This window comes from Grus americana, chromosome 2 (genome assembly GCF_028858705.1).
Source record: "Grus americana isolate bGruAme1 chromosome 2, bGruAme1.mat, whole genome shotgun sequence".
Lineage (NCBI taxonomy): Eukaryota > Metazoa > Chordata > Aves > Gruiformes > Gruidae > Grus > Grus americana.
The window spans coordinates 7,994,644-8,138,255 of NC_072853.1; the positions used below are offsets into that span (position 1 = coordinate 7,994,644).

The 143,612-nt window shown below is 42.8% G+C and overlaps 1 long non-coding RNA gene across 1 annotated transcript; it reads right to left on the reverse strand.

The window, feature by feature from the left end:
• Positions 1–46,579: 46,579 nt before the first annotated feature.
• Positions 46,580–114,192, reverse strand: LOC129203014 (uncharacterized). Its single transcript, XR_008575892.1, has 3 exons — positions 114,058–114,192; positions 107,086–107,140; positions 46,580–46,803 (listed from the first exon to the last, which is right to left on the reverse strand). It is a non-coding gene; the product is annotated as an uncharacterized LOC129203014 (long non-coding RNA).
• Between the last annotated feature and the right edge of the window lie 29,420 nt (positions 114,193–143,612).

Here is a 143,612-nt window from a genome sequence, read left to right on the forward strand (position 1 = left end):
ACCCTGTCATAGAAGGCCACCAAATTTGTTAGTCATGATTTGCCCTTAATGAAGCCATGTTGGCTGTCACCAATCTCCTCCTCATTTTCCATGTGCCTGAGCATAGTCTCCAGGAGGATCTGCTCCATGATCTTGCCAGGCACAGAGGTGAGACTGACAGGCCTGTAGTTCCCCAGGTCTTCCTTTTTTCCCTTTTTAAAAATGGGGGTTGTGTTTGCCCTTTAGCAGTCAGTGGGAACTTCACCGGACTCCCACAACTTTCTCAAATATGATGGAGAGAAACTTAGCTACTTCATCTGCCAGTTCCCTCAGGACCCGTGGATGCATCTCATCAGGTCCCATGGACATGTGCACCTTCAGGTTCCTTAGATGCTCTCGAACCTGGTCTTCTCCTACAGTGGGTGGTTCTTCATTCTTCCAGTCCCTGCCTATGCCTTCTGAGGCTTGGGTGGTATGGCTTGAGCACTTGTCAGTGAAGACTGAGGCAAAGAAGTCGTTGAATACCTCAGCCTTCTCCGTATCCCAAGTAATCAGGTCTCCCATATCATTCCAGAGAGGGTCCATATTTTCCCTAATCTTCCTTTTATCACTGACATACCTATAGAAGCTTTTCTTGTTGCCCTTGACCTCCCTGGCCAGATTCAATACTATCAGGGCTTTAGCTTTCCTAACCTGATCCCTGGCTGCTTGGACAGTTTTTCTGTATTCCTCCCAGGCTACCTGCCCTTGTTTTCACCCTATGTAGGCTTCCTTTTTGTGTTGGAGTTTGTCCAGGGCCTTCTTGTTCATCCATGCAGGCCTCCTGGCATTTTTCCCTGATTTCCTGTTGGTTGGGATGCATCACTCGTGAGCTTGGAGGAGGTGATCTTTGCGTCCTAAACAGATTTCTTTGGCCCCTCTTCCCTCCAGGGCTTTATCCCATGGTTCTCTACCAAGTAGGTCCCTGAAGAGGCCAAAGTCTGCCCTCCTGAAGTCCAGGGTAGTGAGCTTGCTGTGCACCCTCCTTGCTTCCCTCAGGATCTTGAACTTCACTGTGTCATGGTCACTGCAGCCATGGCTGTTCTTGAGCTTCACATTCCCCACCAGCCCCTCCTTGCTGGTAAGAACAAGGTCCAGCATGGCACCTCTCCTTGTTGGCTCCTCTATCACTTGGAGAAGGAAGTTGTCATCGACATGTTCCAGGAGCCTCTTGGATTGCTTATGTCCTGCTGTGTTGTCCCTCTAACAGATATTGGGGTGACTGAAGTCCCCCATGAGGACCAGGGCTTGTGAATGTGAGGCTGCTCCTATCTGTCTCTAGAGGGCCTCATCTACTTGGTCTTCCTGGTCCAGTGGCCTGTAGCAGACCAGCACTATAGTGGCCTCTGTCCCTGCCCTCCCTTTATTCCTGACCCATAAGCTCTTGATTGGCTCCTCATCCATCCCCAGGCGGAACTCCATGCACTCTAGCTGGTCATTGACATAGAGGGGGTCATCCCCTGCTTGTCTCCTCTCCTTGTCCTTCCTAAAGAGCCTGTATCCTTCCATTCCAACACTCCAGTCATAGGAGCCATCTGACCACATCACCGTGACGCCAATGAGATCATAACCCAGTAGGCATGCGCACATCTCTAACTCCTCTTGTTTATTCCCCATGCTACGTGTGTTTGCATAGAGGCATTTAAGTTGGGTCCCCGATGAATAATAATTGACTTCAATACAATGAACAATGCTGGAGAACGGGTATAACAAAAGGACATGCACCGGCCAGCACAGTAGCTGGGTGTTTGCAATAAACTAGGTAAAATATGTACTTCCTGCTACGCACCAAAGAATAGGAACTGTAGAGTATCAGGAAGCAAATCTCAGTCAGCATAAATTGTCATAGCTCCAATGATTTCAGAGTTGCTAAAGCGGTTATGCTAGTAAAGAATTAGACCCTACCTGCTTGACTAGTTTTTCATCTCAGAGAAATCAGAGCCTTCACAAACTACAGAAATGAGAACGCTTCCCACATCCACATTTAAATGCATCTTCTTTGCCCATCCTGTTATAAATAGAACTGGTTGACATTTTTCATTCACATTGCTTGTCAATAAAAAAAAATGGCCTTTCAGGGTTTTTTTTTTTTCAGAATATTCTAGCCCTGTTGATGTTTTGATTTGTTTGGGCTTTATTTCACCATGCTCTCTCAAATAAAAATAAAAGCAACCTCTCCTCAATGCACACTTTTTTGTTTAATCTCTGCAAAGTGAAAAGCTTTTAGTTTTTCACAAACATTTAGTTTTTCTCATCATCACAAGATGATGTAGGGCATTTTCCTGTGCTTACCTATTTAGACAGATCATTAATGTAATCCCAAAAGGGACTGAACATTTAGGCCTAAACTAATTTAATCATTAGCAATTGATGATTTAAACTGGCAATTCCTAGTGGGGATGTTAGTTCACATCAGATATCAGGAGAAAAAAACAGCTATGTGAGCAGATTCTGGCTAGGTGAAGTCTTACTCCTTGATGCCCCAAGGGCTGGCAGTCCCAGATATAAACCAGCAGAGAAGAGGGATGATAGATCTGACTCTGATTAATATTTCAGATCAATCCTTTCTAAGACTATTATGTTTTTAAAAGTAACGATGCCTTATCTTCTGACCAGCTCTAATTACAAATATCAGTTGTGTTCAGAAGCAAATCTGTTGTATCAACGTTTTTCTTCTAAAAACAGCATTAGCCGTTCTGTCCTTGAAAGCCTGAGTTTCCTGTTTTAGTATCTTTTTGTCCTCTTCATCTTTGAGCTATTCTTCACAATTTCATTTCCAGAAGAATCTTCACATCTTTTCCTTGCTGTTTCTCTAAGTCTGTGCCTCTTCTGATATGTGTCTATAATTATTTCCTGGCCCTTACAATATGGGAAATTTAGCAGGAGGTCACCTGGGAGAGGCTCTCCAGAGGAAACACAGCTCCTGTGTGATGGGGAGGTGGGACAACAGCATAGATGAAATTGCATTGAGTGATACAGGAGTGTGTGCACACACCACCAGCAGATGCTGGGGACAGAAGCATTCTCCATTACCCCATCTTTCCCCACCGCCTCCCAAACAAACCCATCCCCAGTCTCTAAAGTTCCCAGAATAGGATGGTTCAGAGTACCAGGAAAAATTCCCGGCTCATGGACTTCTGTAGATTTTGTAGGTTCAGCCTAGTTCTTTCTTAGGCTTTTCTTCTCTATTAATGGGAGGATATTTGGGATGAGCTCTGTTTCAACACACACAAATCAGACTTCGTATTTTCCTCAGGATCATTTAATTGTTTCCCTTGCCATGTTCCTATCCCCTCAAGCTCCTTGCATTATTCTACTGTCTTCTCTGGCATTCATGACTCCTCCCTGTTTAATATCACCTGCAGATTTTATTAGGGTGCCTTTACTCCCAGTTTCTAAATCATATGCAGTGGGTACAAATACCATTTGCTCCATTGCTGTAATGTAGTTTACCTAAACTCACACTGTTGGTCTTTGTCACTCTTCACCAATTCTTATCAGGAATTCACAGAGAGATGCGTTTGACAGCCTCAGAGGAACCCCTCTGCTTGATTCTTTCAGAAAAAATTGCACAATTTTAATGAAATATGGCATTCACAGCCTGTTTTTTTGGTCCCATTAAGAGGAAAGGATTGGCAACGGATACACATAAGAAGAGAGATTGTGGCAGGAGGCATCTATGTTGTTTTTTTTCACACTCGAAGGAGTTATGGGGCATGAAAGTAAAAATAAATCCAGTATCTAAAAGGAATATAGAGGTAGAGCTCATTCATGTACAACACTGACTGTCCTGGAGAGGAGCAGATATGCATCAATGTGAAGGTAGGAGGCCTCGAGGCAGGCACACCTCTCCACCCTAGGAGAGATGGCATGTCATGGGCACCAGTGAGAATGTCTCACCTGGCGGGGAAACCAATTGACCAATGCCAAGTCACTGACTCTGCGAAAGTGCTGACTTTGACAGCAAAATAAACTTTCATTGTACTCAGTTGATAGAAATTCCTCGGCTTTGTTTTGATGTATTGAGTGTCCATGCCCAGGCGCTGGCAGGGGGCTGCAGGGTGGCTTCTCTGAGGAGATGCCAGGGATGCCCCATGCTGGCATCGGTGGGGAGAGCATATACCAAGTCATATCCCAGAGTTCATCATTGTCTCCTCAGGGATACTTCAAATACTTCAGATGTAATTTGAAATCATAAAATACCTATTTCAGCCACTGGGAGACTTGTGCTGATGGGTTGGAGGATCCTGATGCTTTCCCACGTCACTTGGTAACATCCTCGGAAAGAGACATCTCTGCACTGGTACCCGGCAGTCACAAGTATGTGTACATCTCTACAAGCAGGTGTGGGGTTAAATCCCATTACATGTATTATGCAAGGCAAGTGATAGACCAAGACATATTTGTTTCCTAACTCCATAATTAGGCTCTCAAATGAGTGACTGCTGATTGCTTAGCACTTTTTAAAGCCTTAAGGCTGCAATTTTCGCAAAACTAATGAAAGTGGTTTCAGGGGAACTTTACAGCTTGCGCAGAATCTGAAGTCCTCAGGAATTTCGTTCCCTCTAACCAAAAGCAAAGATCAGGATCCACAGAAAGATAAAATGTAAAAATAATTCAGAGAAGATACAGAATCTTTGAATTTGAAGCCAGCATATAGGTCTCAAAAAAAAAGAAAAAAAAAAAAAGAGAGTGGCTCACAAGGTAAACTTGAGTTTTAATTTCTAGGTATCCAGAATGTGACTTTAGTCTATGATTTTCTCATTTTGATTTATTTAGTCATAAGTTTTTCATGGACATTGATCTGGAAAGGTTTGAAAGGGCATCTTTCTATATCAGGAAAGATATAGCAGAGTAGGAGACCTAAGCAGTTTCAATGCTGTGTTCAGTGACTCACGTTTCCTTAGAAGATTTGCAAACCTACCGTTTTAGCCAAGAAGGGGCAATATCTCTGATATTTAGACTTATGAACTGTAGTGAACTGCAGAGGCCATGTGTTGCAGATTTTTTCTTTCTTCTGCCATGTCAAAAATAAAAAGCCTGGCATGTTTTATTTTTACATTCATTTATTTATTGTTTGACAGCTCCAGAAGTCAAGACCAATATTAACACAGGAACTGCCAGACTGAATCAGTCCAGCAATCTCTCTAATTCAGTTCTGTCTCCAGGGAAGCCCAATGCTAGAATAGGACATACAAAAAGCCCTACGGCAGGCAGCTATGGAATCAATTGCTATCTTTTTTAATATATGTTATAATAAGAAGGATACCAGTGATATCTAGCCAAGGGTCCATACATTCAGTGGAGTTATCCCCTGCCTTATTTTTGTCACCAGTGTTCCTGGAAATTAAGAGGAACACAAACGAGAATGCCCAGTGCAAGTGCCTCTGACCTTTGGAAATAATTGGATGTGGATCCAAACCTGGCAGCCCTATCGTGTACTAAAGTCTCTTAAACTCATCCTATCTATCAGCAAGACAGGGAAAGAGAAACATGGAAGAAAAGGTCACATTAGCAGGAAGCAGCTGGCATGATTCCACAAGGTTCATTTTATTTAGTGGGACTAGTTTGGGCTTTTCAAATTCCAAATCCATGCCAAAATTTGATGGCACAAACATGCACAGAATTTCACACTTAGATATATACTGTATAAGGATGACATTTCAGAAATTATATGCAAGGAGTTACATTCACATGACTGTAAATAATAGTGGTCCAATTCCCCGGAGATGGCACTAAACTCTTACTACATCCTCTGCAAACACTGCCACAAGGCACTGCAGATTGGCTCCACAGTGTACACACACACAAACCACCTTGCTTTAGTAGAAAGGCTGAAGCATTTATTAGAGGAAAAGATTATAATGTTGCAGTTTAAACACTACTAACTAAACAGTAATTGACGGGGGAAAAAATGGCTTAGTAAGAGGCAAGTTCTTTCTTCATCATACTGACAGCAGCACTTCTACCATTAAAGAAAAATCCATTTTGTGTTTCCACAGCCGTTTTCTTCTTGGGCTCTTAAAGAAAAGGGATTTCCTAAACCATTAAAGATCACTTGTGTACCACAAAATACTCCTTCTATTTTTGAGCTGGTACATGAAGCATTGAATAATGAGCCACAAATCTTCTGGAAGAAATCCATGGATAGTAGTGTGGAAATAGCTCAGAAGATTTTACAGCTGTAATACTGCTGGGATGCGGACACTTGAAGGCCTTCTCCAAGGCCAGAATATTCATTGCAATAGGAAGCATGCATGCATAGAGCTAAGTCCTCCTTCAGCCAGCTTGCACTCTGAACTGACAAGGTGTGAGAGGAAGAACAGAAAAGAAGTAGACAGCAAATCTTCAAGGGGCTTGCCAGTACATCCCATTGACTGCATTACTTCCCATCATCAAGGAGATTTATCACACCTTTTTCCAGCAACCAATTTACAGAAAAGTCCTGAATGAGTGGGGCAATCTATGTATGCAAACTAATCCTGTTCTCACCACAGCTAGTTATAAATGGTGAGAAACCTCCCAGATCTTCAACCAAACACCTCTGAGTTTCCAAATGAGTTGTAGGCAAAATAATGCAACCAAACTCAACCATCTCAGAGCATCCTTTGCAAAACTCCTTGGTTTTGACTTCTTGACCTGGTATTATACAGATCAATGGATCAAAATACTTAGAGGTCCTTCAGCGTGGACCTCCACAAAACCTACCTGTTCCACCAGTCTCAAAGAACTGCTTCAGAATGATAACTGCCCCATCACTGCAGACAGAGAAAAAACACCTCAAATAAAAAAATCTACAAATGTCATTTTTCAGCAGTGGTATTCACATCACCTTCCTCCCCAGATTTTAACCCAGCATCTCTTAATAAATAAAGACAGCCTCACCAGAATTTTGTCTGCTACTCACCCTTCTGAACACCATAAATTGTCTCCACAGCAGCTTCCTGATAAGAGGCGACGTCTACTCTCTGGGTCCCTCAATTAAAAAAAATCTCCTTTTACCCTAGACCATGAGGGCCGAGTAGTGTGTATTCTCAAGGAAATTTCATGAGATCAGTCTATAGAGTTAAGGTTTGTTTGGTTTTGTGGTGGGTTTTTTTTTTTTCCCTTTCCACAAATTGTTTGAAGACAAAACAGTTTCAGGCAATGTTGATGTGTCTGAAGACATTTTACAAGCAGAAAGAAAAATTCATCAGTCACATTACTTGCTCTGAATCATTCACTCAACTCTACTACTGACAACTTGGAGTTCATCCAAAGGGTCCACGCTCCATATTGTGTTCAGGAGCAAGCATTCTCTAAAGAAATGTTTTTGCATGTTAATGACTCATTTGCCTTCAGTAACCAGCTACACGTGTCTATAGAAATCACACCAAGTTTAAGATTCAGTTGCCTAACATCTTTAATGCAACATCATACATCATATTTTCAGATGCAGCAATCTGTCTCATCCTAATTCCAAGACTGTTAAGAACATCCTTGCTAAGTCTATAAATCACAGCACAGGTGCAGTCATCTGTCACACAAAGGCTGGACTGGAGCTGCGTAAGCTTCCTTCATAGCTCTGCCAATGCACCTCAGAACTGAATCCCAGGTAGAACTGAGAGAAATCCATCATTCTTTTAATTCATAACATGTATTTTTTTATTGTGAGAAGATAGTTTTTCAAAATTTCTGGATGAGCAAAAAAAAAAAAAAAGTTCCGTTTTGTTTTTTTGATAAGGGAAAATGCCTATCGTACAAGGCCCAGGTGCAACAAAATCGTCAGGGATTCTTAGTTTTAAAGGAATGGGGTCTAAAGGAATGGGGAAATGCTTTACTGGAATGATCAGCATCTCTGGGAACACTCTCCAAAGGGAGGAGAAAGGTAACCAGGCTGGGAAGGTGAAGACCCTCTTCAACAAAACTCAGTTAGTGCATGGTCCTAGAGGACAACATCCAGCTGCTGCACAGCAGCCTCTTACCTTCCATGGCAGCAAGCAGCCTGGGGAGACACATCTCAGGTTCTTCCACTTTAGGTGTATGTTGCTGCAGAAGGCAGTTTTGCTCACATTTTAAAGCTGTCCATTCCCTCCACAATTTTCTGGAGAGATGGTTTAATACAAGACATTTCTGAGGAACCCAGAATTTATGTATGTTTTGGTAAATATTTTGTTCCCTGTAAAATGGTCTTTGAGTTGTACTGAAACTAAACACAAATGCAAAACTACCCTCTGACACATTTAGACCAATGACTTGAACCCCTTTCTCCATCTCTGGTCAGCTGGCTTTAGGCTAAGCGGGCAAAGAATCTCTCTTTGCTCCTCTCAGCGGAGCAACTTAATTCCTCATGCTTTACAGAGAGGGTATCCCATCCTATGCTCTAGAAATTTAAGTATAGATATTCACTGGCAAAGAACTTTGAATAAGGCTCAGCTCAGCTAATTGTAATCATCTAATTGAGTCTTCTAGGCATCTGTAGCAGAAAAGTCGCCCTATAGGGGAAATCTAAACAGAAATAAAGGGGTTTGTCTGTCTCCATGGGCAGATAATAGCTCCACAGATGTCTCCATCTACGTGAAATATACACTGTAAAATACAGGAAACAAAATCTCTAGCCTTATTTCCTAAGATAACAATTAATATAAGGAAGGGATTCAAATGCTCGGCCTCTTTCAGTTATAAGCAAGGAATTACTTTCCCTTTAGACCGCTCTTTGCCCCTGCTCATTTCTGTGATGGAAGTACGCTGGCAGATACATGGACGTACTTTTCCCACACCTTGGTAGCATTCTCCTTTCCCTAGGCAATCCATCCTATGGGTAAAAAACAACAACAAAAAAGCTTATACTTTTTCCTTTTTTTTACAGCAGGAATACTTAATAAACAAAAGCAGTTCATAATATAATATATTGATCAAATCTATACAGCCTGGAGTGGCTCATTTACAGCTATATAATGAAATGTCTTTCAAGGTTCTGCTTTACTCCCTGAAAGAGGATGAAATGTATAATTAGGGTTAATTTTTCATACAACCTTTCTGGAATATTTTTATGTGCAAGATAATAGGTTGCTTTCCAAAAAGGAAAAAAAAAAAAGAAAGATGAGCCAGCAATGAAAATGGAGATTCGTGTGTCCTAGAAGCCTTTTTCTAGGTCACTACGGGAGGACAGGACATTACAAAGGCAAAAGAAACATTTGCAGATTTCTTCAGGAATTCCCAGCACAGAATACCTCATTATATTCTCAGAGCATTCTGTGCATGTGGGGGGGGGTATCAAGGTATTCATACCATTGCTGGAAACTACTGAACAATTTCTTATATCACATTTTTCATTGCCCTAGACAACAGCCCAGGTCTTATTCTCTGCTAATGTCCTGAATAGTCTGCTAAACACCTGCTATAGCATATGATTAAATTGTACTGTGTTGGCATTAAATCTGCAGTGCCAGGAGGGGCATTGCAGACGTTTCTTTTAAACTAATCAGAAAGGAGAAATATAACACATACGATATAACCAATATCTCCAGTGTATTCTTTCAAGCCCTGACATAGGCACTTGCTAAAAATTTTTTAGTGTGCTGCTTGCAGTAAAATCTAGAGGCCACCTCCAAAATACATGCAAGGGTAATGGTTTTCCTTACTCTGAAACATAATGATTTTCCAGACTCTTTCATATTCAAGATACAATTTTTTTAATTTATTTTAATTTTATTTTGTTTTCAAACTCTAGTTATTCCTTTATTGATAATGCCCTGATAAGCCTTCCTTTTACTTTTATACATTAAAAAAATATTCAGCCTTAGTAAAATTTTGTTCCACCTAGAATCTTCTGATGATATGATCCCTAGGGCATGAATTACTCTGTTGGCAACTGTGTTGACTCTCCTTATCACAGGTTATAAAAGGGAATGTGTGGGAAAAAAATGTCTACTATTATATAGCTGGACAGACCTCATTTGGTTTTAGCAGAACATCTATTATATGCAGTTTAATTTGATCCCAAAAGTTAGATCCCAGCTGCAATCTCCAAGTGCTAATGTTACAATTTTGTAATCCCTCAGCTCAATGCTGTGTAAGTTTTCGGCTTTACCCTTCTGGGATGAAATCTGGGCTCTACCAAAGTTAAAGCCAGGACTCCTTCTGAGTTTGTCAGAGACACGGTGTTGTCACTCCTACAGAACAGTGCAGCAGGAGACAAGCTGAAGTTGCCTGAAATCTGATGTTGCCTCCCCTTTGTTCCCCTCCACGAATAGCTTCATGTCACCCAAGTAAGGCTTTCTCTCCCAGGTGCTTAGAACAGACCAGAGAAGAGGATCTGGATCTATTTACTTTGCTGTATGTATTCAAGCTGAATCATTTGAATACTTTCCATAATATCTCTGATGCTTCCTTAAGACAAAAAACTTCTCTCACACCCCTGGGAAAGTATTGCAACACATCTTGGTGTACTGTATCAGGAAGAGCCATGACTTATTTTCTCCTGGCTATGTAAGTGGATTAAACATCAGTAGGGACACCATAATTTTAGCAGGATTGCCAAGTATGATTACTCAAACATGGACTTTCCTAATTCAGGTGTTCAAATGCAGGTGTCAAAGTTATTTCAGAAGTGATGAGAGCCCTTAAGAGGTGTGAAGTGGGATCTATTTAACTAAATGTGACTATTTATAGAGTTAGACTTTTACCTCTAAGCAAGTTGCTCTGGGATGCCTTTACAGTCAGCAGAGACCTAGTCAGTAGAGTTAATGTAGTTCGTGTCATGATTCATCTCACCCTGAAGGAGCGAGCTGCATTTGGCCAGATGAATCATACACTAATCTCCATGGACTATATTGATCAGGTCACCATTGACTATAATAAAAGTCTAAGCAAGTGGTGGACACCTAATGTTAGGTCAGATGAATCATCTAACTAGCAGGCTTCCAGCCTAACCTTCCCGGGGTCACTATCTGAGATCTTCCAAATGCTCCACTAGGAACATCAAGGGCTCTGAGTTCACCAGAAGAGATGAAGATACATCCACATTGATCCGCCAGAAATGGGAGGTAAAAGAGATAATGGGGTTATGTTTGTGACTAGGTGCAGGATATGTGGAGGATTGTGGAGGCACTTAGCTGACCTTTCTGTGGGTTTTATGGCTGGACACCAAGCAACATGATGCCTGATCTCTGCAGTTATGAAAGCAAAGGTCCTGCACATTGGACTTAGCTAACCATCACACTGGAGAGTGACTTACTTACCCTTCACCTGCTGCAAGAAGGACCAAGTTTGTTTTGTAGACTGTCCTTCAAAGAGACTCCATGGTCAGGAGGTGCAATGGCAAGAGATTAACGCTATGATTAAGGTTAGCATCACAGCACCCACTCTGCTGAGAACAAGCATCAGAACAATGCAGCAATAGTAAAAAACTAAAGTGTTCTAGGTATTGTTGAAATATTGTATTAGATTTCAACCTTTTTAGAAGCAGATTTCTACCACAGCAGACATTATATAATAACAACACTTTGAATACCAAATGAAAATATTGAAAGGGAACTTCATAGCAAAATAAAAAATTTAAATATTTGATTCTGCAAATGTCAAAAGGTCAGAATTTTCCTCCTGGGTTTTCTTCTAAAAGAGAATTCCTGAAAAGGAATCTGAAAAAACTGATCTGCAAAGCATTTCAAATCACAGTGTGTTCTGACAGAAAAAGTTTTCATCAAGCTTTTTCTTACCTCCTTTGGTGTTTGCATACTTCTATATCTCTTTTCTTAATATGTAAGCTTGTTAAATTATTATAAGTTAAAATGAATGTTATTGTTAAAGACAACTTCCAAGCCTCCCTCAGGTAGGCTGGCAGCTTGCAAAGCCAGCTTCATTCTGGCCAAGGTATGTAGCATTTTCATTTTGATTTATTATTATCTGTGGCATTTAAGCAGGACTTGTTCCAAGCAAGTCTGTGAGTCTGGACTTAACTGCACTTAGAGGGAGCAGGTGGAGAAAGGAAACAGTGAAATCTGTCACCAGCTAAGTTAATTCAAGCAGGAGATCTGCAGTTTCTGATTACTCCACACATAAAGGAAATCCAGTCTCTGAGATTAATGGTTACAAAAACTTCTATAGGTATCAGACATCTAAGAAAAGGCCTCACTAGGAGATAGAAGTGCTGGGACAACAGATAAGCCCTGCGAAGGATGAAATACATAATACTGAAGAAGAGATGAAAGGAACAGAGAGGCTTTCAGCCCCACTGGATGTTTTTCAGCTTAGAAACAGTACTTCAGGATTTGTGAAAACTGAAGAAAAGAAAAAAGAAATCTGATTCGTTCACACTGGAAACATAACTTTAAGTACCATCTAGTAAAAATGCCCTCTCAAGTACAAGAGATTCCAAAAGATCCCCTTGATGCCTGGACTAGCATAAGCAAGCATAACAGTTCATTTTCCTAGTTCTTCCTTACCTGCTGCATATCTGCCTTACCTGCTGCATATCCTATGCTCAAGAGTGAGAGACAAATACTAAGACCTGAGCCAGTGCACCAGGACAGAAGGAATAACATTTGTCTGCAGTCTGTCCAACCCAAGAAGAATGACATACTTGAGGTTCCATTATACTGATGTTTTCCCCACATTACAATCCCTGGCACAGTTGCCCCAGTACAAACGACTAGCACGGGCAGGCACAACTCCTGCTTGTACAAAGTTTGCAGCTGCTCCCATTGCAGAAAGAAGCAGAGCTCACATCATCCCAGCTGCAGTGGCTCAAGCCATTGCCGCTTACTAGCGTTTCGGAGTGGTGCAGTTTAATGAGCCGATGGTGGCCAGATGCTAATACCAGGCCAAAGCTCTGGCATGAGCAGCACCTTCCCTTTGAAACAATGCAAAAAAGTAATTTAAAAATAGAGAAAATAAAGCTGCACTGATGAAAGAATAGTCACTAGGTCGGCAGCATGTACTCTCCAGTCATGAGTCTGCACTCAATTTGTGCAGGCGAAGCTCCTGCTTCCAGAATCAGGGTTCATTTCCTCAGTTAATGCCTTCCAGTCCCATATCCCTCTGGTTTTCCTCAGAAGTTTGTTGGGTATCAGTGGCCAAGCTTGGAACTGAATATTCAGATGATATTTTGCTTAGGGTAAATGTCTGGGAATCAGGATACATAAACTAGATTTATACTAACAAATTAAATGTGCTTAGAACCATTCTCTGGCATTCAGGTAACTGGGCATTAAAAGGGCTACTCCAAACTCCCTCACTATCTCACCCTCCAGGAAAGCGTAGCTGCATGGAAACTGCTGATTGGGAATGGTTGCTCGCCTGTGCTAATTACTGAGCTGTGATGAGGAACCATTTGGAACAGTGCTGGTTGACTAAAAGGATACCAGGAAGTATTCCAACACTTTAACAAGGTAAGCAATTGAGTTTCAGTGCCAAGGGACATTTCCTGGCTCCGTTTAATTTGCTAGCATAGATGTAGTCCCAAGCTCTCAATTCTTGATGCACACAGGCTTGTGCACACATACCTACTTAAGTCATCTACCAACAGCATTCTCCGTGAGACCACTTACAGAACTTCAGTGTAGCATTTTGGTCCATGTCCAAAAATAGGGTGGATTTCTATGTGAGTCAAGCACATAGCTCAGGCCAAATTTTGGAAGTAGGTGTCTCAGGAAGTGACCAGATAATAAAGAGATGCTGAACAGGGAGGTTTCAAGCTGGCTGTCACACTTTAAGGACAGTCAGGTTTCACGGCGTGCCCTGGTTGGTGGGAGCTGGATGCTAAGTCTACTTCAGGAAGCAGTGCAGTGCTCAGTCTGTGCTGAAGACTGAGCTCCCAGACCTGGACAGCACTTCTGCAGGAGGAAGGGCTTACTCTGGTCCAGCCGGAGTCTGGTCCTGAGGGATGAAAGACCAGCAATGGTAGGAGTGCATTTTCCAGAGGCTGTCTTCTGGTTTGGTTTCATCTACAATGAAATGGGTTTGCACACTTGAGGGCTGCTCCAGGATTCAAAACACAGGGCAGTAAATGGGGATGACTGGAGCAATTGCTTCAAAACTGCATTTCAGATCCTGATTAAAGTTCTAAAGGACATCTATACACATTCAGGTCCAATTAAAGGTGGTCAGTTCCTGAATTTTTGTGCCTAAAGTGTTTCAAGTTATGATCAAACTCTTTGGCTCTTGGTGTATTTTTTTTTCCTTATAAAACACTGTTAATGGTAAGACATATAAACCCAATTGATCATACACACTACAAAAAGCAAAATTTGTATACCTGTAGAATATTTCATTGCTGACTTCACCTTTGCTATGTTTGATTATTGATACTTAATTATTAATCTAAGCTGTTGTTTCTTTCTCTTGAGAATGTAAAAATAGCTTGAAAATTATTTTTCAGCTCTTGAAGGAGGTTTGCCAATTGGGTAAAGATGGTAGGGCTCACCCAATCCGTGGGGCAGTAATTCCTTATTTTGATGGTAGATATAAACAAAACCAAAAGCCCCCTTAAGTAATTGACAAGGTCAGTTATTTTTTTAATGCAAGGAAATCCCATACAAAACGTTCTAAGAAGGGTCTGTCAAGGTTGGAAGATGTCTCATTGTCAATAAAGAAAAAATGCATAACTGCTTTCTGACTTTCTGATTGCAAATACAGGGTGAACCATCAGTGGTAACAGGATCCCACAGACCCCTTAGTGACACTTTTTCCTGAAAATAAGCATTCAGTTTTGATGGGCAGCTTGCTCTGTGACAGTGCCTCAAGGAGTGTATGGATGGAGCTGCTCTCTTCCAGGGTCTAACCCATTGACTGCCTGGAAACTGTCATGGGTAAGAGCCTGCAACCCTGGTGGAAAGAAGCAGCTGACAAAAAGGCTGATTCTTTCCGCTGCCCATGAAAATTTCTATTAAATTATTGCTTTAAAAATATGCAATCAGTGCAAGAAAGGTGTGGCATACTTCAATCTCTGAGACGTGGATTGAAAGTCCCATCTGACCAGCTATCCTCTAAACTGAAAGGGTGGCTCAGATTACTGGGCTCATTTTGCTTCTTGGCTCCTTGGTCACTTTTTCAGGTCATAGTTGTGAGTTTTGTTTCTGCAAGCATAAGAGAGTGAATAAAACATTGTAAATGACAGTTGCCACTTATAGGTGATCATGTCCCTCTGGTAGCCTTCAGTATCACAAGATTCACAATAAAATCCTGAATATTATGTGTTTAATCTTAAGTTCATTTGACCTCATTCCATGCTTACAAATGACCAAACTCTTCAACGACTCTCTTGTTCAGGAGTCATCTTCCTATACAGTCTAAATTAAGCCCTGCAAGACCAAATTTTCACCCAAGCATGATCTAGAAACTACTTGGCACATCTTTTCTTCTTGGAAATAATAAATACAATACTACTGGGTGGAACTACTCAGAGTAGTAAGCCCTGAAGTTGGTAATAGGTGTTTGCAGTTTCACATGTAAATCTTTGTGAGTCTGGATATGTTCACGCTAGAACAGCCATCTACATCTCCAAGGTGAGTGAGATAAATGCATAGCAGTTTAAGGTTGGGGGGTTTTGTTTTGGTTTTTGGTTTTGGGGGTTTCTTTGTTTGTTTGGTTTGGATTGTGTTTTTCCAGAAGGCTTCAATTTACTACTTCTCCCGGGAAGAAAACAGCATTTTCAAAGGTACGAAGAATGTGCGGATGCCCAGCTCTTATTGACGTCTTTGAAAGTTGCCATTTAAGTAGGATGATTTACTTAATAGCCATATTTTATTTGATTCTTTATCAATCATCAGCTTCATTAAGTCCTTAAAAACAATGCCCCCACTTAGAATTAATTTTGACCAAAAAAAAAAAAAAAAAAAAAAGGGCCAGGGCATTTCAGTCATTACCTCTCAAAACACTGCAGTCACATTCATGTAAGCTACACTGTTTTCAGCCGTTACTACAGAACACTGAAGTTTATTTTTATAAGGTTGCTAGGCAGTTAAACCACCTTGAAAGAAAGGAACTATCTGTGCGAAAGCATGTACAACAAAGTTATTGATGGAATACTAAATAAAAAAAGAATACGTGAGCTAAATCCGGAGATATTTACTGGCGCACTGCTATTGTATTCCAGCAACACTGACATTTCAGTCTGCAGTTTTCAACAGCCACGGCGATATAATTTAAGCCCCAAAATCAAAACTGTCAGTGCTTTTGGACCCAAGAGATGGGGGAAAAGTTGATTTTAAAACAGCATTTTTCTTTTCTCCAACTTTCTAAGTCTCACAAGTACATGGTAAGTTGCGCTTAGTCTCTTCCTTCTGGAACAGGACTTCCTCGCTGTCTTTGATGCAAAACTGTAGAACCACAAGAATAATTCAGATGTGAAGAGACCTCCAGAATTCATCTACTCCAACTTCTTGTGTGAAGCAGGGCCAGCTTTGAAGCAAGATCTGGCCTGAAAACCATCCTGAGCATCAGAAGTCCATCGCTGTCTTGAATCAGAAGGGTTGTCATTCACATGAGTATTGTGCATTTACAAATCTCCTAAATCTCTTTTTTTTTCTCCTTTTGACGTACTTCTTTTTGATCTCCTGTCTGTGTAGAGCATGTGGGAATATTAAATCTGGGCAAGACAAACAGAAATAAGCATTGCCATCTACTCTGTGCCCCAGCCCTGCATTTATATACATTTACAGTAAGACACATGAAAAAAAAAAAAAAAATCCCTCTCCCCAGGCCAGTCCAAATAAGTTCTCACAGTTCTTTGCTGTAAATAACTTGAGCTAGAGGACCCTAGTTCACATCTATTATTATTGTATTTGAAAATAAATCTACTAAAACTTGGCTGAAAGGCTCATAGAAGACTATTTAAAACATTACTAAATATTACTACATACGACAATAATGTTTTATGTAACAAATATTTCTAAAATGGAAAATACAGAAAGTTTAATTTTTAGTATTTTTAAATGAAAATTTTTTAGTATTTTTAAAAGAAAATTTTTCATTGAAGGACAAACATTGGAAAGATTTCAATAACAATATTTTAAGTTAAAAAACCCTTTAGTTTCTAATTAATAATATCCATTAACAAGATTCATTTAAAAAAGAAAAAGAAAAACAAGACCCAAGGTATGGGGTCAGTCTAGTATGCAGTCCTTAGTTTGTGATTTTGGCTGTTAATGTATCCTCAGGATCTTCAGCTGATTTAATGTTCCATGGAAGTCAGTGGAACAAACCAACAATGATTCCATAAAGGTAGTTCTAACTTTGCCTCTTGTTATTTAAATAAATTAAAAAACACAGAAAGTGAGGAGAGCTATGACAGATTTTTTTAAAAATAATCCCAGGAGTCTAAGGTGTAAATCTTAAAGGAAAAACATCCCCTAATGCAAGATGCAGGTTAAAATGAAAAAAACTTGGCAGTGGTTCATGCTCAAAGTGCTCCATATACATTTTCTGGCTACAGCTGAGCAGGTAAGCCCAGCTCCTACGGAAATGAATAGGAGCTGGCAGATAAGTACCTCTAAGAATCCACACCACAGCCCATGATAAAACATCTGGTTTATCATCGGCAGCAGAACCAGTAGAATTAAGTAGTTAATACTTCAAAGTGATACAAAATGTGGCTGTAAATTCAACAGAGCTTTCTGCTGGAGACCATGTAAGGACACAATAATAACAGCAAATTGATTCACCTAAACCTTTGCTTTGCATTTGCTATAAGACAGGCTTTCCAGTAAACTATTTCAGCTCTCTTTTACGTTAATAATAACTACCTCACCGGCTGTTGAATGAGCCACACTTGCAGGCACAGATGGGGAAAAAAAAAAAAAGAGAAAAGAAAAAAAGAGAAATATTACAGACATGGGGGAATGCATTCCTTGTTGGAACTCCCATTTGTTGCAGCTTTATAAAGATATAGAATTTGGGTCAATGTAATACAGCAGATCCATGTAGTGCCTTAATACTATTGTTTTTCTCTTTTACAGCCTGCTGAGATATAAGTGATTGAAAAACTACTCCATTAAAACCAAGTAAATGCATTTCCCCCTGGCTTTACCCTCTCCCCCTAAAAAGACCGTGACTGGTTTCAGTCTCACGGGAGAATTAACTGCGCAGATTTTATAAAGCTTATTGTGCCAGAGGCTGCCACTACTGAAGCTAATGTCAAAATTGCTCCTCTTCCACAGTCCCCTCCATAAGGATGGTATCTCACTCATTTAGAGGGCAGCGCCGCAGGACCTCTCACCCCATGGTCCCGCATGCAACCAAATAGCCTGAGCCATGATGCCCCATGCACCTTGGCTGTGGGGTAGGAAAGCAGCGGTGGTGCTTGCAGCACGTGGCAAACAGACTGCCTGGAAGAGCCCCAGACTCGGAGGAGGCCTGCAAGAAGGTCTCTTCCCAAAGGTAGCTAGCACAAAGACCCTTCAACACCATCTGCCCCCCCTACACGCACACACACCCCTCATGCACTTGCACACAATGGTCTTCCTACCATCTGACATTGCATACAGGCTTCTGTCTGTCATCTTCACGGATTTGCAAAGAGGAAGACTGCAATTTTTTTTTATTTTCATGGTGCTCCTTAGTAACATTCCCTGTTTGGACAGCCCACCTCCATAGTCACTGTGCAATTAGGATTCTATCCGAGTGGATGAGTTCCCTGCTCCGGCTCTGGCTGGTCACTTCTGAGCTGTTTCTGCAACACTCAATTTCACGATGAGCTATGAGTGGGGCAGTTGCAATCTGGCTTGTAAATAGCCATCGTGTTTTAACTGTGGTTAAAGTATCAGCATTTCTGAGGTTTTACAGATTTCATGCAAATATTGATAGTTACAAAAATAAAAAAAGCTGAATTATAAACTCCACGGTTCATGAGGTTTCTCCTCTAATAATAAGACAATTTACCTGCATGTGAAAGGAGGTACATTCCTTTCCTCAGAAATAGCCTTCTTTGGGCCTCAGAACCCCTAAATGCCATCATCTGGAAGATCGTAACAAAAATAAAGATGCAGAAGTCTCAAACTTTGCTGCAAAATCTTACCCTAAGGTAAAACTGATCCAATCTACTGTCACAGGAGACAAGACAGGTCAGACACTAATTCCCCAGGTATGAGGCAGATCATGATTGCTGTGACAACATTCACATCATGCTGGGTTTTGTCTTATTTCTCTTAATGTCATGCACTACAATCTTTTTTAAAAAGTGGCACCTACATCATGCAGAAACTGCTACCCCGGAGGAGATGGGGTCTCTGGTCACCACCAGACTTCACCGTTTGTGTTCTCTGGTACATCACTGCAGTCATTATAGCATCAAAAGGCAAAGCGAGGGAGGAGGCGAGGAAGGAGGTGAGGGAGGAGGCCTTTTCTGAGTGTCTGCCAACCAGAATAAAATGTGAGCCATCTCTCTCCACTCCTTGGGTGATAACAAAGGTGGCTGTAGATCTTTATCTCTCCACTTTCTGCCGCAGAGGGCACCAGCTTCCCAGCCTTAACTCGGGCAAGGTGCAGTGCTTGACTCTTTCTACCTCTTTGCCATGCTTTTTCTGTAATTCAGATCAATCACTTGAAGTGTCCATAGAGCTAGTTTACTGCTCCAGATGCTGCCAAAGCAAATGAGTCATGGGCAAAATTAAGGATATTTGGTCACAGGAAGCTGCTGCTCTTGTCTATCGCTTGTAAACAGATCTGGGTATGCCTATACAAGAAACCTGGCTGCCGTGGTTTAACCCCAGCCGGCAGCTAAGCCCCCCACCGCCACTCGCTCACTCCCCCCTCAGAGGGATGGGGAAAAAATCAGAAGGCTAAAAGTGAGAAAACTCGTGGGTTGAGATAAAGACAATTTAATAGGTAAAGCAAAAGCCGTGCACGCAAACAAAGCAAGATGAATTCATTCATGACTTCCCATGGGCAGGCAGGTGTTCAGCCATCTCCAGGAAAGCAGGGCTCCATCACGAGTAACAGTTACTGGGGAAGACAAACGCCATCACCCTGAACATGTCCCTCCTTCCTTTTTTTTCCCCCAGCCCCTTATATGCTGAGCATGACGTCATATGGTATGGGATATCCCCTTGGTCAGTTGGGATCAGCTGTCCCAGCTGTGTCCCCTCCCAACTCCTTGTGCACCCCCAGCCTACTCGCTGGTGGGGTGAGAAGCAGAAAAGGCCTTGGCTCTGTGTAAGCACTGCTCAGCAGTAACTAAAACATCCCTGTGTTATCAACACTATTTTCAGCACAAATCCAAACCATTGTCCCATACTAGCTACTGTGAAGAAATTTGACTCTATCCCAACCAAAACCAGTACACCTGGCCATATGTGTCTGCAAGTCAGTAGTTTAAAGACACGCTTTTAAAAAAAAGAAGCAGCAACGTGCCTGGGATGGAATAGTAGTAGCAATGCAGGAGCCATGCATTGGCCCCTCTGTGTCAAGCTTTCAGCAAGGGTATCTATTCAGTTTGCAAAACAGCCATCAAGCAGACATAAATGCAAGTAAAAGTATCTTTCTTTTTTCAGATATAAAGGGAGGAGCCCTGTCAAAATGCCACTATGTGCCTGATGCCCCCTGCCCCTCCTCAAGCTCTAAACTTCAAATGGACCATCTGGATTTCCCCAGGTCAGGCTGGACTAGAATTTCAGGTGGGGAAAATAAAACACTATTAATCACAACAGCTTCTTTGAAAGGGACATACTAACTTGGTCTAGTGGAGGGTGTCCCTGCCCATGGCAGGGGGGCTGGAACTAGATGATCTTTAAGGTCCTTTCCAACCCAAACCATTCTATGAGTCTATGGCTCTGTGAACTTCCTTTACTTCCAAGCAAACAATGGGGCAACTTCAGCTCCTGGAAGGTACCCTATGACCCTTTCATTCATGGCCCAGATCTGGTGACAAAATCAGCGTTGGCAGAGAAATAGGTATTTTCCATGTCCACTGATGCTGGTATCAAGCCTTAGTAGCAATTATATATTTTTTTCTCTCTTCTGATTGCACCTGGCAGACTGAGGATGATGACTGAAGCCAGCTTTTAGAAAGGTGAGGAAAATAGTTGGCCTTATCACAACTCACTGGTCAGCCAATGTTCCACCCCATTTATTAACGCTAATCTGGGATGTCCATTCCCAGATGTGGATTTCTGAAATTTCATATATCCTGGCAATGCTTCCTCCAGATTCCTCAGCTAAGATGTTGAAAATAGTGGGGGAAATACACACTAAAAATTAAATCACACTGAATACTAGGCTAGGACTTTGGGAGTTTGCTCAGGTCTATCAGTATATTTATGTAGCACAACGATGTTCAATAATACTCAGGGTTTATATATATTACTACTGAGTCCGACATTCTTGATTTGAGCATAAACATGGGAAGTATCTTCCCACAGCCAAAGAAATAATGATTCCAACTGGATACATGAAATCAACTCACAGGGCCAGATGCTCAGCTGCAGCAAAATAAGATCTCTTTTAATGAAATATGCAGAGTTATGCTGTTTTGGACCAAAGTATTTTAAGACTTTAATGTCTGTTAGCATAATGTGATAACAGCGAATGTCTCTGGGCAGCTGGCATAACTTGTAGTAGTTTGGACCTTCAGAGGATCTGTCTTATGATGTAGCTTTTCCTCTAGGTAGCTTTACAAACCCACTGCCACTAAACAGAAGGCAAACAAGATTTTATCCTGCTTCCCATTTTGCCAATGAAATAACCTTCTCTTGCACCCTGAGAAATTTATATAGCTAGAAGTAGCAATGGAAGCAGAAAATACTGTTTATTTTACAGTTCTAGGAAGAGTTTGCAAAGCCAGCATCTTTAAAAAAAATAGCAATAACAACAACAAAAAAAACCCCACCCCAGGTTTTAACTTGTAAACTGAGCACATCTCATATGTAATTAGGGAGTGCAAATAAATTAACTTTATAACCTAAGGGTGACATTCTTAAAGATTATAAATCTTCTGCCTGAGATCTGTTGGAAAGATGAAGACTCTCCCAAGAGAAGAGATGAACCTTTTCCTCCACTTTACATGGAAACATTTGAAAACAGACAAAACACACAGGAACACACTATCTTGTCTTGGAAAAAGGTTGATCAGCAAGCTAACAGTTCTTCCACTCTCTTAATTTCCTGCACAAATATCTCAGTCTCAGAAGAGTATGCATCCATAAAAGTGTGGTTTTATGTGATTATGAAATTAATGTTACTCAATGACTTCCTGAATACCATCCACTTGCTTATCTTTATTTCTATATAATATGAAATGACAAGCCCTGAGCAAGTCATTACTATTTGATGATTATGAATTAGCTGACCTCAGGCCACAGAGAAAGGTAGCATTGCTTGGCAGACCACAAGGTGTTTTAGACAACGAACATATCGTAATGTTCTGATCTGCAGCTGGACATTTCTGCTAACTTAGTAGTCAGGTGTTTCATCTTTCCAAAAAAGAAATGTTCACCTAAGGAAAAAAGAGGAGACCTCTTCCTACACTTAGCAAAGCAATGCTATTTGCTAGAGGCTATCAGTGCAATCAGAGCTTTATTCTCTTCTGCTGACTGCCGTAAAAATACTTTCTAATGCAGGAAACATTAAGAAAGCCCATTTCAAGTATAATGGAGCATAGGCTAAATCAAATACTGAGTGCTGCACCATATAAATGCCTGTCTGCTTCCAGAAAACAAGTGAGGGACCACCAACATTTCCCTGAATCCCTACAGGGAATGCAAGGCAGCAGCAGCAACATCTCCAAAGCAGAAGTAAAGTATCTCCACCCTCCTCTCCCTTCTACTGTCTACACTTTTAACAAGTTCAAAGCAGCCCCTTCCCTGCAAAATCCTCCTTCCAGAGTTTGGAAGAGACCAAAGAAATAAAACCTGAGCCTGAAGCAGCCTTGCAGATTTAAGTCACTTAAAGGACTTAAATCTAGCCCCTCTCCATCTATTCATATATTATTTTATTTAATCTCGCTTAATCAGTGCATTTCTGTGTCTTGCAGGCCATGCTGCAGCAGCTGCACAGCTCTGTGCTGTGAGCGGGAAGGATGGCTGAAGCGCTGAGCAGGGCTTGGGCAGAGTCGGCTGTCAGATACAGCACATCAAAGGCCCATCTGCCAGACCTTCCCAACCAACATTGATGATCAGAGACAGAGAGCAAAGGAGAAAAAGGGGTCATCCCTTGCCATTACCTTTTATAGGGGATATCAGGAGAAATGAGCCTCTTTCCTTGGGGGAAAGATGGAAATTCTTGAAACCCACCATTCATTGCAAAGAGGGCAGTGAGTGAGATTGTGAGCTCTGTTCTTTCAGAAGGAAACCTTGTGAAACCCCTCATGGCCTAGGAGATGTGAAGTAGGTTGGATATGCCTCCTCCCTCCTACTACTTCCAGACAGAGTAGAGGCGAGATTAAATTTACAGTGTGGTTGCTCTGAAGGTATGGGACACTGAGACGCCCCTAAGATGTCAGAAGTTGTCTGTGTGGTATATTGTGGGTAGATGCATGGAAAAGATGAATCAGTTCCTGTGCAAAAGCTGTGCAATGGCAAAATAAGTTAACTCTGCTTTGCTGAGAGGCCAGAAACTTTGTGCTGGCTGGATGCATTGGCTCAGGGTCAGTGCCCTGCTATCAGGAACACACAGTTGGCTGATGTCCCAGCACAGGCACTGTCCTAGCATTTGCCTGTAATGCGGTGTGGACATACACCTGACTAATGGATCAGTCCCCAGGGTTGTCCATACCGACAGCAATGAACCTGCTGGAGACAGTATTGGGAGGCTGGTGAAGAGTGGGATTTCGTGAAACAACCATTTATTTGAACTGATCTAGACTTCCAACTTCCACGAATCAGTAGTTTCTATGCATTTTAGCACCTCTGATTTTGTGCATCTTCTGTAATTGTAGCTTTGCACCTGCTTTTGTAAGTCAGGTTCTCCTACTCATTAATCTGATTTTGCAAGGTCGCCAGTGGATCTGTCACAGGTCAAATAGATCATTGCTTCATTTTGGGAAACACAGTAAGTAGAAGGAAGTTGGAAAGAAGCAATATTCAATATTCCTACGTCATTAGACAAAGCCAAAACACAATGTGGTTTCTGCAGTGTAATCTCAGCCTGACATTGCTGCCATTTTAATAATCATCCATCAGTAGTGAGAGGCCCTGAGTGAAATGAATTGGATTTCTCCATCAAATTTTAAGTAGACCAGTGCCGAGGCATGAAAACAACCATCAAATCCAGAAAAAAACTTTCCTGAGTAAAAGGCATAGCTAAAAAAACTGTGAAAAATTAAATGGGTCTTTTCTCCCTCTTTTGTGTAGTAGGTTTGAAGAACAAGCCTGCAGGGATGGTGGTCTCTGTGAAGTTTGGCTCAAGGAGAACAGCACCCAACCTCAGATTCAACTCAAGGAGAACAGAACATCCAAATTCAGAACTGAAAATCTGGTACATTTCATTCACGCTCAGGTCACATAAAATGTTTATCAACATTTATGTGATGCCAACAGAAAAAACAAGGGAACCCCATGCACAGTAAGGAGCTTTTAATAAATTTGTTGTGCATGTATTGCAAAAAAATCTCACAGTAATTCTTCACAGAAGAGTGTTAAAGACTACTTGGAATAGATATAGCATTGCCAGGACCTTTTTTCTGGGCTTCCTGCCATTGTCAAGTCCCTCAGGTGAGAGCTCAGCAGGTCACTGCTCAATGTTGGAGAGTAGCATACAAGGGATTTGAACTACCTTCTACTTTCAGAGATGAGGGTGCCCTAAAGCAAGATGCTTCATTCCTTCTCTCCCTCCTGTCCCTTGACTTGTCTAGCTGAACCAAACAACCCCCGCCCTTGGGGACAGTGTAGGATGCTCTTGTTAAGAAAGCGATAGTATTTAAATACTTCTCCTGATGAAGAGTTTTCCATCAGCTTTTAACTACTTCCCACCCTGCCCTTCTCCACCCTGGTATTCCAGGTCTTCAGATTGGCTGGTGCAAGCATTCATGGGACCATGCTCTAGGTGGGATCAGTGAAATGAGTAAAAACAAATGAAAAAATGAGACATGGGATTGTAGTAACATTCAAATGGGAAGCAAAGTGAACTCAGGAGCAATGAGGATCCACTGCTCACTACAGCTCTCTGCTGGGTCTGCAACTTCAGCTGTATCACCTTGAGAAGGAAGTCACTCCTTGATCACCTCTCCCTTAAGTTATAACGGCAACTACACCAACCTGTACCAGCTTCACACAGCGTGCTCATCCTTAACCTACTGCAGCAAGACCCCGAGCTCATTTGAAGCCTCTTGGTGCTACTGTAATTCAGCTAATTAATGCTAATTTTAGTCAGTTGTTCCTGTGTATCCTAGAGAATGGAGTGACTATTCATTAGCCTTGGTGTGTACTTTGAAAACAGCTACAAATTAAGACTCTTTTAAAATGCAAAATGTTATTTGCCTGCGTGCTGTTTTCATTTGGCAAACAGAAGTTGAGGGCAAGGATGAAAGAGACTGCTGTACCTAGATTGCATAAGAATGAGATCTAGCATCTAGCTGATAGAGTGCCAGTCCCCCCAGCGTACCTGACTATTGCCCATTCATGGCAAGGTGGCCTTGATCAACAGCGGGCAAGGCACAGCCTGAGCGGGCAAATACAGTCCATGGCGTTACGATATAAAGTTCAGGTCTTGATCTCACACCTCAGTGTTGGAGATGGTGGTGCAGATCCCAGGGGACATGGATTCCTGTGTAACATCTAAATTCAATACAGTAGTGCCTGTGATTTCATGCCTCCAGCTCCTGGCTACAGGAAAGATGAGAAGCAGTTTCTTCTGCATGGAAGAGATGTTACTTCAATTCCAGGGGAAGAGAATGGTGATCTTAGTGTTGCTGGATTGCACCTCAATTCCTAGTAGCAAAAAGAAGTTGACAGCTATATGTCCCCCGATGTGTGGCACAGTGAGCATACACTTCCGATTACTTTTTAAATCAAAGTCCAAGATGCCCAGACCAGGTTTCATTCGAGGCACAGGCAAAATAGGTGACTGCACAAAGGTGTTCTGCTCTTGCTGCCAGGGCTCAGGTTAGCAAAAAGATGCTACCAAATACCTCAAACAGCAAGAGCAAACAAGGTTTTCCACAAAGTCCCAGCCTGCTTCTCCCCTCTTTTCCTACAGATCACATCTGATTGCAGGCAATAGCAAAGCCAAGCAGGGAAGAGAAATGAGCTGTAGAATCACTGGCATGCAGCTCAGAAGTGGGTGGAAGTTTGGAAATGTGTTTGATGAGCCTCTGAGTATGGCAAGACCGATAGAAAAGAAGGAAGCAAAAACTGCTGTGGGAAGGGGGCTTGGAGTGACAGGCTTATATAAGAGTTACAATGGGCATAATCTTGATGAGGAACAGACCAAAGCCTGGAAATGCTGATGGCCCCTGTGAAAGAGTGTAAGGAAGTCACGTAGGGCAATAAAATAGCAGCATGAGATGTGATTCCTGGCCTGAAAATGCCTCTTTCATTAAGGCTATTGGCCCAGAAGCTGTGAGAGGGTATTTTCCCTCTTCCCCTTCCTTGAAGGAGAAAGTTAGCATAGCTCAGAGATTCAAGAAGCAATGGTATCAGAAATGAAAGTCTGTACTACCCAAGGAAGATAAAAGGTATCTTTGCGGCTTATAAATTAACTCTGATCAATTCATATACCTGAAAAAAAATTCTCCAGCAAGTGCATATGCGGCAGGGAGGCAGTTACAGCAATGCCTGATGACTTCTTCATAGCATGCGATGCAGGAGTCTTCCAGAGTCTGACACAACAGATTCTGGATGCAGGAGTCTTCCAGAGTCTGACACAACAGATTCTGACCATAGAGTGAAAGTTGCACTAGGTCTCATTTTTGCTTTTGGAAGAGGAAAAGGAAAAATCTATCAAAACCCTTCTTCCCACCAGTGTGAAGTAGTGCTGCAATCTGGAGCCTTTGTGAAATGCCAGTGCAACTTGAGAACAAGCCTGAGTTGCTGTGCTCCAGAGGCAGGTTGTAAAGATCCCCCTTTTGGAAAACACTGACATGATGGCTCTAACCAATTTATGTGTGACTTGTGCCCTTCAATGACATTCACTTGTGGGTGGTGTGTACCAACATATTTAGGTCTTGAGCCCTCTGAATATTGTATTGAGCTGAAATAAGTGCATAAACACAGTATTTTAGCAGGCGTCTGCTGAACATGGCAGAACCGCAGTCTATCTGCTGGCTAGAAACTTGAGGCAGCCTTATTGCCACTCGATCCCCTTACCTCAGCCCAAAGGGTCTGCATCTTCCAGTGCACCCACTGTCTGGATATACAGTCCTTCCCACGTCAGGCAAGCTTTAGAAAAGATCAATAAAGGAAATGTCTTGCAGCCTCCAAGTCTCCCTTAAAGCACACATTTTTCTTCTGGAAAGGCAATAAGATTTTGTGACTCATATTAGCAGGGAACACATCAGAGGACCTTTTCTTTTTCTGTTTGGGTAGGGACAATTACAGTGTATGAGAGAAGAAAGAAGCGTCGTCTGTGACATGAACCAGGCATCCACAAGTCAGCTCTGATCCACAAACTGTGTTAGCTCAGTGTTTTACCCAAGATAACCGGCTTTGCTAAGAGTTCTGCTACCAACACGACTACACAGCCTCCATCCCAGAGCAAGCTTCTGCCCAAGCTGTTCGAAACTCTTCCAGAACCAGGTCCCACCTGCCTGTGTGGGTACACCGCGCAGTGAAACCTTCCTGCACAGGGTCCACTCAAAGTGTGGGGAAACAAAGGTTTTAGTTTGGAGTATTCTTTCCCATATTTGTCTTCAGTTATGACAAAGTGAAATCTGGAAAGATGCTGTAGATAAAATAATGGCATTTCCTCTTTAAAAGAATTTTCTGAGCTATACAAAAGCTGTAAAAGCAATTCCTTACTTTTTATCTAATCCCACTAGGGATTAGCTGGTTCCTTCCAGTGACTTAATTTTTTGAGTAGCTTTTTGGAGGAAGAAGATGGGGGAAGAGATAAAACATCTATCTTTTATCTGTCCAGGTAATCATTGGTCAGAACCAGTAACCCCATAAACCACCATTAAAAAAATTTCAGAACGAGAGTTATTCATCCCATTCACATGATCTACTCTCAGATATGGCAAGTTCAGAAATTTCAAAGAACAAAAATATTGCACGGCCACTCTAAACAGTATTCACCAATCCAAGATAAAGCACTTCAGCTCTACTAAAAAGTCAGAGCCAGGAACACACTGTTACTACCATTGTAAAGCAGAAAAGACTCATTACAACATGTTTCTTTTTAACATCCTGTTTTCATTTCTTGTCTGCTTCGTACACATGTAGTGTCCTCTTGTTTATAATGTCAGCAAGATAGTGCTCCTCAGGGAAAAGAACGGAGGAAATGCACCAAACCTGGCACATCAAATCTTTCACACACATATGCATCTAGTTAGCACTCTGGGGCAGGAATTTTCCCACGTGCCGAGTTCCTTGTGCTGCCACAATACTTTGAGAGAGCGGAGACCAAACCACAACTTAGGCAATTCTCAGGCCATTCCTAAGGCAAAAATTCAAATTACTATTTTCTCCTCACCTCTATTCCTTCATTACAGCTTCTGCCTTTGTTTGGTGATCATAAACCTTTTCCAGGTCCACTGTGTCAGCCCCAAAGCAAGACCATTCCACTCAGTAATCGGAAAGGTAGAGATGCCAGTGGGGTATTTTTGAGAGGAAAATCCCTCCTGAGCAGCTGCCCAAAGGAACAGAATCAGACAGGTCTTATTTACAAAGGAGGTTGTCAGGTGTGTGAAAATGCAGAAATATGGCAGCAAAACTTACTTTCCAGTTAGCACCAGTCTTGTTTCTTGCTGTGGATTCTGCAGGGCAAAATGTACTTAAGAATATCTTGTTGGAGAAATTGTTGCTCAGTGTGCAACTCAGTGCCCTGGTGCGTCTCAGGAGAAGGGAGGACACGCAGAAGGCCCACATAAAGCAAACAAAACACTGTTAAGACCCCTGCTACAAAGGCTGTGAAATTGACGTAAAAATGTCTTTTCCAGAAGCACTTTTTACTCATGCCAACTTTGTGAGCCATTTAGTTTCACCGCAAACCCTTTTTCACTGCCCTACCAACAATTAGCTAAGTAGCAGTAATGCTACAATTTTCTAGGACATGGAGTAGCAATCTACATGATCAAAACAAAGCTCAGACACTGTCCTCGGTGCCAACCAACTCCCTCTGGACTTCGGGAGAGGCAAAGCCCTGGGTGAGGCCTATGCGCCCTGCTCTCACTGTAGATCACAGAGATTTCACCTACTGATAAGGATCCCTCTTCAGAAGCTGATGAAGACTAGGGGATCAAGCCAAGCCAATGCCTTTTTTCTTGTCCTTCTCTCACTTATTTTTATCCTTCCCTTGGGAGCCTGGTACCTCCCTCAGCCTGGTTCCTCCCCGGCCATCACCTTGTCCTGGCATTCTCTGTATCATCATCCTGGCACGAATGCCTTGCTCTTCTGAGGCAGCATGGTGGGATAAGGACCTTGAAATTAGTAGCTGTCGTGATTTAAAATAAGGAAATTACCTAAGATCCCGTTTGTCTCCCTCTGTCTTTCATCTCCTGTTTATCACAAGTAGACCTACATTTGTCACCTCCTTTCTCTGATTTGAAGTTGGAAAAGGTGGATGTTTCTCCTGCAAAGAGCTTCCAGGCATTCACTGAACACTTTCCACCTCCCTCAGAAGGGCAGAGCAGTTCTTGCAACATCAGAGAAGCGTATTTAAGCTGTCTCTATGGCTCACTGAGACCTGTCAGACAAATCAGATGTGAAAGCAAAGGTCCTTTGTATTCCTAGCATGTCTTACTGACCTGGACGTGAAAATAAGAGCCTTGGAGGGATCACCCTTATGATTATGTCCTGCTAGGTCTTTAACAGTAAAGTTTCCCTTACTCTCAATTGTGGTGCATCAATTCCCTCCACCTCACTTCTACTCTCTAAATGCAGCAAAGAGGGGCAGGAACACAAGTGAGATTACACCACCTTGATTAAGGCTCCTGATGACCAGCAGGAACTTCACAAATATATCTGACATTTGTAATATCTTTCATTCACCGCTAACCTTCAAGAAGCTTCTTCGCTTCTGCCGCAGTGCTTGTGTGCCCCTTCCCTTGACACCTCTGTCCCCGTAGTAAGTGCGCACCTAGCAATTTACCTACCTAACAGTGCCTGGAATTGCTCTTCACAAAAGAAGGCTGCATTTTCCCTTTGCGTAGAGTTTGCTTTAATCAGAGGCTTCAGCATGAAAGCCTACACACACCTCTCTTGCAGCTCGCAGAGGTGCCGGGAAACTCATTCAATTCTTTGAACATCCATTGTGGCTCAGGGCTACGGTCAAGCACCCTTAATGAAAAGCTGTTTGTGCAATCTATTTCCTGCTGATAACCAAGAACACCTCCTTGAAAAATAAACACACTAAAATAAAAATCCCAGGAAGCTGTCAAGCCTGCTCCCCAGTTTCTAGACTCTTCCATGGTAACTGAACTTAGAAAACTACAAAATCCAACTCAGAGCAGCCAGAAATCTCAAGTGAATGATGACTGCAAAGTGTCTATGTTAAGATGTAACTGTTTGTGTTGGGCAGTTTGTGTATTTTCTCATTGCAGAATAGTTTCCAAGAATGGTAAAAGAAAAAAGTGTTTCCATTTTCCCTTCTCTCTTCTCCACTCATGCCTTTCAACCCATACCATAACTGTCTAACTCCAAACAGGGCCAGCATTGTGTTCCTTAGAGCTGTAGCAGTTTCTACAATAAACAATTTCATGCATATTGAGCATTTGATGAATTTTTCTGCTTAGCCAGTAGGAAAGGATGCTGTATACACTCATCTGAGTGTACTCACTTTGAGTTGCATCGCATGGGAAGTATTATCGTATGTGCAGTGACAAGCAGAAATCTTCCCTCAGCCCTGTACAAGCCTTGCAATTTGCTTGATGTGCCAGTGCTAGAACAGCTTTCTGTGTCACAACATCCTCAGGAAAATACAGCATCGGGATGTATAGGGAACAGGCAAACAGGTCATGTTAAAAAATGGAGTGTCCAGCACCCTCTCACTGGTCAAACCCCGTTCTCTCTTCACTCTGAGGTTTTATGAAAATACAGCCTGTTGTCTTCAAATCCCTTTAACTTACCAAAGACTTTCTGAAAGCATGAGAGGAAGCTCTCCTAATGAAACAGCTTCAAAACTGGAGTCACAAGTTTTGAAATGCCAGTGAAAGTGGCTTCCTGAACCTGAAAGTGAGGGCTGTGAGTCAGAAAGTTCATAAACTTTTGTTCCAAAGTCTCCACTGTGAAATATTGCCTGAAGACTGGAAAGACTTGTCCACTCCTATAAATATCTCCTCTTACTGATGGTAATAAGTATATACATAAAAGGATAAATGCTCCTAGGTACTTTAGACAATAGTCCTGCACCAGAAAAAGCTGGTCAAAATGAGCAATAATAGCTTTAACAACTGACTAACCTGCTCCTGCCTTCCCAGCCCAGGCTTCACAGCTAGGCAGACTGATTTGTCAGATATATAATCAGTTTCAAATTCTTCACTTACGTGATACAAAAATTTCACCTAAAAAGAAAAGGAGGGAGAAGGACAGACTTTGAGAATAATATTCCTGCTAAAAAGCATGTGGGTGAGTCAACCTGCTACAATCTGTGAGCAGCCTGTGTGGACACTGGCCATTAAGACCTGAACTGCATGGAGTAAAAATTGCTGCTGTGTAGGGGCAGGTGGAAACACCAACATGCTTCCATTCAGTTGTGTTTCCATAGCTGTGACTGGACTGAGCATTTTAAGTCCCCACCACCTTACCAGGGACTCTATCTCCACTGTCTCTGCTTTTCTTACTGCTTTTTTTCCAGAGGCTTCTTTTGAACTTTTCTAGGTTTGGCTTGCTCTTAGTTTGCACTGTCTCAGAATTGCATATTTTACTACTTGAACAGCTGGAGGAAGGGTTTGGGGTTTTTTGTTTATGTTTGTTGTTGGTTTTTGTTTTAATTTTACACTCATTAGGCTTTGGCTATTTAAAACTCTGCTGTAGACTCCCTTTGATTTCCCTTGCTGCAGGGTGGGGAGGGAAGAACTTGAGCTTGCTTGGTAACAGTAACACTGCAATGTATGGCTTTCTTGACTCCTTGCATGGCTTGGTTTGAAGGGAGGAAGGGAACAGTTGAACTGCAATTATCAAGCTCTGGCAACTTCTGTGTTTTGTTTTCCTCAACCCCTGAAATGTAACTTTTGAGAGAAGTAATTTAGCTGAGAGCTTTGCATCTGTAGAGCGCTTTCGCTCCAAACACAAATCCCAGAATTTAATAGATTGGGTGGGGGCTGATCTGTAGAGAACTAATTGAAGGAGCCACAAATATAGACATTCAACCCTGATTAATTAGGAGAGCAAAAAAGAACACTCTAATTCCATTTCCAAATCAAACCAGTTGTACTACAATTATCTCAAGTACCTCAGAGATAGTTGAGTTCACAGTTAGTCCCTCCCTTTCCTCAGGGAGGAATGGATAGCCTTGTGCACAAGGAGAATCAAAAACCCCTGAGCTCTGTATTCACTGAGTTACTTATCTCTCCCAGTAATATAGTATTTTAAAAAGACATAGTTTGTATTTAGGACCAGTTTTCAAAGATGCTCAGCATGCATGTTCAATGGTGTTCAGCTCCTGCAACGCCCCCGGAAATCTACCCACTTATTAAAACAGCTAAAAAGGAGCTTTTCAGGAAATCTAGCTTTGATAGATTTTGTTTTGATGATGGGATACCTCAGAAGTCCATGTAATGAATCTTGCCTTCCTCAACTTTCCAAACGATCCGAGTAATAGGATGTATGATATTACCAAAGCTAGCAAACCTAGTTTTCATCTGAAACTAGAAAAAATGTCCTCTCCTGGATATCCATCATTTCCTTTTTGAACAACTCCCCTGTCTGCCTCATTTCTCCAGCTGGAAGATTTTGGTATCAACTTGATGTTTCTGACATATGGTAAAACAATGACACTGTAGTCCTTACCTGACAGCACTGCCTGCCTTTCTACATTTTCTCATTCTAGGCTCATCTCCGTCCACCATCAAAATGCAGTTGCCTTTGCAGCAGACAGCAACTGTTTTAACTACGCTACAAACTGTACACAAAAGCTCTGGAAAAGAAGCTAAGAACTTTTCCAGTTTGAATCTGCAACACACATTTCAGGCCAAAGGCAAGCAAATGGACCATTGTTTTCTCAGGTAGTTCTGCAAGCCAGTCTTCAACAACCACAAATGGTCAGGGCCTCTCATTTTGTATCTATCTCAGTTGAAAGACAGCTGTTCTATTTTCTAAATGGGAAGATAGTTCATCTTGAGCATGGCTTCAGCTGCTGCAGCTTTTTTGCCATTAAATATAACTCAGAATAGATTATCAGCATGGGGAGAAGACAGAGAGTGTTTGAACAAAACAAGCCATTAATTTTCTACATAGAAGAGAACAACTCTCATCCTGGAGACACTGCAGTGCTATTGTCTGAAACACAATTTTCATCTGAAATTGGACAAACCATTTGGAAAGTAATTCAAGTTCCTCTAAAAGGAGGATGTAGTACACACCGATGGTGGTGGAGGGATTCAGTACCCACAACTATGTTAACTGTATGCAATGAATTAGAAGCGTCTTCTTTCAATAGGTCCTAATTGCAACGCTCTGTCCCAACAGCTCATTTGCAAACATCCCAGGTACTCCACCACTTTAACTCACTGTCATCAAGCTTCACTTTCATAATTCTGCTCCACTGGCATCACTACCAACTTGTCCCTTTTGTCTTGCAGTTTATTCTGAGTCATGAACTAAGTCAAGGAGATGTTTGCCAGGAAGACCTTTAAGGAAAAATCTGTCTCTGCACACACCTCCACCAAAAAACAAGGACTCCCACATTTAGAGTGTTGTGACTGATATGTCAATGGCTCTCCATGCATCTCATTGTATGGCCACCAATTTAGTACAGACTACTTATCAAACTAAAGGCCCAGTGGTGGAATGCATCACTCCATGCTCAACATAAGTATTTTTTCAAGACATAGACACAGAGAGCTTTCCACCTCTATACTTAGCAGTAAAGGAAAAAATGACCTGTGGATCTGAAGCCTAGGGGTGTTCCCTGTGAACACGTTTGCCCAGTATTTGACCTCTCCGATGCCTCTTACTCTGGATCACGACAGCCTCCTTCCCCATGCAAGGAAAGCTGAACACTCCACCTCCCCTCTGCTCTCAGCTAGTGTGGTCACAGGCTGATGCAGGCTTAATGCCGACACGCTTGTAGATAACATGTCAAGATGATGCAGAAACTCCTCCTGGCCAGCTGTAGACTGTGAAGTACCATTCTTTGGCATTTTTTTTCTGAGTTTAGTTTGGGAAAGGCACCCAGATCTGTCCATCAGGTGCCACAGGAGTGAAGGATATAAACCAAGATTATTGTGTAAACACAAATTGTATGTAAAGTAAAAACAGATTTTTATTTTGCTTTACCTTAGTATCTCCAAACAACAGAAGTTATAGCTGAGCATCACTTTTGTGGATGCATGTGATCAAAACTTTCGTGTTTCATGCAAGGCTGACAGAAAACAGTAACTTTAAGAGATAAGAATATAGTATGTACAGAGTGATAGATGATCTTCTACAATATTACTTGTGATTTGCTCCTAAACAAATTTCCAGGGTTATTCCACCCTCTGAATATCAATCAAGCCCAGAAGCAGAAAAAGGAAAGCGGATGGATGACGGAGCAGTTGGAATAACGAGCCGTTCTACTGTAATCTCAATAACAGATGAGATTGCATCTGTCCCTTTGCTGGACCCTGAGCAAGTGTAGGGAAAAGAAGTATCCTATAGAGTCAAGCATAAATACCAGGTTTGTGCACATGAAGACAGCAATGGGGCAGAAGGCAGCATGTTGAAGACAAATTTTAACAACTAGCTTTGTGCCTCGCTTAGATTTCAGAAATGGGTTAAATATAAACTTTCACCACAGTCTTGGCTAGAATTCAGTAGGCTTTCCATTAACTGGTTTGGTTGTAAAGGTGTTTTTCCAAAGCACCTTAACCATTTTTAATTTGAGACAAGGTATCTTTATTGAAGTTAACTATAAAATAAAAAGCAGTCTTTTTGTGGCTTAAGAAAGGGTTTATTTTGGGTTAGGTTAAATCAGCAAGGAACAGGTGCAAGCTACATCGAAATAAGACGTTCTTAAATCAGAACAGACACCTACACTGAGGTTCATACAGACATAATTAAAAAGAGCTGTACATGGATACAGTCTCAGGTCGTCCAGATGTCCATGTTGGATTGATTTAACAACAGCAGCACAAAATTATACAGCCTGAACCATGGAGAGGCATAACACCTGGTAAGAGCAGTGGGTCTCATTTTTTGGGAGGAAATTTGTTTTTTAAAATTACCCCTTATCTCCAAAATTGTTATGAACACAAAAGTTAGGTGAAGCAAAAGCACACTTGGCCACCCCTCATGGATTAGAGCCAGGTGCCAGACAGCACAGAAAAACAGAGGGACAGCATGGTGCTGTGGAAGTGGTGGTGTCCACCATGATCACTTAGCCAAGCACAGAGAGCTGTGAAAACACTCTCCTTCATCCCTCCACCCCACCTCCCATCATTTAGTTATATTGAGTTATATTGTTCTTTGCCTCCCAGACACCTGGAAAAGCATTAGTGCTGCCTCATTGCATTTAGGTGCTTAGCCAAGCCATCTCAGTGTTTTCAGGGTCACAACCTCCAGTCTCCTGAGGTTGTTGATCCTTTGGTTTGCCTTTAGAGGAACAGGGGAGATGATAGATAAACTTCCAAAATGGAGATAAAGGACAAAACTGAAAAAAATAAAAATATATGTCATTTTTACATAATACAAAAGATGGAGGTCAATTAACCTCGGCTGAAATGTACTACCATTCCTCACACACAAAAACCCCTTATATTTGTTGGTAGTGGATTGGTTGGGTTTTTTTTCTTTTATCCACAGTGCAGGTAAGGACACCTGCTAGAGAGACTTTCTCTTCCCAAAGGCAGTGACTTCATAATTTTAGCCTGAGCAAGCTACTGCTGTCTCACCCCATTCATTTGTGCAACCACCTCTATCCTCACAGCAGTAATAAGCTGCAACTTACCTGCTGGTAGGTGAGAAAACTACTAGGATTTGTGCATTGAGCAGAAACTGATTTTCTTTTGTCTGTTCCTTTCCCCTACCCCATTCTATGCAGACAAAACTGCACTCTGGTTCACCAACCAATTGCCCTTCATGGTTGATGTAACAGATCACAGGGTTAGCCCTGTTATTCTTACTACCTTCTGCTTTTAGCCTGGTAAACGTCCACAAGAGCTGCATCATCTTGAACCAAAATATAAGAGATGGGGCTGGTCATTGAGTGGAAATCGTTTGCTATGATGTCTTTAAAAAATTTGACAGTTGTTAACTGGTTGGATGTCTGATGTTCGCTACTGTGGTGCCTTGATCCTAGCCAGCAGCCAAGTACCCACACAGTCGCTTGCTCACTTCTCTTCCAATGGGACCCGGGGGAGAGAATTTGATGAGCAAAAGCTGAAAACTCATGGGCCGAGATACAGAGAGTTTGAGAAGTGAAACAAAGCTGGGTGCAAGCAAAGCAAAACAAGTAATACATTCATTGCTTCCCATCAACTGGCAGATGTCCAACCAGTTACTAGAAAGCAGGGCTTCATCACATGTAATGGTTACTTGGGAAGCCAAATGCCATAACCATGAATGTTGCCCTCTTCTTCCTTACTTCCCCCAGCTTTTATTGCTGAGCTTGACATCATATGGTATGGAATATCCCTTTGGTCAGCTGGGTCAGCTGTCCCAGCTGTGTCCCCTCCCAACCTTTAATGCACCCCCAGCCTACTCACTGGTGGGGTGGGGTGAGAAGCAGAAAAGGCCTTGGCTCTGCGTAAGCACTGCTCAGCAGTAACAAAAACATCAATGTGTTATCAACACTGCTTTAGTCACAAATCCAAAACACAGCCCCACAGGGACAGCTATGAAGAAAATTAACTCCATCCCATCAAGACCAAATACAACTACCATGTTTATATCTGTTTTCTTTCTGCATTTTTGCTTTCTGCCAGTTCTCATCTTAAATTAGTATCTGAGCTGTTATGGATAAGGTCTGTTTTATTGATATATTTACCTACAGACAAGGTACACAGTACAAAGAGCTGACAGTGGCAGAAGAATTATAAACTTATAGTTAAGAGAGTCATGGTTTGCTCTCCTTTATTTATTTTTTTATTTCATTTTATTTTTAGTGCATGCAGAAGTGTCTGTTAAGATCGGGAACAATGTTGTATAGAAATGCTTACTAAGAAAAAGTCTGTGCCTCAATGAAATTTTAAGCTAAGTACACAACAGGAGAAAGGTGAGCACAGCAAGTCAACCAGCAGAAACTCCACAGTCTCAGTTCAATGCCTTATCCAGTGAACCATGCTACCTCTACTTCGAGCAATCAGGTAACCTCCACCTTTACACAAGATGTCAGTTTTCACACTTCTTTCCCAAAGGTCTTTGGTGTTTGGAGACGGGATTTGGATGCTATTTCTATATGTCACCAGAATGGAGAACTCTGTTTGAGAAGCATTTAAATTTCAGGTGCCTCTCCTTGGTAAAAAATAAGATGCTATGTTTGAAAGAATCTTTGAGGAGTTTTATTTGTAGCCAGCTTTGCTAGCTAAATGAAGACCTTTTTACAGATATTTTCAAGAAGTCCCATGCACACTATTAGCAGATAACAAAATCTGTTGCTTTCTTCCCATGGAGTTGTAATACTTATTTTTTTCCCTGAAGCAGAATAAAACCTTTGCATTTGAGAAAAAGTTGGTTCATAAAAGTGAATTGGGAAAAATAGAGTGTGTATAGTCTAATCAGTGGCATAAGTGTAACACACTGGCTGAGTTTCTCCGTGGATGCTTTGACTGCAGATTTACATGAAAAAAGAAGAACCCAAGCCAGCAAAATGCTTAAAACCACATTTGGAGCTTTAATCATGTGAATAGTCTTGTCTAAGCCTTGGAGTCCTCATCCTGCACCTCTGAAGATAATTAGAGTTTTATTATGCTGAAGGAAATTGGGAATACTTAAACATGATTTAGGGACGCTGCCTGGAACTTGGGAGTTAGATGTATTTCTTCTTCCTGACTCTGTGACCTCGGGCAACTCACTGCATCTCTTGACTTTACATCTCTGAAAATGGAATCAGTGGCTCCTTCTTTCCATCTCTGGAAAGAGACTTTCTAGAGGGAAAATGGTGTGTCAATCTCCATAGCCACTCAGGCCTGAACTTCTGTTATGAAACTACCTGTAATAAAGACAGTAACTACCAGTACCTGTGGTGTAGAATTTAGTCCATTAGTACCTGAGCTGAGACCATCAGTTCCTTTTGTGTAAGTTGTCAAAGAGCTGTCAAAGTGACCTACTGCAGAGCAAAATTCTCTGCCAATGCTGGTTTCCTGGGTCATCCCACTTGTCTGTCCCCCGCCATCATCCAGGTTTCACTCTCGCTGCTATATTTCTGGGTTTTATTTAGCAGCTAGACAAGAAATGGGACTGTGCTTCTGGGCAATTTCAAAGTAGAGGAAATAATACCAAGGGGAGACACAATAACTGTCTGCAGATAAAGAAAAGAATGTTGCACCAGAGGACAGGAAGCAATTATTATCATTAGTCAGCAATGATAGAGAAAGAAGTAATTAAACTTCAGCTGCATCAGGGAAATTTTTAGACAGAATATTAAGAAAATAGCTGAAAAAAAAGACTAGGCTGAGCTGCCAAGGAAACTTGTGGTGTAACTGTGGTATTCAAAGTCACATCTCATGAATGTCTTTCTGTAAATAGGTTAAGAAGAAGCTAATCCTATCTCAGCATTCTTGGGGCCTGATATGGAAAAACATTTCTATTCATAGGAGTACCTAAACATGCTTAAATCCCATTCACATAATCTGAAAATCCAAGGAATTTAAGTAGAGCTGGAGCTACCAAGGGGCACCGGATGACAAGGGAGTAGATGTGAATCCTCCTCAGACACCAACATTGTTCCCAGTACAAGATAACTTGTGAGAATCTGCTACGATGAGCCTTCACCTCAAATGGATGCTTGTAGAGCCAGAGGACCTGTTTCTACCCAGACTGCTGTCATACGATTGAGACTTCTATAGTCTCATGACAGCCAGGAGGTCACAGTGCAAAGGGTCCCAGTGCAATGTAAGCACAGGAGGAAGGGAGCAGATATTCCCTGTGGCTGTGACAGCAGAAAAGAGCCTGATCACAAGAGCAATAGGGGACAGTCATTCCTTCCCACCGCTCAGCTTTAGCCTTGCGGGAGGAATTACACCTGAGGATCACTCCAAGCAGAAAACAAGTTTATATATTCTGAATTCTCTCTAGAAGAGCCTCTGTCCCCAGGGAAAATGCATGAGAGAGGAGGGCACATCCTCCTCCCCTCCTCCCTGCCCCACCAGCACACCGGAAGCCCAGTGAAGGCTAGGTCACAGCTTTTTTTCTGTGCTGAGCTCCCTTCCCATTTCTGGCATGAAGCAGAACACAGAGAGAAATTACAAGGAACTAGAATTAGTGTTTAGAGCAAAATCAGAAAGAAGGGGAGAGAGAGAGCATGTGTGCCTAATGGCACAGTTTTTACTGCCTTCCCATCTCCATATTTCATTCATTTCGCTAATCTGCTGAAGAAATGGCTCACTGGCAGGCAGAATCTTGAAGTAGCCGTTTAAATTTGCTTGATGGCCCCCAAGGCAAGTCAATTTTCAGTCTGACTGGCTTTAATCCCAGTAGAGAGCCCTGCCATGCTATTACATGGCACAGCAGGAGTAAGAGTGGGGAGGTAATCACATTACAGTACCATTCCATTTAGCCGTAATCTGTAAGGATCTCATGAAAGCATCAACCATTATTATGACTCCTGATGTCCTTCAGGCAAAGTCTTTGTGGGGAAAAGGAGAAGAAAAAAAAAAAAATCTCCACCTGTCAAAAGGAGACAGGCACTTTCATTCAAAGGAAAGGGAGGTGAGATGTAAAAGTGACACAATATTATTTAAACATCCTATTACTAAAATTACAGTTCATCTATATAAAACTGAGCTATTGGACCTTAGTCTGTCAGCTAGATCAATGTACCTGCCATGGTTGCAGAGATGCAACGAGCTGAGGAAGCATTTGGGACACAGAATTTGCTGTAAAGGCTTCCAGCTTCAGTCCATCATGCCTGGTGTCCTTCCCACAGCACTAAATAGCTGCTGCAGAGAAGGCGACTTTGAGGAGGGCGAGGATGGCTCTTCCTCAGCCCATTGCTGCTACATTCACATCCAGAGGCTTGAGGCCACTTCAACATATCCACAGCTGGTTTTCAGCTGGCAGCTTTATTAAGAATTGAATTTGAAATCCAGCTCTGGTGTCTGACTCTTTGACCCCTTGTGGCAGATGTAGGCTGATTGCATGCTGTGTGAGGAAATAGCTGTCATCAGTGGCTGTAAATCTGCACAGCTATTAATTAAAGTGGCCAGCTCCAAGATGGAGTGTATATGAACTGAACAGAGTGTTTGGACAATTGCTCCTATTTCCACACCAGCTTTTGACATTTGGTAAATCAAGCCAGCTTTTTGGCCTCAGTTTCTCTCTTTGTAAATGGAAACTCCTGCTCATGTGTGTAAATGGACACACAAGGGATCATGGATACAACATGCCATCATACCATTAGGTAAGGGAGAATAGTCCATTTCCATGGGGTTTTTCTCCCCATTTTCATCCCCAGTATTTTGTGAACTGGCTCAAGGAATATCAAGGAGGCACGTAGGACTGAGGCATCGCAGTTTGGGATGGTGGTAAACAGAGGGAAACTGGCAGGAGTCAAAGAAAGGGAATGTGGAGCGCATTCATGAAGATGACCATTTTCTGGAAATGCAGAACAGGGCCAGAGAGAAGCAAGGATGACATAGTGGCAGGACTGAGAGCATTACACCTTGGCATTCAGCCTGTAAGAGACGATGCCAAGAATGGCTGTATTTCTTAGGAGGGCATCGATCCAGGAGATGATGTGTAGTAACAGCAAAGCCTTTGACAGCAGGCCAGGGCGTCTGAATTGTGCTGGGACTCCTGATTGTCAGGGTAGGATGCACATAGGAAACCACAGCATGAAAGCTAGGTATACCACAGAAGGTAATGCTGGGGATGCTGAGATACAGCTGTGATGGCTGATGTTAGTGACCTAAAGTAGAGAGGAGCTCGGTCATAGCACTGAGCTTCACATGGAGGATAGGGCAACACTCCCACAGTACCATACCCAGCAACCTGGTTGCTGCAACAGAAGACGTCTCTGGCAGGAATAAGACAACCAAGGAAGGAAAGGCTTGGATTACTGGGAAGATTTGGAAGAGCTGAAGCCAGTCTCAGAAGGGAATGGAATTAAGCTTCCAGAACAGAATGGGGAAAGGTCACACAAGGCTCTTTGCCTAAACTGCAGATGTGGTTTCTGCAGTGGACTCAAGACTAGGGCAGAAAAACAAAGTGTAGGTTGAGGAGGTGATGTTCCCTTGCAGGAAGACAGAAAGCAGAAGTCATAAACAGAGGGATGGACTGGGGTGAGACAAAGCCCAGAAGAGGGAGAAGATCCTTGAAATAATGTGTTTGATCTACCTAGATAATGAAAGGATACAGGGGAAGACCCAAGGTGCCCACTGTGCACCTTGTTTTATTGCCTGCTACGAAGCGGTCATGATGTGCCTGACCTGGCCAGGGGACTGAGAAACGGGACATCCACTCTCCTCTGAAAAGATCTGGCGTGCAGTCACAGGGAAAAAGCAAAATAAGAACCTGGATGTATGCAATACAGTTTTGGCAGCTCACTGAGAAGAAGGCGTCTCAGATCATGCAGGGGTTTTTTGTTTACAAAATATATACATATAGATAATCAAGATTTGTGGAGAGAAAGGGCATAGGAAGTTTCACCCCTCCTGCTGGATTTTAATGTGACACTCAATGACTTGTAATGGAGAAAGATCTATTGTTTCTCCAGTAGCAATAAAGTAAGGTTAAAACAAACTCAAACATAAATTTTACAAACAACCCCATATAAACACAGCTGTTCAATGATCTGATAGGACTGGTTGCTAGCTGAGTACTGCCCCCTAATGTTGTCATCTAGGGGAACCGTCCTTTACAATTTCTTTTATTAATGAAACGCCATTTCCCAGTAAGACAATGGAGAAAAAAATGATCGCTATTGAGATTAGGCTAAACTTAACCTAAATGTAACCTTGACTTTAGCAGATGTGTTTTTGGCTTGGTTGCCTACAGAGTCAGTCACCTTCTACATCATCAAATAGATAGCTGATGTTTAATAACGCTGTTTAGAAAGGTTGGTTTTGGAGAAAAAAAACTGTTGTGGTTAGCTGAAGGTGCTCAGAAGGCAGAGCTGGGAATTAGTTTATAACCATCTTTTTCTTTTTTTTCTGAATAAGTTCAGCCCCAGTGTACAGTGTCTGAAGAAACAGATTCTGCTCACAGGGATCCAAAAGTTCTGGTGCTTCTCAGAGCCTCTGGTAAATAGAAAACCAAAATGAAAAGGATCTCCCATGGGTTTCTAGTGCTTTCAGCCTCCTAGCAATGGGACTTTCCCTTACTCCAAGCTTTTCATATCAACGCCATACATAAAATTCACCTTTCATACTAATTTAGAATGTAGATGGTTTGTATAGCCAGCCAGCCACATGCATTCCTACATGGGTCCTAGAAATGCAGTGTCACTGGAAATAACTCATAAAGGTAAAGGTTGGCTTTTGCCCCGATGAAGATTTATATCCCTTTCAGTCCTTTGGTTTAGAATTAACTGATCAGCTCCTTGCCTCCATGGTGCCTGGTGGCAGTAAATCCAGCTGGAGAGGAACCCAGGTGCCCTGAGGCCAATGCAGTACCTTAAAGCATACAGGAAGGTGCGTTTCTCATCACTCTCCACATCATTCATTGCTTTCCAGGCTTCTTCAAGTCCTTCTTCATTTTTTTCCCCTGATGGCACCAGCCTTAATCTTTTGTCCTTGTGCTACTAGTGACTCTCACTCAGGCCCTCTCTGTCCCTCTTGATAGCAAATTCCCCACCTGGCAGAGCATCCCATCAAGATCCAGGGAGGGCGTGGTGTGCACAAATAGCTGTGCTTTGCATCAACCTGTAGTGCAGCTGCCTTGCAAGAAGGCATCGAGCGACAGATCTTGCTCATGGGTCAGGCACTTATTTTCCCGTTGGCATCTGGCTCTGACTCACCTTTCCCGAGTCACTCTTCCTGACACTATCATACCTACCTGACAGCATTAAATCCCCCACTGTCACTTTACCAAAGGATTAGAAATCTTTCCACCATCATTTACCTGGGACAGAACAATTTTCTTCAGGGGGCTATTTTTTGTTCTTCCTCCTCTTATTGCTGCTTGACAGGAAACCATCTCATGTTGTTCTGCTCCAAAATGTCACCTGTCTTTGGAGCAGCAGTCCCCATTTCCCTCCCTTCTTCCCACACTCTGCTGTTTTACCTGACTTTGAAATGGCAGCTCAGCAGACTTTATAGAATCCTCTATTTAATTTTCTTTTATTTTATTTTTTGCACAGTAAACTACAAAAAAAATATATATATATATATATCTGCTGAACGTGGGTGTCTAATCTGGGAATAGCAAGAAGAAGTTTCAGGGTAGACCTCCATGGTTTAAATTAAGTATTAAAATAGAAGGAAAGACTGAGGTGACAACTAGGTATATAGATAAATAGGTTTTTATTTAAGCACTCTGCCTATTACAATTTAAAGGCAAGTGCCTTTATGCAGATGTGAGGTCTGCTGCCATTTCAGAACGGATAGGGCTATGTGCTCTAAATTATTGCAGAAAACAGAAACACAAATAGCACTGTCTCCTGTATCTGGACAGATTCCCTTTTTATTGTCACCTGCCTGACAGCCAGGCTGTTGGTGCTTACTAAAACCTGTCTGTAACTGAACTCCCCGGGGTAATAAGCTCCCTGTGAAACAGGTTCCTGACCGGAAAAATCTGCACATCTCCAGATTAAATCAATAACAATTAAGAATTCTTTGAAATCTAATTGGAAAAGCAGCTATTTTGATCAGCACCATGATGTTATCTGGAAATTGTATTTTGTTTATCTACAGCAGAAGAGGGTTTTCTTCTTTGTGGGATTGGTTTGCGAGCTTCAGACACATCCTTTGATCTCGCAGATGATACAGTGAACTGAAACATGGGGGCAATCAGAGGGATTATCACGGGATGGGGAAATCATTTGATCTATTTTTAAAAGTATTTTTTTTTATTAATAACTTTAGGGGTTGGTTATCATTAAGAAAGGAAGAGACTGCTCTCCCATCTTTAACAGTGTTAGATTTCTCTGAAGATGATTGATTCATGTAGTAAATAATACTTAGCATTTATATAGTGCTTCCTAACTTCAAAGCACTGTGCAAATATTTCCCACTAATACCACACACCAAACTTCTGTGTTATTACTTCCAGGGAGGGATGAGGCTATTTGATGTGTCTCATATTGCTGTGGATGGTTTTCTGTTCAGGCCTCTCTTTAATTGTCTCAGGTTAACTGGGACAGAAAATCCCAGTGAGAGAAGGAGAAAGACTAAAGTCCTGGTCAAGAATACAGTGAGACTCTTTCAAATACATCATCTGAAAACTCTCCTATTCATCTTGAGAAGATCTTCTACACTTTGTACACACTGTCCTACCAAGTTAACTGAGCTTCTAGTGCTTATTGTAAGGACAGTACCCTTGTCTGAAGATCTCTATCAATAGCAATGCTCACCAAAAAAAAAAAAAAAGAGGAGAACATAAGAGCATAAGCACAGCAGACATACTGTGCTTTGTGTGAGAATATCTGATGTTTAAAACAAAACAAAATCCAAACCCTAAAATGAACTTGAAACTCTAAACGGTTGGTGAGGCCCTTTTTTTTTCCCTTGAACCTAGTTTTCTTATAGTACACATTCATGCCAACAAATAGCAGATGGTGATGGCAGATATGTACTAAAACAGCTAAAATTGTATTCCTTGCAGGAGTATCTATCATGCTGATAGGGCTGAACAGTCTGTGCTGGCAGCAACGTCTGGTCCATGCTCGGAAGAAAAGATCAAAACCTTTCTCAAGATCTCTTTGGATGGTATTTCGAGTGGCTCGCTTTACAAAGGTAGATTTGCTCTTGTGGTTCCTGGGAGCCACTCAAGATGGAAATGTTGCTGTGTTAGCCATGTGTCTGTCCTGAGAGGGTGGCTCAAAGCAAGCCAGCATCAGGGATGGAAAGGAGGGACCTTTGGTATGTGGTGTTCCCCTGCTCTAGCAGGTGTCCTTCCTTGCATGTGGAGTTAAAAGCAGCTTGCAGCTCTTAGCTGGGGTCAACAGATGAGCCAGGCAGACCCAACATTTCTACTTGGGCTTACTGTAGTGTAACTTTTTCTCCTTTCCAGGAAGATTTCCTAAAAGATTTCTGAGTCTCCAGGTCTTTGGATTCTGTCTGGCTCACTGCTGTCAGCTGTGACAATGCAGCACAGAAATTTGTTCATCAGGAACTGGGATAAGACTAATTTGGAAAGGGCACTAAGGCCGTCATGGATAAGAAAGAGAATTAAGGGAAGCTTACATATACAAGGAGCTCATCAAGGATCACAGTTGTCCTGGCCTCCAGGAGATCACTCCATCTGTGCTAGCATATTAAAGAGGGTCCTTTGATGGGTTAGAATTTTTTCAGACACTAATATTTTTCATCACAGTCCCCCAAACCTTCAAGTGGCATCCTTTGATCTTTAATTAAGGAAATTCATAGGCTATGAACACAGACCTTACACTTTCCAGTCATTTTCCTTCTCCAAACTCTTTGGCATAGGGTAGGATTATCTTAGAAGAAGTGTAGGTGGCCTGAAAGTCACCAGTGCTGAGCTCTGAACAGATCTGTCATGATTTGTGGCATGATCTCAGGCCAGGTACTGAGGGCCTGGTATTGGGGCATGCTGGACACCCACATCTCCCACTGACTCCAGAGGAAGCATTTTCTGTTCAGTACATTGGAACCAAAGAACCTCAACTGTCTTGACTCTTTGATGTCTGTAACAAAAATATGTGATTTCTCATACCTACCTCCATGGGCTATTGCACTACTTTGCTGATATTCATATGGCACTGTCAGATGTACGCACTGTGAAAGAAACTACAGGAACTCTGCTATGTTTCTCACAGTGATGGTGTAGCACAATGCCTAGGCTTTGAGGAGTTGCCCAGATTTTTCTCTACAATCCTCCAGACACCTCAGCAAGCGGATCTCTTGTATTTGACAGAGATGGCTTTCTCCAGGCATTCTGGCTGGTAATCCTACATGGTCTTTTTGTAGTGATACTAATTTTCCCCTATTCACATTGCCTACTTATGATCTGATTTGAACTTACCTCTTGCTTATAGGTTCAGCCTCTTATTCAGTCGCTTTGCACTCTCTTATCTGATTGCTGAAGTGGAAAACTGGGCTTCGCTCTTAGGCAGAAGTAAAGCCACAACAGCAGCACCAAAACCTGGCATGCATGTCCAAGCTTTGAAAAATGTGCATGTGTTGGGCTCTAATAGAAGAGAAAGCAGACCCTGTGCCTGCAGGGAGCTCAGCCAGATCCAGCATTTTTCATAGATGCCCCATGTCTTCATCAGTATGCAGATCCATCTGCGCTGCTGAGATATCTGCATGGTACAGACAGGGAGTGGGGGAATACATTTATAAATAGGATCACTTCATCTTTCCCTTTCCTCCTGTCCCCACTCTCCCATAATCCCCACTGACAGAGACACTTCACTGCTGAGAGCTGCCAGTTCCACCCTACCTTCATACCTGCTGTAATGTCACCAAACACTTTCTTCTTTGCATTGTAAATAAAGTAAAGAAGCAGAGGGTGAGAGGCAGGGATAGGGAAGGAGGGATAGACTCCAGTGGCTGTTAGTACTCTCAAAATACCTTTTTCCATTTGATTAACAATGATGGGTACTAGAAATGATGAGAGTCTGACATTACAGTGCCTGCATGCTATTTCTAATAGTTATCTTTTTAAATCCAACCGGTAAATAATAGCATCTTCTTAGAAAGAGTGCACACTATAAACCTACCCTCTGTAGCACAGCAGCCTGCACCAAAATATCTCAGAACACTGGGTAAAACTAACTCTTCCTGCTCAATGTGCTAGAAGGTTGCTAAGTGTTGTACGGTCACAGAGAAATTAAACATTGCTCCTACTCATGCTTACTCACATGAGAAGCTGTTGAAGCTGTAGTCACACTGAATGCAGCAATCATGTTAGTACAGCACAGTAACAGTTGCTCATAAGAAAAACACAGCAAAAAAACTACACGAGACACAGCTTTTTTCACGATTGGGTTGAATTTTTTCTCCTGGCGTCTCACTGTGATTTTCTGGCAAAGTCAGTAGCAGAGTTCCAGAATCCCAATTTTCTTTTCCTGTGCCCCAACAGATGAAAAACCTCTAGTGAAATTTTCCTGTGCACACAGTCTTGGCTCTATTGTGGTTTTGCTGCATGGCCTTTGTGTGTGTTTTCTTCCTTCCCCAAGTTCACACTGCCAGTTGGTAAGCTGATTTATCCTCATTTGTATGACGGCAGATATAGAAACTGAGCTTTGCCTTCCATCAGCAGAGAAACCACCCCAAAATTCCTGGAGAGACCAACATCATTCAAAAAGATTAAAAAATCACATTTTCTATCTTTAAAATTTTCTTTTCTTATTAAGCAAGTAATGGAGGAAGTTCTGGAAGTGCTATCATCTGGCACTCAGGATGCAAATGTTCAGACAAAGCAGTAATGTATTGAGTAAAAGATGAACAAAAGATGAAAAAGATTCTGAACAAATTTACCCTCTAGACAAATGACTGACAGATTCGTCAGAAGCCAAAAGGTCACACCAAAAACTTAGGGCAGTTCTGCTATTTCCCCTGGAAAATAGATGCCCTTGTAATTGTCAAGCAATGTCTCTTGAAATAGGTGATTCAAAGAAGTGTGTATACATCAACTATCACAGCCATGAAAGCAAGGTGTTACATGGGCACAAGTGTGGAGCAACTCCATGGATTGGTAGAACAATGCTGAGCAAGGCAACAATAACAGTTCACTGGTGGATCTGTCCCTGGTTTGTGCTAGAATTCAATGGGGAAACCTGCTTCTAAAAGGCTTTGAGAACAGCTTTGTGTAAAATGAGAGTTCCTCCATTGGCAGATAAGTCCGTCTTCCAGGATCTCCACAAATTTCTGGCTGAACAGATCAGCAGACCTGGTTTTCCAACCACAGCCTCCCTAACTGTGCATGAAGAAACTGTTACTCCTTGCTGTTCACACTCCCAAACAGCTGCTAACCTCACCAAGGAGTCTGGGACAGCAAGATGAGTTTGCATTAGACAGGGAGAAACTCCATTCCCAAAGTGATTCCCTCAACACAGAGGGATACAGATTATCCCTCACAGACAATCTGACTCAAATATATTATTACAGGCCAGCATTTCCCAACTGGCAAGGCACATCTCCTAACTGAGACAAAGCTCAATAGATAGGAAGCCCTAAGGGGTCAGCACAGTCTTTGGCAAGCTCCCATGGCTTTGCAACACATCCCAGGATCTAGAGTGCCCAAAACAGTTCTGAATGGAGTTATCCAGGGAATAATTTCTTCCAGCCCAGGAAAGAAAGAGACAGCAGGGACAGGAGATGTAATAAGGGAGAAGCAAAGACACACATGAAGGTACAGTAAGGTGAGAGGCAGAATAAATCTGGGGGAAGAGGATGGGATAGGAAAGATGGAAAAGGAGTGGGCAGCAATCACAAGAACAAGAGATAATGGCAAAGATGAAATTCTGGAGGTCTCAGAGGAGAATCAGACAAGAGTGAACAGAGGCAACCCACCGATTTGTTGTAGTATAGTTCATGAGCTCTCCTTGAGCCCTCCTACACTCCTGCATCTCCGCACAGCTTCTCACATGTCATCCCTGTTTATTATCCTTTCCTTTACCTTGGCTGATGTAAGTCATCTCAGCAGCCCAGCTGACCAGGAGCTAACTGAGAAGATATCTACAATACAGCGTATCTAGCCAGTCTATCAGGTAGGGTGCTGCTTTCTGTGTAGACACAGGTTAAATCCTGGGTATGACCACAGTATATGTGTTGAACATCCCTACAGTGTGTGCCCAGCATGACTAATGCTTCCTAGAGGTGCTAGCTTTCACTCCATATGTGTTTGCAGGGCACACACTGTGTTTGCACAGATTTCCATCCAGGAAAACCCAAGAATAAGTATGGCAGCCTTCTCTCTGCTTGGGCACTCTCACTACAAGCCTGCCACTTCCAGGATGCAACAGATGGGCTGACTGCACATACACTACACAACCTGTGTACGCTCATTTATCTCTGAGAAACCCTGATGGGAAAAATGGCAGCCCTATGTGAAAACTAATTTCAGGCACACAAAGAGCTATTGCACTATTTGCTAATGCTTTGCATTAAAAAGTGCTTGTCGACATATGAAGTAATAGAAAATCAAGGCTTCAAGTCTTCAGGTATTCAAACTGGGACCTCTGCAGTGCACGACTATGAGAGTTTTCACAATTGACACTTGGCTGTGGAACAGCAACTTATTCCACCAGCATGACTGCTACGCCAGTGGTTCTTCCCATGCACCTTCTCAAGCATCAAACTTCTGCATAAGCATACCCTGAGACAGGGGCAGCCTCCTAGACACTGAGGTGTCTCACCGCTATCCCTGCGAAGCAGAGCAGCAATGATAGGAAGATGCAGTTGATAGCAGGCCCCCAGGTCTAAGCAGAACTTTAGGACTTCCTGAAACATCGCTTTAAGTCTACCAGTACATTTTCTGGTTGGTAGCCAGATCTCACAACTTTGTAGTTGTCACTGTAAGATAGACCCTACAGATCAATCACCTTGCTTGGCAATGTCATGTCAGATTGAGATGACAGTAGATTTCATCAGAGCCTGGCGTGGGTGTTTTTATCAGTTACTTCACATATGGAAAATCTCATCTATTTTTGCCAAATTTCATGTGGAAGAACTGGGAAGGGATGAGGAGGAGTAGAAGGGGAGAGGTGCGACAGCAGTGTCAGTCTGTCCCATTTCTGACATTTGAAAAAAAGGGATTTTCGTTCTCATTCTGTGCTTAGTTCTGACCAAAAGGGGGAAAAAAGATTAAAAAAAGATTACAGTGTATTAAAAAAGAATGACTGAACAAAGCAGTTTAGTTCTCAAAAATTATTTCATTTCTTCCTGAACTTTTCATTAATGGAGATCGTCAATACTTTTGTTGGGTTTCATTCTGACTTGGAACAAGACTAAACTTCAAAACCATATTCCTTCCTGGAATAGAGTTCTCATGATCCCCTCCTGCAGTGCCAAACCAGCGTGGGTTTGGGAGGATGGCACTGCCAAGAGCACAGTTGCTGACTCCACATTTATGTCTTGGTCTCACCTTCTGAGTCAGAATGCTAATTTTAGTACTTGTATGACCCCTAAATATTTCGTGGTCTAAACTAATGGCACGTACATACAGATGTGACATTTCTATTATGCCAAAATCAGGTAAGACAGAGGGTGTCAGAAGTATGGATAACTATAAAGCACCATTCCTGCTGCTAACTCTTCCCATTGCCGCCTTGGCAAGCCTGGGGTAAGCAAGGAAAGAAACCAGGGGCACATTGAGCTACAGGAAAGTGAATAAGGCAGAATTTAAGGCACAAGTAATGGGAGAAGCAAGCAGGGAACCAAGAGGAATAACCTTGACTGATGAACAACAGGATGTGTGATGTCCTTTCATGTGGAACAAAAGGCAAACATGAGACTTTACCCGTGTTCTTTCTGCCTGAAAAACACTGCTGATTACACACAGCAGAGGTGAAGTTAGAAGTCAAACACAAGCCCTCAGTCTTGTCGTTTACAATCACAATCAGACAACAGACAGAAGAGGATAAAAAATGCAAAATATCACAGTTGATATGTAGAGCCTTGCTAGAGGGATCCGAAATACAAAGAAGGGACTCTAGGCACTTAGCAGTTTTCATATCCTCTTGGGTGTTTGGGAAGGAATCGCCAGAGGGAGAAACTATAAATCTGTGAATTACTGAGTATGTGTGTTGACCTAGAGTTCCCCCAGTACTCCCCCCACTCCTTTTTTTTTTTTTTTTTTTTGAGGCGGGGCGTATTTTAAAGTCAAACCCTGAGTAAAAACAGATATAAGCAAATCAACATATTCCAGCTGAGAACTGGCTGGGAGAGACTTTCCAGAAAAGCGATGGGCTACAACACTGCGAGTCTTTCAGAGCCCTTCTCGACCGATCAGCAGCAGTCAGCTGTCCACAGTGACGCTCACAACACAATTCTGCACTAACTAGAACAACCAATAGGTCAAACTGGGAGTAGAAGGCGTCATGACTCAGTTTTTCACTTCCCTGCTTACAGCACTGGACTGTGAAATAGGTACCTTTAAACTTAGTTTCCAGCTGGTGTCATTACTATCTTGGTTAGTCTGGACAGTTCTCTATTTCTCTGGTTTTGCTCAGAAACATTGAGTATCTGCTCCACAGAAGAATCTAAGTTCAAGGGGTTTGGGGGTGGGGAAAAGGAAAGCATTTCTGATAATTTTTGATTTCTGAATGGAAAGCTAAAAATAATGCCCAACTAACTGTAATCAGACCACAAATATAAATCACACATGATTCGTGGTACCAGCATCCAGTGGGAGTTTCTCAGGAGGGATTGCTTCCCCAGGGCCCTGGTTTCAATGTGACACTGATGTGTTTGGCTCCTCTCCCATTTCTGTAGAGCATGAGTAAGACTCCAGCCCCAAGACTATAAATTTGCCTGGGATATCAACATCTGCAATCAAACTGAATTGTTTAAAATGGTTCCCTTCGTCCCCATAGGAGTTTATTTATTCTGATCTGTGGTAGGTAAGATACCATTCCCTGTTTTGGCTAATATATGAAAATAATAATAAAGCTTTCACTTTCATTTCTCTTTCCCCTTAAATCTGCTATGTGCTTTGAGCTGTTATAGACTTGAGAAATCTCTGCTAATACAGGCCCAGGAATATCTTTGTATCTGTACAGTTATCCAGAGATTTCTTTCCCTCCACATTTCACTATGTGTCTAGGGTATTGTTCTACTTTCTCAGTTACCAATGACTTATTTAAATTGTCCCAATTTTCAACTCCCTTCTGGTAGCCTCCCCCACTGATCCCAGAGGAATTACCCGAGACACTTCACCTCCTTTCTTTCTCTCATTCTGTCTCCCGACTCAATATCTAATAATTTATGTAAATTAATTCATCAATATCAAAATAATGTTGGTGGGAGAAGGAGGGTCTGACTGATTATGAGAAATATGTGAACAGCTCTGGGAAAACACTGTTTTCCTTTAAATCTCTATATCCTGCAGTGCACCTCCTTAAAACTGCCTTAAGAATCTGTTCACATTAGCCATTGATACTTAAGCAATCTTAAGATAATAATTATCAGGTGAACTACATTTTCCAGGCAGTAACCATAAGTCACTGCTTGTAGTTCAAGCATAGCAGACCATTTTTAATCCTAAAACCTAAAATTATCTTCACTCATAAGAGCTGCTCCTTTAAATGGACACATTCCTTAAAATGACATCTTCCACAAGCTTTTTACATGTGTTATGTAGTAGTATGAAAACATAGATCATTTACTAATGAATCTCTGTCATTTGCCAACTTTGAAGCCATGTAATTGCCAGAAAAGGGTTTTACTGAGGGACCTGGGAGGCCACAACCCCTTTCGCCCACTGGCATCACTGCTATGACTGAGAATTTGTTCATTCAATTACACAAAGGTTGATCTACTTCACTGTCTCCTATGGTAGTTTTACGTCGTTCTGTATTCAATTTGTATGCTGCAGACATATCGGACTTGATGAATGCAGGCAAGAATTTTATTTCATTATCTTAAAACCTTCAAATTACACATGCACAACAAATATTGACAGGGAGGCGAAATGAAGACTTTGCTGTATCTCACAGCAAGAGTTACAAATGGCAGAAAGGAGTGTGTAGGGGAGGTGTGACAAGCACAGTAGAAAGCCTTTGTCTTTTGCTGGTGCACTAAGTGGGGACTGATACCTGCTAAATCCCTTAAGAATCATGCCCCACATATAAGCCATGCTTTCCTTAGATCCGTCTCCTAGATCCTCTAGGGGATGGGGAGATCTTTTATGTTTCTGTACTCATTAGCAGTACTAAGGGACCAGTAAGTAATTGCATACATTCACTTGCTCATAATTTGGTATTGTTTTCCTTTAATTGGTACTGGAAAATAAAAATAGGATCATAAGATAATTCAGCCTAGAAAAGACCTCAGGAGCTCTGTAACCCAACTTCCTACTCAAAGCAGGGTCAGTTATGGGATCAGAGGAGGTTGCTTGGGGATTTATTGAGTCAAGCCTTAAAAACCTCCAAGGATGGAGAATGCACAACCTCTTTGGAAAACCTCTGCTTCAAAAAACTCACCCAGCATCTGGCTTAGCTGAAGAAATTCAATTTTTTTGCAGCCCCCAGAAGCTACAAATACACTATATATTTATCAAGGAACATTTTCTAGTTGAGGACTTTAAGCGAGTTGCAGTCTACAAACAGTCATTGTCTTCCAATGTTTGGTTTCCAAAAGCTGTGCTATTACAAACCCTAGACAACCCACACTCCCTGATGTGTGCAAGGTCTTGTCTCAGAGGTCCTACCATAATGCTGCAGCCACACTTGGATCAGTTTTACTGCATATTTCAGTCAAGAAAACCGATGCGTATAGAAGTTTGTGACTTGCACGTAGGCTGTGTAAAGTCACAGAAAAAAGATGCCAGTTTCCATTCACTGCCCTCAGTGCCATTCTCTACATTTTCTCTCTGGCTGCCTAAGCAGACTTCAGTCCTAGTGTGCTCCTAACAGAGTGGACATACACCATACGGGACCCACAGTTAACTCCTTAGCTACCTCTTGCTTTTATTGCCTCATCTTTTCTACTGTAGCTATTGAAATTTACAGTTAATTTATAGATCTTGTTCCTGAATCCTACCTGTTTTGATCCTGTTCCCTACAAGACCATCATTCCCCGCTCTTCAAAGCTTTTCTTCAGTGCGTTGTAGGCTGGTGTGAATCAGACCAACACCAAGAAGCTGCCAGGGGCAGCATCAGGGTTTGCATATTTATGTGCAGTTCTGAAATCTGGCAATTAAGATGCCAATAGACAAAGTCCTGCCTCTGGCAACCCCCTCTGCCCTTCACAGCAAGACATCTGAGCAGCTCATCCATTAGGCTTCCTCATCACTGTAGCCATCAGCATTACATTTTATGGAAACTCATCGCCAACTTTACTTTCCTTAAAATTCTGCCCTGTAGTCCTGGAGCTGTTTAAAAAGTAGTTTAAGTATTGGTGAGATGGATGAGGGTAAAGTAGGGCAGAGGGGGGAAGGAGGAAGGGGACAGCAAACTGGCAGTGATAACCTCATCAGCTTTTCAAGATAAGTCATCTCCACTCATCACTCAGAGTCCCTAATCACAGAGGACCAGCAAAGTAACTGCAGAATTTATCCATCAGAAATAACCCTTCCTTTGCAGCTGTCACAGGACTACTACCCATATCCATGTAACACAGGTCTGTGTTAAGGGGACATTTCTTGTCTGTGAGGAATTTCGATAACAAAATTTATTTCAAACGGATGCAAAATGAAGTAGATCACTTTTTTTTTTTTTTCCCTCACTGAAAGCAAATTTCTCTCTTCCCCTAAAAATAGATTGGTTTGGGGTGATCCAAAAGCTCCTTTTCAGCTAGAAAATAAAAATGGTTTTATATCAACATCTTTATTATGTGTCATAAATTATTTTAATTCACTTTTTTTTTTCAAAAATCTTTCCTTTTGGAAATTTTGGTTCCAAAAAAGAGAGGAAATTGTTCCCTGATATCATTGGCATTTTATGAGTTTTCTCCAAAACTAAATTCTCATTAACTCATCTAATTTCTATAAATATTTTATCTTAATGGAATCATATATTTCAAAGGAACATGATTCTACCCCATGTCTTCTGATTTTCACTGTACTAATTATAAAGATGTTTATTCTACGCTATTATAAAAAGAACTTTGTGAGGTTTTGCTGTCACATTTTCACGGACCACTTAATGGCAGAAGCAGGTAACTATGATGGAGAAGGTCTTACTGACCACATTTGCCACTCCAGCCTCCTTATTACATTATTTGCATAAGAAAGGGGATATGAGCTGCTTTGATTTTGTAACAGGTATCCAAACCTTGCCTGAAGTAGAAACTCTTAATTTGTGGGAAATCTTAGAGCCTTATTTCCCATACAGAGACATGCACAGCTCTGGCCACGTAGCTATCGCCAGCGCCGACGGGGGCTCTGTGAATCACATAGGCCCCCACAGTGAGCTGAGAACGAATTTCCCCCAAGCTGCCTCTTTGAAGTGCTGCTTGAGTACAGCCTTCACAGGCCACAAGCGAGCTGACATTTTGTGCAGCTCCTGTTTTGCAAGCAGGCTGAAAATAACAGCAAAGGAAGATCTTTGACCCTGACTGATATTGCATATGACTAGATATAGTTCTAAAAACGCACAGTTTTTACTGGCATGATTTAGGAGAAGGAGAGGGAAGCCAGAAATATTTAATTAAGAAAAGCATAGGTATTTCTTTAATACGTGATTTGCCACATGAAACTGCATGTGAAAGCATGTTGTTTGTTTGGCTGAGTTCTAGTCCTGAATCTGTTTGCTAAAACATTTGCTGTTAAAGCACTATTGGATTATCTTCCCTATTTAAAGAAAAGTTAAAATCTACTTGCTTTATCTCACGGTAATTAGTTTGAGGGCTGTGAGGTTGAACTCAGTATGTTCGTCTCATAAAACTAGTGTCCTCTTCCAAATTTTCTCTTCTGTACGTTGAAGCTGTTACTGTTCCTAGCCAAAAATTACTTCCTCTCCACCCCCATTTCAGCACTGTTATATCCTCTTCAACCAAAACTAGCTAAAGCAACTCTAATCACCTATTTTTACTGTTTGATTTAGGGAGTGTTCACAGGGCTTATTTTGCTGGCAGAGCTGAAGGGCTTGCAGAAAGGGAAAAGGAAAAGAGAGTTACAAATTCAGAGGGCAAAATAGCAGCCAAACATGAGACTATCATCAACTGGTGGAGGTGTTTGCAGACTGAGCATCTATGGCCTAAAATGACTGTTTTGTTTGGGGATATTTTTTTGTTGTTGTTGGGGTTTTGTTTTATACTGCAGGATTACTCTTAATTGTTAAGACAATTGAGAAAGAAACTTAAGAAAGAAAACTAAGTCCTATGGATTTTTCATTCTCTATTGGATTTCTGGAAGAAGCAGTTTGTGGTAAACAAGGAAGACAAACCTGGAACCTCTGCTGCATCCTCTCTCCTATTTGAGAAGATTTGTGATTCTACATATAAAGAGAAATCCAACAACTTGCCATGTAGTCCTGGTAAGTTATATAAGCTAAACTTTTCACAATTTAATGTCTAAAACTAATCCTTTAATCCATATTTAGGTTCCTGTAATGAACTCATCTTAAATGTTATCTGCAGGTGCTCAGACACACTGAAAATTTGATAACGTATATACTTATTCTTACTTAAAGCACCTGAATTTGAATTTTTTAGCCATAATGACTTTTCCTTGGTGTTAATGAAGACTTTCATACATTGAAGGGCTCTTCTGATGTTTGTACAGAAATTTTAAGTCATACTTCTCTGTGACTGCTGTATGCTTCAAGCACCAAAAGAAGTCCAAAGTAGCAGGAAGCAAATTCTAGCAATTTTTTTTCCTATTCCATGATAGGCAATTTTAGTCAGTCAATCTTTTTTTCTGCAATTTTTTGGAGGAGCCTCCCTGCTCCCATTAACTCAATATGGGGCTGAGTGATGTTTATGTTTAGCACAGAGAGAGTTCAGAGAGAGTTGCTCAAAGTCAGGGAGGGGGGGAACAAGCCCTGTTAATATACAGATTCTGGATTGAACAAAAAGGAAAACAAATTCATCCCAACTGTTAAGGCTAATGAATTTAACTCTTTGTTCTCTGCCCTGGGATTACAGCTACAGGGAAAACATATTCTTCGAAACTTAAGCTTTCCAACAAGCTCTGATTAGTTCAGAAGAAGAGGCAGTAGATTCCCATCTGTCTGAGCTGCTAATGGTCCGAATGCTCTGGCCTCCTTTCCACAGGTGCCTCCATCGCCCTCTTCCCAAAGTTATTAGATTGTCTTCTTCAAATAGAGGAGTAACTGTGGGCTTTCAACATTGCCCAGTAAGTGAAAGACAAAAGGGGAAACAGGACTGTAAAGCAGGAAACAAGAAGTAAAGGTGTGCTGATTTCTTTCATCAGATCTTTGCTCAAGGTTTCTTCCTTCCATTTCTATTACAGAGGCACCATCCTGACTAGCCCCATCAGGTAATGTAGGATGAATAATAATGGATTTGGTACTAATTTTCTGTGGAATACTGCACAGGATTTGTCAGGAGGGTGGATTTTGGGGTAGGAAGGGCCAGGTAAAATTTTGGAAGCTACACTCCCAAGTGGTGCCCATTATCTCTTTCCCCAGGGTCAAGCCATAGCACTAGCAGCTGAAGGACTGGCATGTCACAAGCTTTTGTCTCTGGAACAGGATTTCCCCAAGTGGCTGATAACAGGCTCAGTTTATTCCACAGAGTATGTATTAAGAGCCTGACCTGATACATTTATTACAAACAAAAGCCAAAGAATGTTAAATTTTGTCTCTAACAAAATGCTATTCTGGCTATTCAGATAAAACAGGTTTGGCTTGGGGTTTTTTAGATGCAGAGCTGCCTTTGCTGTAGGAAATCTCATGTATTAAGGAAAGATCAATACCACAGCTAATGGCCTAAGGTATCAAAAAACCTCACTGGAGGAAATGAGAATGTTGTCTGGAAACCAGATGATGATAATCCTCAGGATAAATGGATTTAGAGATTTCCGAAGCCGTTTTAGTAAACAGAGGGCAGACTTAGGCAGTTATTTCAACAAGTTCCTTTACAAAAGAGAAAGAGATTGTCGTGTTCCTGTTTGGTTTTAGTCTTGACATTGATGAGTCTCAGTGAATGTTTATTAACCTCTTAGATGCAGAACAGACCTTTTAATAAAGCACCATCTTCTTCTTTACAGAGAAATCTTACACTGGTCGTTCTGTCTTGCAAATGCTGTCCTTGCACATGCTGTTTGACAGAGGCTGGCAGAGAACCATCGATTTCCCTGGGATCTAGCAAAGGCAGATGGAAAACTTGTAAAGGACTCAAGGCAGAGGTCAGACAAGTACAACAAAGCAGAGATCACTTGATTCCTCTCTCAGTTTCGTGGCTGTGAACCAGAAGGCATCCGGAGAAGAGCAGTGTTCAGCATTGCTAGTATGACCATAAAAACAGCTCTACCACTGCCTAAGGCCAGAGGTCCATCTAGCCCACCTAGCCCTGTTCGTCTTCCGTCTTACCACCCTTGCAACCACCTCTTTTCCAAGCTGGTGATTGATACTCTAGGTCATCTCTTCTCCTATGAAAGCTATTTCATGACTTAGTTCATAAATGTTGTATTTTCTAGTTGTACTCCTTCCTCTATGAGGATAAAAAACACATACAGCATCCAAGACCTGGGAGCTCATGATATTTTTGCAGCCATTTAGAAACATGCTCTGTGTCACTCCCTGTTCTTCCCCATATCTTTTTGCCTGCTGCAGAGCACTAAGCTTACGTGTTTCATTTTTTTCCTCTTTGGATAGCAGCATATGATCTACTTTGCAGGATCTTAATGGGTTACAGTGTGTCAGCTAAACTCCCATAACCATCCGTGTTCAGACGCAGACCAACAAAAAGGTGAAATACATGAGTCTAAACCACCATAAGTGTCAAAGCAGTTTACCTCGCAGTCAGAGCAGGGTCAGCTATGCCCATTCAGCTGACTTGCAGTAACTCACTGAGCCATTGCAACGCACATTTGAGGGGGTCTGTTTAAAACATGGAAGGTCTGGTTTTGCCTGGGGCAAGTATTGTGATGTTGATTTAGCCCCCACTGTGGTGAGCCTTTGACTCATTTCAGTTTCAGATATACAGAAATCCTCACCAGGATTCCAGCTCTGAACTGAACAACTTATGGTTCAACCTGCTCCATGCTATGACTCCGTCCTAGCCACCAACTTTCACCAGGTCTCCCTAGACAGGCACAGGGAGCAAGCTGCAGATGTGGGATTTATTTCTGGAAGCGCACCCTGCCCTGTGTCCATCATTCTTTCTTCTCCTATCATATGGCATAAACATTGACATCCAGGAAAAATTACAGTTAAGAAGCAGTCCACAGCTGGATCTTGGGTAGTGTCAGCAGGTACTTGGGAGAGGGCTGTATCATAGGACTGCAGAAAAAAGTCAGTTTGAAAGGGACCTCTGGAGGTTTGTAGTCCAGCCTCCTGCTCAAAGAAAGTCCAAGAAGAGCAGGTTACTCCAGGCCTTGTTCAGTCAAGTTTTGAATATCTTAAAGGATGGACATCCCACTGTACTTTTCGGACCCTATCTGACCACCCCCATAGTGATTTCGCCCCCACTCCCCTTACATTGGAACAGCATTTCCTGAGTTGCAAGTAGAATTTGTTTCCTTTTTCTTCTATTGCTGTGCATCTAAGAAGAGTCTGTCTGTGTCTTCTCTACAGAGCCTCCTGTTAAATAGTTAGCCTTCCCTTCCTCAGGCTGAACAAACCCACTTCTCAGCCTATCCTGCCATGTCCTGAGCCCCAGCTGCTGACCCACATGGTACCCCTCTGCTAGACTCACCCCAGTATGTCAATGCCTTTTTTGTGCCTGTGCCAGTGCCCATACTGGACTCCCAGTGCTGCCTCACAAGTGCCAAACAGAAGAGAATAACCCTTTCCCTTGAGCTACTGGCTACTTTCTTGCTGTCTGTGCCGCTGGCTTTTGCTGCAAGGACACATTGCAGCTTCACATTGAACTCTTCATCTACCACACCTGCAGTCACTTTCTGCATGTGCTATTCCATATGGATAGCTCTGGAAGGGGCAGTATCTTCCTGACACACACACTCCCCCTCATCCTGTAATTCCCTGAGTCTCAGGCAGGGAGCATCCAAGGAGGTGCCCAGTTGCTCTCTATCCATGTGTATCCAAAAAATGGCACACCAACTACTCACACATTGAGGATGTCCTGGATCCTCTGCATGCCACAGGCACTCTACGGTGTGCGCATACACCCACCCAGCCATGAAGCAGAGGAGAAGGCATTGATTTGCCCCCCTTCACTTCCAGAAGATGACACCTGGCCAACACAGCAGGAAATGGGCATCGATGAACCCGAGCATGTCTTTCAGAAAGACGCTCAGCCATGGGTGGGTGTCTACTAAAGACTGGAGAAAAGAATCCACCACTCAAAGGACCTTATACACTTCATATGAAGTCTGATACATAAAACTTCGATGGTTTTTGTTTCATGTCATCTTCAAAACACTTTGCATTTGTTTGTTTTTAAGAAAGCGATATATTTAAAAGGAAAAGCAGGCCTATTGGACAACAGCAGTTTTCTCTGATTATAGCTCCACAGAGGCACCCTAAGATTGACTAACTCAGTTGTATTAAAAGAAAAAAGTAAATCACTGGGAAGTTGGCTTCTCAGACCTTTCCATTTTATTAAATCTTTTCTGGCCTTTGTCACCACTTTCCAATGAATTTTCATTTTTTAGCATGACAGAATGCTAAGAAAAAATTCCCTGAAGCTTTCTTTGTCCATTCTAAATATTTATCACTCAAAAACATGTGTCATTTTTAAGGAATGTTTGCCAGTCTTGATTAAGGGGAGAGGGCAAATAATCTTGGAATGGTCCTTCTAAGTTTATCCTTACAATCTTTCTTTTTCTATTCATTTTGTTTGAAAGAGCTGAGCCTCAGTACAATTGATTTCCCAGCTCCCTCGAGTGGGTTCCAATGTTGCTGACAACAGAAAAATTGAATGATTTGTTGACTGTATCCATAGATGCAGCAATCCTCACTCCACGTAGAAGTTTCACAATATCTTGCAACTTAAAGCTGGTATTTTCTGCTCTGTGTTCATGCACTGGAAGGCTGAAAAGATCAGTATTTTTAAAAAAAAGAAACAGCCTGTCCCCCTAAAGGGCTGTATTTGTTGGAATGAGGGGATGCAGAGTTAGGAAAGAGCAGTTGGGGCAATATGTTGCAGAAACCTCTTAGCTCAAGCTAGACCCTTGTATTTACTTGCTGGACATGGTTCAGCACTGCCATTTTCCACATGTAGCGCATCCTGCTGCCCATGCTGTTACAGGGGCAGTAATAACCCATCCCTCTCTGTCCCATAGCAGCTCACTTTCATCAGCCACCTCTCCTCTCAAACAATTAACGTGATAATGTTAAACTCAGAGCAATTACACCTTGCCCTACTTAACTTCACATCTATTTTCTCAGTTTGAGAGTTGCAGAAAAGCCTTTGTGCCTGAAAGCTTGTCTGCTTTTTTCTAGGTGTCTCTGTTGGTCTAATAAATGGTATTACTTCTCTACACTAACTTTTCCTTTTGTACATCGTTAAAACTTTGTAGTTGTAAGAATACTATCACTACAATATGTTATTATGAGTATTGTATTTCTGACTGAGCTGCAAAGTCAAGGATCTTACAGTCATTAAAAATCCCCCAACACTTCTCACAAAAATAGGAATGTTAGTCCAGATTCCCTGGCCCAGTGAGCACAATCTTTACATGATGTTTCAGCTGAATTGTAGCTCCCTTTACTTTCTGTTGTAACTGTGGGCTGTTAAACAGCTGCCATGATTCCCCCCGCTCCCCCAAGAGATCAAGCTGCAAATGAATTATAGATATAATACGAGCAGTCTTACACATGCATTACCCAAAGCCTCTTACATGGGTCAGAATCATACAGTTATTGTCCTGTCAGATCTTTGGAATAAAAATCTATGGACTTTGTGAGACGATCTCAGTGTATTGATTGCTATAAAGGAGGCTGAGAATCTTTGACTTGAGATAAAAAGATATCAGACGTCTGTGATTAACGATCAGCAAAACTTGAGTGTTGCAGAGAGAGCTTTTAATTGATTCTACCAATGTGCCTCTGTGTGTGTGTATATTTATGCACCAGGTGTGCATATGCAAAGTGTAATGATGTATAGATTGTACATGTGTGCGTATCCATATATAATATCTGCGTGATGAATACGTAGCAGGGCTATAAGAGGCCACACACTGGGGGATCTGGTTGCTGGGTCTGGGGGCTGGCCCAGTACCAGCCCATGGTCCTCCCTGACCATCTTGGGCTGTGTCTCATCCCAGATCCCCTCACTGTGCCTGATCCTGACCCCCACCCACAGGCTGATGTCCCAGCCTGGACTTGGCCCGTTCTCATCCCCACGGAGGTGCTTGATGCTCAGAGCTGGGGCTTCCCCCGGCTGCTCCCCAAGCCTGCCCTGTTCCTGGCTGGGGGATGGTGGTGGGATGGGCCCTGGCTGTGAGGTCCTGCTCTGCTGCCCTGGTAGAGGCCCCGTGGCCCCCAGCCCCAAAAAGCAGCCAACTCACTCTGGACCCTGACACTAGGCCTGTCAGAAAAATAGTAGAAATAGGAAATTGGTAGGGAGGAGAGGAGAGGAGAGGAGAGGAGAGGAGAGGAGAGGAGAGGAGAGGAGAGGAGAGGAGAGGAGAGGAGAGGAGAGGAGAGGAGAGGAGAGGAGAGGAGAGGAGAGGAGAGGAGAGGAGAGGAGAGGAGAGGAGAGGAGAGGAGAGGAGAGGAGAGAAAAAAGGGGGAAAGAGAAAAGAGAAAAAAGAGAAAAAGAGAAGAGAATAGAAAAGAGAAAAGAGAAAAGAGAAAAGAGAAAAGAGAAAAGAGAAAATAGAAAAGAGAAGAGAATAGAAGAGAACAGAAGAGAAGAGAAGAGAAGAAAAGAAAAGAAAAGAAAAGAAAAAGGAAAAGGAAAAGGAAAAGAAAAGAAAAGAAAAGAAAAGAAAAGAAAAGAAAAGAAAAGAAAAGAAAAGAAAAGAAAAGAAAAGAAAAGAAAAGAAAAGAAAAGAAAAGAAAAGAAAAGAAAAGAAAAGAAAAGAAAAGAAAAGAAAAGAAAGGAAAAGAAAGGAAAAGAAAAGAAAAGAAAAGAAAAGAAAAGAAAAGAAAAGAAAAGAAAAGAAAAGAGAAAAGATTAAATTCTAAATTACCAGATGGAAGAAAAAAGAGAGTAAGAGAGGAGGTCAGAGAGAGACTAGAGGGAGAGGAAGAATGAGGGAACAGGGGAAGAGGGAAAGAAGGAGACAAAAAAGGAGAGAAGGAGAAAAAGAACAAACTACAGAAATGTGCAGTGTAAATGTGTTCTTACAATTACACTTAAGGGTAGACTCCTCCAAAAGAAGAAACAAGGAGATGACAGTTAGGACTGAAGCTTGGACTGTGTCCAGAGGCTGAATTGACTTTGTCAGTCCTGTCCTATTTTGACCTTTCCATTTTTCAAGGGTAATTAAACAGACCAGCTTCAGTTTGGATCTTGCTTCAACTAGTGATTCACCTCTGCTGACAAGGTAAAGAGTTACACAGGAGAGGTCCAAACTGGCTGCCCCAAAAGCCACATCCATATTGCTCTTATTTTATGTGAATATAATGTCACCAAGTAATTAGCAATAAAAATACTGTGCAAGAACTGTGTATGCCATTAGGATTGAGTAATTTGGTCTTTAACCCATCTAGGAGCTACTGCAAGATGCACTAAGTGACTGAAACCCGTATATCTCATTATAATAAATATTTTATAGATGACATCTTAGCCCAAATTACCTTCCATGACATTGTTTTTAAAGCCACTGACAGGTGACAGGGTGATTTCAGTGACTGGTAATTGGAAAGGAAATCTTCCATTGCCATGTTAAAATGAACCCATATCGATAACAACCAAGTGTTTTCATTCGATCCGTGTCAAACATCAATGGTGCAATGAATTGGTGACCCTGCTTCAATTTCTGTAGGTCAGAGGATGAAAGACCACTTCTTCCCCACTTTGGGTGCCTGTTCACTATTTTTCTTCCTCAGGCTGACACCTACTTGTGAGAAAACACTCACAGTGGACACCCTGCTATATTTGTTTTCTGGAGAGGCAGACGACTTTGCTATTTAAGGCTGTAAATCTGGCATTTTCATAAGTGCTGAAATTCACACCTTCGCATTTCTTGCTAGATCCCTGCTAAGGTGAGCAAAGGTAACCATGCTGCTGATATTTGCAGTAGTCCTTCATCTCACTCCTTTCGGGACTGTTTCCATGTACATAAGTACCCTTCATCTCTGACGTCTGAAGCCAGCTCCTTATCCATTCCTATGTGGCTGTGAGTGACAAAGCATCAAAGAAAGCTTCCTAACTGTGAAATTTATTAGACAGGAGAGCAGAGTCCTCTGGGGGAAGTGTTGGAACAAAACTCCATCAGAGGAGGTTTAGAGCTAAAGGGGATAAAACATTGTGGGGGGAGAGATAGTGTTAAATTACAGTCCTGCAGTGACAGGAATTGAGTGGGTACTTAAAACTACTTTTTCATCCCCCAAAATAGGGCAGGGAATGGGAAGAGCCTTCCCAACTCATCAAGTGGGGTCCTCTGCCATCATGCTATATTACTTTTTTTGTTAATTAATTAATTGTGTGGTCTATCTTTAAATCATTCAGGATTCTCTCCAGCCCCAACAAGGAGGGGGGTGTCTGAGTGATTAAAGCATCTGGGTCATTCATTCAAGAACCTCTGCAGACATGAGTAGAAGGCCATGCTTGATTCTCTTATAAATGGCTCGCAACTATTCAGAGAAGAGACTCAAAGGTAATCTGAAGTGATGCTAGCCAAGCCATTTCCATTTGTGCAAATTTAACACACCTAATGCAATTGATCTCCTAGGGTCCTAGGAAAAAGTGAAGCTGTTTTCGTCAAAAGTAATAGATCTATTTGTACTATTATAGCTCAGTTGAAGACAACCCATGACCAAAAGACTACCCCAGAGTCTCACTACCCCCATGGCTAAAAACTTTCTTCTACTTTTCAACTTAAATTTATACATTCTCAATATTCTTTTGTTCTCTGGACAAAATTCTTCTTTAGCTGAAACCACTGTTGCTCTTCGCTGATGTGTAGCCCAGTGCTCATTTATAGATCGCAGTCATGTTCTCTCATACTTAATTGTGTTAAAATTAACAAGCCAAGATGTCTCGGTGTAAGATAGGCACTTCCATTTCCCAGATCACTGTTAGGGAGAAAGTAATGAACAGGGAATGATTGTTCATTGTCTTCTTAAGAACAAGAGTTAGTGACATTAGAGGAAATAACAAGGATCAATTTGTAAAGAAGCAAAAGGCGATGGCTTTCCCACATCTTGTGACTGCAGAAGTCCCTGCTGCCACAGAGATGCTGAAAGTTCACATTGGTTCAGAAAGCAAACTGCAAGCAAAGTGAGCAAAATAAGTTATGGGAGGAAATCCAGTAGAGGAAAAAGCCATCTGAAGATATTAAATGCAAAGATAATGCCTCTTACTTAGGAAGCCTTTAAATTGAAATTTGCTGAAGACTGACAGTGTTTTGGGGAATGCATGCTTATACTATCTCACACTCCTTGTTCAGCTTTTAGTCTTGGTCACCATCAGAGACAGGTTATTGCACTACTTATGCCTTTAGTCTGATTCTTTATGGCTTTTTTAATCATAACTAATAGTTTTTCACTGAATCTTATGCCAGTTTGTGTGCACGATTCTTGCAGAAGCATAACTAGCGTGGTAGTCAGTATTCCAGATGAATTTTCAGAGTCTAGTACAGAGCTATTAAATTCTTCACTCTTCCCCAATGAAAATATCTTCCCTGATACAATACAGGCTTATGTTTTGACTCATAGTTTTCCTGTGATCAGTCGCTATGTCTACCTCTTTTCCCTGCCAAGTCATGTCCCCAGCCATTGCAGAACTCCTTATCAGCCCAAAGCGTGTGACTTTGCATTTTGAACTGCTGAATTTCATCCCGCTGCTACTTCTCCAGCACTTATGATCATTTCAGTTTTCCTGTATGATATTTCAATCTTCTTTCAACTGATCATACATGCCACTCCTGTGTGATCAGCAGATGCTAGTCAATTTGTATGACACTCTGGCAGTATCCTCATGAGGGCTACTGTGGTGATGGTGCGTCATCATTACTCACACCCCCTGCCACCCTGCTCAGACTCAACACAGGCAACAAGCAAAACTGTATTTCATTGGAAAATTATAATTAGTCAAAAGGAAAAGCCCGTGGTGGCAATAATCAGGTTTCCTTGAAGAAAACAGTAGGAGCAATTGCTGTGATCTGGGGAGTCCCAGTCCCTTTCCTGAAGATAAAGCTGGTATTTGTAACCTAGACTTCTATTTCAGAGGGAAATCCTATTTTTGTCCCAGTTTTCCTCTGCATTTTTTGTGTGAAATTTTGCACATTGTTAATTTTATCTTAGCTAAGGTCAATTGTTGGAACCTCAGATTTTCATAGAACACACAAAACCATTTCACACCTGATTTTACTACTTCCTAAACAAGTGGAAGCAGGATTTTTCATTACTGTTCATATAAAGATGCCTTTAAAAAAGCAAAGCAACTATGCCTTATTTTATAGCATTTGTATTATGTTTAAAGGACCCTCTACCCACCCTTCCAGATGAATTCCAGTCTCCTATTTTTGAATCTATAGCCCTAATAAAATCCTAACCTTCCCCATCTTTTCCCATTGTGTCCTTCAAAACTATCATTAACCACACACCTGAATTACTTTTTGTTCAAAAGAATTGATCAGAAAATGACAAGTTAAGCCTAATCAGTCAGCCTATTTCCTCAAAGGCCTCCGGCTGTTGTTAAGCAACATCCCTTGTCACACTTTAGATAGCACAACAGGCTGGAAAAAAGCCAAAAAATACTTTTTATAACTACAATGATAAACAAAATCTGCTCTAATGCTACTCTAATTGACTTCAGAGTCTAACACAACCCTTGGATTGACCTCTTTCTGGGCAAACATAACAACCAGAACAATTATTAAAGTACCAGCCCAGGTTTAAATCCACACACAGATTTCCAGCTGAACATTAAATAACATTTGGTCTTTGAAAAACTAGGCGCTACAGTCTTCAATCAGCTTCTGTCCCTCATCAGCTTTACAACACTGGGGAAATAAAGGACAAGAATTGGCTGGACACACGGTGTTAGATAGGTGGAAAGCTGACCTACACTTTCAAGGGCTGTTGCCCTATTAGCCAGGGTTTCAGCATTAAGACTTTAAAATCTATTATCACTCACAGGAGTTCAAAGATTTTTCTTGTATTCCCACAGAGTTTTTTTACAGTGTGCTTTGCCTGCCATTTAAATGTTTTCACTCTGGATTTATTGCTTGTTTTATCTGGTGTGCAGCATTAGCTGCTGATTTTTGCAATTTCAGTTTCTTAGATTGTTAAAGCAGCCACAAATTTTTTGTGCTGTATGTTATCCTAGCGAATGTAAAATGTGTGATATTTCAGTTATGGTAGGATTGGTAGTAATGAGACCATACATTTAAAAAGAATAGTATTAACTCTTAATCCTCATGCAACCTTTTGAGGAAGATTCGCTAAACTGAAAAGCATCATCTCCTGTTTCATGTACCCAGCAAGATCATGGAGTAGATCCTCCCGGAAACTATGCTCAGGCACATGGAAGTTAAGGAAGTGATTGGTGACAGCCAACATGGCTTCATTAAGGGCAAATCATGCCTGACAAATTTGGTGGTCTTTCTGTGATGAGGTTACAGCATTGGTGGATAAGGGAAGAGCAACTGAGGTCATCTACCTGGCATTTGACACTGTTCCGCATGACATCCTTGTCTCTAAATTGGAGAGACATGGATTTGATGGATGGACCACTCAGTAGATAAGGAATTAGCTGGATGATCACACAGAGTTATGGTCAACAGCTCAATGTCCAAGTGGAAATCAGTGACAAGTGACATTCGTCAGGGGTCAATATTGTGACCGGCACTGTTTAACATCTTTGTTGGTGACATGGACAGTGAGATCAAATGCACCCTCAGCAAGTTTGCTGACAACACCAAGCTGTGTGGTGTAGTCAACACACTGGAAGGAATGGACGCCATCCAGAGGGAGCTTGACAGGCTTGAGAGGAGGGTCTGTGCAAACTTCATGACATTTGGGTCGGGGCAATCCCGAGCACAACTACAGGCTGGGAGATGAAGGGATTGAGAGCAGCCCTGAAGAGAAGTACTTAGGGGTTCATGAAAAGCTCAACATGAGCCAGCAATGTGCACTTGCAGCCCAGAAAGCCAACCATATCCTGGGCTGCATCAAAAAAAGCATGACCAGCAGGCCAAGGGAGGTGATTCTGCCCCTCTACTCCGCTCTCGTGAGACCTCACCTGGAGTACTGCATTGAACTCGGGGCTCCCAACACAAGAAAGGCATGGAGCTGTTGGAGCAAGTCCAGAGGAGGGCCACAAAGTTGATCAGAGGGCTGGAGCACCTCTTCTGTGAATACAGGATGAGAGAGTTGGGGTCGTTCAACCTGGAGAAGAGAAGGCTCTAGGGAGACCTTATAACAGCCTTCCAGTACCTAAAGGGGCCTACAGGAAAGCTGGAGAGGGACTGTTTACAAGGGTGTGTAGTGATAGGACAAGGGGGAATGTCCTTAAACTGAAGCAGCGTAGATTTATATTAGGTATAAGGAAAAAATTCTTCACTGTGAGGGTGGTGAGGCACCAGTGAAGTTGTGGATACCTCATCCTTGGAAGTGTTCAAGGCCAGGTTGGATGGGGCTTTGAGCAACCTGGTCTAGTGGAGGGTGTCCCTGCTCGTTGGATCATCTAAATGATCTTTAAGGCCCCTCCAACCCAGGCCATTCTATGATTCTATGATTCTATGATTCTATGATCTTAAATATTTGTTCTCTTTTGAAATCAATTTAAGAATTAAACATGTTTAAGGACCAAACTGCAAGTTCCAGATTCTCATAACCATTTGCCATTACCAGCTGTTCCTTACAGATATTGGCCTTGAGATAGACAGTCATGAGGGATTTGACATTAAGGGAACATGCACAAGTTTCTTCTTTGCTTGCTACCACAGTTTGGTCATCCTGTAGCCTTGAAAGAAGCTCCTGAGATACAATCACTGTTTGCTTTCTGTATCTCAGACTGGCTCAATTAGCTCACTCAAATATAAAAGCTCTTCTATCAAGAGACTTATTAAAGGCAAAGGTAGAAGACAGCACATGCACAAGGATGGGGACAACGTGGGATCCGGCCTGCAGTGGCTGGAGGTCCTTCAGTAGGGAAGGGCACCAGCCTGCATTACACTGGCGTGTTTTCCTGTGAGGTGTGAGCCCTTCACCCTTGGGTGTCCAGGAGGTAACAGCGATCATGCAGGCAGTTGCTGAGAGCTCAGGCTGTGTCCAGCCACAGTGCAGCAGGCACTGCTGTTCGTGCAGTCCCCCAACGAAAGGTGTAAGAACCTAAGTCTAGTCTGTGTGATAACACCTTATTGGTTACAAGCACCTCCAAGGTAGTTCCCTTTTACACTGATCAGAGAGACTTTTTGAACCAGTGCAGCATTGTCTCCATTTCCTAAGCTTTTGATTGACATCTCATTCATGAATATGAGTTCATCCATCTAGGTGAAATTTGCTGAAGACACAGATGGGTAGGCACACGGATGTGTCTGTCCAGCAGCCATGGATGGTATGAAGTCTCAGTTTCTCTGTGGGATACTCCTCTATGCATGGAGCTTGTCAAAAACACCATTATCCCTCTTCATTGCATGACATGGTGCAACCAAGACCTGAGGAAGAGGTCTGAGAGAAAATTCTGCTCAATCCTGTGCTTCGGCAAGTGACCTGCCTTCAAATACAAAAAACACTGCTGCTGAGGTCTATTCTGTACACAGTTTTGGGCTGAATAGGGCTTAATAAATTGAGAGTTTCCCATACTGTCTGGGTGCCAACTAGATGGAGACTTGGGACAGAAATCCCATATTACACAGACACATGGGCTTGGCCCCTCTGCTACAACTGCTGGAGATTTTTAAAATAGTTGCTACTTTGCTGAAACAAACAAATTAAGATGGAAGGAATATACTTTTGAACTTTCTCAGAAATGAAATAGAGAAAAAATACTGCATAGAGCATCACTATAACAGACTTTTGTAGGATTATTTTTTTCAAAGTATCTTCTTCTTTTGAAATCTTCATTTGTCAGTTCTGGATCTTTTTTGGGGAGAATAGGTGGGATGGGGAGGACATCAGCTGTTAACCTGTGACATGGAAAACTGACATTCAGATCATTTTTGCCTGGGCCTCTTCTATCCAAAACAGCCCTCACCAGATTATGGTAGGATATTCTGTGTTTACTTACACTTCTCATGACAAAAATACTTTCTCAAAATAGATATCACAGAAAAATATAGGTTTAAAGGGAAAGTAAACCTCTGGGTTTTATTTAGTCCTGCTCAAAGCTCAGTTCCTTAGACTGGAGTATTTTCTTTTTTTTTTTTTATCTCCAAGGGATTAAAAAAAAGTGTGTGTGTGGGGGGGGGGAATTTCTTTTTCTCCTGTTCTTTGTTTCCCTTCTTTAAATTTCAGTGAGCATCCAGCATTCATTAGTCAAGAAATGTTGTCTTCATGAACTCTGGTTTGGATTCAACTCCTGAACCCTCAGCACAGAATATCCACAAGTTCAGAAATCATGGATAATAACCCTAAGAAAATCTTTTTACCTAACAGCTGCTGGCCAAAATCTCTTTCAGGAAAAGAGTTCCTTAGAAATGCCACACTATGGTCAATCACATTTAAGGAAAGGAATTAGCTAGCGGCCTCCTCACTCATACGCGAACATGTATATGCAGCTTCTGTTGAACAGACTTTATAAACCTAGACAAAATAACAACCTTGAATTCAGGAGAACAACTATTTCCATTAATCACTGTAATAAAAAAAATGCAAACTTGGCAACACAGTTTCACTCCAATGCCTCCTCAATACACACTGTCAACTCCACCCCCAGTATTACTCAGACACTATTATTTTCACCATTGCAGTATCTCTTAAACAGGTATCTCCTATATTGCCTCACAAAGGAAACTAATGAATCAAAGTAAGAATGTTCTTGAAACAGGTCTTTTAAATGAAATATCAGCTCAGAGCTAGCTCAAAGGGAACTCTTGGACTGCTTTGGGCTAGAAGTCAACCTCCAGTTTGGAAAAATATAATAACTGAGTATCATAAATAAGCCTTTAATTTGGGTTTAATGGAGGCCGTCGTCATAGGCTGCTGCATTCATCTGTTAAAGAGAAACTTAAGGAGATTTGAAATGGGATCAATTCTGCTGTCATATAGTTAATAAAAGTGAATAATTGTTTACTTATAAATTAAATTCCATGTGGAATTGGCATCTAACAAGGAAAGCTCAGCTAGGTGATTAGATATTGGCTTCAGAGATGAATTGGCATTTTAATAACTATTTTAATTGATGCAACTCCAGTGGTGGACAGCTATCCAAAAATGCAAAGTCTTGCTCAGTTTACATGAAGAAAGTAAAGGCATATCTGAGGATAAATTCTGAAACCTGCATCCTGACCACTTTCTTTGCAACTGCCATTGCCTAACACATAAAAATGAAACAAGCTACATGAAATCCACCTCTTTGAAGGACTAAGCATATTCAGGCCCTTCTAACTTGAGTGACCACTGTCTTGTTACCACTGGGACAAGCAGTCACAGTCTTCTGGAAGGAAACTCACTAGCTTTGGAGTCACCTTCCTCATTGTGTTGGGTTTGCGTGGCAAGGTTTTGGTCGTGGGGGGGCTACAGGGGTGGCTTCTGTGAGAAGCTGCTAGAAGCTTCCCCTGGGTCTGATAGAGCCAATGCCAGCCGGCTCTAAGACAGGCCCGCCGCTGGCCAAGGCCAAGCCAATCAGCGCCTCTGTGATAACATATTTAAGAAGGGAAAAAAAAAAAAAAAAACAGTTAGAGAGAGCTTTTGCAGCCAGAGAGAGGAGTGAGAAGATGTAAGAAACTCTGCAGACACCAAGGTCAGTGCAGAAGGAGGGGGAGGAGGTGCTCCAGACACCAGAGCAGAGATCCCCCTGCAGCCCGTGGTGAAGACCATGGTGAAGCAGGCTGTCCCCCCTGCAGCCCATGGAGGAAGGATGAGGGGGTGTAGAGATTCCACCTGCAGCCCGTGGAGGACCCCATGCCAGAGCAGGTGGAGGCACCTGAAGGAGGCTGTGGCCCCGTGGGAAGCCCGCGCTGGAGCAAGCTCCTAGCAGGACCTGTGGACCCATGGAGAGAGGAGCCCACGCTGGAGCAGGTTTGCTGGCAGGACTTGTGACCCCGTGGGAGACCCACGGTGGAGCAGTCTGCTCCTGAAGGACTGCACCCCATGGGAGAGACCCATGCTGGAGCAGTTCATGAAGGACTGTAGCCCGTGGGAGAGACCCACGTTGGAGCAGTTCATGAAGAACTGTCTCCCATGAGAGGGACTCCATGTTGGAGCAGGGGAACGATGAGAGGAGTCCTCCCCCTGAGGATGAAGAAGCGGCAGAAACACCGTGTGATGAACTGACCGTAACCTCCATTCCCCGTCCCCCTGTGCCGCTGAGGGGGGAGGAGGTTGAAGCTGGGGGTGAAGTTGAGCCCGGGAAGATGGGAGGGGTGGGGGGAGGTGTTTTAAGATTTGATTTTATTTCTCATTCCTCTACTCTGTTTTGCTTAGTAATAAATTAGATGAATTTCCTCTCTCAGTTCAGTCTGTTTTGCTCGACGATAATTAGTGAGTGATCTCTCCCTGTCCTTATCTCGACCCACAAGCTTTTTGTTGTACTTTTTCTCCCCTGTCTAGTGAATGAGGGCAGTGATAGAGCGGCTTTGGTGGGCACCTGGCCCCCAGCCAGGGTCAACCCACCACACTCAGCCACTCCTTGAAGGATTGTTTTGGTTCAAGGGAAATTTCATAGATTTCAATAGTAATGCCACTAGAGCTGCTATTATCTCTCTGAGCAGTAATGCGGGCAAATACAGCCACTGCAAAAATAGAAAAATAATTCTTACATGCATCTCATGCTTATCAAATCTCATCACTGCATACTGTGATTAATCTCTTGCAGACAGTTTCTTTAATTCTCATTTAAGGATAAATGCCTGTATTTCTTCATAATAAATAAATAAGCCCTTGCACCACCTCACTTGTGACACAAATGAAAAATGATAAGCCATGAATTGATAACATTTAGTTTTGTTTCTCTCCAGATTAGACATTTTAGAAATCCCATGACAGATGAGCTGACTATTCTCAGTCTGTATTTTGTTTGGTGGTTAAAGCTCATGCACAGGTTAGTTTTCAATGTCTTCTGACACATTTTAATGACTAGGTCTAAAGCTGTTTCTGAACATACAGGTCCTGATGTCTAGGGTGCTTCTTTTTAATGAATACTTCCTGCAGTTAGCCTGTCATCCTCATGTATTACTGCCCTTGAGTAGAAAGCTTGAAACTTGCTAGAGTTCCTACACGCTTGCATATTTGCAACCCCCTCAGATGAACATTTCAAATCAAATGTGGCAAAGGGGACTGTGGCTATAGAGAGAAACTCATTCCTGCAGTTTATTTTGGTATTCAGAAAAGTGTACTGGGCTGATCTAGGGACAATGGTTAATGTTGTCTGTGTCTTATTCCTAAGCATGGTCTCTTTATTCAGGAAGCTGAAACTAAAAATTTCTTTAGCCTTCTGGTCCTCCCTACTTACTTATTACATTTCATTAATAAAGCATAATATTGCATAGTATTACTCCAGGAGTAAAACTCACCTCTCTCTTCTCTTAGCCCATGTTTTGCCACAGCCATGCTGCCTTTCCAAATGAACATGCCAGATCTATGAGATTCTCTTTGCTGTCTGTAACTCCTGTTCTGATTGCTTGACCTCAGAGCCAAGCGATGAATATAAGTATCCTGACACCCACTTACAACAAGCTCTTCCAAAGAAGCTGTTTAAGCCACTGTCAAAATGAGCCATTAGACCATCATCAGGACGCCAGCTGCAGGGAATAAATGCAACAAACTGCTTCTACTAGTTACCATTTTAGTTCAGGTCAGGACCATGGGTGAAGCCTGAGATGATACAGTAAAGAGGAGTAACTGAGCAGTGTGTATGGTACAGGTACAAAGGTGATGGAGAGGAGGAACCTCCCCACAGTCACTCTAAGAAGTGCAGCACAGACTCATGCTGGAATGGTCTGGAGGAGGGAGGTCTAAGAGGCTCTGCTACACCTTCTAGTATGGTTCAACAGTGGTACACAAGAACAAAGTCACTGGTTCAGTCCTAACCCTACTGAGGAGAAATTAGCAGCTATTCTGATGGTTGCATGGTGGCCCAACACAAGAGGTCACATGAGAGCTGGTTTCTTTGCCATCTTCAAATTTGTGGTGCAAAATATGACACTGAGTCTTCCTGGAAAATTCAAAGAGGAAGAGAAATTAAGTTGGGAGCATCTACCCTCTGTCCTTTGTCCTACCTCTCCTTCCCCTGAGAAAGCCCTCTCTGAGCTGAAGATGAGGCATCCTTGGACCTATCAAGAAAGTTTACTTTATGAAGGACCTTAAGGAAGGACTTTGTCAGGCAGTCACACCAGGTATAATATTTTCTTTAATAATATATATAGATATGCCAGTTGGAAATGCCACAAAAACTGCACAACCATCAAGCAATTTGCCCACACAGAGGACCTGCCAGGGGCTGTGCTCTAAGCCTTTGCTCTGGCTGCCAGCTCAGGCAAGGATTTGGTCCTGGGTGTTGAATGGCTCTGCTGATACCACCCAGAAAACTAGGAAACAATTGCTGGTTTAGCATGCTTTATGCCTGATGTTAGGTAAAGCACTGTCCATAGCATTGCACAGCCTATGGAAATGTTTTCTCTACATCATAAATTCATGTACCTTTTATTAAATTTTTCCAAAAGATAAAATAAAGGTATTGTCATTTGTGGTGAAAAAGTATGGGTAAGAAATGCATTCTGGTGTTTGGTTTTTATTTCATGTTATTTTTCTTTCCTTTTAAAACCAGGAGGAACAGTAGCCATGTGAGTTCAACTCGTCTGCTCGCCTGTAATCTACCCTTTGATGTAACTAACCAGCAAAAACATATTTCTAATCAAATATAGTCTCCCATCCTTAATCAGCTCAGCTTTAAAATGCAGATCAATGAGATAAGAAAGAGCTGATTTAATTAGCCCAACCTCAGCAATGTTACAGCATATTCTCATTTACAGAAATAATGGAGAGCAAGAGGAAAAAGATTCATCATCATGAAAACACCAGGGAAGGCAGAGGAAAGCAGGATATTTCCTATGTTAGCAAAGGGTGATTTTCACTCTGGCTAAAGAGCCAGCATATGCTTTATGAGCCATTTAAATAACACTTAGGCCTTGTGCTTTGTCCTTTAGCCTGGGGATGAATTTCTTTCACTAAGTAGCAATACCTCTGGAAATCATCACTCTTGAGTTTAATTGATGAGCCAGAGACAGCTCCCACCACTTGGTGAATAAAGAAGAGGAAATATGGCAGGCAGGAGCATAGCAATAACACACATTTATCTGGCTGCTTGGGAAAACTCACCCACATGCACTTTACACATCATACGCCTGGTCAGGCACTCTTAATGGAGAGTCAGTGTGCTTTAATGGGAACAGCACAGGGTGTGCTGCCTTACTGTGTGTCCACAGGCAAGTCACTTCACCTCTTGCATTTATTTATTTGGGGGGAAGGGGGGGGCAGGGGGGGTGGTGATTTATTTTGCTTTGCTTTCTTCCTCTGTCTCATTAGGATTTGGAATTTCCTGCAGGTAAATCTCTTCCTTTCCCCATAGTGCAGGTACCCCCCAGAATGGGGACCCTGGCACTGCTGGAGCTCCAGGTGTTGTACTCCCAGGTATTGCTGTACAGCTACTCAAAGAGCAAAACCAGTGCAAGTTCTCAGCTTGATCTTCCTTCTTTGTGGCTTCAAAGCAGCAGACTGCTACCTTACCTCCACCAGCCATGTGTAACTGATTCCAAGTACTCCTCCATCGCCCTGGAGCATAGGACTCACTGGGTCAGATTAGCCCAGGTTTGGTCAATGAGAGTGGAGGAATGCTGCCACCTCCACACAGAGCACCCAGAACACTCCCTTGGCTGCAGCAATCTTGTAGAGGCCTCAACAAGAGAAAGATCAGATCTGTAAATGTGCAACAAGGGTTTTCAGACAGACTCAAGCAGTGGACTTGGGCTCAGGACCTGAACCTTTGGTGTGGTAGGCCTTGACATTAGCACTGTTGCAAAGTTAGGCCCAATCCACACAGATCAGGGTATGTCAGCTCCCAGTCTGAGTGCTAATTCCAGGGATGAAGTTCAGCTTCGTGCCCATCCATCATTTTGAATGGAGCTAGCTTGTGACATCCACATTTGGCAGTCACTGCCTGGGAGATAATTGCTCATCATTGAGGGGAACTAGCACTGGCTAGGATAACCCTCAGGCCCTTTCTCCTCAGGGATGGGAGCACCAGAGGCAAAGCAATTAACGGAGCAATTAAGCCACTAGCCAATCATATCTCTCTCTCTTTTTGTTTGCTTTTTTTTTTTTCCCATCTTCTCAGACTTGTGCCACTCTTCAGTGCCTCTAAAAACAATAAGAAAAGGTTCTGCTCTCTAGAGTGATAGTCCCCTCAGGTGAGTGGGGCTGAGATCAGGCCCCTACTTCTTTCCCTTACAAGAGCCCAAGGGTTCATCCCTGTGCTGCATGTTGCCTTGGGGAGTGCTGTCATATAATGCTCTGTGCTGCTTCTCTTGCTAGGTATCAAGATCTTTGGTGTCAGGGGTGGCCTTCAAGGTTGTAGACTTACACCTTCTTGGGGCTGGGCAGGTGGAAGAGACGACTGTCTGCAACTCAGCCCCAAGTGCAAAGATACCAGCTTCCATGTATCTCTCCTGCCTGACAAACTGCTTATGTTATCATTTGCTGGCATGCTTCACTAGCTATGACATGGGTTAGAAAAAGGCCTACTGCTTGGACTGATGGAGTTGGGTCCAAAGCCCAAAACACATCATCAGCCTGGGCTCAATGGACATGGCTTGTCTACTTTAAACAGAACCAGTGCTGTTTCAGTTCCTGAGAGCCAAGAGACAACAGTGGTAGCTTAGATCTCTTCTCTTCCCTTCATTGTTCTCCTCTCCTCCACCAGGTTTGTCTCGCAGATGATAAATTAATCTTTTCAGGAAGATTAGACCAGCTATCCCAACTCTGTGGTTTCATGATAGAGGTTTGCACAAAAGACACTGAGACAAGTTCACGTGCATGAAGGTTTATTAGCTGGGTCCATAGCTGATGGCATTCATCAACCCTAAAAGTGAAAGTTAGTTCTAGGGTAATATAAAAAGACAAGAGTAGAGAAGAGAGGCGAAAAAGAAAGAGAAAACTCTGTTACAGTCAGTCCACCCCAGCCCCTCTTGGCTGCTCCTCCCTCCTCACACGTCTCCCTGCTCCAGCGCGGGCCCTTCCCCGGGCTGCAGTCCTTCAGGGACAACCTGCTCCCATCTGGGCTCTCCACAGCTGCAGGCTGGGTCTCTGCTCCAGCGGGGTCTCTCCAGGGCTGCAGGGGATCCCTGCTCCGGGCCTGCAGCACCTCCTGCCCCCCTCCTCCTCCGGCCTCGGGGTCCCTCTGCTGCTGCTCCCTCCTTGGCTTCCTCCTCCTCTGCCTGTGCCGCCTTTGGCCCTTGCTGAAACCTGTTTTCCCCCCGGCGCCCCCAGCTTGGCTGAGGGGCTCAGCTGTGTCCTGCGCTGGGGCCGTTGGAGCCGGCTGGGACCGGCTGGAACCGGCTGTGTGCGGCATGGGGCAGCCCCAGCCTCTCCTCACACGGGCAGCCCTTCAGCCCCTGACAGCGCCTGGGCACAGACACACCACACATTTCCCTCTGGCTGCTCCCACGTAGGAAGTTGTTTGTGCTGACTGGTGCACGCTCAACTCAGGGCAGGGCAGTGCCTGCTGCTCAGTGCTGCAGGTGGGTCACTGGATCCCTGAACATGAACCAGGAGCTGCAACCATAAGGTGAGAAAAGGGGAGAAAAAAAGCAGTGAGTCTCACACTGGGGGTAATCATATTCCTGTGAGAAACTACCACAAAATCACTGTTGGGGCTTTGGGGGGCAAGGCCATGAAAGTAACAGCAGGGAAACAACAGTGTTGAGAACAACAAGGGGGTAAAATATATCCCAGAGGCTCTGGGAAACACTGCTTCAGCAGCCAGGGGAAGGGTGCAGAGCTGTGAGGGGTAATTAGGCTGTGGAGCTTGAAGACCTTCAGTCAGGCAAAAGGCACCTTGGGACTGTGGAGTTTGGCAATGACATGGGCTTAAGGTTGTTCCCCCCACCTTGTCCAGCAGCATGGTCCTCCATTATACAAGCCTGAAGTACATGGGGCCAGGCTGCACACCCTACCAGGAAGCACTGCATTTGTTTCTCCAGAGAGATAGCCACCTTTAGAGCCAAATCTTAGATTCAAGTCACCAAATAGCATCTTGGACACTCGAAACAAAATCAGCTTCTCCTTTCAAAGGCTTGAAATGAAGCTCTCCATCAGTGACTTCTTATCATTGAAAAATCTGCAGAATAACACTCACCCCATCCTTAGCACCTGAAGCCTGCACGTTGCTCCGTTTAGAGGATGCACAATGCTTTTGTTAATTAGAGCCTTAGTTTAATATGAGCTGTCAAAGTTCACTTAACTTCAATTAATTGTTTCTCCTGAGCTTAATTTCTTTAGTTAAGTATTGATTAATCATGGCTTAATTATGCTGGAGTCTCACTGGGTGATATTTCAGTCGCACACTGCAGCAATGCATTGCTTTCTAAAAATACTCTGGGAATCATCAGATATCTTATGCATTGCTATTATTGGGATGACTTTTAATATTTATCTTTTCATCCCTTATGTTCCAAAATGTATATTTAACATGTTGTGTTTAATTCCACTGCTTTAAAACTCATTTTTCTCTATGAGGGTAGGTTTTAGACTAGAGTTTTTCATTGCATAGTGTGGGGAGAAAGGGCTTAGAGTCTGGCATCCAGCATCCTGTGCCAGGAGGAGGGGGTTGGGGAACACAAGTGAATGGTCTTTGCTGTGGCAGAATGCTAACACATTTAAACAACCAAAATATTCATGGTATGTTTTTTCCTTTGTACCTTTTAGGTGGCATACAACAATATTGACTCAAATACTACCGATACTTCCTCAAAACTACAATGTTAGACCTCATCTTATGACTATGGCCTTCAGACCAAGGCCTCTCCAGGCTGAAATCTCAGTCTGTTCTGAAATATCAGGAAGAGAAATCTACAAAGTCCTCCACCTCTCTGTAGTATCTTGACAGCACTGTAATGTCAAGTTGGACTGCAAGTATCTTAATTCTCACAGATTAGTAAAACAACTATTATTTTTTACTGAGTTCTTTCTTGAATTTAAGTTTGATCTGTAGTGAGAAATTAAACAATTATATTTTCCCCAGAAATAATTTCCCTGGAGTCCATTTAGATGCCTAATTTTACCTACTCACAGAAGCAGTTTTATTATTTTTCTAAATGAGAAACAGTCACTCCCCAGAGAACATTTGCTGGCTTGCCATGGTTTTATCACAGTCAAGGGTTAACTTTCTCTCTTTGGTACGTGTTCAGTTTTTCAGAGATCTCTAAACCTACTACTAAAATTTCAGTTTGAACATGTACTATGCTATAGGAGTACTAAGCATTATTTACTACTGTCATCCCAGATGCTCGAATGAGTACTGGTAGGAATATGCTATAAAGAGAGTCATCAAAATGACATCCTTTTCTACTACATTTCACCTACTTGGGGATGTAAACATCTGGCACCTTGGGAATGCACATCTTTGCTATGTGAAAGACAAGATAAACTGGTAAAAACACTGATTATTATATAGATCATGAAAAACACTGCTGTCTGATGCTGAATGACACAATACAATAAATTTTCCAGAAAGGGATGGATGAATTAGTCCAGATAAAAAAAGTACTGAAAAAAATATTGCTTGGGACGTGAACAAGTGCTAGTCAAAACAGTTCCAGAGTTCAATTAACCTGTTCTTTGTTATTAACTTCTTAGCATGACTCTGCATTTTTGGATTCTGATCAAAACCAGAAACCAGAAGCCCCACTTCCATAACATAGCTTGCTTGTAGTAGATTTATAGCAACACATAACCAAGAAGCTGAAAAGCAAATCTGTTGTCATGACTCTCATTACAACTTAATCTAAACACTGTATCTGAGTCCAGGTCACTACTATTGTAGGTGCTGAACAAACACAGTCCTGCCCCAACATGCTTACTGGAGAAGAAGAAACAAAGAATTAGAAAAAGGAAGTTTTACCCTCTCTGCTTTCCGTAAAGGAAACTGAAGCACTGAAACACAATGTGCAAGATTTCGCAGTGTGATTTGGGGCCATATTCATTAAAATGATTAGTCATTGATCTTAACTACAAGCCCCAGGATCTTGCCATGTGGAACCCAAGCTGTGTTTCTGGAAGTCTATGACAGCAACTGGATGCACATCCCCAACTTTCTCATGCTCATGCCTAAACACAAAAACCTTCCAATTTCATCAGCTTTCTTGGCTTCAGCTACATCCTTATTGCTCACTATTATTTATTTATATTGTAAGCAGGCTTAGTAGACAGAGTCATCAACCACAGCTGTATCAGAGGCTTTACTAGCACAAAACAAACTTCTAAATCCAAGTGTTAAGATGAGACCACTGAGGAGAATGCGCAGTTAAGTGGGAAGTATGAGTTTATCAGGGCAATCAGCCTGGTCAGAAGGGATCAGAGCTCCTCCAGTCCCCTCCTGCAGACTAAACCTAGCCTGATTAAAGTTAGGAGACATGGCTAAATGTTATATGGCTCTGAGTATTTAAGACATACCTGTTCACTTCACCAAAGGAGTACACACAAGGTACAAGCTCTTCCATCTGTCATATTACAAAACAGAGCACACTGCCATGCAACCCTGTACCAAATTATCTGCTGAAGTTTGGAAGTTTTATCTCCCACTGCATTTGTAATGTGACATGTCCCCATTAATAATTTTAAAAGATAGATAGATAGATAGATAAATAAATATAAATGAAGAGACTCATGGCTTTTTTCTTTCAGTATATCTTCAAGTGAACAGAATCACATGGCTCTCCAGACTGGGATCTTTTATCTCCTCTCTGCTCAGGTCTCTGAACCACTTTCTTCACCCTTCCAGCTCACCTGAGAAAAGGGCAGAAGAGTAAAAAATCCCTACCATTGCCTGTGAACGCATATGCCAGGAGTGGCATGTGGGAAGTCTGCAGCTCCGCTATGGATTTCTGGTCTCTTAGGACCCAGGGTCTGCAAGGTTGGCTGGATTCAGGATACAGCATCTTGTAGAGGAAGTACTGTGATTTGTTGGAGGAAATTGTTCAGGCATGAGAGCAGAGAAAGAAGTTGTAAAAGTCAAAAAAGAGTCCTTGAGGGACATCAGCAGTGCAAGTATATATGGGTTCAATGTGTAGTCTCTTTTCTCGGCACATTTGCTTTGGACAAAACCATAAAAGCAGCTTCTCAGCTTAGACAGGTAAATGTGCCTATTAGAATATTTATCCTAAGATGCTTTTGTTATTAATAAAGAATCAAATAAAAGCTGCAGGTCACCATAACTTTGTCAGACTTCCCACCCTAACAATTTTTTCCATTTTGAATGACACTGTGGAAATGACTGTAGTGCAATTTCCTTCCTTGCTTTTCAACAAAATAATTACTTCATATGGATTTTGCAGATTGTTGATAACTAAATTAGTGCTCTTTTGTAATTGTTTCCCTTTCTCTTTCTCCTTCTTTTACTGTAAAGGGGCTACAGTTTTGTTTTGAATCCTGCTCTCCTGGTAACAGCAGCATTTTCATGTGGGCTGGAGCGGAGTGCTGGTTTATGGGTATTCTAATAAAGCTTTGTTGAGCAGACTAAAAGGAAAAGAAATGCAGATAAATTCTGAGGGATCAGATTCTGCCTTTCTCAGACATATTATGTAAGTCTTCATCCTTTGAGCAGTCTTATTGATTTCAGTGGAAGAAGAAGTTATTGCAGGATGTGAATAAGATGTCAGAATTTTACCCTAAATATTTCACTTAGCAAAGAAAGCAATGCTGCAAAAGATAACAGACCCCAAGCTACAGCAGGATGCAAAATCTGCAGTGACAATAAGAAATGGGCAGCCTTTTGCTTTTTTGCAATGGTGCCATCTTATTGAAAGCATTTAATAAACAGCAGTAGCTGTGTCTGAATTAAATGAAAGACTCTGTTGTACAAACTGAGAGTCTTCTAATCCTTGCAGCACCACAAATAATTCAAAGAAGTCTTGAAGTACCACGATAATGGTACAAGAAGATGGGTATCTCTACATTATTGTTTTTCTGTACCTCAAAGAATGCTCTGCAGGAAAAATAATGTTTCATAAAAAAACCAAACGCATTTCTTTCAAGCAAGCAGACAATTAAAATTATCCAGAAGTTGAGAAAAATATGAGTGAAAAATATTTTGCGGTACGTTTGCCTTTGAAAGTCTACATTGCCCTTAAAACAATTTTATGGTGGATATTGTGGGCTCTGGATTAACATAAGTGACTGATTGAAAATCTTTATAAGGATGTTAAGATTAAGGACACAGCTCTTAAATTCTACAAATGCAAAACTGATTTCAAAGGAATAAAGTGATGAGAATGGATGTCCATGAAACAAAAATAATATATTCATAAAGCCCTTTTTGAACAAACAGGACATAAAGTGATGACCACTGAACTTGTCATCTGGTTTTAAAATTGTATTAAAATTGTTTGAATTAAAGATTATGGGAAAAACTGAAAAAGGAAAGAAAGAAATACAATCCAGCTGTACCTGTAGTATGATTACACTGTCTTCAGGATAGATAAGGCGCTGGCTGGTTGACTTTTATGATGTAATTTTGGATGTGCATGAAGTAAAGAGAACAGGGTGCTGATTGAACAAAAGGAAAGTGTACAGGGCAAAATCTACTTGATTCAGTGCCAGGAACATTTGGGAGAGGAAAAAAAAAAAAAGGAAGGAAAGCACATTATTCTATGTGACACTGTAAAAGAAATGATCAACAATGGGCATGCTCCAAACCAGTGGAAGCACAAAGCACTGGGCAGAAGAACTGTCTCCCTAGATGCTCTCATCTATCTCAGAACAATTCTGTACTTTTCTAGGTGTAGAAATTCAAGTTCCCGCTGAGGCAGGGCCTCCTCATGCAGTGCCCAGTCCCAGAAGCACTCAGGGTGGAGGTGCGGTGGGACTGCCTGACACTTATTTCTCCATAACCAAACCGCTGGACACAGAGAGGGCAAAATCCCAAATGTTTTATGCCTGCCTTCTGCTCAAGCACAGAACTGTGTGTCTTTGTCCCTTATACGCATGGAGTCATATCTCCATAGACATACTAGGGCAAAAACATCAGCAACAATGTGTGACATGCTTTACTCCATATAGAGAGACATTGAAGTATACCATTCACTTATTTGCTGTCATACCTTTAAATCAAGGCTAAACGAGGTGAAAAGCAAATAGATTTTAAGCCCTTGTAAACTCATAGGGCAAGCTGAATGGATAAACTAAGATGATTCACCATCATATATTATCCTGGTGTGTTAGAGTTGGCTATATAATAAGTTCATGGCCATCTTGCAGTGAGTGGAAAGGTGAATGCTTCCATTGTGATTACTTGACTAAAAAATTCATGCCAGTAATCCCTCTTCTGCCCTTCTTCACCACTTAATTGCAATATTTTAAGGTTAACAATGGGGAAAATGCTATGTACTTTTCAGGGAAAACTGACCAGGCTTTTTTCAAAGATAAATTACTTAGAAAGAGAGGGAAAATAATATTCGTATTGAAAATGACTCGTTAACATAGTTGTCCCTGTTGGGCCAGGTTGAAGGATGGGTAGGCACACTTGCACATAAAGCTGCTGCTCCTGCAATCCTGTGACTGGAGGAGGATTTCAGCTTCTCTCTGTCAAGTTGAAGGGAAAGATTCAGTAGGAAATTTCAGTTCACCTGCTTAGCTGGAAAGAAAAGTTTGAAGAAAATAACCTGAGTGTATCTACTACTGTGCCTGAATGCATAGCCAAACTGATTGGGTCACCTGGTATATTCATTTCCATAGGGTCCTGATTCTATATGCAGCTTTCCTCAGGGGCCTTTAAAGAGCTAGTCCCCATCTTTCCTAGGAAATGACTGTGTAAAAGAGGAGGAGGAAGAGGAGGAGCAAGGACGCAGGAATTTATTCTCTTGACACTGAGAATTTCTCAGCTGCCACTTCTCCCTTCTCTATTGTAAAAAGAGTCTTCCCAAGCCCGTCTTTGTGGTGAGTAGGAAGAGCAGGACCATTTCAGTGGGAAAGCATAGACATCACCCAAAAATAAGGTCACAGCTGCAAAGTCTGGACCTAAACCACTACTTAGGAGTGGGTTGAACTACTTATGAAGCTACGCTCAAGTCTCATTTTGCTTCCCAGCTTTGTTATTTGGTTCCTGGAGCACCCTTTGTACTGACCGCCTGGTGATTCAGCTGATGGTTCTGAGTGGGAAATCACAGCTGTAGCCTGAGTGTTACAGTACATCCAGGGGGGAAATCTGCTGTGCGTCTAGACATCATCACTCACCTATCTTGCCATTTGACTGATTTGAGACAGACAAGGTGGTCTGGGCTACCTCTCCAACTTCATCTATTACACAGATTCATGGGCAGTCCAGTCTTGAGCTGGGTTATGGAAATAGGCTGCTGATAAGAGTCTATCACCCCTTATATCCATAATTTAGTGGTCTGATCAGAGTTGCATACTGCAAGATCAACAATAGAAAGAACTTTTCAGAAAGTATCTGAGAGGACCTACATGCACAGCAATAGTAGCTTTGTAGGGACTGCTTATGAGGCTGAACTTTGCAGCTGGACAGCATAGTGCCCATGGAAAAGCAGCTGGCAGTGGTCCATCCATTCTGGGTGTGAGTAAGGAGCTGAATGAATGTTTTCCACTGTTAAAAGATCTGGAATAACAACCACAGATTCATTATAAAAGTTACTCTTTCATCTGGTCTCTCCAGAAACAAAGATCAAAGCACTTTAGAAGGCAGTCTGTTTCCATGTTATTTCTATGTCTGGTTCACAGGTTCAGGAGGATCAGATAAACTTTCTGGCTTTTCCATTCTCCTCTAGCACCAAATTACAATGTGTCGGGCCTTTTCTTTTTGGCTGTCATGTTTTGAGCAGCTTCTGATGAGATATATTAAAATCATTTCACATATTTATAACAGTTGCAGTAAATTTTAGGGTAAATTAGGAGGGTATTTATTGGACAGGAGTATGCTGTTTCTTTCCTTCTTTGAGTTAGGGCTGTGGAACATGGGGAGCTGATATTAGGTTCTGGCAATTTAAATCTGTTTAGCAAGGTTCTTAATAATCTCTGCATGTATATCACAGAGAACCTTTCGCATATTGCTTTAAATAATTCAGAACTGCTCCAATATTGTATTAAATAATTCAAGAATAGGACAGGCTTTGTGATTAATGATGTGTACCTAGAATTTCTGCAAATACAGCAAGCAGTCAAAGTATGCTCTAGATACAAGTGTCCTGGCACCAGATCCCATTTACTCTTTGCCAAGGCAATAGTATGTATTAGAAAATTGGAAAAGCGCCTGCTACTCAATGGAAAACTGACTTAGGCCAATGGTTAATGTGGCGGCTGCTGAAAGAGTCTGTTCTTTCTGACAGACAATATTAATTTGGCTGAGAACCTCTATTGTCTTCTGACTCCTATTTTTAATCTTCATGAATAGCATTCGTGCCTGATGTGAAAATTAAATGGAGGTATAAATATTTCTGCAGGAGCTGAGGGTTTATGCTGGTATTTTACCAGCTCTGATTTTAGAGCACAGAAACGGTGTGCTTTGTAAAGCAAAGCACATAAGTTTATTTTGCATGTTAACTTAATCCTAAAGGGCTCTGAGGTTCCTGTTCTTCCCAGCTGTGCTTGGGTCTGCAGTCATGAAAAGTACCCGAAGAGTTTGTTGTCCTTCTCCATTTGTTTTTGTAGGGAGATGGGAGTGGAGCAGCATTATTAAGGCAAAAACCTAAATACTAGAATTTCTGAGTTTTCACCCTGTTGACACAGAAACCACTTTTCTCCTTAGTAAAGTTAAAACAATCCCTGTTTTAGAAAGTACTATCAACATTTTTGTCCAGGAAGTGAATAGATTTCTGTAAGCTCAAAGTATTTTTTTGTTTAAGGGATTTCTCTAAGACACAAGATAAATCAATGCTACATTGAAGGAGCAAACAAACCCTCCTAAATATCCTTTTTTTAAATAAAGGATATGCTAGTGGCAGAATGGAATACCTAGCAAGGAGATTACAGATATCAGCACTATTGGAAATGCTCTGTAGATATCTTTATAGGAGTCTGATATTGGACTCCCAGACCGGCTGCCTCAGTGAGCAGCCACTTTACAAACATCAAAAGGACCAGCTAATTTTATTGGATTCTGGATGTTTTCAATAGAAAGACTCCACAGGGGATACACTGAGATATGTCCAGCTTTAATATTTAAACACAGTCAAGATTCCTAGAGGAAGACAGAGGGGAAAAAAAGAGGGTTGGTGCTGTGGAAACTATATTTGGTATGCCATGGCCAATATATTCCCCTGCATATGCCTCTCTGCTCCAGCAGCAGCCGGTAGCCTCGAAGCCATATGGATAAGGTGTGGGACCAACCTGGATGAAACACATTTTTACAGGTGCTGAGCTGCACAGGTGATCTTGATGTACAGGCTGAGGGGTGGGTGGTTGGTTGGTTGTTGGGGTTTTTTTTAAAGGAAGGTGCATCTCAGAAGGAAACTCAAGTATTTAAAGGCAGAGACAAAATTCAAGGCACATCTAATGACTGGTATCTAGAACAGAGCTCTGTATACAGATTTGCAATTAAATAGCAGCAGCCATTGCAAATTGCCTGCACAAGTCTTCATTTCAGTGGTTTTGAGATCCATGCTGCAATAAACTTCAACATTTTTTTGCTTAGGCTGGCTGCAAGATGCTGCTCACTGTTTCTTATTAAAATCAAAGCTCTGAAAGATGACCAGTTAGAGTGTTTCTGGGAAACTCTTGGGGTGAAGCATCCTCCTTAAATAAAAGAGGAAGATGTTAATTTTCCATCCCTGCAGATTAACTGAAGGAGCCATAGTACTCCTTTTGTGTTTCAGGGCACCAAAGACAGGAAGGGAAGAGAGAGGATATTTTATGTCGGCCACTTTTGGGTTTCAATGGAGAGTTTGCCTTCTGTAAAGAATGACTAATTCAGCCACCCACCCCCCCATAACCATTTAAATTACAGTCTTCCTGTTATTATAAAGTGAACTCTCAAAGGAATAAATAAAGTTGACAAAAATAATCTTCTTCAGAGTTGACACTGATTACTCCAGACTGAACTCCTCCACTCATGGAGCTCGTCCACATTTAAATGTCATCATGACATGACACCTGTCTATCCCGCTGTCAGTCTGAACAGAGAATAAGTCTCTGTTCCCGGTGGCTTCTTTTCCTAGCAAGACCTATTCTAAGTCATAAAGCACAGGATGACAAGTCTTAAAACTGATTGGTTTCTTGTTATTCACTCTGTGTTATAGTAGGAATGGGGAAAACCACTGAAGAGGGCAAGTGAGGGGGAACTTCATGGGACTCATGGCAGATAAATTTAAAACAAATAAAATGCTGGATGTCGCTTCTGTAAAATTAATTTCTGCAAAAGAGCATGTAGAACGATGATGTGGCAGAAAACATTGTTACCAGCAATGCTTTAGGTTAGCCTAAAGCATTGGTAATTCACTAGCAGTGGTAATTCACTAGCCAGTTACTTCTGCTGCATATCAAGAACAACTGGCCATGTGGCTCTGTGCTTCACAAGACTGGTCTGCTGGCACGTATCATCTCATTTTTATTGTTCATCATCCATCTTTCCGAATAACAGGCTCAGAAGACCATAGATACTGTCATATTGAGTGAAATCAAAGGCCTAAGTAGCCTTGAAGCACCTATCGTAAGCAAAAGTAAGTCTGAGAAAAGGAATCAACCTGTTGAGAAACCGAATCGTGGCTGGGCTCTGTGACATGGCTTGTCTGAAACAGAGATGAGAATGATATTCAGATTTTCTGAACTAGCAAAAAACCTTCTTCCTCAGTCAGAAAATACTTTATTATTTCCTGATGACTTCCAGTTGTTCTATTAAATTTCCACCACCAGGAAAAAATATTCCAAAATGTGATTGTTCACTGAAACATTTTTTTTTCTATTTTTGCTGTGGCTCATATTTCATTGCATTACAATAAATTGATATAGTGCCCTCATGCCTCTTTCTATTAGACGGTGCCTCGGATATTAACAGTTGATCTGCCACAGAGCAGCTTAACTGGCCTCCCCTGCCCAACAGCACAAAAGTGAATGGTTATGGATACTCTGTGATACAAACTGACATACCCTCAGGGCAGCATATACATTTATAATTTAATTCCCTGTGAGTTATTTCTTAGTATTAGAACGGTTTTCTGTGCTGGTAAGAAATCCTATTTCTGCTTCCAGATGGATAGCTCAGATAAAGTGCCTGCCTGCCAATATACCTTTTGTCCTGTGCATGGCAAGTCGGGCAGGACAGACTCCTGCCACTGCACAGGCTCGCCACCTTGGACAAGAGGCTGAGAGGTAAGGAAACACACTTCAGGGGTCCCAGACAGACTCCTGGCAGACATTGCGGTCATGATGCAGTAAAAAACCATATATACATATACATGCCTATTCATGTATACATAGAATATTACATTCATTAGCTTATAGGAGACTTCAGGCATATATGGTGTGGCTTTTTGCCATTATCCAGTCCCTTCTCCCGTCTGCCATTTCACTTCCTTGAAGCACTGAAGGTGCACTGCAATTCAGACAGGCCTATTCGGATACTATATGTGTATAAATGAAAGAAAGAACTAGTTCCTCTGAGCTACCTCCAAATGTAAATTAAGCTGCACTTACTGAAGAACACGCTCAACAGCAGCAGGAGTACCTTGTTCATATTTTGCATGTATTAAAAAAAAGCCTTCCCCATTTTGTTCTAATATCCTGCTAGTCAAGAACTTCAGGCAAGAACTACAAAGGATTAAAATGGTTTTACATCTCTCCCAGCTCCTCAAGCAGCAGTGCTATGCTGTAGCTGTGCACATTGCTCTGAAAAGATATAGCAGCAGGTAACTGCAATTATTGGACGATGGCATACCACCGCATCCAGCAACAACTCAACAAACCTATTTTAATAAACAAATAAATTTGACAATAGGATTATCTGAGCTTCCTGAGTTAGCATCATGCCTTTCTCAGAAAGGCACTAAGCATACCTTTGACACCTAATTAACACTATAAAAGAAACTAAACATATTGGTATGGTACTAAGATTTTCTTCACTCTAGTTGCATTGTCATGACTAAATAAAAAGGACTGATGTCTGGCTTTAAAAAAGGAGGAGGGAGAGGAGGTATGGTGAAAGAAAGGAATTACCCATTGATTTATTCTTTTACTTAACAGCAAAGGGGAATGAGCAATTTAAGGTCAGCAGCATATTGCTCAGCTGGCCTCAGATCCTGCAAAATTACCAGCATTGTGTGTTGCAATAAATTGCATACTTTTGTCATCGCTGTTTGTTTGAAATATGTGTGAAATGAAGAGGGAAATAGCTAAGGCCAGCACTAAGGACTGCACTGATCTGCCTAGAAGGTGAACGGGAGACAAACCAGTCTGTTTTGTCTTGCCTAGTGATATGAGTGCCCCTGTAACGCAGAAGCAGTCCCACTTCTGTCGTAACTGCTTCCTTGCAGTGGTCCAGCAGCCCCGGTACCAGCGACATGCACAGACAGGTTGGTCAGGAGGGATGTTGGTAGTCCCAGCAAAGCTACTCCTTCCAATTCTCTCCCTCTGTAACCCACTGACTCACCCCAAAGGGTTCACTTTTGAATCTGCACAGAGTTTGCATGTTGTCATTGTACAGATTCATCCTACAGGCTACTCAGTCATCATGCTTGCAGATGCATTTATGCTAACAGTCCCTAAAGCCTATGCAAAAGGTATCAATTAGACACTGAGGTGTGGCTCATCCAAGGCAGTGCATCACACAGTGAGCACGTTACTGACAGTCCAAATAACTTTCCAGACTAATGACTCTCTCATCAGTCCAGGAAAACAGATCCTTTTGCTCCAGAAGGTCAAACTGGCCTTTATTTTCCTCCTGGCGATGCAAGTGCTGATTATAGTGCAGTATCCAAGACAGGTAATTCATGTCAAAATGTGGAGAAAGTGGCTTTGCTTATTGATGTGTTGTCATCGCAACGTTCAGCCTTTCTGTTCATAGCTATTCATGTGAGTTACAGCAAACAATGCCCGCTCCTGGCATTAACTTGCTCCCCAGGCAGCTATTACTCAAAATGCACAATGGCCTACAGGACACCAAAAGATTTGCCTTTGGTCTATTGACCAGAGGCAGCCTTGTATTGCACTGTGTAATGAAGTAGCATCAAAGGACATTTTTCCAGAGAAAGTTACCAGGTTGGAAGTCCACAAGGATAACATCCTTCACTTAATCACTGGTTAGGCTGCTTTTGACATCATGCAGCACTGCACTGAGCCCAGGAACAAGGGAGAAAACTGGGGTATTACCAACACCGAAGGCACTAGGGCAGAAGCATTCAGTGGAGCATCTCGTCATACATAAGAAGGACTATTTCACCATATCTCCATTTTGTTAGAGGACTGTCACTAACGATAATGTAACACATTGCTAAGACCTCTCTTCAAAACACAAGGCAATTAGTATCCTGGTTAACTTTACACCAGCTGAAGGAAAGAGTTGCTAGAGATTTGGTGGGTGTTACTACAAATCTTGCTGTTCTGAAATGTTTCCCCAAATCCCAGTCCAGGAAAGACTGACATTAAGTCCCTGTCCAGCTTCATAAAAGTGATCCACTTTAGGTAATTAATTAGATCCTCAGTGAAATCTCCATACTCTCTCAGAGTGACTTGATCATGGCAGTTGTCTCAGGCTGCGGATTTCCATGAGTCTGACATCAGATTTTAACCCATCTGACTATTAACTCTGAGCTGAATGGGGAAGGCAAATGTGAACTTCTTAGTAGACATCTAGAGGCTTGAGTCACTGAGGCGAGCAGCTCCGGTGTCAGCGCAATCAGCAGTGGAGAACTCTAGTGCGGTGTACAGGAGCGTTCCTGAGCTGGAGGTACCTCAGGGGAGCAGAGAGACCTGCCAGGAGCCTGCAACTTGTGCCACAGCAGCTGAAGAGACCTGAGCAGGGCAAGGAGTAATGGCAGCCAAGTCCCCACACCTACAAAACAGCCTCTTGGGGAGTACTAGCAAACAGAGTGGGCAAACAGGGTGTGGCACAGCAGTTTGCACGGAAGGGTGCTGTAATTCTGCCAGCTCAACTGGGGCTCAATGGTATCCACCCAGCAGAAGGCCATGGCCTCTCTAAGCTCTGCACCCACCCCAACTGACAGAGCTGCAGTGGGGACACGCTGCCACCCAGGTGTCAGGCTGCAGGCTGTGCCCTGCTCTTACACCAGTACAGGATGGCAGCAGTGAGCACACCTGTGGGAGGTGCAACCAGGTGGAGGAACTCCTCTGCTCAGTGACAGAGCTCTGGGAGGAGGTGGGCAGGTTGAGGAGTATCAGGGAGAGCGAGAGAGAGAGATAGACTACTGGAACCGCACCCTACCTTCCCTGGGACAGGCCCAGCAGGCAGGCAGGACACGTGATATGGAGGATTCCCCATCCTCTCTCTGTCTGTCTGAACAAGGTGACTTAAGGGACAGGGGGCAATGGTGACAAGTTCCTGCCTGGCGCAGCAGACACGTCTGCCCTGTGACTCCCCCTCCTTCCCAGGTGCCCTTGCGTAACAGGTATAAGGCTCTGCAAGTGGAACCAAACAATGACAAGGATGATGGTTCATCTAGATTGAAGATGTCACCAAGGTTAAGTCAGCCTACGCCCTGCATCAAAACTTCTTCCATAAAGAAAAAATTTGGGTCGTTGTCATAGGACACTATCCTGAGAGGAACAGAAGGCCCAATATGCCAAATGGACCCACTTCTTAGGGAAGTCTGCTGCTTCCCTGGGTCCTGGGTTAAAGATGTGATGAGAAAACTTCCTACCCTGGTACAGCTCTTGGATTCTTATCCACTATTGATTTTTCATGTAGGCAGCAATGAATCTGCAATAAGAAGTCCAAGGGTGATCAAAAGAGACTTAGGGCCTTGGGATGACTTGGGATCAGGAGACAAGTAGTGTTCTCTTCTATCCTTCCAGTTGTAGGGAATGATGAGGGAAGAAACAGGAAGACTGAGCAGATCAATACCTGTCTCTGACTCTGGTTTCACTGGCAAAATTTTGGGTGTTTTGATCACAGGTCGGTCTACACAACAGCAGGCCTGCAGGCAACAGATGGGGCACATCTGTCTCAAAGAGGGAAAAGTACCTTTGCACAGGAGTGAGCAGGGCTAACTGAAAAAACCTTTAAACTAGATTTGACAGGGCAAATAAAACCAGGTTCACTAGAGAGAAACCTGGGGCTGGCATGCCTATGTTTGAGAGAGAGTGTACTAGCAAGGTCCTTCAGTCTGCTCCACTATTTTCTGAGTACACTGGAATACATTTGAAATGTCTCCGTACTAATGCGCGCAGCATCTTAACCATCTCAGTGGGAGTAAGGGATGGAGGTCCACACGGCAGCAAAGACATAAAGGTTGTTGATGTGTTAGAAACCATGGAAGCGCCCGAGAACAGTCACATAGGAATTAGGGCTTCTCCCCAATAAAGGTGTCAGGATCAATATGCCAACTGAAGTGCATCTACAGCAATGCATGCAGCATGGGCAACAAACAGGGGGAGTTGGAAGGCATTGGGCAGCTGGAAAACTATGATATAGTTGCAATCATGGAAACATGGTGGGATGACTCACACAATTGGACTGCTGCAATGGATGGCTATAATCTCTTCAGAAGGGATAGGCAAGGAAGGAGAGGTGGTGGGTATCTCTGTATGTTAGGCAGTGTTTTGATTGTCTAGAGCTTGATGATGGTGCTGAAAGGTCAAGTGTTTATGGATAAGAATAAGGCGAAAGGCCAATAAGGCAGATGTCATGGTGGGAGTCTGTTATAGACTACCCAACCAGGATGAAGAGGCAGACAAAATAGGCTATAAGCAGCTGGGAGAAGTCTCACAATTGCTAGCCCTTGTTCTCTTGGGGGACTTCAACTTACCAGATGTCTGCTGGAAATAAAATACAGTGGAGAGGAAACAGTCTAGGAGATTCCTGTAGTGTGTGGAAGATAACTTCCTGACACAGCTGGTGAGGGAGCCAACTAGTGAAGACACTCTGCAGGACCTGTTCTTTGTGAACAAAGAAGGACTTGTGGGTGATGTGATGGCTGGAGGCTATCTGGCATAGCAATCACGAAATGATAGCTTTTGATTCTTGCAGAAATAAGGAGGGAGTTCAGTAGAAATGCCACCTTGGACTTCCAGAGGGTAGACTTTGGCCTGTTTAGGGGCCTGGTTGACAGAGTGCCTTGGGAGGCAGTCCTGAAGGGCAAAGGAGTCCAAGAAGGCTGGACATTCTTCAAGAAGGAAATCTTAAAGGCACAGGAGCAGGCTGTTCCCATGTGCTGAAAGATGAGCTGCCAGGGAAGAAGACCAGCCTGGCTGAGCAGAGAGCTTTGGCTGGAACTCAGGAAAAAAAAGGAGAGTTTATTGCCTTTGGAAGAAGGGGGAGGCAATTCAGGAGGACTACAAGGATGTTGTGAGGCTATGCAGGGAGAAAATTAGAAGGGCCAAAGCCCAGCTAGAACTTAATCTGGCTACTGCCATAAAAGACAGTAAAAAATGTTTCTATGAATACATTAGCAGCAAAAAGAGGACTAAGGAGAATCTCCATCCTTTATTAGATGCAGGGGAAAACATAGTGACAAAGGATGAGGAAAATGATGAGGTACTTAATGCCTTCTCTGCCTCAGTCTTTAGCAGTAAGACCAGTTGTTCTCAGGGTACCCAGACCCCCGAGCCGGAAGACAGGGACAGGGAGCAGAATGAAGCCCCCATAATCCAAGGGGAAATAGTTAGCGACCTCCTACACCACTTAGACACACACAAGTCTATAGGGCCAGATGGCATCTACCCGAGGGTACTGAGGGAGCCGGTAGAAATGCTCACCAAGCCACTTTCCATCATTTATCAGCAGTGCTGGCTAACTGGGGAGGTCCCAGTTGACTGGAGGTTAGCTGATGTGATGCCCATGCACAAGAAGGGTTGGGAGGAGGATGTGGGGAACTACAGGCCTGTCAGTCTGACCTCAGTGCTGGGGAAGGTTATAGATCAGATCATCTTGAGTGCCATCCCATGGCACATACAGGACAACCAGGTGATCAGGCCCAGTCAGCATGGGTTCATGAAAAGCAGGTCCTGATTGACTAACCTGATCTCCTTCTATGACAAGGTGACCTGCTTAGCGGATGAGGGAAAGGCTGTGGATGTTGTTTACCTGGAATTTAGTAAAGCTTTTGACACCATTTCCCTCAGTATTCTCCAGTAGAAACTGGCTGCTCATGGCTTGGATGGGCATATGCTTCACTGGGTAAGAAACTGGCTGGATGGCCAAGCCCAAAGAGTTGTGGTGAATGGAGTTAAATCCAGTTGGCAGCCGGTCACAAGTGGTGTTCCCCAGGGCTCAGTACTGGGGCCATTTCTGTTTGATATCTTTATAAACGATCTGGACGAGGGGATTGAGTGCACCCTCAGTAAGTTTGCAGACCACATCAAGCTGAGCAGGAGTATTCATCTGCTTGAGGGTAGGAAGGCCCTACAGAGGGATCTGGACAGGCTCGATCCATGTGCTGAGGGCAATTGTTTAAGATTCTGCAAGGCTCAGTGCCAGGTCCTGCATTTCGGTCACAACAACCCCAGGCAATGATACAGGCTTGGGGAAGAGTGGCTGGAAAGCTACCCAGTGGAAAAGGATCTGGGGGTGTTGATTAACAGCAGACTGAATATGAGCCAGCAGTGTGCCCAGGTAGCCAAGAAGGCCAACAGCATCCTGGCTTGTATCAGGAATAGTGTGACTAGGGCAGTGATTGTCCCCCTGTACTCGGCACTGCTGAGGCCTCACCTCGAGTACTGTGTTCAGTTTTGGGCCCCTCACTTCAAGAAGGACACTGAGGTGCTGGAGCATGTCTGAAGAATGGCAACAAAGCTGGTGAAGGGTCTAGAGCACAAGTCTTATGAGGAGCAGCTGAGGGAACTGGGGTTGTTTAGGCTGGAGAAAAGGAGGCTGAGGGGAGACCTTATTGCTCTCTACAGCTACCTGAAAGGAGGTTGTAGCCAGGTGGGTGTTGGTCTCTCCAAGTAACGAGTGATAGGACAAGAGGAAACGGCCTCAAGTTATGTCAGGGGAGGTTTAGACTGGATATTAGGAAAAATTTCTTCACTGAAAGGGTTGTCAATCACTGGAACAGGCTGCCCAGGGAAGCAGTTAAGTCATCATCCCTGGAGGTATTTAAAAGACGTGTAGTTGTGGGGACATGATTTAGTGGTGAACTTGGCAGTGTTAGGTTTACAGTTAGACTTGACCATCTTAAAGGTATTTTCCAATCTAAACAATTCTGTGATTCTATGTACATGTTTGTCCTTTCTTTGTGTATTCTTCCATTATGGACACTGTTGTACCTAACAAAGCAAGTACCATGAAGGTCCCCACTCCTTCATTTTCGGCTTCACTATGCAGCAAGATCAAGCTACCCTAATGGTACAGCTCAATGAGCTGTGCAGAACATGAGCCATAAAGTATCATGGGAGGACTGGAAATTTTCTTTTTCTTGCCCCTGGTACTCTATCAGCATTGACTTCCATCTCATAGTGCTTCTGTGAATGACTGAACTTTCACCCAGCTCAGCCATAGGAAAGGAAGGGAAGATCCTTCATGTCATTTAACCTTGTTTTGAATAAAAAAATTACTGGGTCCAAATAGGTCTGCTTTTTACTGTGTGCTTTTTCTCCCTCTGGCTTTGATTTGGTGTGTAGAAGAGTCATCTCCACTTACATTTTACTACGCAACACATTGACCATCTGGAGGACAGAGAAAGACCCATCAATCTTAGGTGAGGTTTTTCCCAGGTCCTACTGAGGCATCAGGATCTCCAAATGCCATCTCAACTCTGCACTGCAGGTTCCTGCACTGAGAGTGGTGGAGGTGGGGATCCCCCACCTAGGGTTGCCACATCCTTTTAAGCCATCCTGTCCACTGTCATGGTGGTGAGGAAGCCTTTTGGATCAAGAAGGTACATCACCCAATCTTAGAATCATAGAATTGTTTGGGTTGGAAAAGACCTTTAAGATCTCCCATCAGGCAATGAAGAGTCAGTAAGCACCACACAATTAAATCTTTCTACCCATGCAAATAGTCAGCAGACATGTGCAACTCTGGTGAGCAAGAGACATGGTCTCTGAAAGTCAGGGGCATCTTTTTTTTACCTTTTCCTAAATTGTTGTGATGACTCTGCAGTGAGTCTGCTGGGGCTGAGGGTGGCCTGGGCACAGGCACGTGGTCTGAAGTTATCAGTCACTTCCCACAAGCCATTGGGCACGCACACAAGTTTTGGTCATTACTAAAAGCCTTTCCTTACAAATCACCTTTCCCAGTCCACTCCTCCAGTCCTTGACTTGGTCTTTGTGCACACACATATCTACCCCTCATAACTGTAGGGGGTAGGGACTATGGTCATTTGCCACCGTAATGATTATACTTTTGTGTTGGTTGTTGCAGGACAGGAAGGAGATGATCAGTGCTTGGGCGAGTCTGTGTGTAATGGGCAGCCCTGTGGTGTGCGATTTTTATCCTTGACATCATCCTTTCATGGCTTATCTAGACAAAAAACAGTATTCTGAAAGTCCACAGCAGGAGCTGTAGTTGCAACCCTACAACTGATTTTGATGGCCTGCTGCTCCCTTCTCCAAGTTTCTGCAGGGACAAGGGGAGCTGGCTGGCTCAGGAGCCACTACCTCACCCACAGGTACAATACTTGGTACAGCATCAAACAGCCTCTGCAGGGACTCACCTGAATCTTGCTTATGGCCTAGGCAAACTCCCAGTTCAGTGGGCCCCAAGATCTCCAGCCTTGCACAGAGCCAGGGGCAGTCGCCTTGCATGGAAACAAGGTGCTGCCCATCAGCTGCATCTAGAACCATGCTTCCAACTTCTACTTTTGCCCCCAGTCAAGCACAGGTTTTAGTGATCTGTTGAACTTGCACAAATAATGTAAATTGCCCTGAATATGCTTATTGCATTGATACTAGACACGCAAATACATGGAGCTGTCACCCAGCCATCATCTTCCAGAGGAGCTTCCTCTAAAGAACTCCTCCCCAACGTCACTCACAGTTTTGAAGGTCTGGAGGAAGCTCTTCTAAACCTATGCAAAATATTTAGGACAGCCACACACACTCAAAATGCCACTTGTGTAACTGACAGACCTCTGGAAGTGGCTTTTAATTTGTTGCAACAACACAATTTTTCAGTTTCCAAGATTTTTGTGCATTTTAGAGTGAAAGGACATTTATTGTCACTTTTATGTGTAAGCTGCCTACAGCTCCATATTACTTGAGGTATAAAGCAGATGAGCAAAAGGCCTTTAAACTAGTGTTTTTGCAACTCTGATCTTGATTGATGTTGACACCAATTAGCAGAAAAGGAATCTTCCAGATAAAGGAAAAGAAGATTTTATTAAGCCCTAAATGCCAAGAGTCAGAATTCAATGCAAAATTCATTAGTGCTTATGGCAGGAGTCCTACCAGCTATTGCCAAAGGGTTAAAGGGAAATAAAAATTGCATAAATAAGATTCTCAGGACTTTTAAATCCTAGCTTGAACAGTAAATGCATTTGGGTGATTGTAGCTTGCTATTCTATTCCCCTACTTGTAAAGGCTGTTCTGTCACGTTCACTAGTTTTAATCAGAGGCAACTCCTACTGAAATCAGTTGTGTTCCTCTGAATGAAGAGCAAAGAGAAAAATAGAGGTCATATGTTTGTCATTCAGTTCTAAAACCATATTTTGTAAATAAAACATTCACCAGGTAGAGGAAGAGGTCTTCACACAGCATAAATATAAAATTAAAATGTATAAATGTATAAATGTATAAATATCTAAATACAGGATCAAAATCCGATTTTAAATTTCTGGGTCATGTACAGAGAGTGACACAAAAACAATGACACTTGTCTTTGCAGACTCCTACCCATAAACAATTGCTCAGAAAAATAAAGGAGCTTTGCAAGTTTCCTTATGTTGTATCGCCACTAAATCCCAGTTTAACAAAGCTCTGGTTTTCATAAAAATAAAAATTAAATATGCTTTCTATGAACCAGAAATGAAATTGTGACAGTTAGGAGTCTGGAGAATTTCGAGCACCTGCTCTGTAAGAGAAGTGCCACAGCTGTCTGTTATTCTAATGTACAGATCTTACAGAAACTGTTTTGGAGCAGGAACAAATATTTGGGCAAGTTGAGGCAGCTCCTTCCTATGGCTTGTGTCCATAGCTCTCAGAAATCTTGCATATTCACATCTTTCCGTGTTCACTAGATCACATTTTGCTTTCTAACACTAAGCTCTTCAGTTTTGTAAGGAAAATCACAGGTCCCAGTTCCCAAAGACTGAGCTCTTGCCTGCCCAGAAACACACCCACAGATTGTCATTCCTTTCTCCTCACAGGGTGCCTGCTCTTTCAGTTCAAAGGACTGCACACACGAACACTAATTTCTTACAACTCAATTTATCCAATGATAATTCAATTTCAACATGTCCTAAGACATGTTCTCCCACTGGCAGAGGATCCTGACGACCATCAGTTTACATCTACTTGTCAGAAGCCCCAGGGCAAGTGTTGACTCTGAATTTACCTTCCGGTCTCATTTACTGCATCAGATGTCAACACAGTTTTTGACAGCAGCATCCTAGACTCATAGCTAGAAATTTACTGCCATTTCTTGCTTGCTCTGAATGTTAGGATTTGGTTTATACATCTCTTGTGTTTCAGGGTCAAGCACTGCAGTTCTCTGTTTCACTTTACTGGTGTAGAGCGATTCTCCTGAAAAGACATAATCCCAGATTTATTTTAAAAATTAAAGTATCCCATTGCTGTCTTTGCATTGTTTGTTCCTGCCCTCCAACCAACCATTCCCCTTTCTATAATACATACCTATTGTCTCCCTGCAGCTTATGGCAGGAGTTCATTTTCTTGTTATAGATTTGAACAACTTGCCACACAGTGAGAGCTTTGCTTTTTGATTAGGGCTAAGCACTGGTTTTATTTTTTAAAAATCCTTGAAGATTGTGTATAAAAAAAACACACTGTGCTCTGTTGTTAAATCGCATGCTCTGAAAATTGGTAAGCCTGGAAACTCTAACTGGAAAAAGGAGAATAATTCTAGAAAGGGGGATGTGGCATTTCAAGGCATATCTTATGTAGATTCCTACTCTTATCTGATATTACGTTGCCTCAGTTTCTCCTCAATCCTTTTCAGCCACATTATGCTCTTACGGTGTTTATGTGTTCTATGAATAAAGATGGACGTCTGCTCATTGATGGTGGTTATCTAAGCTGCTCTGTTTATTAGGCCTTGATCATACTTCCTAATGTACCATTTTTAGAATTGAACCATGGAAGGGACCTTTAAAGGTCATTTAGTCCAGCCCCCTGCAATGAGCAGGGACATCATCAACTGGATCAGGTTGTGCAAAGCCCTGTCCAACCTGACCTTGAATATTTCCACGGATGAGGCATCTACAACCTCTCTGAGCAACCTGTTCCAGTGTTTCACCACCGTCATTGTAAATAATTTCTTCCTTATTTTTACAATAGCAAACCCTTTTCAACCAAACATTTAAATGTGAAGAGAAAGAGGGTTTCTCTTCTGAGTGTAAAGCCCATCTAGCAAAACCTCAGTACTGGAGCTACAGGCACATACCACCAACGTTCATCGGTCCTTCAGCAGCAAGTAATACGCTGCAGAAAGCTGTTCCCTCCTCTAAAGGATCTCAGCAACAAAATATTGAGGAGTCTCCGACCGAGAGTTAGAGACTATGACTGCTGTCTCTGTGTGCATGTAACAATTGGGAAAGAGTCTATCCAGAGAAATATTATGCATGGTTTCAACTTCTAGACCTCTAGAAAGATCTCTCCTCCTATATTCACAGAACTGTGAGGGAATATTTGAGAAATCACTAGATTAAATGTATTTTTGTTTTCTTTCTTTTGCTTCTTGATGAGAAAAAGATAGGAAAAACCTTATTGTGGAAGTAGAACTTGTGAATCTGTGTGCTGGTTTTGGCTGGAATAGAGTTAATTTTCTTCATAGTAGCTGGTATGGGGCTATGTTTTGGATTTGTGCTGGAAACAGTGTTGATAGCACAGGGATGTTTTAGTTACTGCTGAGCAGTGCTTACACAGAGCCAAGGCCTTTTCTGCTGGGACACACCACCCCACCAGCGAGTAGCTGGGAGTGCACAAGGAGTTGGGACACACAGCCGGGACAGCTGACCCCAACTGACTGAAGAGATATTCCATACCATATGATGTCATGCTCAGCATATAAAGCTGGGGGAAGAAGAAGGAAGGGCGGGGGGGGACACGACATTTGGGGTGATGGCATTTGTCTTCCCAAGTCACAGTTACACATGATGGAGCCCTGCTTTCCTGGAGATCGCTGACCAGCTGCTTGCTGATGGGAAGCGGGGAATGTAGTCCTTGTTTTGCTTTGCTTGCATGTGCAGCTCTTGCTTTACCTATTAAACTGTCTTTATCTCAACCCATGAGTGTTCTCACTTTTACTCTTCCGATTCTCTCCCTCATCCTACCGGGGCGGAGTGAGCAAGCAGCTCTGTGGTGCTTAGTTGCCAGCTGGGGTTAAACCACGACAATCTGCCTCTCATAACTATGCTGGAGAACTCCTTGGAGGACTAGCGTGGGTTATTCACAAATTTGAAATAACAGGGCATTGACTGAATCACACAATAGATATACTCCTAGTTGGTTAACAAAATAAGAAAGAATTCATGGTTAAAAATCCATCTGCGAGGAGTCAGATCTATTTTGATATTATGTCTAGATTCTGTTAGTTCTTCCTTTATTACAAACAAAGAAGACAAGACTTCATGGGATTTCAAATTTACAGTGTATCAACAAGAATATTTTAAAGCACAGACAAGACAAAATTTATAACTCTGCCCCTTTTCTCACTCTGGAGTTACCTGTAAGCAGTCATGCAGAGAATAGAAAATGAAATTTGAGTGTTTTCCATAGATATTCATATATAACAGTACCCCAGCAGAAATGCTTACGTTGCCATCCCTGTCAGATTCTATGAATCCACAAATCCTGCTAAATACCCAATATCACAACTAAAGACGTACCTAAATGTGCAAGCTGTCAGTTATTTATAAAAGACATCTTATCAGGACCAGCACTGACAATAATATCTGCAAATGTCGAAGGGCCCTCAGCTGTGACACAAAAAAATCAGCATCCAGCTGTCTGATAAGTGTAGCTGCCAGGTGCTAAAACTACAAACAAAACATAAGGGGATAAACTACAGCTACCACCAGGACACCAAGGATGAACCTGACCAGAGAAAAAACATATGAGGAAAATAGTAGGGTAATCGGTAAGCCTGATTCTGTTGTCATTGCTGCACCCATTGCTGACAGGGAACATCAGGAGTCTACCTAGAGGTGTTAGCAGCATTTCTGTTACTTCTGTCTATAAATTGGGGCCAGTTCTCTTTAATATCTTTATCAATGATCTGGACGAGGGGATGGAGTGCACCCTCAGTAAGTTTGCAGATGACACCAAGTTGGGCAGGAGTGTTGATCTGCTGGAGGGTAGGAAGGCCCTACAGAGGGATCTGGACAGGCTGGATCCATGCGCTGAGGGCAATGGTATGAAATTCAACAGGGCTCAGTGCCAGGTCCTGCACTTTGCTCACAACAACCCCATGCAATGCTACAGGCTGGAAAGCTACCCAGTGGAAAAGATCTGGGGGGGGGTGTTGGTTAACAGCGGACTGAATATGAGGCAGCAGTGTGCCCAGGTGGCCAAGAAGGCCAACAGCATCCTGGCTTGTATCAGGAATAGTGTGGCCAGCAGGACTAGGGAAGTGATTGTCCCCCTGTACGCGGCACTGGTGAGGCCGCACCTTGAGTGCTGTGTTCAGTTTTGGGCCCCCCACTACAAGAAAGACATTGAGGTGCTGGAGTGTGTCCAGGGAGGGGCAACGAAGCTGGTGAAGGGTCTAGAGCACGTGTCTTATGAGGATTGGCTGAGGGAACTGGGGTTGTTTAGGCTGGAGAAAAGGAGGCTGAGGGGAGACCTTATCGCTCTCTACAACTACCTGGAAGGAGGTTTTAGTGAGGTCGGTGTTGGTCTCTTCTCCAAGTAACGAGTGATAGGACAAGAGGAAATGGCCTCAAGTTGTGCCAGGGGAGGTTTAGATTGGATATTAGGAAAAATTTCTTCACGGAAAGGGTTGTCAATCATTGAGTCAGCATCCCTGGAGGTATTTAAAAGACACTTAGATGTGGTGCTTAGAGACATGGTTTAGTGGTGGGCTCGGCAGTGCTAGGTTAACAGTTGGACTTGACGATCTTAAAGGTCTTTTCCAAACAAAATGATTCCATGATTTTATGATTCTAAATCAGCAGACAGAATGGTCAGTTTTGATTGTGGTAAAACATGAGTCACTGCTAGTAATCTTAACAGCTACCGTTTTAACTGAATGCTACAACACAAGTCACAGAATCACAGAGTGATAGGCGTTAGAAGGGACCTCTGGAGATCATCCAGTACAACCCCCCTGCTAAAGCAGGATCCCCCACAGCAGGTTGCACAAGATCACATCCAGGTGGGTTTTGAATATCTCCAGAGAAGGAGACTCCACAACCTCTCTGGGAAACCTATTCCAGTGCTCTGTCACTCTCAAAGTAAAGAAGTTTTTCCTCATGTTCAGACGAAACTTCCTGTGTTCCAGTTTGTGCCCATTGTCCCTTGTCCTGTTGCTGGGCCCCTTCCTCTTGACATCTGCCCTTTAGATATTTATGAGCGTTGGTAAGATCCCTTTCAGTCTTCTCCAGGCTAAACAGACCCAGCTCTCTCAGCCTTTCCTCATATGAGAGATGCTCCAGTCCCTTAATAATCCTTGTAGCCCTTCGCTGGACTCTCTCCAGTAGTTCCCTGTCTTTCTTGAACTGGGGAGCCCAGAACTGGACACAGAACTCCAGGTGTGGCCTCACCAGGGCAGAGAAGAGGGGGAGGATAACCTCCCTCAACCTGCTAGCCATGCTCTTCTTAATGCACCCCAGGATACCATTGGCCGTCTTGGCCACGAGGGCACATTGCTGGCTCATGCTCAACTTGTTGTCCACCAGGACTCCCAGGTCCTTCTCCGCAGTGCTGCTTCCCAGCAGGTCAACCCCTAACCTGTACTGGTGCTTGGGGTTATTCCTCCCTAGGTGCAGGACCCCACACTTGCCCTTGTTGAACTTCATTAGGTTCTTCTCCACCCAACTCTCCAGCCTGTCCAGGTGTCACTGAATGGCAGCACCGTCTTCTGGTGTATCAGCCACTCCTCCTAGTTTTGTATCATCAGCAAACTTGCTGAGGGTACACTCTGTCCCCTTGTCCAGGTCATTGATGAATATGTTGAACAAGACCAGACCAAGCACCGACCCCTGGCGCACACCACTAGCTACAGGCCTCCAACTAGACTCTGCGTTGCTTAGCGCAACCCTCTGAGCTCTGCCATTCAGCCAGTTGTCAACCCACCTCACTGTCCACTCCTCTAACCAACACTTCCTAAGCTTACCTATGAGGATGTTATGGGAGACAGTGTCAAAAGCCTTACTGAAGTCAAGGTAGACAATATCTACTGCTCTCCCCTCATCCACTCAGCCAGCCATGCCATCATAGAAGGCTATCATATTGGTCAGGCATGATTTCCCATGGGATTCTCCTAAGCAGGTCTTTGAAGAGGCCAAATGTTAGCTCTCCTGAAGTCCAGGGCTGTAATCCTATTTATTGCCCTGCTTCTTCCATGCAGGATCCTGAACTCCACCATCTCATGCTCACTGCACCAAGGCTGCCCCCAACCTTCACACCCCCATCCAGCCCTGCTTTCTTTGTTAGTACAAGGTCCAGCAGCACCCCTCTCCTTGTGGAGTCCTCCACCGCCTGTGTCAAAAAGTTGTCATCAGTGCTCTGCAGGAACCTCCTGGACTGTGCGTGCCTGGCTGTGTTGCCTTTCCAGCAAATATCAGGGTGGTTGAAGTCCCTCATGAGAACCAGGGCCTGTGATTGTAAGCCTACTTCCAGCTGTCTGCAGAAGGCCTCATCAACTTCCTCTTGCTGATGAGATGGCCTGTAGTAAACTCCATTGCAGCGTCACCCACATTAGTTTGCCCCTTAATTCTTACCCATAAGCTCTCGACTCATTCTTCATCCACCCCTAGGCAGAGCTCAATACATTCCAGTTGCTCTCACATAAAGAGCAACTCCACCACCTCGCCTTGCTGGCCTGGTGGTCGTTATGTGTAGAAATGGCAGAAGTATGGGCATGTGCATACTTCAAATCTAATCCATGATCCAAATTGTCTTCAGTCATGGCTGACAAAAATGAGTACAATAATCTATATCAGGCCTCTGTCATCAACAGCACTGCTAGACAGAAAGAGGTATTACAATATAGCCCATGAATCTGTCTAATAGCTTCTAAAAAACACAGAAACTTTTAGTATCTACACTATTCTGTGGCAACGAGCTCCACGATTTAGCTGGAAATTGTTCGAATTATTGAACGTAGGAAATACAAACAGGATTTTCTTGACCTGTAAAGTAACTTACTGAGTGAGGATTTTTTTTTCCAAACTGACAGAAGATGGAAGTCATGCTCCGCAGAACATGTAGACATAATCCACAACAGCAGAAAAGCACCAACAATTACTCAGAACCCTTCTATTGACTGACAAAAACTAGACATATACTATCAATGCAGAGCAATCTTGAGTACCCAAAGTGTGTAAATTAGACCCAAAGTGTAAGTTACACAGTAAGTGACAAGAATTTCAGAACAAACATGATCAGTTTGAGTCAGTCATTTGAAGAATCAATTCTTTGAAGAATGATAAAACTGCTGGTCTTGACAACATCTGACAGCTGAGTAGATAAAATACCTTGGTTGAAAGACAAATACCTGAATACTCCGACCATTTATTGTGCATTGCTGTCAGTGTGTTAGTGCATATATGTCATAACACTCCAAAAATCAGAGAAGGATGCTTCAGAGCCAAAGAACAGTAGGCCTGTGTCCATACGGCATCATCTTCACAAATGGCATTAGCATCTGATCTTAATTAAATTAGTTATCACCATTTGCTAAATGGCTCCTAATACCAGAGGAAGCTGGACTGTTCCCAGAAATTCCCTGCTGTTTAAGTGCTTAACATCACTGAGCAGTTCCAAGAGAGCCTCGGGAGGGCATGGACAGAGACTCTATGCCTGTAGGTTCATCAGCAGCTACTCATGACACTGGGAAAATACGAAGTCTGTAATTATTTGTAATTATTAAATTACACAAATTGATCACCACTCCATAGGGATTGCACAGTGAAAAGTTTACGTAAAACCATGCAAGAAATAGAGCCAATGGTGCAGACAGGAATATGAACTATCAGAAAAGGGCACTTGTACCAATATTTTTAGCATCTGTCAAAATATTAGCATATGTCAAAATAAGCAACCATCCTATGATCACAGAAAATGTTATTTCTTGCAGGTGACTTAGGCATCACAGTCCAAAATTAGGACTTCATTTGTAAGGAGTTCATGCAACTCAAACCCATGCTGACCTGAGCAACTCTCCTGAATATCTGATTAGCACATCCAAAGACAATTGTATATGAATTCAGATGAAACATATGTGAGTCTTCTCCACCTTTAGATTCAATAAGCTACTAAACAATTTTGCACATCCAAGATTGAGGGTGATTCACCCATGACTAGCACCTGGTCTAATCTGGGTATCATGCTAAATTGCACACTTTTCTGAAGGCCAGAGAAATCAAAATGCAAAGTGAGTGCCTGGAAGAGCTCAGTTTCCAAATGGAGGTGTGGGGGAGAGGAGGAGACCAATGGCAATCAAGTAATGCTGTGAATCACGGAAGTCGCACGATACCACTCAGCACCTATATGTGTGCTCTGTGTTGGAAAAATCAGGGTTTGCAGATTCATATAGGCTGCAATGGATCAAAATTGCATTATCTTACTGGATATCTTGGATAAGCCAAAATCAGTATGTCTTTCTGGGGATCATCCTATCTGATATCGTGAAAGAAGTAGCTATTACCAGAGAACACATGTTGCATGTTTATAGTGGTGCTGAAAAGTTTTCTAGCTACAGCAGAAATACAAAAGCTGTGGCAGCTACACAATTGGAAATGTACAACATAATCAGTAGGATATTTTAAAATAGCATAGATAAGGAAAAAAGGAAAAAAGGAAAAAAGGAAAGGGAAAGGGAAAGGGAAAGGGAAGGGAAGGGAAGGAAAAGAGAAAAATAATAAAATAAAATTACCTTACCTAGCAACCTGAGAATTGATTGGACAACTTGAACACTTTCTCACACATGAGTCAGCTGGAAGAACAAGAACATGCGGAAATGTGATTATTATAAATACATAGAAATGTGTCAACATAGAGGCTGGTTGAACCATACAGCACATCACGGTCTGTGGCATCATGAAAGAGTTGTAAAATACTAAGAATTTAGCCCAGGCAACCCATTGGTCCATGTCTTCATTTTATGAAACTGTATTAGAAAACAACAAAAGGATGTATAACAGGAAAAAGGAAGCACAGAGATAACTGTGCAGGCATGGAAGGATAAACAACTCTTTTTTTCTTCCCTGTCTGCAAATCAGAACAAAGGCAAAAGACTGAAAAGCCTTTTTCAAACCCTAAGGGTCCTTGACAGGAAAGAGGAAATAATGCCCTAATTGCCAAAAATGGCAAGGAGAGGAAAGAGGGCAGAATGTCACGGTCACAATTTGTTTCCAATTCATTCTCTCTCTCCAAGGTTCCTTCTGCCCTTTAAGAAATCTGTACTTAAAAAATAATGGACTAGACAATTTCCAAACCAGGAGCCTGGTATAATTCATTTTAATGCCACTCCAGTTGGCTGGGCAATACAATAGATCATCACATTGCGAGAGAACCCTTTGGTCCAGACTATGTATCAGACTGAACTTCTAGATGTATAGCATATTTATCTTGACTATGCTGTCACACAAGGTTATCATGCTGGTATGCAATATTTCTCCATCTCTCCCTTAGTGAATTTGGTTCTTTTGGCCAAAATGGAGCTAATCAACATAAAAAACCTATGCTGACTTTTTCAGAGTCAGACGCCCAAAGTATCTACCATGACACAGGCAGGGAAGGTATCAGCAGACAGTATGGTTTCACACAGTCTTCAAGACTATTTTTCTTAGTATAAGCCAGTGTTTAGTCTTGGAAAGATGTGCTGTATTACACTTAGTTCCAGCTGCACCAGATATCCTTCACTGTTTTTTCTGTTTAGAATGAGCTCCATGAATAAACAGAAGATTTCTTTTTTCTTAAGGTTATTCCCCTCAGCATAGAAAAAGAAGAAAATCCTGCCTGGTTTTGGGCCACTTTTTTCCAGATCCAGTAACAAAACACTTGGAACACACCAGACTCGGGGTCACTTATTGTTCCTCTTCTAGAAAACCAAGCTGAAAGGTCCAAGACATCACAGGAGACATGTCAAAGACCCTGGGATCAGAAAAAGTGTCACAACTAATTAAAACTTTGTTTTGGAAGACACTCGGTACTTGGTATTTCCACTGTTTTCATGGGAAGTCAGTACTCTGAACTTTTGACAAATCAGGTCATTTATTCAAGCTCCTTACTGTGAACTAAGGTCTCTGAACTTAGCTCTGACTGCTACTGTGAACTTTAATCTAGGAGGTTTAACATATAGAAGGGTAACAGAAATAAAATCCACTTCTGCTCAAAGGTCATTGTCAATACTGTTTATTTTTTCTGGTCTTGTTTTCTCTTCCAGCACACATGCATTTTTGTCTGTAAGTGACAAGTTTGACCAGACCAGCATTGATTAAATGAAACTCACAGACTCACTCAATATTTCAATGATTGAGGATTGCTGGAGGAAAAGAAATATTTATTTTTGTTTTGCCTTCTATTTCCAGCTAGGAATGAAGACAGCAGTGACAAAAATCTGCTGTGCAAAGGTCTTTCTATGCTATTTCCATACAGAAAGCCTCATGAATCCCTCAAGAAATCCTGTTCTCATGAGCATCCCATCTTGTGCCATTGAGCTTCCGAGGTCTGAAGAGCTGAGTCGGGGCTCCTTCTGGCTAACTAGGTGACTGCAAACTCTCTGCTGCCTATTTTCCTCCTGTCCTTAACATTCACAGCACTGCAGCTAAAGCTCCTTATCCATTACCATTCAGACTGTGTATCTATTTACTGACAGTCCTTAACCCTTTTCATCATATCTCTAATTCTGTTCTTAAGGCCTTGTGTTGCTCCTTTCTGCCCATATTTATGCTCTTATCTTCATTATTTCCCTCCTTTTCTGCTCTCACACTCTTTCCTCAACCTCATTCTTTCCTCTGCTCCATCAGGGCTGTATCACCCTCCTGTTCTTGCTTGGACTCCCTCACCTTCTATCCCCTTGGCAGATGTCTCCCTGCACTCACTGCAAGAGCCACAGCTACAGTGTTGGAGTGCAGTCCCACAGGCCAGTTTCCCCGAGTTATATTTGGGTAGGGCTTCACAGCACAGCAGCCACACTGCAGTTAGTGGTCACGTTCATGCTCCCACCTCCTAACAGCTGTGTATGCTTCTGAGAGGGAGGTGTTACTCCAGCGTAAAATCCTGATGGATCTCTAAGAAAGAAGAGAACAAAGCTTAGAAGTAGTAAAGAAAAAGCAGGAAGGAGGGAATGAGAAATGCAAGTTACATGGCTGGAACAACCCCCATTTATTTGCGGCTACTGTGAAGCGACAGTAGTAACGGTACTATGCTGTTACTACTTTTTAGGAAGAAAAGTGGTGTTTGCGTGGAGGGAAAGAATACTGTGGCCACCAATATCTGGTACGTGTCTCTCCTTCAATACTGCTGCTGCTGGGCAATAGGAAAATGGCATCAAGATGGTCTGCCCTGGCATGGACTTACTGCAGGTGTTATCCCACAAATGCCTCATGGCAGCTGCCACGATGGGAAAGAGCAGGATACAAGGAGTAAGAGTCAGAGGTGAGACATGGTAGCACCTTTGCCTGTACGTAGCAGGGTGCAGGGCTCTTTCGTGCTGAGCCAGCCTCCTACACCAGCATCAAGCCCAGCAAAGGAGAAAGATGGTTTGATTTCACCTAAGCCTTTCTCCTGGGCCACAAATTTGAAGAATGCAAGGTTGGAAAGAGCAAAAACATTGTATATGGGGAGAGGTGACTGGGAAACTGTTGGCACAGGGCACTCAACTACTATATTCTTCATCATGGTAAATTTCACATTTAGTTCAGTGAGAGCAGACTTTGGCCAAAACCAAGCAAAGCCCTGTTCCTTGGGCTACATTGCTACGTGCAGGATGAAGAGCCTAACCAGGGAAATCTCATATGATACTGGCATTAGAATGGGGCTCCTAAAGCAGCATTTTTCTAACGGAGGTTCCTAAATGTGTAGTGGTCCCTAGGATTTTCTGGCTCTTGGCTATCCCATACCCAGGAAGCCATGGACCAAGTAGAGAGGCTGTAGCTCTTTGAAACAATTTGGCTACTGCAGATCACCCTGCAGGGTGCAGCAATGAGTAAAACCTCAGGTCAGATGGTAACAGCAGGCAACTGGGATCCAAGAGTTCTTGCATTGGCACGTTATCCTCAAACACCAGCATAAAGCAATTGATATTTCTGTACTTCACTCAACATGAGCATAGTTAGCATTACTTGAAATAATAGATGCCACATTACCTGAGAAATGCTTTAAAATTGTGAAAACATTAAGTATCATAGCACAGTAGAACAAGATCCCCAATCTGTTTGTATTGACAGATATGAAAATCAGGGCTCCTGCCGACTCACATTTTCAGGGTAATTGCTAAAAGAGAAAATTATCTATTTGTCAAGTCAATTCATTAAACAAATTGAGACTTTGAACTACTTGATTTGGGTGCAAATTTAATCAGGGAGTGAAGGGGTGTATTGACACAGAACACACTTCCTATCTTCTGCCCTAGGGCCATTTTAGATATTACAGTAACACAATATTCTTGTTGTTATTTTATAAGCTAGCTGAAAATCAGCATTACTCTGTGTGCTTCTTTTCCACAGTGAATAGAGGAAGAGCATATTCATACAGTTAAGATGCATTTTAAAAAGTAAACAGAGACTGTAAGGGGCTAAAATGTCTCTCACCTGTACTGATTCCAGCAGTAGGAGGACAGGGAGTATGGTGCAGACATGCTGATAGAGTCGCTTTGGGGATCAGTACCCATTTGCTGTTCAGGACTTTTACCTCAGCAGGCAGAAGTGCAAAGTACCGAGATCTGTCTAGCTCCTTCTCATCTCACTGCTGGCTTGGTTCATGCTCCTGCACTGCCTAAAGTGGTCTTGGCTCCATAAGTGCACCCCAATAAACTTTCATCAGGCCTCTCAAGCTGAATCTTGAGCTTTTCCAAGGATTTATTTCAGAATGTGAACAAAATCAATCCTACTCATTCCAATTAGGCAGCCAGTAAATAAATCTTGTGTCCTGTCATTGCAGGTTTTTATATCGTGTTGCAGACTGCTTAGAAATTTTCTCAAAGCACTTGCGGTGCTCCACTTGTTTCTTTTCAACAGTGAAAACTTTTTACTTTTGTATAACCGCAGAGTGTTTGTTCAAGGCATACTTCTGTGCTGAGCAGAATCTGTGCTGTATTTACAAAGTAAAAGCCAATACAAAGAGCACTCACTGTAATGAACAGTGTTTGGAGCGAAAAGTCTAATGAGTATAGATGCTATCGAAGCTGTTCTCTTGCTCAGAAGTGAATGTTAATGCCAATTACTCATGTTTCTTGATTAAACTCTCTCCGAACATTAAGTACTGCAGAAAAAAAACTCTCCATCTTAAAATATGCACATTGCAGTTGAGTCAGAAGCTGGTACCAAGAATCCAGGGACAAAGTGTACTCTGTGTTGTGGTCCTTCAAGGAATATTACCATGAAAGTGCCTTGGATGTGATTTATAAAAGATGTCTGTGTTGAATATTCCACTGGATCACAGTTAAATAAGTGGACACCAGACTAAGATATACTTTTAGGGCAAAGAAAGTACTTGCATGAGTAAATGACTAAATGAGGACATTTTCCATGGAGAAATAGGAGGGTGCACTAAAGATGTGTCAGTTCTCAAGATCTACAGCTGGGCATGATAAAAACCATGAGAGCCAGCTAGCAATCTCTGACAGTTGGAGATGGGATTACTGCCTCAGTTTGACTAGATCTATGACCACTGCTCTATTTAAGGAACTGTTCTGGGGAATGTCTGCAGTGATTTTTTCTATCAATATTTTGATATGATACAAAAGGGGCAGGTAGCCTGCTATATATCTGTATACCTGAGCTCTGGAATTAGGGGATAAACACCAACCAGGAAGAGAAGTCAACATCAGGTTTCTCTTAAATGGTAAAAAGGCTTATTGTCAAATCTATAGCAATGTGTATTTGTTTTCTGTTCACCAAATCAGAGTTTAAGAGCAGAAGGGACGCTTAAATAGCCTGTTGCCAGCCATCTCGTCTGTCGCAGGCCATTGCACTTCATACAGCTATCACTGCATTGAGCCAGATGTTTCCTAGAGCTGTGACACAATGACACCCAAAACCAGCCCTGGCATACCGAGCTACACAGTGGAGGTAATATTGGGAGCAGACAATAGCAGGAAAGTTGAGAGTTGCAATAAAACTGAAGGTGGCTGGTGGAAGAGATGCTCTTCCTTTGCACCCCTGGATTCAGACTGGGCTGAAATCTTCTGTCAAAAGCCTTGAGGGCCTCATGAGCACCCAGGACCCGCTGAACCTGTCTGTCAGCCAGCACCTCATCAGAGCACTGCTCACTGGAAGAGTTCACAGCTAAACAGATATATTATATAAAAGCTGGGGGGAGAGCAGTGGCAGGAATGGGGAAGTGTCTCATCCATGGACAGGCAGGAAACCATTAGGAGAGTTGGAAAAGGTCACAGATGTCCCAGTTCCAAAGACTGTGCTTTAAATATTTAACTACCCAATGTTTATCCCATTTGTTATTGATAGATCACAGCACCTGGCATAAATAATGCTTTACACTTTGAAAATATCACATCATAAATCTTCATGACAGGCGTGTGCGGTGGGTGGGTAACCAGCGTCATCCCCACTTTACCAGACTGGGACACTCACACATCACAGTAGGTAGAGACAAGACTGCCAAAAGATGGACCTGGAGCGATCGGGTTAGGCAAAGCCAGAAGGCCAACAAATGCCCACAGAAACCTCTCCATGAACCTTGCAAATAGCAGAACATAGTGATTTAAATCTTAAGCTATGGCTGCTTGAGGATAATTTGCAAGAAGTACAAGAGTGACTCCAGCTGAGCAGACAATTTGCTAGGAACAGTTTAGCTGAACGACCTCCAGTGGGAGGAGGCCACCAGCGAGGCGGCTGGGCTGTGTGCTAAGGCTGGGGAGCAGAGTCCCAGCACAGTGGGGATGCCTGCCCATGCAGAGCCTTTGACCGGTGCAATTGCTACCAGCAGCACTACAATTCTCACACAAATTTAAGTTAGCAGGCAAAAAATAGAAAGAGATTGGAAGTAATGGGGGACATATGAATCACATCTGCAAGTCTTTGTGTAATTTAGTTTTGAAATTTAAGATTTAAACAAAAGTATTCCTTGGCCAAAAGTTATTCTAGCTTCTCTAGGCAGGTAGTAATAGAAAGAAATGTGATCTTTTTGATTAAGCCAGAACATTTACTGCCACTGGGAAGTGCTGCACATAATGTACCGTGGGGACATGGTGCTTTCTGCAATTTCTGCTACAACTGCAATATCTTACAGTAATCCTTCAAAAGTACAGTATATAGGAAGTCTCAAATCATCCTCATTAACTGCATTTATACAACAGAGCACCTATCTATTAAGTTGTTAGAGGTGCTTCCAGTAAAATAAATTGTCTCGATTCTGCTTCCAAACACTCAGTATAAATCTAGACAACTTGCCCTACTTCTGTAGCATTATTCCAGATTTAAATCTATTCAACAAGGCTCTTAAATTTATGTCTTACTTGGGCACTTGAGTGTTTCTACTAGTGTCATCGGAGCTGCTCTCATAAGCTTTAAATTCTCTAGTATCTTCAAAAATTTAAGTATGTGCCAGGGACTAAAAACTGACCTCCAAGGCTAAAAACAACAGATTGGTGGGAAGCTGAAAGCTAATACAAAACCATTAATGAAAATCAAAAGGCACAAGAGCTTCAGGAGAGAAAAGAGAACTTACAATGTTTAGAAAAACAGTCAAATCCTGGGAGGAAAAAGGAGAGCTGAAGTCTGTGAGCATGCACCTTCATTTCAAATACTCCAGTATTTAGTCCTGCCTCAGGATCCCATCGTACTGATGCTGCACAGGGAGAGGCTGAGTCTCTGCCTCCCCGAAAGCTTACACGTGAGATTTTCACACTTAAGATTTCCACTTATCTGTAGCTACTTAACCACCCTACAAATTCCACCATTATCTGCAATCTGCTATTAGGGAATGTAAGGTGCAGGAAAGAGAAACAACTTACCTAAGGCCTTATCACACTCTCAAACACTAGGAAATGTGACCTTGGTATCCGTCTATTCTACCACCATAAACAGGGAAAAATCTAGATATGTTTGGCAATAAGCTTTTGGGGTTTTACTTGCCATTCAGGCTCATGCAGGAAATGGAAATTTCCTGTTCCTGTCAACCTGAAATGCCTCCAGGGTCACAACTGCTTAGCTGGAAGATAGTAAATACCACAGCCTCATTTTCTTAATGCACACAAGAAAGAGATAAACTCAGCCTAGGATTATAAGTTTACTTTGGGATCATCTTTATGGTCCAGGTAAGTCCCAGCTCAGCCAGTGCAGGATGCTTAAGTGATATTGTAATACAAATGATAAATCTTAACTTAGGACCAAGCAGGAAGCTATTGAACACTGACAAATGGTGCTGTAAAAAGCCACTTCAGAGATCTGTGCAAGCACAGGGGAAGGATCTGCCTGGCTGTGGGCTTGTTAGGTGTCTCAGAGGGCACACGGATACTTGCCTTGCTGTCTGCAGGCAGGTCTTTGCCCACCTTCTCCCACACCGCACTTTGGACCACATACATGATGTACACGTTGGTTTCTTCCCTGAATAACCATCCCCCTAATTAAGCTGAAGGCTGCTTAATTCAGCCAGCTTGTAAACGCCGCATTCATTATTCAGAGTTCTCCGGATCTGAGGGAACTGAAGGGAAATGAAAACAAAGCTCCTCACAGAATTTAACACCCACCGCACTGGTCTGCAGAGACGCAACTCGAGGTGCAGCGTGGTCCTCCCCCCATCATTCTTTGTCACGTGCAAACAGATGTGGGAAGACACAGTGGCTGATCACCCACCAGGAGGACCAGGGGCTCTTCCTTTAGTGTCCAGAGCCAAGGGACACAGGGACAGTGCTTGAATGGGACCACAGGAAGAAGGAATAGGCATAGCCCTTCCAGGTGGTTGATGCTGATTCTCCCACCTCCTTTTCCAAAGCACAGCAGACGCTGCCCGTGGAGCAGCTGCCAGCCCCCAGCTGTTGCACTGTTGAGCTCCAGCACGTCTGTGGTGCTCGTATGCTGGAGCACAAGGTTTGGCTTCCTGGCTCCCAGCTGCCCAATGGCTTGGAGAATTGGAAGGAAATATTATCCTCTCTCTCCCACCTGCTTGTGCATTAGTCACAAGCCAGAGCAGCATGCAAGCTTTTTGTTTGCATCATCTCACACTCTAGGGAAGGATGGGATCTGGTCGAGGCTCACAAGTAAATGGCAACCCAGCCATTTGGCTAGGCTACACACAAAAAGAGCCCTGCCTTGGTGATGGATTAGAGTGGGCGTCTCGACAGGGCTCCATCTTTATCTTCTTTTCCTTTAGAGGTTGCTGAAAAAAATACCAATAGGTCAGTGCAAGAATAGAAGATGGAAACAGCCAAACATAACCACAGAGTGGAGTGAAAGATTTCAGGAGTGGAAAAGATAAGTTTGCAGCTGGATATGCATTTTCAGAGACAGTTCCAATTTGATGCAAAAGCATTTAGAAATTTGAGTTGAATACAGTGAGTCAGAACAAGCCAAAAGCTGAGCTAGATTCACCCGCAGCAGTGATATTTCGTTTCAGATTTCCCAAGTATTTTGACTCTCCCTCCACTGGGCCCTGCAAAATAAATATAAGTTGCTGTGGGAGCACTTGAGCTCTCTCCCTTCCTTCGGCCAGTCTCCCTACCTCAACCAAAACAGGGCTCTGCATCCACATTTTCCTGCTCCAGAGGAGTCCCTCACAGCCAGCTGCAGGCTGGTCCTGGGTGCAGCTCTCTGCACCTCAGCTCTCAACAGCAAGAAAGAAATAAGAGAGTCAGGAGGATAACTGTCACCCGGTGACGAGGCCACTTACCAAAGTGAACTGACTTCCATAATTTTCTCTGTAACCCACACTTTGAGCTGGTTTTAAATTTCTCTGTTCAAGTAGAGAAGAGCTCTGAAGGCAGCTGGCTCAGATCACCTCGATCTTGGTCTGGTTTTACCTCCTTGCTTTTATGAATGTAGCTTTCCTTTTTTTTTTTTCTTTTTTTAAAAAAAAAAGGCTTCCAAGCAAAATTATCTGTTTCAGGTTGAACTAACCACCCATTTAAATCTAAATGAAAGTTTTTGAACATACAGAAAAAAGAAAACAGATTATTGAAGATTTTTCAATGCAGTACCTAAGCCCTGTAACCAGACAGCAGAATTTCTGATTGTATAAACATGACTTGCCCCATGTCTCCCCAAATTTTCACTAATTTTTTTCTCTCCATAGACATCCATAAGGGAGGCTTTTTTGAGAGACCACAAGGATTATTCACTGAATTTTTTTTTAATAAGTGTGACTATGTTCAGAAATTACACTTTCACATTCATGCATGCACACTCTATTATTGTTTTTAAAAGAATGTACTAAATATTTCTGGACAAAATCCCAAATTCAGGGCCATTTGGGAACCGCTTTATTCAGGACAGAGCTATTTGATGCTGTTCTCAGTCTGTGATTGGACTGTTGGAACATCTTTTTTCATACGGAGAAATTACAAATATTAAATACCCCAAAATCCAAGTATCACCATTCAGCCAGCTATTCATATGGATTAAGGGGAGGTCTGGTTTTCATGAATAACTGGCAATAGATTGTATATTTGTAAACCACATAATAAGATCCCATAAATAACATTAATTAGAATTTAGTCTTCAGAGTCTGAAATTCAAAATTAGGCTTTCCAATAGTGTGACTCTCTCCTCAGCAGTTTGGCTTCACTTGCTGACTAGTAATGCCAGATAGGAGATAAGATACCAGCAGTGGGATTATCAGGCAAACCATTTCCATTATTCACACATGTAAAAATCCACATTCCTTTATACGGGATTTGTCAAACAGGATTATGACTATCAACTTCATTTGTCTTTTTGAAGAAAAACTATTGCAAAATGATGGCAGATCTAAGCAAAACCCTAGTTTACAAAGATCAAGAAATTTTCAGAGGGTCTCAGGTATTATAAGAGTAGCAGTAGCTTGATACTGCAGACATAGCATGTTGCAAAGACGGTATAAACAGATGAGCAACTTGAAGTACTGAGAGGAAATCAGACTATGAAGTGTGCTTACACGGAGGGAAATAAACTGATACAAAAGACAGCGCAGCTCTCAGCACAAATAGATAAACTCTGAGAGATACCAAAGCTAGCCAGGCACAGTAAGGCAGGGAAAACCAACAGCAAGTGCAAAGGAACAGAGTCCTTCAGGCTACAAGATAAACTGTGAAGAAACACACCCAATTCACATTTCAGAAGTAGATAAGCTGCTTAGTCTGTGTCCTTTGCAAAAGTAACAGGAGCAGCTGGCCAGGTTTGTGAGCGTGCAGAGGACTATAGGAAAGGACTGAAATAGTGCATGGCACAGTAATGGAGGCACCTACATCCCCAAGAAAAGATGCACCAACACTAATCATATGCCACGTCAGTGACAAAAAACTGTTTCTCCCTCCCAACATCACCAAAGAAGCAAATTTTTAGAAATGTTAGATTTAGCTTTTTTATCCTTAAGTTCCAGAACTGGAAGCACCGGAGTTTTCATAGAGTGAAACACTCTCAAATGTCTTAGTGGGTGAAGAAGAAGATTTAGCAGGGACACCAGATAGGCAGGACTGGGGAAATCTGTCTCCCCTATAAGTGACATGAGTTAAGTTATCTCCCCTCTCTCAGTCTTTGTGTTTGCAAAAGGCTCCTACCTCACAGTCCTACTGGGAAGAGATAAATAGTGCAAGGAGGAGTAAAAAAATGTTTTCTTTACTTCAGGGCAGCAGCAAATGCTTTTTTTCCCAGCTACTGAAGGACTTGTTTTGTTCAACATATTCATCAATGACCTGGATGAGGGGACAGAGTGCACCCTCAGCAGATTTGCTGACGATACAACACTAGGAGGAGTGGCTGATACACCAGAAGACTGTGCTGCCATTCAGCGAGTCCTGGACAGACTAGAGGGTTCGGCAGAGAGGAACCATCTGAAGTTCAACAAGGGCAAGTGTAGGGTTCTGCACCTTGGGAGGAATAACTCCAAGCACCAGTACAGGTTAGGGGTTGACCTGCTGGGAAGCAGCTCTGCAGAGGAGGACCTGGGAGTCCTGGTGGACAACAAGCTCTACATGAGCCAGCAATGTGCCCAAGAAGGCCAATGGTATCCTGGGGTGCATTAAGAAGAGCATGGCTAGCAGGTCGAGCGAGGTTATCCTCCCCCTCTTCTCTGCCCTGGTGAGGCCACATCTAGAGTTCTGTGTCCAGTTCAAGAAAGACAGGGAACTACTGGAGAGAGTCCAGCGAAGGGCTACGAGGATGATTAAGGGACTGGAGCATCTCTCGTATGAGGGAAGGCTGAAAGAGCTGGGTCTGTTTAGCCTGGAGAAGAGAAGACTGAGAGGGGACCTCATCAATGCTTATAAATATCTAAAGAGCAGATTTCAAGAGGAAGGGGCCAGACTCTTTTCAGTGGTGCCCAGCAACAGGACAAGGGGCAATGGGCACAAACTGGAACATGGGAAGTTCCATCTGAATATGAGGAAAAACTTCTTTACTTTGAGCACTGGAATAGGTTTCCCAGAGAGGTTGTGGAGTCTCCTTCTCTGGAGATATTCAAAACCCGCCTGGATGCGATCCTGTGCAACCTGCTCTAGGTGATCCTGCTCTAGCAGGGGGGTTGTACTGGATGATCTCCAGAGGTCCCTTCCAACCCCTGTCACTCTGTGATTCTGTGACTTCTGCACAGGTACTGTGCTCTACACACAAAGCATCTGGAGTAATATGTGATCAGGATCCCCTGGGGTTTCCTACAAGTTATCCTCCTGTATTAATATCCAAGGAAAAAAATGACAGAGTGCAAATATTCAACTGCAAAAATGCTAACAGCACTATTCTTTTTTTTTCTTTCCAAGCTGGTCACTAAGTGCAGGAATGTGTTGCAAGCTGGTCCCCACTTCATCCATGGCCCTGCAGGTCCCCTTTCATGAGGGCAGAGCCTGCAGGAGGAAGGTTGATGCACGCTTGCACAGAGACGGTGTCTTGCTGCTGCAGGAGGATGAGCTCTCACTCTTTTGGAGTAATGACAGAAGATACAACTGCATGTAACAGAAATATGTAGCACTTGTCACAGCAGGAAGGCAGCAAGGCCAAATCGATCGATAAGCAGTAGTGCCCAGAAGCACTGGAGATGTTCGGTTGCTTGGGCCACCTCTGCTCATGTGCAGCCACCTCTGCACTGAGGACATCCAGCGCTGGGATGAGCAGTCTGGTGAACCCGACCGGCTGCCCACCGCCTCTCCCCCAGCTGTGAAACACAGCCCACGGGCATGCGCCGCCGAGCTGTGGCCTGCAAATAACACGGCTCTGCCGAGGCCGTCTGCAGCCCCGCAGGGGACTTAACAGCCTTCGGTGCTGTGTCACATGTCGTGAATCAAATTGGTTCCACGGGAAAATTGTTTCAAAGATGCCTAAAGTGCAACTTGTCTGTTAGATTGCAAATTCTTTAGGGGAGAAAAAATAATCATGCTTTCTAAGGGCTTGGAAAGCATCTTGTGTGTGGCAGGTGCTCCTGTGAATAAATGACAGGCTCCATCAGACCGAGTGACTTGCAGGTTCCTCCTGCCCGGGTGGCACCTGAGCTAGCGATGTTGAGCCTGTGTACCCCATTACCCATCCCTGGAGCCAGCTGCTCCCCACACCTGCAAAATCCAGGCAGAAAACAGTTCCCTTACAGATTTCATCTCTGACAGGGATGAGATGACTCCTGCTTCTGCTGCCCTAAAGGAAACTATACCTGACAGGAGCCGAGTCTTTGAATCAAGTAGGATTTCCAACACCGTGCAATGGCTTTTTTTTCCCCAAAAAAGTTAAACTTTGCACAGTTTGAAAACAACTCTGGGAGAAGATGGCAACAGCTGAAGGAGTTTGGCTAGAAATTGCGTTACCTCTTGATCCATCACCTCTGTGTAGCAGATCTGCGTGCAGACTCCCGGCTTGTTTGAAGGTGGTTGGAATGGCTTCGGGCTTTTGGCTTTTTTATGCAAGCAGATTTTCATGCTTTGATATCTTCTCTGACATGACTTTTGATCCAGCGGAGGTGATGCTGACATTTTTTTTCACTGGGAATATTTTATTTGTGTACAGCGCTAGAGCATTGCAGTTGCCTGAGTTATTTCGGAGAAGCTCTTTTGCAAAGATACAGCCTAATAAATGTGATGAAAAGCGAGAGCTCTGCTAACTGCACTCAGGGTGCCTGCCCTGGTCCAGACCAAGGCATCATGAGTTGGCAGCATGCGGGGACCATCAGATGGGATCCAGAAGGGCTGGGAGAGAAGGAGCAGCACAGCACAGACTGGTCTGGAGATCTGTGCAGCAAGAAGGGCGCTTTGGAAAAGCCAAATTATTCCCCCCTAAAAAAGGGAATGATGTTTCAAGCTGGCAGACTAGCAAGTTTTGGGAAAAGTGAAGAAACCCTGGTGAAAAGTCTGCACTTTGCTGTCCCTGCCAGGGTGAAGCGGCACAGGGAATGAGGATCGCCAGCCAAGGAATTCTGTGTGCCTCGGGGAACCTCCTGCTGAAGGACTTTCAGCTAATTGAGAAAGTCAAACATCCATATTCCTGCTAAAAAAGAGGCAGCATTACCTTCGTCAAGCATTTTAGCTACAAAGGGAATTGTTCATAAAGGCAGAAGGAATTAAAGGACATACTATTTAATGGGCCAGATTGATGTGCACACTGATGAAATATACTTCAAATTGACTAAACATCTGTTTTGCCTGAAATAGTATTTTTTTTTTTCCTTGGCCAATGTTGTCTGTGATTTTTGATGTTTGTAATCCATGTCCTTTGCTGTGACCCCAGCCGGAACTGACACTAGCCAAATATGAGGGGTACATAAATTAAAAAAAAAAAAAAAAAGAAAGAAAGAAAAAGGACTAAATCACTATCTGCTCTAATTTATACCATTCTAAGGCTGATTGAAGCAAAATAATTTTGTTGTAATGTAATTCTCATCCCACCTAAAAAAAATCCCAGCCTGATTGCAACCTGCCTGCATAAGGACTCACTAGGGGACAATGCAAATTATACCAACTACTTACCAACACAGCTGACCCCTGTGCTAACCGAAGGAGAGAAATGGGACTGCACACCATCATTTTCTCTTTCCTTTCCTAAACTGATGAGGTAGTCTTTTTGTGTGTGTGTGTGTGTGTGTGTAAAGGCATGAAAGCACAGTAGCTTGGAGCTGGTAGGCATTGCAAAGAGCTAAGCTAGCCTGGATTTATATTCATGCAACTTTTCCAGTTGATGTAGTTACCCAAGTGCAAGCCTCTGTAGTGGGACTTCCACCAGAGTAAGTCTTGCACAGACTTACCTTATGAAGGAAAACTATCCAACCAAGCTAAATCATTTCAGTGCAGAGCAGTTGTAGGAGCTTGTTTACATGAAGGTGCTCAGAAAAGTTGATCTGAATTTTTAAGTGGATTAGTTAAACTGCATTAATTAAAGCCCTTTGTGGGAACTGTCAGAATTAAAGTGGCTTTGATTTGATTTGGTTTACTTCTCTTCCAAGGCTAAGTCATATTAAGGCCGCTTTAATTGTGAAATGGGAGGTTTAATGCAATTTAGCTAATTCACTTTAAACTCCTGCCTTTAGTTAATTTAAATCAACTTTCCTGATTGTTCCTGTATAGGCATGACCAAGGAAGAGTGAAGACCACTTCAACAGAAACACCTAAGAGCAACTTCGAAAAAAATCCAAATACTTCACTAGCACATCCAGGACTTTACTATCTTTGTCACCAACAAGCTTTGGGAATTGCAGGTAACAACGTCAAGGTCCAAGTAGACACACTGAGAAACAGTTCCTCAGTGCTGAGCTACAGCTACTTATCAGAGACGGAATGGCCAGTCTTGCACAAAAACTTTAATCCAGCCTAAAATAAAAGATAGCAAATTAAGAAAATGCCTGTCAGCCCTCAGGAAAAAAACAGGACTTGCGCCATGGGCTCTGGAGAGGGGAGAGCTGCCTGAATATGTGAAAGAAGAAGGAAATTTTATTTAAAGCTCTGGTGACAATTTCTGCATCCTTTCTCCCTCCTGAGCCAGAATCATAGAATAATAGAATGGTTTGGATTGGAAGGGACTTTAAAGATCATCTAGTTCCAACCCCCCTGCCATGGGCAGGGACACCCTCCACTAGACCAGGTTGCCCAAAGCCCCATCCAGCCTGGCCTTCAACACTTCCAGGGATGGGGCATCCACAGCTTCTCTGGGCAACCTGTTCCAGTGCCTCACCACTCTAACAGTAAAGAATTTCTTTCTCACATCTAATCTAAATCTCCCCTCCTTCAGCTTAAACCCATTCCCCCCTTGTCCTGTTACTACACTCCCTGATAAACAGTCCCTCCCCATCTTTCCTGTAGGCCCCTTCAGGTACTGGAAGGCCGCAATTAGATCTCCCCAGAGCCTTCTCTTCTCCAGGCTGAACAATCCCAACTCTCTCAGCCTGTCCTCAGAGGAGAGGTGCTCCAGCCCTCTGATCAGCTTCGTGGCCCTCCTCTGGACTTGCTCCAACAGCTCCCTGTCTCTCCTGTACTGGGGCCTCCAGAGCTGGACGCAGTACTCCACAGAAGGCACAAATGATATTGGTAAAATGCTGTTGGAGGAGACCTGGTCTTCCTTACCCTGGAAGCAGACCTGTTTCAGGCACTGGTACAAGGTAACAGCCATGCAGCAGCCTGAAGCTCAGAGATTTGGGATGAGGAGGCATACAGGTGACTTTGCATGGCATCAGGCCCGGCTCTGCAGGACCAGCAGTGAGCCCAAAGCCAATCTGCCAGACCATCCCAGTATTACCTTTGAATTTAAGAATTTAAGGTGAATCTTTGCAAACTGTCTCTACAGGTACAAGTTGCTTTCATAACACACTTCAATGCCTATGAAAATCTACACCCTTTCTGCATCATCTTTTTAAAGCTCATAGACTGACCTTATGCAACAGTGCTGCAGACAGTTAACGTTACGGTGAACGGTGTTTGCAACGACAGGGTTACTCTCTGCACCAGATGAACGACTAGAGTGGGGAACTGCCACATTAAATGAGAGGGAGTACAAGACAGGCTTCTTGTGCTGCCGAGATCCATTTTAGTATTGAATCATACTCCAAATGGCAGCCCAAGTGAGAGTAGAGGTGGTGATTAGTAGGACTGTGTCTATTTGGAGATGGCTGTATGCATGACTGAGCATGAATGGCCTGATTACGAGTGGGTGTAACTCCACTCAAAGGGACTGAGCGGGCAGAGCTGAGGTAGCAATGATTAGCTGCCACGCAAGATAAGTTATTGTCTCCTGTGATGCTAAAGATATACTGTACTTAATAGTTCATTGGCTAAATGCATTGAAATGGTTGATATTGCCACAGCCGGAAACATTCATTCACGTAATTAGTTTACCTTCCTAGTTTAAGCCAAATGGAAAATCCTCCTGTAAAGCACTCTTAAGCTGGCTGTTGTGCCGGTGTCAATCAGCAGAGTCCTTTTGACTTTGCAAAGTTGCCCGGTTTTCCCCAGGAGGACGCAAGGTCCTTTAATCCCCTACCTTATCGCAGCCATTACAGGGACGCTCTGGAAGTTTCTCTGGATAATCTGACCCCAGGATTTGTAACGGCAGCTGCTGAAATCAATGGAAAATGAGCCATCATGTGACAGGGTTGTTACCTGTCAGTGATCTTAATTCCAGGTGTGTGACAGGGAGGACAAGAGATGACTCATCCCTTGTCAGAAACCCTCTGTGTCACAGATTTGCAGTTATACCTTTTTCCAGAGGAACCTCAGCTACTTGCCCATAATAAATGAACTTCGGGTGACTTCCTCTCCCTTCTCTGGGAGTCATGAATATTTGACTTAACAAATTAATCTTTTCACTCCTGTCATAGGAAGACAGATACCTTTATATATGGAGTGCATGAGACAGAAAATAAATTAAAAAAAAAAGACCATAAAGGAAAGTGTCTGATTTTCAAGTAACTCTGTTCATCGGAGGAGTTAGGCCAGACCCTCAACTGCAGCAGAGCAATACTATTTAAATTAGTAATTGTACGGCCACATCTCTTTCTATGGCCCAGTTTTACAGGCAACAACATTCAGAGCCTAGGCCTGGGTCTAAAATCAGCACTGACCCAAACAGTTTCAGCATAACTGATCCTGTCATCATCCTTCGGTGGTGTTTGGGAGGGAAGTTGGACTATCCTATAAAGATGAGGAATTCAAACTGAATTTCTCTCTCTTCAAAAAGTTCCCGAAATGTCAGGGCTTGGAAGGAGAGAATCCTCCGAGGTCCTCAACGTCAGCATAACCACATCATGAAACTCAGCATAATTTACTGTTTCGCAACAGTGGTACCCAGTAAAGCATGCTGCCTTCTAGTGACTCAGTTTCACAGGGGCAGAACTTGGATTTGGATTAGCTCTCTTAATGCACAGGCACACAGCTTTGGGGGTAGAGGACCCTGATATGAATGTTTGGTGCTAATGTCATGCTCCATCACCTACAAAGCAAGGCAGTATAACAGCAGTCAGTGCCAGCATTTTGTCATTGCTGTGTTATTGTATCTGATCTCTTGTTTGAGTCATTTTGTTAAGCCTTCAGCAGCAGGGCTGGGTTCTGGAAAGGGCTGCTTGGATGCTCATAGTCATCCTTGCGCAGTATTACATCCCGTGAAGAGCTTACTGAGTACAGGCAGTACTTAAATTTCCAACCACCACTTACAGTCATCCCCAGAAGGCTAATTCTGCTGCAGTCCACAGCAGGATATCAGGGTCTCGAGCCTCGTCCATCTGTTTGCTTGTATTTGCTTCTGCATTCTTTGCTTTTGAACTATCACATGTGCTATTGAGCCCTGCAATTATTTTTCAATTCATCTTCTTCTTTCCTGATTCATTTAGCAAACAAATACTTCTTGACCTCCTGTGCGTTGAGATGCACCATCCAGCTCAGCGTGGTGGAAAGCATGAATCTGCTGCCTTTGGAAACCCTGCAAACCAATAGCAGGGAACAGTTGTCCCCTGGACATTTTGTTACAGTTCCACTCCAGTGCTTGCTCATGTAAGAAAGTGATTTTTGGTCTGGATTCATGCAAGAAGAATAAAACAGCCTGCCCATTTCCTATCTCCAGACAGACTTCCCAAAGGGTACAGGAAGAGGATCGGTGGGGAGCCTAGAGGCTTCCTGGACAGGAATGAAGCGGGTGTTAAGAGCATCGGTCAAACAAGCACATTGTGCCTGCTATGCCTCAAAGCAGACCAAAACTGCTGAGTGCCAAAGCCTACCTGCTCACTGATGTCCCTCCTGCACTGAACTGCATCATACCTGGGTCTAACCCCCACAGTGCAAACCCGAGGGGCTGCCACCCGCCCCCACAAAGGGTCTCACTGCTCTGTTGCTATCTCTCTGCATTGTCTATGAAGGTATGAGAAAGCTAATGCGATAAGAGATTTGTACAAACAGGGGTTTACTGCGTGCTCCAAATGTCTGGCATGAAATGGCACACCGAAAGCTTCCATGCTGAGCTGCCAGGTTGTCCTCAAAAGTGTATCTCATCCCCACTGGCTATTGTCATTGCAAGGTGGCTATTTTAATCACAGAGAAGCCAGCCTGCCTTTTTTCCAGCATTTCTAGTGCACTCTTCTGTCGTCCTTCTGCAGCTGAAGGGGAATGCATTGGGGGAGACAGAGTGATGGGCTTCTGCGAAGCTCTTTTGCCATTCCTTTGTGTTTCATGATCTTTGTTTAGTGAGAAAGGCAGGGCAGGGATTCTGGCCTTATACGAGGAACAGCAGTTTTCCTATTAGGTAACGAAAGGTGCTACCCAAAAGGAGACTTGGAACGAGGGTGAAAGATTGGAGCGTGTTTCCAAGAACTGAAAAAGGACATGTGCCAGGAGCTATCGAAAGGCGAGTCCTTGCAAAGTGGTCTGTCTGGAAGAGCCTGCCAATGGGGGCTCTTTTCCTAAGATACCAAGGCTTATGCAACACTTATGCAAAAGAAAACCAGAAGATTTTCCCCAAATGACAGCACAAACCAGAAGAAGTGGCCATTGAGTTCATTAATCTCAAAATTTATTTTGAGATAAGTTTCACACAGAGATGGTAGGTGGTGCAGAGCTCCCTTTGTCCCTGGCTATGGAGAGCTTCCAGCTGCCTGTAGGACCACGGCAGGGTACAAGGATGGTGGTTGGTGTGGAGCTCCCTTTGTCCATGGCTACGGAGAGCTTCCAGCTGTCTGTAGGACCATGACAGGGTACAGAGACAGTGAGTGGTGCAGAGCTCCCTTTGTCCACAGCTACCAGGAGCTTCCAGTAGCCTGTAGGACCGTAACAGGGTACAGAATAGGGCTATGTGTGTTTCCTTATCTTTAGGACAGTGTCCTTGTAGAAAATTGCAACACTCTCTAGCTGAGTGGTAGACTAAGGGCAGGACAGGTGCATGCCATGATCCGTTCATGTTCCTGTCTGGGGATGTAGCTGTCAAAGACAGAAGCATCAAAGAACAGAGCAGCCAACCCCCCAACCCCCCGTTGCCATGGACAGCCCCTGCCTCCCTGCCCAGGGCTCTCCCAGCCTCACCTCCATCCTATAGGATAGGAGACACCCGTCCTGGGCCAACCATGTCACCAATCCCACCGCAACATGGGCCACCACCAGTGTGTTCCCTGCTGTGACCTGGATGTTAGGGCTGGTGCCTGGAGCTCATGTGTGGCACAGCCCTTGCTACCTGGGGAAAAGGATGCATGGCTTTGCCATGGCTGAAGGGAGCTCCCAGCTCCCTGTAAGACCGTAATGGGGTATGAGTTGGAGCTATCTTATCTGTCCTGTAGTGCGCTGACAGGTCTCTTGGCTGAGTGTTGGAGGAGGGAGAGGACAGGAGTGTGCCATGGTGTGGTCATGTCCCCATCCAGGCGTCCAGCTGTAATAGAAGAAGCAACAGAGGAGGAGCAGCCACCCTCCATCGCCATGGGCAGCCCCTGCTCATCCCTCCCCTGCCCTCCCCTCTCAGCCCTTGGTCACCTCACTTCCCATCTGCCAGTATGGTCTGGCGCAGCCCTTTTTATACCAGTCCTGGGCCACCAATCCACCCTGTGACACACCACCACCAATGTTCTGTCTGCTGTAACACAGCCATGACATCACCAGGGCTGATGCCTGGAGTTAGTGCTATATCACTATGACATGGCTATTATCTTCCACCATTCAGACAAGAATAAACAATTAACTAATATAAATAAATAAAACTGGCAATAGTGGGGTGGGAAATTAGGTAGTTGTAGCAGCTATTTAAAGAACAGGACCTCAGCAAAGGTTGGAAGAGAATTAAAAGCAGCAAGTCTTACCCACTGCCCCATTTTAAAGATTTGTGTGGTACTTGCTGCTGAGATTTGTGGGTTTGAAGACTAAATTCTGGAAGAAAAATGTTTGTCAAATTGACTGAAGGTAATATTTCACACTTTTGGACTTAAAGACATGTCCAGTGCCAAACCTTGCATCCATAAGTGGCTGACACTGCTGAGCATGGTTCAGCATGAACTGCAAGACTCACATCTTTCTTTCCCTGAAACAAACCAAAGATTTTGCCAGGGACTGTCCTGTGCTACATGCTTCAGTTGGACACTAGACTGAAATACATGATTTAGCTTCCATCTGCTTGGTTCACTGCAGGCTATTACATACAACTCTTTAAATGACAGGACCAGAAACACAGGAGGTTCCCTCTGAACATCAGGAAACACTTTTTTACTGTGAGGGTGACTGAGCACTGGCACAGGTTGCCCAGAGAGGTTGTGGAGCCTCCCTCCTTGGAGATATTCAAAAGCCATCTGGACACGGTCCTGGGTAAGGAGCTCTAAGTGGCCCTGCCTGAGCAAGGGGGGTTGGACCAGATGACCTCCACAGGTCCCATCCAACCTCAACCACTCTGTGATTCAGGCACATGGACACTTACTGCAAATCAGCTGACACACAGTAACTGGTTAAACCCCATTAACCTGCTTTCAAGTCTGGCCCAAAGACAGCCACTACAGTAACTGATACAGTCCGTTTGTGTGATGCCACATGATGAGCAGCCAGGGACCACATCCTCTGTATGCAAATTCTGACCTTCCTTGGAGACCACCAAAATGGTAGATAATTTACAGTTATCAGATTATAATTTTCCAGGCAGTGGACCTGTTAACTGTGCAGTCTTCAGCTGGCAGAAATTAAGATTCCAAAAGGCTCCCTAGTCCTATATATTTTGGACTTAAACCAAGAAAATTGTCTAAGGCAGCTCATATGCTGCCTTCAGTAGCCATATTGCCCTCGAGAAAAGCAGGTGTTTTCTAGACATCAGCAAAGCTGCTGGGTTGAGAACCAGACTGAGCAGCTCTGAACAGTTCATTATCCATTTCTGTGCCTGCGTGTGAAAGAAGGTGCTGAAACGCTGTAATCCTCTAGCATTTTGCACCTTCTTTGCTTTCAGTCTCTGCAGGGATAAGTGGTTACACCGGGTGCAGAGCAGCGACGACTGAAGCCTGCAGTGTTTCCAGATGGGACAAGTAGCACCGGCGCCTGAGAGACCTCATGAGAGCTCCTGCCTGCACTTTCAGGCACTAGGAGTCTGTGCACTCCGGCTAAGATCCAGATAAGTATGTGGACTTTGCAATGCTCTTCTGAATCTAGCACAAGTTCTGAACTATTTAAAGCTTTTTTTCACTCGTCATTTCTCGTTTCATCCTTTTACACGGAAATCTTAATCCCTTTGTGAAGATACTGCTTAAACTCTCAGGAACTAAACACATACAATATAAGAAAAGGAGTAAGTGCACCTTGGCCAGGTTTACGTGCTGCAGGAGATGCTGCAATTTAAAGATGACAGAGCAAGTCAATAGTAAATAAATCCTGGCTGCATGTTTTTTTCACCTGTTTCCTCTAATGAATCCTTTGGAAATCTGGCACGGCTGGGACTTGAGTAAGGGGTTCTTCGGCTCCCTATTTAGCTGCTCCATCATGAAATGTAGTGATAGTCAGAAAAGAAACTGCATAAAAATGGCACCTAGGTGCTGTAAATATGTGTTCTCTGTGGGTCTCCTGAGGCATATGTGCTGAGTTTAAGGACCGTTTGTTTTTTTGCTCGCTCTCTCTCTTTCCTGTAGCTAGGGATGTGCTAGCCATGTTGCATTCAGCTCTCCTGCCTCTCCCACAGTACTGCCAGTTAATGTCTGATTCCAGAAGCTTTGCAGTTGGCAATGTTTTAATAAGCAGAAAGAACACAGCTTGATTCTCAGGTAACAGGCTGAGCTAGCTGTGCTGGCAGTCAGAGAAAAAAACATGGTATTGACTTGAAGACTGAGTGAATTTGGAATAGAAATTGCGGAGGAGGAATAAATGTGGCATACCAGGATGTCACTTTTACAGTTTCCAGATGATAACTGCACTTTAAAGTGGAGAATCTCTGACAGTGACGTCCTCTTTTAAACATCCAACATCTATGCCCGTACTTGGTCCTCCTGCAAACCCCCTGCTTTTCCAGCTGTCTGACTCACATTGTGTATTCTTCAGAAAATGCACTGACACAGGCTCTGTTTATGAGAGCTACTCAAGTTTGTTTCCAAGTTAGAACCATCTTTTCCTGAGAAAGTGGCTGGGTTAAGAGAGGAGAAGTTTGCACTTTTTGGGCAAGGAAATTGAAAAGCACTCACCGGGAATAAAAGTTGCAAGCTAGGGAGCACACATCTGATCGTGTTGTATAAAAAAGTGCCTGGAAACTTTTCTTGCCCCTCACTGCAACATCTTTCAGGGCACTCATGAAATCAGCATCCAAGAGAAGTTGCTTTCATCACCTTCTGCTACACCATTGACCAGGATATTTATTCCTAGGAAATTAGTAATCAGCTGGAATCTGTCAATTAGCTGAGATATTTGGGATGTCACCAAGTGGTACCGTAGAGGGAACAGATGCTTTCTGCAGCGCAAGGCCACATCTGAGCGTGTGACAGCAGCGTGCCCACAGTGCCCTGGTACAGAGGGGAAGGGGAACCATGGCAAAAAGGCAAGCCAAAGGCTAAAAATAGCTAGTGTCCTTTCAGGTGGTAGTATCGGTCCTTGCTAGCAGACCCTGTGGCACTGAAATATCTAATTTATTTTCAGGAAAGGGTGAAAAAGGATTAAAAGCAGGCGATCAGGCTTTTTTACTTTTCTGGAAGAGAGAGGCAGTTAGATAATAAGCTGCTTTCCCACCAGCAGCTCAGGGTGATGCGCTTCCAAGAGCCACGTCCCTCGGGACAACACCCTTGGTGAGTGCAGTCGACCCCCTAGAAATCTTGTTACAGTGTGAAAGTGAATGTCTGTGCGCGAAGGGTGCTAAAGCGTCTTTCAGAGGGCGAGGAGCTGACCCTGCAGGGAGGGGTGTTTCACAAACTGACCTGCATCGGGATGTTTCTACCCCCAGGAGAAAAACACACACCCCTCCATCCCCTGCATCTGCTCCCAGAGGCAACCCCTTCTCTTCCAGGGCTCCAAAGACATATCCAAATAAGTATCTCTAAAAGACATCAAATCACTGTTTTATCAGGCCACATTTGGCATGAAAGATCAAAATCAAGCCTACATAAAAATCGCTAGAAATATGTGATTCAAGGAAAAGTCAAAAGCATAGTGAAAACAGTCATTTTTCTGCCTCTAAAAGGTATGTTTATAGCCTGATTATAATAGTCCAGGAGAACCAGAATGTGAAAATAACTACAAAGAAAGCTCTGAATATCATACTCCACTGTCCAGACTCTGCATACTGTAAACAGTGAATAAATGTTCCTAATGGAAAAAAGGTGAGTTATTTTTAAAATTTATTTTAATGGTTACTGTGTTATTAATAATATATTTAGGGAATTATTTTCAGCTACATCCCTAGATCTAGTAAAATAATTACATGCTCCAGGACAGCAGTAAAAAGATGAGGAACTACATATATCTTAGTGACCAGTTCTATAAATATGCTACTAAAAATTAGTAATCATTGTCATAGCTGGCTCAAGAGAGACTTCTTAACTAATTATAGATCAGGCTGTTCATTAAAATTAAAATCATTTGCAAGATATTACAGGAAATGTAATGTTCCCAAGAGATAATAGATTGACAGTCTTGGAACCTCAAGTGGCTGCGTAACCTCTACACCTTGGTCAGTGCAAAAACAAGTTTTCAAACATTATTCCCCTGTCACACCTCAGATCAAACCAGGTAGAACTACTACCTAGGATGGGCCATTCCTTGCCCATAGAGCCTGCGACCTCTCGAGACACTGCCAGCTGGGGCGAACATATGTCTGGAGAGGTCTGGTCTGAGATCACGCCCCACGATGCAGAGACCACCAGGACATTTTCACATTTTAACAGCCCTATCAGGACTATCTGCCAGATTGAAAAAGCACTTAGGCACTTTTTTCAGCCAGTCTTATTTGGGATCGCACTCAAGCTAATGCCTAACCCATTGAATTTCTTGATCTGAAGACCCTGTAGCAGATGTGCTAATCACAACGTAACTTACCCCAGTAAACTACTTAGATATTGTAAGATCTTGGTGGTTACTGTCTAGTATTGCATTTTACAGTACTTTGTGTGATGGGATCTTGGTCCATGATTAGTACCCTTGCCATAATATAAACCACACAGAATAATACTAGAGGCATTATGCTCCTCAAAGCTGTATTTCAAGAATGTGAAGTTTATTTCCTGATTTAATGCTGCCAAAGTCAAGCAGATTTGGTGCATTACATGGGCCTAATAAGAAGACTTCATAAGTATTTTAAAATTGTGGATAACTTGAGAAAGAGGAGAAAGAGAGTATATTGGCAAGTAAATCATACTTTCTTGTAAATCATACACAGAATTTCCAGGATTTTATTCTGGAACAAAATCTGGGGCGGAGTGGCTGGCTGAGGTTAAAGCCCAGTGAGCACAGACAGGGAATCTTTATCACCTTGCACTGTAGCTCAATCACTGAAAAAAGAAAAAAAAAAAAAGGCAAAAAAAAAATGCAATACACAGTGCAACCTTGAACATCAAAAGGGCCAAACAGGCTGTCAGAGAGGAGTGGGTTACTTCCACTTGCTTGATCTTTTTGCTCTGGCTAAAATATTATTAATATTTTAGTATATTGACTGCTGCATACTTTTCTGGAGCAACACCTTTAAAAAACAATACAGAGATGAACCTGGATGCTCATTGATTGAGATCAATTGCAAGATTGTAAAAAACTGGACAAAAATATGGAGTGAAGCTACGCCTTTTTTTTTTTTTTTTTTTAATTTGGATTAAATTTTCCATTTACCTTTGGAGAACAGAGCATCTGGTTGCAAAGAAGCTGATAGCTGGACTGCAGCATTCAATTACAAGTAATCTGCATCACTACATACTTCTAATGTGCCTGAAAACTATTTTGATCCAACAGAAATTGGTTTATTGTATGCATTTACAAGTACACAAAGAAAACAAAAATCATGACTGAGCTAAAATTCGGCTCATTATTTGCTATTGTGACATTAATTATTGACCAGATTCTTATGATACTGTACAATTAAAATCTTCCACTAGCAGTAGTCATTCTTCTGAACGTGTTGGAAGCTGGTATGAGAAATAAAACCTTAAAATGTAGAGTAATAGCACAGCCCAGTGGTTTGTCAAAGAATAAACCACCACTTTGAGATCTAGTGATCTGGACAATTTAATGTTTTTTATTAAAAAGTCTGGAAAGTGTGAGGATGGGTAATTATTCTAGGGTCAGGTAGAAGTAAGCAATCTTTATTCAAATCCCTTTTCTTTATCCAAAATCACTCTGAAAAACTGCCTCCAGATATGCTGGCTATAAAGACCAGCTGTCACTCCCGTGCCATTTTATGTATAATTTTTAGCATTATTATTCAAAAGTATATTTAGAACAATAGTTTTATTTAGAATAATTTATGCTGTAACTTATGTTATTATTATAATTCTATCGTTATAAAGAATTATTCTGTATCTCATTATTCCCTTACACACTTGCTTGGATCTCCTTTTATTCTCTTGTACAATCTGCATATATCCCAGCAGTCATCTGAAATCTATCTACACTGGCTTACATCCACCTATTTATTCTAGGAAATACTTGGTGTCTGAGTAAAACATACACCCCCACCACTCCCCAGTTAGTCCTAGGTGTCTTATACTGTGTTACAGCAACACGCTAGAGGAAAGCTGTGTGCTGGGAGTTTCAAAAACACCCACAGACCAATACAGGGTACATGTAGGAGGTGTCTTGTAGCACCGGTTGCAGCTCTGATCCTTAGCTATGCAACCTGAGGGTCTTCTTGGTGCCCTTCTGGCCCACACATGCAGGTTTCCTCCCATGAGCAGGAGGGGTGGTGAGGTGGGGGGATGTTGCATGCCCATGTCTCATCCCATTAGGAAGACGAGATGCGTTTGGGGGTGTCCTGGGACACAGGCTGGTGAGAGGCTCTCCAGTCCCTCACAAACTGCCAGCCCATGGGAGAAAGGTCCAAACAGGGCTGTTGGACACCTGAAAATGGAGCCCATGTGTGTTAGCACATGGAGAAGACAAATATCTGGCCAAGTCACCAGGAAATACAGTGGAAAGGGCTGTGCCTTAGGTCTGGCTCCCCTAAGTAAACAGAAATACCTTAATTTAGGAGGCACTACTCTTTCTCCTGGGATGAAGCATCAACCCCATGCCTTCAAAGGCAACATAGCTTGTCACAAAACCTGCACAGAGTCCAGAGCTGGAGTATAGATATGCCAGCTGGGAGGAAGGGGCTGGGAACCCCTATTGTTAGTGAAAACCTTTGGAAGGGGGAAAAAAAAAAAAGATCATGTAGTGATCAAACAAGATAAAAAACCCTGCCAGAGAAGTGGCAAATGAAAAACAATGGAAAAAAATGTTTGAGGTATGCCACTGGAACCAGAAGTCAGGTCAAAGAGCCTGTGTTGATAGCGTCGCAAACACAGGTCCCCAGAAGCTAGATAGGCATAGATTTCCTTCTATTGACTAGAGGAAACAATGTACCTGTCCTAGATAATTCCCTAAATTAATTCTACTAGAAGATGCTACAGATAAGAGGTGACCTTGCACACTGAGTCAGTTTGTTAGAGAGGGTATAGCTGACATAGCTAAGTCCTGTACACCATAAGTCTCTAAACCTGAATTTTAGCATTGTGTGTGGTTTAGATACATCAATTCAAGTTTCCACCATTGCTAGTCCCGTGGGTAGCAAAGAATGGGATCAAAGTAATAATTAATAATAAAGCTAAAAAAAGAGAGAGTCAGACTCTGATCTGTATTTAGGGCTTTTAAATTTCTGTACAGCCCCAGAGAAAAACAAATGTAATCTGCTGGCATTTTGTCCAGGAAAAAATCAAAGGTACACCTCACTAGTAACAAAGTCCCTGGGGATTTAAGGATGCATGAAGACACAGATACAGTCAAAGGAAAAGCTCAGCACCACTCTGGGCTGGCTCTAGGTGCTGACAGTTACAAGCAGCATTGGTTTCAGAAGATGTAACCTAAAGGCTGTATGACGCTGTAACTCTGGAAGAGCGGTATCACCTGTACTAGCAAAGAGCGTCTCAGTTGGCCATTATGCATGAGAAGGTCCCAGACAGTGACCCAGCAGCTGGAGAAACTAGTAAGTCAGAAACAATAACATCTCTGATGGTGGTGATGGTGACACAACCCAGAGAGAGGAAATGTCAGAGGTCAGCTGGACACTGGATGGTTTCCAGTTGGTAAGATGGATGTGGTCCCCTGGTTTGCAGGTGTGTGTGGATGTTTATCTGTATTAGTGTTGCAATGCCACTTGCCTTCAGGACCAAAGTGTGGTCCATTGAAGGTTTTAATTGTTAGGACAGAGGTAGCAGCCAGCCACAAAGCAGTACACTGGTGCACTGCCTCTGCATGGAGGCGAACCAATGCAGAACTGGAGTCCTTGCAGACAGTTGCTTAGGAATCCCTCAGGACTGGAAGGCAAAGATGGAAGCGCCTACTGTGGGGCTTCATCTCAATGTAGCCACCTAAAATCAGGAGCAAAGATAAAGGGAAGGAGCTCTTATCACACGTGTCCTTGGCCTTGGCAGCACCAGCTTCAGACTGTGTGAAGCAGCCATGCTTTGCACATCCTTTCACTCATCTACAGCCTGAATGTGGCCTTGCCCAAAATCAAAAGTGTGGTTCCCAGTAGTCCTGCTCAGTTACAACCAAATGTCAAAGATGCTTGAATTTGGTGGGCTTTGCTGCTTGAGTTTACAGTCCTCCAGAAGGCTGCACTGACACTTCTGTACCACCGAAAACTTCCCCAGACCCAGCATGGCTTAGCAGAGCATCCTTCGAAAAGCAGGATCTCTTCTACCTATTTTCTCTTAGATCCAATCCAGTAGGTGCTGCCAGAGGATCTCTTGCATGTATGTTCCCTGGGTGACAGAGAAGGGTCCTCAAAAACAGGAGAAAGTCCACAACTGTGGAGCCCAGCTACATCAAGATGCTTCCCAGCAAGCCTTCATGTGATACTGTGTGCTGCGATGGAGGACTTGCCCTGTCCTAAGTATTCTCCTGTTGATCAGCTGTGAGCAAAAGCATACTGAGTAGGATATATTTTTGTGGCTTCCTGTCCAGCAGCTTTCATTTTCTTCTGTGTATCACATTCTTATTCTAGGTCTCAGTGTCTGATTAGGGTTGATGTTGTCTCTTTTCCTCTTTTGTCAGGGCTCAGCGTGCTTCCTTGCTGTTCTTTCCTTCTTCAACCTTTCAGGCACCAAGTCGGTTTGTCTATACATGTTTTCCTGCTTGGGTTTGTCTCTTTGACTGAACTTCATGCTTGTGTAGTTGGTGCTCCAGAGCGGCTCTGCCCTCCTGGCTCTCCTGTTCAGCAGAAGTCTGCAAACTCTGAGTTGTCTGTACAGCCCTCCCTCGTTCTTGAGTCCATCTCCAGAGCCCGTGTTTTGTCCACTCACTTCCCTGTAATCTCTTCCATGAGTTCTCTCAATCCTCCCTCTGGGCAAGGAAAACCTCCACCAGGAACTTCCTCAAGAATTGTGCCCACAATTTAAAGCACCCAGACACAGATCACAACCAAAGCAGTCACCAAATGACAAGAAAACAAACATTTCACTGCCCTTTCAAGGAGCTATGGATCTCCTTTCATCAACACCACAAACCACAAACCATCCTGTATACTTTTTTCTGTTTAGTGGCTGTGGGATGTTGGCAGTGCACGCAGTTCTGCTATATTTGAACAATGTTTCCACTTATATTATCTTCTTGATCCCAGTTGAACGTGAGATTTTTCAGAGGGTCTTGTACACTGGAACAAAGCTGTTGATCCTCTCCTAGAACATTAAACGTGAAGATCTTTTGATCTGAAATCCCAAGGGACTGACCTAAGCATTCACATTCCAGCTTATAAATTAATTGTTCTTGATGAAACATACATTAAAACACTAATATTTTTATGTGTAAATTTGGAACTATTATAATACCGTCCCTTCTGAGGCACTTTATAGAGGAAACACGCAGAATATCTTTGCTTATTGTTTGTGCACAGTTCTGTTACTGTAGACCGTTTCCATTCTCTTATTTATGATAAACTCATTCAAAGTTGTCACTAAAGTATTGCCATGGCTTGTCCTTTATCTTGGGAAGACTGTTACCCGAAGGTCTTATTTTAAAAAGTAATGTCATATATGTGCTTCTCCTGCCTAATTTTAGCATTTGCTATAATTTCTTGAAGAACGTCATGATTTCTGATGGCGAGCATGTGGTACTGAAAGTTGCAGATCCTAGAAGCCTTTTACTTAGGAAAACCAGCAGGATGTCCTTCAAAATACAGTTCCACTTCTCAGACATCTAATCCTGATCCTTGCTTTTTGTTCCTTTTCCCTGCGCCCAATCACTTATCACAGGAAAGAAGATTATTTCATTCTATTCCTTGCCTCATCCCTCATGAACTTTGTCTTTTCTGTGCATGTATTACGTTCGATTTTTGCGACCTTCTCTCAGCATCTAATTTTGTACAATTTAGGGCTTGTAATGGTTTCAGAAAGAGAAAATATGTCATTCACAAATGGCTTGGACTGTGCTTGATGTGTTTCCCTTCCTCGTTCAGAAAGTGAAGAGTTTCAATAAAATGATGTCCTTTTTGTCTAATTTCCTGCTTTGACTTGGTCTTTTCACTCTCCTTGAAAGCGGAGTGAGTAAGTACTTGGGGACTATGTAATTCACTTATAATTGAAACAATAGACCATAAAGGCTCCTTGAGAGCAATTACATCTATCGAGCCAACAAGTCAGTTGTGCATTTGCACTAAGTCCAAGTAGTAAAATGTATTTATGATTTTTTTTTTTTTTTAATGAAAGTTACTGCTCACTTAGTCTTTAGAGGCAGCACAATGCATCATGACACAGGGAGGCTTAAACGTGAATCCACATGAGCAGTGTGCGTGACTTGTCATGAAAAAAAGAGTGCAATAGGCTTTCTCTGGGCATGCTGCATCCACCCAAAGAGTTAGTACGTGTGTGATTAGAACCAGCCTGAGACATAATGGTTAATCTATAAAAACTAAAGTAAAAATTAAATTTGAGAGTGTGGTGCTCAAGAATAGATAGTGAGAAGGAGATAAACTGTATATTACTAAAATTAGAAGTGCTTCGATTCCTTTGTTTGCTTTTATCTTCACTACATCATAGGCTGACACTGCTGACAAGCTTAGTTGAAGGCAGAAAAAAGCAATTAGACTGTATTAAGCCATCCATCCAAGAGGGATTCTGGACAGATCAAATCCCATGCAAGGCACTGGACTACAAATGAAGGAGTCTGAGGTCAGCTACTAACTGTGTCAGAAACACGGTTGCGTGTATGATCCTGGGATCCAGCTGTGTCTGTGCCCTGTAACCCTCTTTGATCCTGGGAAGCCACTTAGTGGGTACCAGTACCCACATGAAGGTCCACATAAAATGGAGAGCAAAGTGTACTTTTTTGCTTCCCTGCCTTTTTGGAGTCACCAATAGGTTACCTAGAAAAATTTCTTCACCAAAAGGGTTGTCAATCACTGGAACAGGCTGCCCAGGGAAGTGGTTGAGTCACCATCCCTGGAGGTATTTAAAAGACATGTAGATGTGGTGCTTAAGGACATAGTTTAGTAGTTGGACTTGGCAATGTTAGGTTAACAGTTGGACTTGATGATCTTAACAGTGTTTTTCAACCAAAATGATTCTATGACTCCATGATTAGGCAGTACAGAGGCTGTAAACTCCAGGGCAGCTTTGCACAGGTGTAGTGGCCCAACCCAGTCGCAATATGTAGGAATTGAGCCTTAGGCTGAAGGAGTACATCCGCCCTGTGCAAGACAGAGCCAAGTAAAACACATATTCAGGGCCTCACCGAGTTGGGGCCTAGCAGCTGTATGGTCTCACCAGCTGAGAGGTCCACCAAGCTAGGTAGCTCCATGGAGTACCTGCAGATTAGTGCGGTAAGAGTTTTGCACTAACACAGCTGAGCTGCCCTGCTTCCAGCATCTGAGCCAACAGCCCAATGTCTTCAGCGCCATGTAAACACAGCAGCACATTTGGAGGCTGCTCAGATATCTCTGCTGCACCTCTACAGTGTGGCTTTGCAAGAAATACGTGGTTTATATGCTTTATGGGATGAGGCTTGTTCTCTGCTCCGCAAAAATGCTCTTTTCCACAGTGAGTGTTTCAGCTGCCTTTTAAAGGTAAGCATGCGTTAAAGTGCTTTTCACAACTGAGATAATTGAGTACATGTAGAACATATATCACAATAAAAGCCAAATCTCAGACAGATACTAGGGCACTGTCAAAGACAAAAAAAAAAAATCATAAGGCTTTCAGTCCAACACTTTCTGCCAGCACTAAATCCATTTTAAAAAAAAAAAAAAAATCAAGTGTTTGTACAGCACCTAATTCTACAGAGTATATGGGCACTACTGCAATACAAATAAAACTTACAGCTATTACTACTAAAAATAATTAACAATGTTGTCATTTGTAGATTCTTCTCTCTCTTTTAAAACTGCCTTTCTTTTTTGCAGTCTGAAACCTTTTATATTTTTCTACTTTAAAAATTATCAAGTCATTGAAAAGAAAATTGAATGTTTTTTATAACAAACACCAAGTAATAGCAAACGTGCACATCCAGGTTATAAAGATGAGGTTTATAAAGGCAATGCTGATAGATCGTTACTGTTACCACATCAGCAGGCACCACCAGAACATAGTGCTCCACAAAAATGACATACCGAGCAGTACTGAAAATAACAAGAAATTTCTCGGTAGGTCTGATTTTTTTTTTTTTTTTTACTGTTACATCAATGAGCCAGCAACCCTGGTTTTTTTAGTTTGCTTTTTTGATTTGGTTGGTTTGTTTGGGGATTTTTCAGAGATGGGGAGAAGGTTACTAGAAAATGTGGGTGCTTTTATTGCACCAATTTAATTTTTATATTTCCCCTGAATTGTCAAGGAGAAAATACTATTTAAATACCAGTTTTACATCATTGGTAACAAAGAGAAGAGAGACTATAACTTTTCTTTCATGAGGTCAGATATTCTTTAGGAAAAACATAGGTTTTTTACAGCCCTTTACAGTTTCTTTCTGTTTCTTCACAGAATAGCAGCAAATTCTCCATAGGACAGAGCACCTGCAACTCCAGCTTCATTGAAAAAGTAATGGAGATACTTAGCATTTTTCCGGATTCAGGCCAGATTCTGTATTCACAGTGACATTTATTTAGAACTGATTAATGGGTTTGTGCTGACAGAGCTAATGCTCAGGAAGAAAACCACCTGTCACCAAGCTGGGCACCTCATCCAAGCTTGTGTGCCAGGTGATCAACCTCATCGACCATCAGTTTCTGAATCCTCCAAGCCATTACTTCTACAAGCAGCCCTGGCTCCTCCAAGCTTCAGTACCCCTTCGTGTACTGGCTGCTCCTTTGAAGGCATTCCCAGAAAGTTTATAAACTTTTTGCTAAGAATCTGCTGAATTTTCAAAATAATAATAAAAACCCTTAGAACTCAAAATTTCCTGATTTGGAGTATGCATAAGTGTTCCCTCTTAGTTTCTGAATTACACAAAGCTTAAGGTGTCTCATACAATTTTTGGATAATTGCCTTAAAGACATACAAATGCCTCCCTCTCTGCTCTTGAAGAGCTCCAGTCATTAATAAGCTAACGTGTACAAAGCAACTTGGCTGCAAAAAAAAGAGTGCAGTGCAATACAATACAGCTAATCCACATCCAGTATAGGAAGGAAAACACAGGCAAAATAATTTTCACAAGCTTTTTAAATGAGACAAATCTGGGGTGCATTGCCGTGAGCAAGTGTTGTACAGCTTGACTGGCTTTTCAATCCATGGTATAATGAAAATGTATCTGTGAAATCTGCAGGTGTGATGCATCTGTGTCTGCTTGTATCTGTCTTGAGCACTCGTGCATCAGCACTTGTATGCACACCACTTACACACACACAGAGTGCACGATACACCATGACTGAACAACAACTTCCGATTACGGCAACTGATGCAAAGCTTAAAGCCAGCTGCAAGATGCCACAGATGACTTGCAAAGGTCACATTCCCTTCTCTTCAGGCTTAAACAAAGCTCAGGTTGGGAAGGTCATGTGCCTGTTGACCACAGCCCCGCTTTTACTCTCCTGCAGGGCACAGAGGAAAGAAAAACAAGAAGGTGTAGACTGGGGCAGTTCAGAAAACAGCAGTGTTTGTTTTGACAACTCCTGACTTCTTGGGCATGAGTTGGTAAAATTTTCCTTGGCTTTGAAACTGCAGTTTCAAAACTCATCACGCCTAAAATGACTGTGCCAACAAATTAACGTAATTTCAGATGTGGGGGGAGAAGAGCTAATCAGAGTAGTAGGGTGGAAGAGCTGAGATATTTTGAAGAAGAGTATCTCAAAGGAAGAAATTGCTGCCCTTTCTTCTGGATGCTGTTTAGATTGCTTTTTAGTTGTCGCTGTTGTATGTTCTTCACAGTCATTTGATGAAAGATGATAAAAAATATAATAATAGTCAAACCCTGAAAATATAATATATCTCCCAGAGGGGGGCTAAAATTAGGGAGAGAGAGGCTGTGTATTCACTTCTTATTGCCTTTTCTTTAGGCTCAAGAAATGGTGTGAGTTGCATCTGTCTTACACGCCTCCTCCTGCTTCTGCAGCCACCCATCTCTGCCTCGCCAAGCTGCTTTGTGTTTGTGAGCCCTCCGCAGAGAAACTGTTGCTGACCTGGCAGCTCCTACCTGAGAATGTAGGACTGCAGAAAAAACACCATTTTTCTGTTCCCTCACCCTGTCTGATCCCCTTGGCCTGCGGCTGTGGATCTGGCCAGCTTTCAAAGAGCGAATGTGGTGATAAGGGAAGGCAGAAAGGATTTGGAAGGCATAGATATAGTGTTACACTGGGTACCAGCAAGGAAGGTAATGCTATTACCGTGATGCTGGCATGCGATACTGAAGGACAATATAGTGCAAACTCAACCATACAGTCAATTTATCCCAACGCTAGGAAATCACTGAACTAAATATTCAGTTAAAAAAAAAAGAGAGGAAAAAAAAGAGAAAAAAAAAGAAAGAGAGAAAAAAAAGGAAAAAAAAGTAATTTGTAATAGTACCAAGTGAAAACAAGTAGCAATTTTTGCTTGAAAAACATTATCTACGTGAATTCAATGGAAAGTTTAATATCCTAAGGGACAGGAACAGAGGACAGACATCAAATAAACCAAAGCAGCCTCCTGATTGTTGCCACTGGAAATATCTCCTGCCCTGCTGCAGAGGCTGACAGAAAGCAGGGAAATGGGCAGGCTCCTTCCTTGGGAACTGCAGTTCCCCAGAGGGGAACTCAAACCACACCACTTCCTCACTCCGAGGTGTACCTACCATCGTACCTACATCCTACAAAGATGCCTGCCGCCCCTATCCTGGGCTTTCATAGCCTTCCCAGTAATGTGTCCCAGTATGTAATTATCCTCCTAATTGCTAAGTGTTTCCTAATGTCTAAGCAAGGTTGTTCTTAGTGTATTACAAACGTCTCTTTAGTCCTGTCCTCAGTCAGGGGAACAAACGGTGAGTATCCCCTTTGTAGCACCGTTCTCTGAAGCTTGTTTCCACATCCACATCTGATGCTCTCTTTATTAAACTAAACAACCCCCCTTTGGTCACCCTTTCTTGATAGGTCATGCTGTCTAAATCTCTTAGCGCTCCTGTCGCTCTCGCTGAGTTCTCCTCTATATACACAGATGTATGCATGCACATACGCACACTCCACTTCTTAAAGTATGTGTGCCCAAAACAAGACACATACCCCAGGAAAGGTCTTGCCCCTGCTAAATAGAGTGGAATAATAGCCTTTCATCTCTTACATGTGACAAACACGAGAATGGCTCAACAGCATCTAATCTGCTGGCTTATATTCAGCCTCTGGTCTAATACAACCCTATATTCTTTTTCACTATACTGAGGCATAGACCAATATTCACCATCTTGGGATTTTTTTGCATTTCATTTTTCTTTCAAAGGTGAAGCACTTTGCATTCACTGTTATTTAACTTTACTTTCTCAATTATAGGCTATTTCTCAAAATCATCATGATTACTTGAATTCTAATGCTGTCTTCCAAAATACTTGCATCTCTTCCCAGAAAGTTATCTTCTGCAAATTGTTTAACAGTATAGAGTCATGGAATCGTAGAATCACAGAATCACAGAATGGTTTGGGTTAGAAGGGAACTTAAAGATCATCTAGTTCCACCCCCCCTGCCATGGGCAGGGACACCCTCCACCAGACCAGGTTGCCCAAAGCCCATCCAACCTGGCCTTGAACACTTCCAGGGAGAAGAATGCTCTATATCACCAGGAAACTTGGCAACAAGAACATTCAACCATTCTGGAGCTGGTGCAGACCTGTTAGCCCCAAATGACCTCAGTGCTGGAAAGTGAATATTTATAAGTTCTGTTTGAGCATGATTTTTTTCAGGCAGTTGTGCTCCCCGCCTCGTAGCAATTTCCTCTGAATGAGGATGTTCTCCCTTCTCAAATGTTTTAGCTATGGCTTCCTCCAGCCAGTGGAGGCTTCCTCATGCCTCATCACAGAAAGTGGCTTCAGGGGCTTGATGTGCTGGACGTTGTCTGCTGATGTTGGGTGTCATCTGGGTTAA